General features: G+C 40.2%; 2 protein-coding genes and 1 long non-coding RNA gene across 4 annotated transcripts in view; 1 reads left to right on the top strand and 2 right to left on the bottom strand.

Annotated features, from left to right (window-relative positions):
* Positions 1 to 26,223: 26,223 nt before the first annotated feature.
* RPGR (retinitis pigmentosa GTPase regulator) lies at positions 26,224 to 66,313 on the bottom strand. Its single transcript, XM_027892815.1, has 14 exons — positions 66,260 to 66,313; positions 63,831 to 63,956; positions 56,324 to 56,416; positions 54,296 to 54,358; positions 52,583 to 52,741; positions 50,966 to 51,115; positions 46,488 to 46,646; positions 39,185 to 39,340; positions 38,526 to 38,650; positions 37,264 to 37,446; positions 36,189 to 36,354; positions 34,671 to 34,777; positions 32,875 to 32,940; positions 26,224 to 31,875 (listed from the first exon to the last, which is right to left on the bottom strand). The coding sequence occupies exons 1-14, from the start codon at positions 66,297 to 66,299 to the stop codon at positions 29,224 to 29,226; spliced, it is 4,245 nt and encodes a 1,414-aa protein (XP_027748616.1). The 5' UTR covers positions 66,300 to 66,313; the 3' UTR covers positions 26,224 to 29,223.
* A 4,043-nt stretch (positions 66,314 to 70,356) lies between these two features.
* On the top strand, positions 70,357 to 99,568 carry OTC (ornithine carbamoyltransferase). Its single transcript, XM_027886239.1, has 10 exons — positions 70,357 to 70,571; positions 74,647 to 74,785; positions 75,375 to 75,456; positions 82,438 to 82,525; positions 88,048 to 88,201; positions 94,996 to 95,118; positions 95,799 to 95,852; positions 95,958 to 96,107; positions 97,248 to 97,385; positions 99,381 to 99,568. Exons 1-10 carry the CDS (start codon positions 70,495 to 70,497, stop codon positions 99,438 to 99,440), a joined length of 1,065 nt encoding a protein of 354 aa, XP_027742040.1. The 5' UTR covers positions 70,357 to 70,494; the 3' UTR covers positions 99,441 to 99,568.
* Positions 99,569 to 137,316: 37,748 nt separating this feature from the next.
* LOC114058588 overlaps positions 137,317 to 144,179 on the bottom strand; it is a 10,380-nt gene continuing 3,517 nt past the window's right edge. The window contains exons 2-3 of one of the 2 annotated variants that reach the window (XR_003571505.1): positions 140,655 to 140,806; positions 137,317 to 138,960 (exon numbers count right to left, since the gene is read on the bottom strand). This is a non-coding gene — a long non-coding RNA (uncharacterized LOC114058588). Of the gene's footprint in view, positions 138,961 to 139,485; positions 140,520 to 140,654; positions 140,807 to 144,179 lie in introns of those variants that run through there. The other variant, XR_003571509.1, reaches the window with a different exon arrangement.

Here is a 144,179-nt window from a genome sequence, read left to right as displayed (position 1 = left end):
CAACATTCAACAGCCAAAACCAGGGCAGCAAAGACCCACATAAGGCCAGCTGAGACAGCACCATCCAGAGCAAAAAAAATGAGTCCCATTTCACATTAAGTAGAACCAGAGGGCATAGGAAAAAATCCTAGAAAAATTTACATGAGTCATGTCAGGTTTATCTCTCCCCAGAGGCTTGGAGCAACATGCTGTGAGATTCCACATGAAACCATCAGATTACTCACTTCCAGGGAGCCGGAAATGCTCATGCAGGGGAAGGCAAGAAAGCTGGGCAGCCCACCTCAAAGTCAGAAGTTAAAGTACACAAGCAGGAGAGTAGCAAAGAGTTGAAAACTGCCTCCCAGGTGAGAGAAGAGGGGACATTTCCAGCAACACAAAACAGGAATACATGTAGGTTTAGGAGAAAGCCAAAAGATTTTTGGCTTTGGAAATCTCTCCTGCAGACATACTGCAGACATACCTGGGAGCTCTGGTCAGGGTCTAGACTTGGACCCTGCCATGTAAACATCTGAGCAGGGACTGAGGCGAGGGATCCTGACCAATATCTTGCATGCCAGGAGTCAGGCAACAGGGATGGGTAGGAGGAAGCCCAGGAAATCATGGGGAGAACAGGGATCCCAAATTGGCAACAGGCCATAGTTGCCTAATGTTTCATGGAGGAAACTCACAACTAGCAAAAGTAACCAAAGTAAGAGATACTGTTCAGGAGGCTGTGAAGGAACACAAAGCAGCTGATTCTGCAAGGTAGTGTGTGCTAAGTCCTGATTTCATTTTTGTACCAAGTATAAAAATAAAATTAGGAGTTGGTGATGAGGACCAGCCGGCCAAACCAGGGAACCACAGCAAAACCAGTCCAGTAACTTCCATTTAGGAAGAAAGCAAAACCCACGAGGGAGACTTTCTCCCCAGATAAGCCTTTCAGCAGAAAAGGTTCATTTTAACAATAGCCTATCACTGAGGGCATTTTGAGAGTCTCGTTTATGCAAGCTGGTAGTGGGCTCTTAATGTGCTCGCATGCTAAATGCATTTTACCTCCATCTTCAGAGGAATGAAGAGGGAATTGAGATTTAGACACTTCTCCCAGGGAAAATCTCTGCAGCTGCCGAGAAACACTAGTTAAAGGTAATGATGGGTGAGGAGAAGAATTTCTTATCATTCTGATGCTGCATCTGACAGAACTTTACTCTCCACATAGCTACTCCTTCCACATTTCCGTGCATTATGTGCTTGGCAGAGACACCACTGATTTCCTCAAGCACAACGAAAATCTCATCAAGATTGGCCAGTCAGCCAGATATGCCCAGTATGGTGAGATGTTCATGTACTGTGTTAAAAAAATTTCAGTCAGTGCCTTGTGAAATGGATGATACGGACATACAGTGATTCTCAACATATAACATAACTTGGAACAGCAGTTGAAAGGAAAAGAAACAAAACATAGCCATTTCAGAAGGAAAATTAGTCAAGTATTTAGGTGAACATGTAATTTGTTACCCTACTTAAGGAAAAACATTTGTACTACACACGAGAATATACAAAAGCAGCGTCAGGAGATGAGTTAACAATATTGACTGATAAAAATATGACATATCTGTTGCATTTGAGGCCACATGAGAATGTAATTTCTGTTAGGCTTCTCTGCTACTTGAGATCTTATTCATATGCAACTATCCAGCCAACTGGAGTTTGTTTAGACAAAGCTAGCCCATCCAAAGCAAAACTGTGGATAAAGTTGTTCCTTAGAACACACTCATCTGCTTGCATTCAGAGCATCATAGACCCTTAGAATGGCCTGCATTGGAAGGGACCTTAAAGAACACCTAGTTCCACACCTCCTGCTGTGGGCAGGAACACCTTTCACTAGAGTATTCATATGATAGCTTTTGTCCTGGGCTTGGACTCCAAATGGAGCAAGGGCAGCCACAGCCTTTCTGTTCTGTGCTTGGCCAGCACACAACACACCCAGGTCTGTGCCCACCACGGGTTCACGAGCAGCGCCCGCAGATCCAGGGGACCAGCACACACAGATCTAAGCACACAAGTTGGATCCTGGACGTACTTCTACAAAAATTGTCACCTAGGATTGGTGGGATAGGCAGTCACCAAGCTGAATTTAAAAGAAAAACACAGTAAAAGAGCTCTCAGCTGGCACAACAGGCCCCACCCTTGGCACTAGCTGCTCGGGGCCCTGGAGACTGTTTCTTGGCCGTGCCACAGCTTGGTCTGATAGATAGGAGCTTTGAGTAGGAACTAAATTATTGTGATGCTAGACTTATCAAAGCCTTTAAGCATTCTTAAAGACTTTCTTCCTTCAGTTTTGTCCTCCTATCCTTTGTCTATTTGGAGCAAATACTCTATTGGGTAAGGGCTGCCTCTCTCTGAATAGCTGAAGCACTCGAAGTCTCACCCACAGGTGCCCCTTTGCTCTGCAATGCGACTTTGGAAAGAGTTACCCTTTCCACCACAAGATTTCCATCTACTCATGTTTAATCCATATATATACATATGTCACAAGCATGCTACACATATATATTGTTTTCATTGAATTAAATCCCATACAGATTTTAAAAATAGTTCTACATTATTACATGGTCTTCAAGGGCTTTTAATGGCATCTTCTCTCAGAACTCTCAGCCCCTTCACACCAACACCCTGTTCTAATGCACAGTTCCCATTAATTTTGTTGTAGATCAGCTTTTCCTTTCATGTCTACTAAAAGTGGAAAGGCACAAGTACAACAGTCTTACATTGTACAGTCCCACTTGATTTCGTCTCCACGTACCCAAAATACCAAACAAGTGATCTCCGTACATATATATGTACATCTGTACAGCTGTACCCTCCCTAATGCTACTGGATGGTCAGCAGCACTCTGCCCCAGCCCAACAGGCTTACCAGATTTACACTGGTTTTCACACCTCAGAAAAGCATAAAAAAGAAGAGAAGGGAGAAGCTGTGGGGAAGAGAAGAACCTGATGAGAAAAAAATCATTGAGCAGTTCAACAATTTATCTCCCTCTTCAGTCCTTAGGGAAAAGGTTTTAAGTTTGTTTTAACTGCTCCAAGGTGCATCTTTAAAATGCTCTTGAACAGAAAACAGACTGTTCTCTGAGTGGTACCATCAGCCATTTTGTCAGTGCATCAGTAGCTTTGAGTGTACCAACGTGAGAATACCACAGGCATCCTTTCAAAATTTGAAAATATAGTTACAGGTAAAACAGCTGCTGCTTCAAATGCTTTTAAGTATTTTAAGAATTTTAATTATTTGATATTTTTCAGCTGTCTTCCTTATGTCAAGGAGATAGTTCATTTAGTTACATTTTCACAGGCAGAATACTGGCTTTATTTTTACTGCCTGCCATCAAATGGTAAAAATCTTAGGGCATGGAAATTATTTCTATTTAGTGTGATGTTCACCACAGTCTTTGGGTTGTGGAGCACAAATGTCCTACATCAAAAATTTCAGTGTTACCAAATTATGAATTCAAGACCTGATTGAACTGTTTCTGATGTTCAGGAAACAATCTACTATTGAATATAAACATTTTGTATGAATCCAAAACATATTGTTTGGCTTTGTCTACAAAGTAATAATTTGTCAACATCTTGGTAAAAGTTCAGTAAGTTTGTGCATGGGTAATCAGGAGGGCCACATACACACACGTTCTGCAGAGAGCCTGTTTTAGTTTGCTTAATGGCATTCTGTACCTAATTTGCACAGTTACATACCAACAGAGTACCATTAAGGAAAATATCTATTTACAGTTCCACTAGATTTCATGTTGAGAGCAAAGATCTGAAAGAGTATCACATTTTCTATTTCTATTAAAGACAAATAAAAGAAATGGGACATGAAACATCAACTTTTTATTAGGGTTTACAATTACAGCTGATGATGATTTAAGCTCTTTGGAGCCTTTAACACTGAGCATAAGGGGAAAATTGGACTTTCAAATGAGTGAAAGTCGAAACAAGCAGCCTTTTGTGCAGCCAGCTTGGAGATTACATGTAAAAATTAAAAGCTTGAGATTGGAGAGGTTATATTTGGGGTTTTAGGGAAAAAAAGGCACAGGATGTACGCATCTTCTGTAAACTAACTGAAGATTAAAATTCACATGAGCCACAGAGTTAATCATTCACTCATCTTGCTAAGAAAATAGAGTTTGGCAGTACAATGGCCCTCAGAGAAATGCCAGGACAGAAACTTCTGTTGTCTTTGTTGATTTGGCAACTGATGTGTCCAATACCTTAGTGCTTCTTAAGAAAAGAGGATACATGTGTGTTCCAACATCTTTCAGGTTGGAAAGGAGCCACTTGGGGAATTCCAACAAAAATAAGGAAAGCTAACTTCCACTCACAAATACCACCATTATGCCATTTTACACCCCTCCATGGGCAGAACTACATTTCAAGTAGGAATAGCTCCAGGATACAAAAACTGGGTATTGCCAACACACAGAGATTCTCTGCACACACAGCTGTGAGTTGCATTAGAAACCTTTCTCACCTGTTCGCTCCCTCACTTCTCGTTCAACCCACACCAATACACCTCTATTTGAAGCAATACACACTTACTTTGAAGGCTCAATTCTGACCACAAATTCTCATTGACTACACCTGTTAAAACACCACACGTGTCAGTTTACACTGGTGTTGTTTGCCCTATCTGCCAAATCAGAAATGTTTAATCTGACAAGATGCAGCTGCTTTAAAACAGTCAGACCTACATACCCATTTCCTTTTGCATGGAAACAGACCTAAATTTGAGCTCATTTTAAGTTTTGTAAAAGAAGTACAAACATAAGTGAAATAGCACCATCATACTTTTTGTTTAATTACTAAATACCTAAGAACCCAGTCAGATTCACCCATTCATTTTTTTTTTCACACTGTAAACTGAGATCACTTTCTGCATGTGCAGTCTCACACAGGCACCAAAAACTGGTGAAAGACTTCTAAGTGCCAATGTCCCAGAGGCAGGGCTGGCCCACCGGACACATATTCGTCCTCCCTTTACAATTAAGGACAATATAGAGCCTCTATTCTACTTCAGCAGCGTTAAGCGGGAGTCTTCTCCTCTCTCAGCCCTCTCTAAGCGTGCCAAGGTGGTGGCACGGAGATGCAGATGTGATGCCCCGTGTGAAAACCAGCCGGGCCGCCACAAACCCGCACCCCCGCTTCTTTAAACCCTACGCGGGTGGGACTTTTAATCGCGCCCAATAATCCGGGAATCCAAACGGAGGATGCGGCTTCACCCGAGCTGGCGGCCGTGCCGGGACGAGCCGAGGGGAGGACGAGCCGGAGGGCGAGACAAAGCGCTCCGGGCGCGGAGCGAGCGAGCAGCGAGGGCTGCCCGGCCCCTCGGGCTGCCGGGGACACCGCGGAGCTGCCGTCGTCCATACCGGAGGAGACGGCTCCGCTCCCCGCGCCCCCGGGGGGCTCCCGGCCCCGCCACCCCCCTCATCCCCTCCCCTCATCCCTCCCCTGCCCTTCCCTACCCTGGTACTCCAGGCTGGGCCGGGCGCCCAGGGCGAGCAGCACGGCGAGGCGCAGCCAGCAGCTCCCCATGCTCCGGACGGCGGCTCTTCCCGGCCCGGGGCTGCGCGGCAAAGGGGCAGGAGGAGGAGAAGGAGGAGTGGGACAGAGGCATTCTCCGAGCCGTTCCTGGGCGCCGACAGAGACGACTCCTCCTCCATCCATGCGTCACCCCCTCTGCCTCAGCTCTCCGGGACCGGCGGCGGCAGCGAGAGGGAAGGCTGTCGAGCCTCGCGTTGCCCCCTCGAGGGGCTCCTCCTGCCCGCTCCCCTCCGACGTGGCCTCCGGGAATCGTCCGGTGGTGCCCTGGCCCCGTGAGAGGTCGTAGAATCATAGAATGGTTTGAGGTGGAAGGGGACCTTGATCATCTTGTTCCAACCCTTCTGGCGTGGGCAGGGACACCTTCAAATACACCAGGTTGCTCAGGGCCTCATTCAGCTTGGCCTTGAACACTTCCAGGGATGGAGCATCGACAAATTCTCTGGGCAACCTGTTTCAGTGCCTCACCACACTCATAGTAAAGAATTTTTTCCTGATATCTAGTCTAAACCTACTCTCTTTCAATTTGAACCCATTCCCTCTTGTGCTGTCACTGCATCCTCCTGGAAATAGTCCTGCCCTATCTTTCCTGTAAGTTCCTTTCAGGTACTGGAAGGCTGCAATTAGGTTACTGAAAATCCTTCTCTTTTCCATACTGAACAATCCCAAATCTTGCAGCCTTTCCTCCATCCCTCTGATCAACTTAGTGGACTAGCTGCAACACATCAATGGCCTTCCTGTGTTGGGGACCCCAGTTTGAGGTGGGGTCTCACTAGAGCAGAGGGGCAGAATCACCTCTCTCGACCTACTGGTGGTACTGGTTTTGATGCAGCCCAGGTGTGGGGTCCCCACCTGGTGCCATGAGCTCAGACTTGCTGTGCCAGGCTGACCTTAACAAGGGCAATGAGTGGCTGGGACAGTGTGTCTGTCACAGATGTCTTTCCATCCCTCTCTCCAAGGCAGTGAGACAGGCAGCCCTTGCTGCCTGATGCTGCCCCTGAGCGAGAACAGGATGGGGAGGATGAGCCCTTTCCTCATGCCTGCTCCAGTCCCTTTGCTGGTGAAGTGGGACCTCTCTGGGAAAGCAGCCCACATCCCATCCCAGAGGCAATGTCTGCCCATGCCGTCCTTGAGTTTTGTAGGCAGCAGAAAGAGACTGAGCTTTTCAAGAGTAATGGCTCTGCTTACTCAGCATTTTGCAGATGGCCAGCCTCAAATGTTAAAAAAAAATCCTCAGTCATGAGAGTAAGAAAAAAAGCTTTGTATCATCACATTTCCCATTTCCTTTTTTTTTTTTTTTCCTTTCAGATGAAAGCAAATTCCCCAGTCACTCCAAGCCTAAGGAAGCAAAAGCTTCAGGCAGAACATCATATGTTCCAACACTTTTAAGTTTGAGATCTATCAACCCTGCAGCTTGCCTACAGGTAGATTTATTTTTTATTTCTTCTTACACTTCCCACCATGAGTAGTTAATGTGTACTCTAAACTGAAGTGCATGGGAAAGGCCTGGCCCCAGCCAGTGTGCTACCTGTAAAGAGTTTGTGTGCTGAGGCAGTACAGAGGAGAGAGCCCGGGGAGCTCCTGGGAACACACTGTACACTGCTGTTTGCAGCAGAGCACAGACAAATAGGGAAATAACAGCTAGTCAGGAAAGGAATATTTCTTTAAAAATGAGGGACACTCAATTGCAGAGGCAAGAGAGTCACCTCGAGGGGAAATGTTAGTCTGGAAACAGGAGAAGAGGTGCCAGTTTTGCCACGCTTTGAGGCTGGCTATACCAAAGTGGCTTAGGAATGAAGGGATTTGGCTGGTAATTAAAACAAAAATCTGCTGTGCTGTGTTTGGGAGCTTTCTCCAAAGTGTTTTCTTCTCATCTGAGTTTTTGTTTGGACCAGAAGTGCCCCTGAATATATCCCCACCTGAAAAAGCTATGTTTGGTGTCTGAGGCTGAAATGCGCTCAGGAATGTGTGCTACTCCTCTGCATCCACAGGGCCAGGCTGCAGCTCCTCTTGAGTAAAATGCCTGATGAATATGGCTGGGCACTGGGGCGTCTCCATGCTGCTCTACTCTTCTCCATGCTGCTCTACCCTGTGCAGATGCAGTTTGAGTATGCTGGGCTTTGATTCAGTTTTGATCACCTTGCTTATTAAAAAAAAAAAAAAAAAAAAAAGAAGGTAACAAAAACAATGGCTGTATCATCAGAGCCATTGCAGTTTAACAGCCTAAGGAATTATTAGATTTCCACGTGAGAAGAGATTAAAAAGACCGTTTAAAGCAGAACATCAGCAAAAGGAGTGCTTTATTATTATTGGCATGAATATCATAGACAAGGTAAAGCAAAATGTTGGAAATCTGTAATAAATAGTGATAATCTCTCTAATTCATCTATGCCCCAGGGCTTTGGTAAGAGTTCAGCATTCCTATGTGCTAGAAAAATAGAGGTACTTGGAGCTTTCTCTTTGTGCACTTTCCTTGTAGCTGCCCATTTCCAAAACACTGGCCTTCATCTGGATGGTCCTAGGAGTCCATTGTCTCTACAAGTGTGATAGCATTGCACAGAAGCCACTGCCAGCAGAAATGTTGGTGTGGCTGCAGCTTCTCCATCAGCTGTCCCAGTACCACCCAGTCCACAGGTCACAGAATCTCTGCTGCTGCTTTCTGAGCCGTTTCAGACTGCATTGCCACAGTACAGAAATTTGGTGGTGGTGACAAATCCCCCTCGTGTGCTTACCTCCTCAGCGTGGGAAGCGAAGTCGTCAGTAGCAGGAGCGATCGGTGCACCCCGAGTGTGGCGTCCAGGTTAGTACAGGCATTAATCCTATTTGATCCACTGGAATCAGTGAGATTTCAAACTGCTTTTGTGTTGCTCCCGATGTTTATGTGCAATTCCATCCTTTCAAACAGCTTAACCACAGGTGTTCGCAGACTGGGTTTTACCATGTCTTGGCTGCAAAGCTTACTGTGTGTGCTGCGTGAGAGCTGGCCTGGGATCCTGGTTTTCCTCTAGCACCCAAATCCTGGAGTGTTCTAACTGCCCTGAGAAAGGCAAGAGACTTAAGAGCTTACACAGTCTGCAAGTTACAGCTCAAATTTACATGCAAGTGCGAGCATAATTATCAGTGTGAATGCATCCTGAAATCAGCCTCGAAAAAAGGCCAGTACTGAGGTGGGCGTTAGTCTGTATTCAAATCGGCTCTGGAGTTTCCCTGTGCAATGTAACCCTTATTCCACATCTTTGTTAGAATGACAGATGTATGAAATCACCCAAAAGACTTGAAGGACAAATTCAAGCCAACTTTGAAAAATTTTTAATTTGTCATACAAATTAGATTTTTTTAAAGTAGTTTTCTCAAGGCACCATTTAATGGCAGAAAGAATGTGGAACTAGGAATGGATTAAGCAAATGTCACATATATTGAATTTGAAAGCAGAGTCCTATTTCTGTCCTCATCGTTCAGCTTTTAATTTTCATAGAAAAAATTCCAAATATTTAAGCTTGTGGTTTTTTGGAGTTCCTGGCACTCTTGGCATTACACAAAAATTAATCAGTCTACTTTTCACAGAAAATTCATGTTTTAACTGTTCTGAGACAAATGAGCACTTCCAAAACTGAAATCAAACAACAGTACGGGATTAAAATGTGTGAAAATGTCTTGGTTGAACAAAAAAATAAGAACTAAAGCAAAGTTAAGTGCTCTTGGAGACTTAAAAATATATTTGTCTTATGTCAAAGTGTTAACTTAGGACATGAGTTTTCTTTCCTGCTTTTTTTAATAGAAGATCAGAAGTATAATTTTATTATTTTGTACCAGAATAGCTGTAACAACTGCAGTTACAATGATAATAAAAATACTGCTTTTGATGGAGAAGAGAAATTAATTAAAATACAAGCTTTAATAATGTTTAACAATCTAATAATTTTTCTGCAAATAGTAAAAGAATGATAAGGAAACAAAAACAATACCCCAACAACCCAGCTGTGTGCAATTAGGTCTTGGAAGCCTCAACTAAGATCTAATTAGTCATAAGAGGATGACAAATGGGGGCCCAATGCAAACCACACCACACAGTGTTTTGGCCCGTGAACTGCCTGACTGAATGCAAATGCTCCAATACTTAGAGTTACTTAGGTAAATATCCGCAGAAATAGGGACAGTCTTAAAATAAAATAATAATTATAATAATGCATTTCATCTGTACAATTCCTAGAATACTTGGAGTTTATTAAACACTTTCTTGTGACGTTTAGTGGCAGCAACACTTAGAAATACTCATTCATTGCTCAACGTTTTTGTTATTACACCTTCCTTCCAGCTGCTTGCAACTGCCAGCTCCTAGGGCCAAATTTTTCCCTCTGGATTTCAGCCTCTGGATGTCAGCACAGGAGCTTTGCTAGGACGCTGGTCCCTTTTAGCATCCCACCCAGGGGCCATTCTGGGTGCTTGCAGGATGGAGGGGAGCACTCCAGTGTTGGGACATTTCAGAGTCCAGGAGAGGGAGACTGAAATGGAAGCAAAGACTGGGACTGACCTGTGAAGAGAACAGGCAGGAAGAGCAGCCCTTCCATAGGCACTGCCCTGGTGAGGAACTGGAGGCATCAACAGGGAAAAAGGAAAAAATATTCGGAGGAAGACACGGTCAGACAGAGGCAGGTGGGTGTGTGTCACGCAGGGTACTGTCTGGGGAATGATGGACAAAGTTCCTCACTCTTACCATGCTGCTGCTGCAGCATGTGCCTGCGAATCCTCAGTGCCAACCCCTGATCATCCCTTCACGCAGAGTAGATGCTTCACTCAGTGCAGTTTTCAAAAGGCATCTCCACTGCACGTACCATGCTTGTCAGAGACACTGCTCATTTTGCATTTTTAAGCAATATATTCACATTTACCTAAAAAAGCTGGTTTCCAAGATGACAGACAGGAAAGAAACACTTAGAGACCAGCCTACAGAAGGCATCACTGGCTAAAAATGTCAGGAAGACATATACTGATGGAATTTCTTGTTCTATGAGCTTAAATAGCAGAGATGATGATTCCATAATTTCTTGTGTGAAACAATAATCTTAAATTATCTCCTAATAATTTTCTTTTTTAGGTCACACCTAAGCCTTAATGGCACACTCCATGTCAAAAATGCAAAAGAAGATACTGTCCCAACTGTAGAAATAACGTATTTTAGGGAAATGAAATGTTCTTCAGGGCAGCACACTCTGTGTTCTATCCCTGAGCACTTACCTTCTCCCTACATCAGTGATCTTAGAAATCTCCTTGGGTCTTCCCAGTTAATGGTGGCCTCATGCCTTTCCTTCCAGGAAAAAAGGAAATGGCAAGACTAACTTTCCTTGAATTTCTCCCCTACCAAAAATCTTGTTGTGGAAAATTTCAACGTGAAGGTGTGGATCGGGTGCACAGAGAGCACATACATGGTCATACGTGGTGTATAGATACGTAGCAAGTCTTAGAGAACACCAGTTGCCTTTTCTGGTTCCATCTGGTGGGGTCCATGTGTCCTACTCACTGTGTCTTAGGCAGGCAGCAAAACAGAACCTTTTTTGGGGGAAGAGAATATTGCATTCTCAGTTAGACACTGACTGATGCATGAGTGTGTGATGTATGGCTTCATGTTTAATAAATATACTGAAAAACAAAAACTCTATATTTTTATATTTTTTTAAAGCTGTTATCATCCCTTAAAATTCTGACTTTTAATATCTCTTCAGCTTTTGATGAGTGTGATTAGAAACAGCTGTATCTAAACCATTTCACCATCAAAGGAGACTGATCTTGAAAATAAAAGACTAATTTCTATACAAATAAAAGAACTACAGTTTAGCCAGATTTAGATTTTGCAATGCTTTTGTTGAGTCATTACTATCTGGTCCTGAAAAAGAGACTGGTCTTTAAACGGCATGATTAAAATGTAATTCCAACATAGTCTTGGAAGGCAAATAGGTGTGAAGTTTGAGAACTCATCAGTACGAGACAGTGAGCAAAGCAGACCTACTACCAAAGAATTCATATCTCCGGTTCTCACCACTGATAGTCATCTCACCACACTTAATCAGAACACTGTTCAGGTTCTCAAATTAATTTAGGTATAACGGGGGATGAAAATGTTGTAAACCCCTGTAAATAGTGAGTTGTATAAGTAATACAGCCCTTAAAAGCACTCAGAGGGAAATTAAGAGATAGTTTAATTTATATTTTAAGGAGATAAAATAGTTCAAGGATGCAGTAAATAGTTATAATTTTCCTATACAACACTTGAGCCTTTTTATTAAAATGTGCTCAGTATTGGCTTTTAATACCTAATTCAAACAGATTTCCTTACTACTGTTAATGTGGGTATTTTTGAAACATTTATTTTCCTGTGTTATTAAGCAACCATGCTGCTAGACATAGGTCATAAATCTGAGTGAAGTGTTAGTCCTTTACCTGGGGGCATTAGAAGCAGAGAGTAGGGATAGCAGGATTGTCAGTGGTGGTGTGACTGTGCTGCTTAGAGAACCACCCCTTTCTGGACCAGCAATTTCAACAGAAACTGAGCACAGAATGGGCTTCATGTGCAAGAAAGCACTTCTGATATATTAACTAAATGTCAAAAATGGTAGACGTCAAAAGCCAGCTGCCAAGAGCTGAACAAGTTCATGTCTTATTCATAAGCGTGTTTTAAGCGAGCCCATACTTAGTCTGTCAACAGTCATGTAAGATTAGCTTCTGTGTGTGCAGGATTATCAGAACTTACAGCAGTTTACCATTATGATATTAATTCAATTTACTTCAACTACCCTAATGGTAACAGTATGACTTAAAGTATACAGGGATTTAAAGTATTATTATTAAATAAAAATAAACAAAGTGATTTTAGTTGGGTTTCTGTAGTTTGTTTTGTGTTTGGGGGGGTTTGGTTGTTGTTTGTTTATTTGTGGTTTTGGGGGTTTTTTGTTTCAAAGCCAGGTTGGATGAGGCCTTGGGCAACCTGGTGTAGTGGGAGATGTCCCTGCCCATGGCAGTGGGGGTTGGGAGCTGATGATCTTTAAGGTACATTCCTTAATATTCTATGACCCAATTATTCAGTGATGATGATAATGATGATTATTACCTGAGGGCATATAAAATACTGTCTAAACAGCATGTTCTCTCCTTTTCTACTTGAATCACCACAAACCTGCATAGGAACAGTAGGTGAATAAATGAATCCCTTGCTTCTGGAAATCAGTAAGCATACCTATGTAAATATTTGGATTAAATGGAAATTTCAGTAGGTCAAGTGCATGTTTGGTCATTCATATTGATACACACATACATACATATGTCTATATATATGTGTGTATTTGTATATAAATATACACATATACATATGAGTCCATATAGGTGTGTATCTACACATGCAAGACACACTAATAGCATTTCTTTTGGACCAGACATGTATATCTAGACTTATATTTATGTATCATAATTTGACCACTGTCCATCTAGGTATACATTGAGAAATAAATGAGTAAATATATTTTTCTATCTTTACATTGTTTCAAAAACACGTAGTCTAAAACTCTAAAATTACGCTTTATAAACACACCAATGTACCAGGGTACTTTAATGCCAGAAAACATAACGTTTTCTGAGAATTTTGAAACAGAAAATTTGATACAGAGTGAGTATCTTTAACTGCTTTTCAGGGGCCAGGAGAAGGAAAATTGCTGGCTCCAGAGGCGGGATTACACCTTTGAAGAGCACAAACTCCACCTAGTGATAAGTTCGATAGTGAAATTCAGAAACCCAACAATTCTAAAGCATAACCTCAGTTGCATGAAATGACTGTGAAAACAAGAAATAAAAATTTAAGTTGATACAATTGTCTTTGTGAAAGTAAGAAAATTACAGAGAAAAATGTACTGTAAATGTTTCTAGACCTCTTTGCTACTTGCCAGTTTATGAAAGCCTTTCAGTAATAAAACACCCTCACGTTTGTGAACTTGTGAAAAACCCCCTCTAAATTAATACACATGCAACTTGTTTTATTTGTTTAATCTTTTTATTAACAAAGAAGATATGTAAAAAAAGACATCCAAATAGATTATTTTGTTCCTGCTTCTTGTTAAGCAAAGTGTATGGACAATATAAATGTACAAGTCCCTGAAACTGCTTTGACATACAGCAGTTTACAGTCCATTGCATAAACTTCTGTAGCATTGTATTTAAGGATAATTCCCACTTTAAAGTTATATTTCCCACTAAATTAGTTCACCTTTTAAAAAAGAAATTGTCCTTACAGTAACAATTTTTGTGACTGATCTTCCATTAAAAAAATAATTAATGCTCATTTAAATTAATGAGGCTATCATTTACTTCATTTCTCCTTTTCCACTTTACTTTTCTCAACAGTATCCAAGTAAGAACAGAAACCACATGTGCATTCAGGAAAACAAAAAGATATGTAAATATAATGCAGACAAAAAATAGCTCATGTGTGGTACATTGCAGAACACAGGAGTATCCTGAAGAAAAACAGCAGAAACAAAAGGAATTTAATTAACTCTGGCAAAGGATGACCCAAGCATCCAGGCTTTTAGTATGATGATTATTACTGTAGCATAGAGGAGGCTCTCTGAAAGAATATAGGCACCTGCCATATTTACAATGACAAAGAGTTCAGGTGAATCAACTTCTATGACAAAAACAACTCTGAACATTTCTGACCAGGCTATATAAAATTTAAGCAATTCTGAAACTGGGAAAAAATGATAATCCAAAGGCAAAATATGGTCAAAGGTATTTTGAAACATTTTCATATGTCAGTGAAATTAAATAACATTTTCCTAGATTTTCTACAAAGACAATCTCTCCCTTGTAAAATATCCTGAAAAGTACTCATTTTATAACTAATTCTTTGGTTTGTATTTATTCTAGAGCTTGTCAATATTAATAAAAAAATCTAAGCATATTTTAGTAGGGGGCCAATAGAGGCCCTGGATCACATTCATCATGATAAGGGTTCAGAAGTCTACAGGGCCAGATGGGATCCACCCAAAGGCACTGTTGGACTCAATGATCACAGATGTCTTTTCCATCCTTAATGTATCTATGATTCTAAAGGTTATATTTATTATTCACCTGACTAAATTCAGAAATCAAATTCCATTTAGTGGGAATGTCAGTAATTAGATAGTCAGTTTGTGACTTCTGCTTCTTCAACTAATTAAAAATCCAAAGATTCTGCTCTTCCATACCAATAATGAGATGCATTGCTCCTGCTGCAAAGTCTCCATTTGAAGAAAAGCCAAGCTGCCTGAGAAAATCATGAATATTTATCCCACTATGATCTGTCTGTCGCACCAATATATGCCACAGTAACTCTGTTTACATAATTTTCCTGTAAGAAAAGCTTCACTAGAGACTCCCTAAGATATGGATGTTCAAAGAATACAGGATTAGAATCCAAGAGAAACAAGAGTGAGGATGTCCAGTTCTCACTGGGCCTGATCCTGTGAGGAGAGGCCCAACAGCTTATTCTGATTTCAGCAGGAGTGAAGGTATTCAGTACCTCTCAGAAATAAAAGGTTTCTCCAAGTGCCAGTTTGGCTGGATACTTACTTACATACTTACACTGCCCTTAGGTACTGTTCCCTCTGGGACTGCTGCCATACGTGAAATTAGGCATGAGCTCAAGTAACTTCTTCCATAATGGCCTATATCTTAACTTGAAAGTTTTATTGCTACTTTTCTAAGTCAAAACAGAAAGAAACATAAATTTCTAAGTAACTGAGTACCTCCAATATTATTAACTAGGTTGTTAAACCAAATAATATCTAAGATAAAATTTTGCAAGAGTATCATACTGAAAGTGGTACTCTGTAGACTGACACAGAATAAAATTATTTAGACATAAAACATAAAATGACTGTATTCAACTTTTCACACAAAACCCCCATATTTTGTTTTAGAACACGAACAGGTAAGGCCACAGAACTCCAGCAAGGTGCTGATAAGGATATCAATTAAAACAATTAAAATTACCAATAAATATCAAGAAAATAATTTGCCTATTTAAAATCACAGCAATCAAATCAATCAAAAAGAGCAGCCACCAACATTGCAAGTCAGAACTGTTTTCAAGTAAAAATTGCACTATGTGCTTAAAGACTGTCACATTCTCACATATTATAACAGTGTTAGAGTAACATACATGTATTAACTTTCACCCTTCTGTCCTGGTTAGTCACAGTTTCACTGGAATTCTCCAGTGTATGATTCTGATTTTCATCCTTACTTTCTTCACCAGGTAAATCTTCCTTTTCTCTTTCTTCACTCTGTAATGGCTTTTCAGGTCCGTCTTCCTTTCTGCTACATACATTCTTCTGGCCTGTCAGTGGCTTTCGCCTAAACAGGGAAAACTGAAGTAAAAAAACCAGGTAAATGACATGTGCTAAACAGTTAGCTCTGAAATTCAAGATTAAAAAAACACAAACCCTTTTGTATATGCCAAGGTCAATTGAGGCTGCAAATTTCTCCTTGGTAAAATAAATAATCTTTTTAAATCAAAATGACTGCTTCAAAATGTTAATGAAAAACATTTGCAATATTTCAAATGTGTCAAAATCGTACATGTGAACCAGAGAAGTTAAAATGATTGCATTCTGTTAAATTATACATTGTACAGTTTGTACTAAATACTACAAGTGGTGCAATTACTTGGGTTTCTTTCCAATAAGAATCTGAGGCAAGGTCCAAAAAATACAGGTTCAGATCTCCAAAGCCCCAGAGAAGTAAGTGCTTAAAAAGCTTTCTTAAAAACGTGTGTACTCCCATTACAGTCAATGACAGTGCTTGTGTGTCAGACTACACACGTGCTCAAAGTTAACTGGCGCTTAAGGTCTTTGTTCAACAGGAAACACAGCAACCAGTCTCTGCAGAAGCCTCTGGTTCCTAAACCTGTAAGAAATGCCATATCAGGTACCCCTCAACATGCTTATACACATATATATAGATGTATATGATCCCAAAATCAGTGCATGTTGGAAATAGATGCAAGACAAACTAGTCAGCTGCTGCTTTCAGAGAGAACTATGAGGGAAAATATTTTTAGATAATGTCCCATGTGAATCAAGTCCTAAGTTTTCACCTCACCAATATGTGATGTGATTAACAACTCGTCTTTTACATTTGGACAATTATCATAAAATAAAATCAAATCTTAAACAGAAGGAACAGGTTGCGCAGCAGTTTAATTATTTGTGCAGATCATGTAAATTGAGGTATTTGCACCGGTAACTGCCCACTGCCACCTTGGTCACTCACAAAACTAGAAGGGAAAAACAAGGCCACCCACCTTTTTTCTCCCAACAATTCCTCCAGTTATTTGGTCATCACTGTTTTCTGAAGAATTTTTCACAGTATGATTGTCAGTGCTTTCTTCTTCTGCAATAACATAAACATTTACATTACCTTCCCCCTGATTCATGCAAATCATAAAAAATATCACAGAAAAACAGAAAACAACCCCAAAAAATTGTTCTTCGAATTATTTTTGAAGTAGAAGTCACAAATAATGTGTATCTTAAAGAAAAAAATCAATCAGAATATTCAGTTCAACTTGACCCCAGCTTGACAAGACTATTTTGTTTTTTAAATTTCTTTATATAATGCCCTTACAATACTCTTCAGATGTTTGATTTTCAAGAACAGAACAGTTACGGCAGTGTTATAGTGACACTATATAAAATATTTTGACTAAACACTCATAGTTTCATCTTGCTGACAGATGAGAAAGTCTTGCAGGCCTATTTGAAAGTATATTCTAATTTGGGAAAGCTAGCTTTTAGGGCAGGAGTTACAGTTAAGCATGAATTTTATTCCATAGAAACAATTCTGGGAATGGAAAAACTTTCCATTTGAGTTGATGTTCCTGTGTTTAAATTTTCCTATACTCCCTGTACAAATCCTATAAATTTAGAACATAATATCAAAACTTCCAGATCACTGGATAATGGAAAAATATTTAAGCATCCATTCTGTGCAAGCTATTTCCATTATAATATTGAAGATAAATTACATAGCTTCTTCATTATAAAGGCTTTATAATAAAGGCTTATTAATAGCACATTTGTTATTCTATTTCAAAAGAACAATTATAGATTATTCCAGAATTTCTAAAACAAAAGAAGTCCTTCACATATGGGGTACCCAACTTCATGCTCCCAGCTCTTCTAAAGGAATATATAATTCACACAAACTGGCACCAAAACTATCAGGAACATCTAGACTTGCATCCTCAGTATCTTTGAACAGAGTTCAGTAATTACCACACTTCACCTAAATCTGCAAACGTAAGGAGGAAACATCAGTTGGCAAAGATGAGAAGGACTCTTGACAAGCTTCTCAGCTGGAGTGAGATAACACAATTACCATGACTTTGGCACTGCACAATTGGAACTGCTCCTGGCAAGTAAGATACAGTCCTGCTAAGAAAAAGTCCTTCTTGTGGACTTCCTCCCACACATGGCTGGTAAAAGTACTTATTTCTTTCAAATCAGTAACAATTATTAATGGGGTTGACTCTCAAATTTCATCACTTCCTCAACAGCTGCTTTACCAACTACTGACAACAACTGTGTCATTCAGTATTTTTATAAGATGAGATTGCTTAGAACAATTTCATCTTTTGAAATGTTGTATCTGTCTTTAGAATGCCCAATTCTTAGGAATTTATTCTTACCCTGCTGAACGATGGTCTCTTTCTGAGTAGTCTCTTCTGTCTATAGAGAGACAAAACCAATTAAATCTCTACATTCAAACTTGTTAAAAAATAAGACGTTTTACAATTAACACCTACATGTGTTCCTCTCTCTAACAAAACCACCCCAAACAACAGCTTTGCATTTATAGGATAGCTACATGTATTCAAACTAATGCTGGTTATAGAACCAGCTTCTTTCAGAGAACAGTAACTTAATAAGAATAAATGTTCTTACCTCTCCAGTTTCCACTGTGCCATTACTGCTTTTCTCTCCCTCAGGTGTTCTACTAGGTTTCTCTCTTTCATATTTTTCCTCTATTTCCTCATCTTTCTCTGTTCCTTCTCCTGATTCTTCTCCTGTTTCCTCTTCTCTTTCTGCTTCTTCTATTTTTTCTTCTTCTTCTTCTGTTTCTTCTTCTTCCTCCTCATCATCATCATCTATCTCTTCATCTCCAGACAAGTTTTGTTCCTTTGACAAAATTGCCAGAACATAATTTTGAAACCAGGATGCACAGTGATACCATGGTCCTTATCCTACACCAGATCATCAAACATCAGGATTTGACTAAGAGCAAGAAAACTCAAAAGAGAATATTCCAAGCAGAAAGAATGAGGACAAAGACAGGAGACCTCATTCATGGTTTGCTAATTTTAATAGATTTTTAAAAAACAGGCCTCCAGTGACCATTAGGAGTGCAACTGATTTTTATGTTTTGCCAACATGTGTCTCCTTAAAGGAAAAGTAATGAAACCAAACTTATTTTTGGAAAGAAAATATTTCTTTTAAATGTTTGAATTATGAATAATTGACACAAGCAACACTGAAAAAAAAATAAAATCTAAAACCTATTTCCCAAGAAAATTAATAAATACCAGATACAATGTTTTGATTAATGTGATTCAATACAGACATGTTAACTTGAATTTAAGTTAGTTTCAGCCTACAATAAAACTTCAATATAGTAAAATAAATTAGCCAAGAGCATTATAAAATAAATTTTAAAAGATGCAAATGTTATTTTTGTAAAAGTTTGTAAAGAATCAGTTATATCCTTCTTATTCCATTCAGACTGTCATTACCATGCCATTATGTATTTATAACAGCATGAAATACAATATTTAAAACAGAAACATTCTCCCTCTCATTGCAGAAATACAAGGGCCTAAACCAAGTCCAAGATGGACTTCTGATGTCAATCAAGTGAAGCTTTATCATTACATCAGAATGTCCAGAAAAACAGGGACACATCTGTTCCACTGTAGCCTATGTCACGATGGTGGCTGGTGGGAAGATCTGCCCAGTCTTTCGGAAGTGTGGTACAGGAATGGGTCTTATATTGAACACCTTTGTATACCTGAGTCCAAATGTTGTCTCCTATATTTTGTCAGTGTTTTCCTTATTCTGTCTTACTTCTTCCATCTTTTGCCTGTTGTCTCCACAATGACTGTTTTCATGGCCATCAGAAGGTAACTTCCTGGTCAGGAGGAGACCATGAATTAATGTTTCTAGAGGCTGGAGCACAGAGCTCTTTGGTGGAACTCCTTTGCTAAGCACCACTCAGACACCCCAGGAATCTGAGACATCCTTCCCTATGATTTATGGAGACCTGCATTATTCTGGACCCCAGCTCACAGCCCACAACACCTAACATCACACTAGATGACTTTGTTTTGGCAACTGAGCCACGTTCCTCATCCCTCCCCAAAAAAATGGTGGAAGTGAGAGACACTCCTTGTATGCCAAAGAAGACACCTACTGCTGTTTAACTGAACAGCTTCACAGACTGACCCCATTTCCATTTACTGAACTTGTAGCTTGCCACAGGTGTCTCTGGCTGTCACCTCATCTGTTCAACTGCTAAAATGGCCCCTTTTGAATCATAACTGGTAGCACAGTTTTACTACTGCCACTTCTGCTTGCCCGTTGATAGGCATGTTTTGGAATGTTTTTACCAATGGTAATGAATTATGTGAGAATGTCATGCTACAGATATGTTTTTATTTCAAAATATGAATCACCTGACCATTAAAAAGAATATCTGAAAAATCTGCTGATTAAAGCATATATATATGTATGTATATATGTCTTATGTATATACGTCACATGCATATAGATATACATGTATAATCTCTTAATTATTCTCTTCATCATGCAGTAGGGGGTTTGTTTTCTTATTCCACTCTAAATTCCTTTTTCACAGAAAGGTGTTCTAAGAATACCTTCCACAGTTTTACTTCTGAAGCTGAGACAGGGGGAAGCTGACTTAGCCAAAGTCATACACACAAAGTAAAAAGTAGTAAAGAACATACAAGTGACCTATTTCAAACTATTTTCATTCAAGCTTGAGGTTCCAGTTTCTTCAAGGACAAAACAGTGGTCGGTACTATGAAACAGCTTTAAACATGGTGTACCTCTAGTATAATATATCAGTACAGCAGAACAGCAGTCTAGAAAATATTACCTTAACACATACACAGAATTTTGTGTAACTGTCTTCTTTGCTTATTTTTTTGCATGCATTTATTCTGGTTTTCCTGTAAATCCAGACCTTCATAACAAGACATTCTCAAGGATAAATTTGCTTTTTCCAGGCTTTAGGGGATGAATGATCTTACTTGCTCTGGTTTTGGCAAAAGTATCGCCTTAGCGGGTAAAACTGTCTTTTGCTAAAGTGGCTGCAGCTGGCTTTTCTTTGGGCAGATAATACAGAATAATGACATTTCTTCTCAGAATACTCTATAAAAATATGTTCTTATGTCTACAGGAGAAAGGGGAAAAAATTTCACTCCCTTCCCTATCGTTGCCTCACCTGGTGTCATGTTCTGGATAAAAGACAGTCTCACTGAAGACTGAAGACCTGTCTCATGGTAGACCTTACTCAAACGACAGCTGCAAACTGGGTTTCTTTACAGTGCTGTAACTATTTCATCATGGATCCCTCCTGCATCATTTATGGAAACTGAGCTCTAGCAGACAAGCTGCTCACAATTAGCATTTCAGAAGGGAAGGCTCATGGTATCTTTCCACATCTCCTCAAGAAGTCAAAATAATGTTTGCCACCACCATTTTATGTTTCTAGGGAAGAAAATCTCAAAGCCACTGATGAGACAAATTTAGTTGCAGATTTTTTAAAAATCTGGTAAAAACTCAGTGATGAAGAGAAAGCTGTAATTCATTTTTATACCACTTGAAATGGAGAGTTCTGGGAAGCTCCGGTTTAGAAAGATGTTTCTGTTCTTAGTTGCCTTGGAAACTGTTAAAAATCCAGATGAAGATTAATAAAGACAGTTGAGAATGAGGTGGGTAGCTACATGTTTCTTCCTTGGTGGTGTTCTGCTAAGCAGCCATAAACCAGCATTTAAGGAAAAGATTTTTCCCATTACCTACCCGGCCCATTACCTCTAGATGCCCAAAAACATGCCATGGCCCTCTAACATGTCTATACAACAACTGAATGATATAAATACCAAGTAGGAGTTTCCTTATGAAGGAGAAGACTCTTAGCAGATGATAAGAGTGTTTTGTCAACCAAACCATGGCACTGTCACGTCCCGTCTTTCCTTAAACACCTCAAGGGACAGTGACTCCACAACCTCCCTGGGCAGCCCATTCCAATGCCCTATCACTCTTTCTGTGAAGAACAAGGGAGGCAGTCAACAAGCCAAACTAGGCTTTCCTTACACATTGTCAAGGAGATAAACAGCTCGGCTACATACACTTAAAAGAATTTTGAGTGAAGAGCTGAGCCTTGCACCATAACTTGTCTAAAAGTTGAAATTTACACTTCAAGTCAGTTATATTGGTTTTCTAACTGTACAATTCTGTGTCAAGAGCCCTTGACATGGATCACCTGATACTTTTAACAGCCTCTTAATGCTGCTGTTCTGAAAGTATCCTGGAATACTAATGCAACACTGAACTCGTAATTTCAGGCACACAGTGCAGTGAAACAGCTGCAAATCAGTTTGACGTCAGGCAGGAGTTTCCACTGCTAAATGTCAGTCAAAAATTGAATTTTTAAGACAGTTACACCTTCCTGTAAATATGATGGAAAAAAACATATCGAAGTACCAGATGCCCACATAGTGATACAGTGATTACCCTGGACATGTGACGGCCAATTACCCCAATAGTGCCCTTCAACAGGATGGTGTCATTCTGAGAAAAATGGAATAAAATAGTACATACACAGCTGCAAACAGCATTGTAGAAACTGACTGGACAGACTAATTTTCCATTTTGTTTTACTAAGCTTTTTTCTGCCAAAACTTATGCAACATATTTTATTTACTAAATGCCAAACACAAGGGCCTACAAGTTCCCACAAGTTTCCATTTGTGCACTTTTGTCACAGGCTGGCAGTGCACATACTTTGCACTAAGAGAATTAATCTGGTCACATTTATTAATCAAGACTTTAGGTGTCATTCTGAGACTGCACACAGACATTTATTTCAGAGTAGCAGACAGTAATTTTTGGAGGGCATTATCCTAAAAATTATTTGAGTTGGCTCTGGTGTAATTATTTTGTAGCTTGCCACCTTGATGCTGTAGATGTATCTGGAGAAAGGTATATCTCTGTATTCTTGTTTGAGTAAAAATAACTACTTATCAATGAATAAAATTTTAATGGAAAGCTTCATTGTGAAAAAGTATTTGTACTTTATTTTTGTGTCAGATTTTGACTATCCTCTACAAATTTCAAAAGAGTTATCTAAATGATTCTCTTTCCCCAGCAACTCAGAATGAATTTTTTATTTATTCCCCAAATAAATCAACATCTGAAATAGCTCGGATGTACTGCAGTTTCCATATACAAAACTGTTACCTCCTCATGAAAGTTTTCTTTATGTGGAGAACAAATAAATAACACAAATTTCCATGGCAAAAAGGAAAAAAAAACCACTGTAGAGAATAAGAAAGAATTTTTAAGGTCTTTTCTGAAAATCATAAAACAAGTTGGAGACATTTACATCAAGTGTAATCTTTTACGAGCTATTGTACACAGCAACATAAATACCCCCTAATATTCAGTCACCCAGAAATAGCATACCAAAATAACTCCTGGGTACTTAAGCAAAACAGATGAAATATAATGAGCAACTGCAAATTAGAATATGTTGATGTTATCTGAAAAACTTACTGTGTCTTTGGAAGACACTACAATGCATAAAATGAATTCTTAATGCTACCAGGCATGGAGAAAAAAAAAAAAACTTGGGAATATTAGCCCCCACTTGGATGCAGATTGTGCATATTTTCCAAATCCTTATAGAAGTAGTTTTGGTGTCTGGAGTTTGTCATGCAGCTCCCACATATTCGCAAGTGAATGAGGACAGTCACTACTTTCTGCTTTTATTGTGCACGTAGCTTAGAGTACTGCATTTCTCTCCAAAATCCTGCACTTTCCATTGAAATCCTGCCTTAATCATGCTGATTATTATTCAGTGCTTGCATTAAAATACTGGTAAAGGCAAATTTTCACCAAAACACCAGAGCGGGCAGGAAGGTTTTTTAAGATTCTTTGACTGTACATTCCTCAAAGGGATGTCCCACAGTTCACTGATAAAACCTCCACAGCCTGCAAGACTGGGCTTCTTGGGGAGAGCCCCCACTCAAAAATACTCTGATGTAAAAGTGGCAATTCCTACACAACCATCTCTAACATTTAAGCCCATTCTCACCTTGCAGACTTTTCAAGGCTCACCCAAACGTGGTAATGCAAGTCACACCACCTTTCGCCATGCAATTGTTTTCCACACCATGCCAGCACTTGTGGGAGTTCTGCCCAGCCACCCGAAGGCTGGTTTTAAGGCACGGCTGGATGCAGGACACATTCAGGTTTGTTTGGTTCTTTTTCTCCTCACAGATGATAATGAAGTGCCTAGTAAAGGAGATTAAATTTTGCAGCAGTTCTGCTGCTGTGTTTCTAATTATGAATTTAGCTTTTTGCCTTGGATAGGTGCTGGATAGAATGAAAGTAAAGTATTTTATACTTCCAGTAAGAAAGCCAGCCTGTGCCAGGGTGGCTCACAATCCCAAACTCCTATTAAGTTGGTCATTATTGTTCACTTTCCAGTCGAACAGCACAGCACAGGCTCTTTTACTAACATGGGTACACAGGGAATTTGAAGCATTAGTCTTCAATACTATTGTGATCTATATCCTTACAGGAATAGGCACAGATAAACTGTTCATTTAATATAAAATTCTGCTTAGAGCTATCCTTCTCACACTCTCCATATGACATCACAAATACTTTATATTTCACACGAACCACAAATGCAACTCTGTGTGAAAGGTGCAGTAGTCATGACAAATTATAAAGCTCTAAACACATAACATTGAACCTGGGACATTCCAGACGATTACCCTGCAATCCACCTCAGACAGAAAGAGTAATTTCTGATTTTTCAGTGCTGGAAAAATATGAAAAACGTGAAAGGCAGAATGGCAAATATCTTTAAAGTCGACATTTCAGGGTCCTGACAATAAATATTTTCATAACTAAGTATGGAGGTTTGAGATAATGGTATCAATATTTGTTTAAATTATTATAGCATGAGGTTGCCAAGCAAAAAAGCAAGGGGTACTATCATAAATTCTTGGAAAAAAGACAGTGATTAACTGTACTTGTTGCTTCTTTTGGCAACAGAAAAATAAAGCCTCTGTTGCTCTCAGCAGTGCAATTTTCTTATGCCAAAGCTATCTCTCTAAAATCCCTTCAATATGCAAAAGTTAACTTCTCCTCTCTCCATTAAAACATATGAAGAAGTGCATGAAAATATTACAGCTCAGTGAGTGACTTCAGATCATGAACACGCTCGGAACTTCACTGAGGACAAAAACTATTGGTTTGCCATTTGTGCAAGCAAAGTGTTTGCCTAGCTGCTCACAGGATGCCATAGTACTAAACACTGTCATTTATTTGAATTCTATGATTAGATATTAGTTGAAAATTTGCCCTTTTACATTTACTTTGCCTTTTTTTTTTTTCATTTTTTGTGGGTCTGAAGATCCTGTTATTTCTGAGTTTGATTCAGCTTCCCATAATGTTATTTGAGAGATAAGATCTAGAAGGTATTATCATATTGGGAGAGATTTTATCTTAAAAAGGGAAATGAAACCAACTTAAAGCAATGAAAACAAAAACTAGGTGTTCTTTTCCGCATGATTCTGAAAGGCCCCCATTTTAAAGAATATCCATGTACCTATTCAGACAAGAAACTGGAACAAAAAGTAGCGAATGAAACCCAGACACTTTCTGAAGCTTGGGGAAGGACATTTTTATTATTCAGCATCAATTATGCAAAGAGAACTACTATCTGAATAAATGGTTTGATATTTTCAGATATAATGGAGAAACTTACCTGCTGAAATTTTGCAGGCATAAGAGAAGAGCTGTGCTACAGCAAATTTCAGAGTCACCCAGAGCACCCTCACCTCTGACAAGAGCTGTGAGGCAGGAGCAGACTTGCACCCTGCCCCACTGAAAGTGCCAGAGGTGCTTGTAATTAATGCCTGCTGTAAAAGGTGGAATGTGCATATGTAACTTTGTGAACATGTCTGTGAAAGTGCGCAGGGGGATTAAAAGTTCTGAGATGAGCTGCAGAGGAGTGCTTAGAAATTCTTGGTTGCTTATCAACATTTTATGGATGTCTAATGTTGCTGTCACCTGCTGTATTGCTGCTCTCGAACTGAATGTGTAGCTGGTTGATTGCTGGTTAACAATGATTAATAAATCAATAAATCACCAATTCTTTACTCGACTTAAACCACAGAGCTTATCAGTTTTTCCATGTGACAATCATTAGGGAACAAATAATGAAGAGGAAATAAATGCCTTTTTTTCCCTTAAGGATACAAAGGTATCAAAAGATGGATTCAGACAAAAAAAGAAGTTACTCGTTCAAACAACGTGTAAAGAAATGTAAGAATTATTTTCCAAAATATGTACTGCTAAATGGGTTAAAAATCGATTGAAAGAAATTCATGGAAGGAAAATGGTTGTTAAATATAATACTTATATCTGCTGAACCACAAATTATTGATTATACTGAATGCATTTGGTATTTGATTATACTAAATGTATATTGATATACTGAATGTATTTAGTACATTCAAATGTACTATTTGAATAATTATACAGGAGAGGTAACACTACATGTTTGTGCCATTCTAATATTTTTTTCTCAGGCATTTACCAGTAGCCATTGGTAGAAATAAAGATATCTGAGCAGTTGTCTGTTGTTTTCTTTCACTATTGCAAGTTTTTTTTTCTCTACTAAGAAATAGTTCAGGAGCATTTCTGCCATATTGCCTCAGTGCTGCACATAAATCTTTTTGTATGTCACAATAAATACCAAGGACATACTGAATTTTCACAAAACCACAAGTAACAAACTTCATAAACCAGTATGAGTTAAATTAAATAAAATTCCACTTGTTACGCTGATGGAGTTCCAAAGTCCCATCAAAGCCCAGAAACATTGGCACAGTGTACAATTTATGTAATGATTCTGTGGAAAACCCTTGGAAGTGCTGCAGTAATGCTCTGCTTTTCCCCCACCACAGGAATGATCCACAAAACTACATAAAATCAGTTCTCAGATCAGTGAATTTTCATCCAGACAAAACAAAGAAGAGGAGATGCCCCTGAGCTGGCTTCCCTTCACTCTCTGGGAAAACTTTATTCGATCAGCACCTTAAGAGAGGAACAATAAATGGTCCTCATTTGCCTAGGAATTAAGATGAAATGGTAGAGCCAAACAGTGAATGAAGAGCCATTCCTATGTGGAATTGGAAATCACTTGCTTCAAAGTGCTCTCACCTTTTTTTCCCTCTCTCTAGGAAATATTTTTAACAAGAAATAACAGATTTTTTTCATAGCACAGTTTTCTTCCAAAGATGAATTCTAGCATCACAAAGACCTAGATGTTATATCCAAGAAACCCAGTTTTAGGCCCATAAAAATACTTCTCAATATTACTCTAGGTTTAATCACAGTGACATCCTAATCTTTCCTAAGAAAGATAAAATAACACATCATAGCTCCACTTAGTTTCAGAAGGAAGTATTTTCACAGGAGTTCAGTGACAGAGCAGCACTGCTGACGGCTCGGTTGTTAGAGCTGTTTTCTTGGGAAGTGCCTTTAACTATTAAAATATTGCACTCTATCAGACTATGAGGACACTTACCCTGTTTCAAAGACACATGCTGATGTCAAGGCAATGTGTTCCAGAGAATTCCAACGTTTCAAACATGTTTCACAGGGACAAAATACAGTCACTGGATTAACTTTTTGTTGTAGTTATGCAAGGCACATGACCAAAGTGATCTTACCTTCAAATGTGGAACATGGAAGGGGTGAATGGGGTAGGAAGGATCAAACTGGACTACAATCTACTGGCAAACTACTAATCTACTATAGGCTTTTTAAAAAATAAATTCTGGATACATTGTGTCAAAGAGAGTTTAATGCCAGCATCTTTCAAAACAGTATCAAAAATGTTTCATAATCTCAACATAAGTATTGATTCCATTAACATTTTTATTGAATGACATTTACTCATTTTGATTTCTTTCTTCTCCTGTTCTCATTTTCAAATAGCACTTAAGTAACTATTTTTCTAGAAAATGAATGTCAATACTGTGTTCTGTTTACAAAAATTTCCCAGACCACCCATTAGCATAGAATTTAAGTAACAGGGCTGTGTGACGAGTCCCTATCTCTTCATTTGCCAGTTCAACTCCCAATAGTTGAAACAGTAATGCAATATCTTACAAAAATAACTTGAAAGATTTGTTTGTGTTTTAAAAGGAAACTCCAGAAGTATTAACCTTGTCTTTTCAGAAAAGAATTCAGACTTTCTTGCCACTTTCTTTACTATTCCATCTGGCTTATAGCTCTAACTCTTTTGAGAGATCAGAGATGTGATTTTTTTAGGAGGGAAAAGCACAGATCTCCTCCAGTGAGGAAAAGCTTTGGCTCAGATACTGAAAACATGTATATGCTTCACATAGCAACCCTTCTTGAGAACCTTAGAGTTAGATGACTAAAGCAATGTAGTGTTTTGTAGGCAGATATAGAATCTTTTGTGTGCTGCACAGTATAAACACGTAAAAAAAGTTTACAAGTGTATTTTCAAATTCTTTTCACCAAGGGTGATAGTTAAAGTTATCCCTGAACAGATACATTCTGACTCTAACATAAGCTAGGCCAGATCCTGAGACTTTTGGCACACAACACATGGCTGTGTGCCAAACACCAACATTATTAGTCAGCCTTAAGGCCTTTGAAAAACCGCAGGTCATCACTTACTCAGGACTGCATTTCCATTTACCTCCCATCAGCTGACCCAAAATTTGGCAACTTGTCTTTTCTTTAATTGATGCTGAGTACTCAAACATTTTACCAATGTATGAACAGAAGAAAAGTAGGAGGAATAAATATGGACTGACACCAAAATTTAAAAGTATGTGTATTTGCTAATTTACTGACACTCCTTTCATATAAGGCACATTAATAAGTGAGCTGTCCTGCAACTAATACTTATGTATTGATTCAAAGGCAAAGAAGATTACACTGTTGCAATGTATAATTCATGTTGTCAAACACAACATTACAATTTAATTAAGAGGCAAACACAGTTTACCTCCTCAGCAATTATTTTTAAATCTGTGTCATCCATGATAAATGTGATTGTAAAAATGACTGTATCAACAACTTACGATTTCTCTTATAAAAGTTTCCCAAATCTAAACATTTTCTCAGTCTTTTTCAAGTAAATGGCACTTAAATGCATGATAATGTATTTTGACTACATTAGAAGTTTCTTTTAAGTAATAAAAATCAATCTGCCATCATTCCAAAGTTTTCTGAACAGGCTTAAAATGCATGTCCCGTAGTCTATGCTATTTTAGCGTTAAATAATGAGGTAGCACATTGTTCCAAAATTGTTCTGAATTATGTAAACCATTTGCTACATGCTGTTTGGACTTCATGATTTGTTTAGAGTTGTTTGGTAAAGCAGTACTTTCTGTCTTTTCTGTCTTCCTGGATTTGCTTTTCTTTTGTGGAAGCTTATTATGATAATTTTTTCTTTTATCTTTTGCTTTTTCCTCTTCCTCTTCTTCTTCCTCCTCTCCCTCATCCTCTTCTTTCTCCTCTTCCTCATCCTCTTCTTCCTCCTCTCCTACATCCCTTTCCTTCTCTTCTTCTTCCCCCTCTCCCTCTTCCCCTTCTTCTTCTCCATCTTCCCCTTCTTCTTTTCCCTCTTCCCCTTCTTCTTCTCCCTCTTCCCCTTCTTCTTCTCCCTCTTCCCCTTCTTCTTCTCCCTCTTCCCCTGCCCCTTCTTCTTCCTCTCCTTCCTCTTCATCCTCTTCTTCCTCTTCTTCTTCTGCTTCTTCATCTTCTTCTGCTTCTTCTTCTTCCTGCACTCCCTCTTCTCCCTCCTCTTCCTCTTCTTCCACTCCTTCTTCCTCATCTTCCTCTTCTTCCACTCCCTCTTCTTCCTCATCTCCCTCTTCCTCTTCCATTACCTCTTCTCCCTCTTCTTCCTCATCTCCCTCTTCTTCTTCCACTGCCTCTTCTTCCTCATCTCCCTCTTCTTCTTCCACTGCCTCTTCTTCCTCATCTCCCTCTTCTTCCACTGCCTCTTCTTCCTCATCTTCTCCAACTCCCTCTTCTTTTTCCTCCCCCACTCCCTCATCCTCTTCTACTCCTTCTTCCTCTTCTTCATTTCCCCCCTCTTCTTCTTCCTTTTCGTCTTCTCCACCCTCCTCCCCTTCTGCTTCTGCTTCTGTTCCTTTTTCTTTCTCCTCATCTTTTCTTTCCTCCTTAACTTCATCCTCCCCTTCTTCTCCTTCTTCCACTCCATCCTCCTCCTCTTCTGCTTCTGCCTCTGTTACTTCTTTCTCCTCATCTTTTCTTTCCTGTTCCACTTCATCCTCTCCCTCTCCCTCTTCTCCTTCTTCCACTCCATCCTCCTCCACCTCCTTAGTCCTCATATCTTCTTCTTCCTGTTCTTCTTCAGATACTTCTTCTTCCTTCCCTGCCAATGGTTCTCCTAACTCCTTCTCTTCACCCTCTTTGTCTTTTTCTTTCTCCCTTTCTTCATTTTCTTCTTCATCTTCCTTCTCATCCTCTCCTTCCTCTTCTGTCTCTGCCTCTTTTTCTTCCTCCCCCTCTCTATATTCACCTCCTTCCTCACTCTCATTTCTTCCCTCACTTCTAATCTGCTCCTCCTTTTCTTTTTCAGCGCCTTCCTCTTTTGCATACTTCTCCATATCCTCCTTTTCTCCCTCACTCAGTATTTCTTCTTCCTCCATCAGCCTGCCTTGGTCATCTCCTTGATCTTTGTCATCTTCCTGATTAACCTCTTCAGTCTCCTCTGCACTCTCATTCTCACTGTCTTTCTCAGCCTGTGATTCCTGTCTTCCATTTTCTTCATTATCTTTTTCCTCCTCATCTTCATCTTTTTCTGCTGAAACTTCATCTCTGCCTTTCTTACACTCACTGTCTTCTTCTTCCTCCCCTAGTTTACCTTCAATGTCAATTGCTTCATCTAGTTTTTCACTTTCACCCTTTTCACTGCCTCTACTCTCCTGCTCTTGATCAGAATCCTCCCCGTTCTTAATTTCTAACTGCCCATCTTCATCAGATTTAGCATCAGAGTTTGTTTCTTCCTCATTCTGGCTTTTTAAATCAGTCTCTTCTACACAATCTTTCTCATTGTTTCTTATTTGCATCTCCTCAATCTCACTGTCTTCTTTTCCTAAGTCCAAATCTTCCACGTTTTCTACTGTTCTTATCTTCTGGATGTCTCTGCCTTCACTGTAGTCCTCTTCTTTCTTCCTACGCTTAAGCACATACTTTTCAAGATCATAACTACTTTCCTCAGTTGAAGACGATGACATGGTTACAGATATTTTAAACCCTATCTTCTCTGTACTACTTTCTTCTCCTTTGATGTGTGTTTTTTCACTCTTCTCAGATTTTTCAGCAACATCCTTTATTTTGTTTTGACTTTTTATTGCTTCTCGACTTTCTTCCTTTTGAACGGGATTGTATTTTTCTACAATTAAGGAATCATCAGTCCGGGGATGATCTCTGGATGCAGAAGGACGGACCTCTATTTTAAGGGATTGCTTAGATTTAATGGCTTTTGACTTTTTATCAGAAGAATTTGTCCTTTCAGACAGAACTTGATTTTCAGTTGGAAAATTATAAGTTACATCCTCTCTGAAAAATTCAGGATTTTCCACATATTCTTCTTCGCTTTTCACTAACCTGCTTTTGTCCCCAGTCACTTGTTGAACACCCCTTTTCAAAGTACTAACACTTTGTGCGTACTCAGATTTACCTTTTGTTGGTTTTTTTTTGGCTACAGGCTTCCCTACAAAGGCACCACTCTTTTCTAAATCTTGTCCTGGTGACTCTGAAAGTGAGGACTGCTTTTGTAAAGAGCCAGAGTCCAATTTTGAGCCCTCCTTTGTGCAATCAGAATCTTTGTTTTTCAGCCCACCCTTACCATCTCTTTTCAGTTTCACATTTTTATTGTTCTTCTATTCCACACGAGAAGCAGAAAATTAAAAAGAAAGAAAAAAAAAGCATTAAAGACAAATGACAGCAAAAGAAAAAAGTTACAAAAGCATCTGAACAAGAAAAGAAACAATTTGTGCGAGGGGATTAAAAGACAGCACAAAAAGTAGCATATTTCACATGAAATTAATTTGCCAGTGCATCTATGAGAAGAAGTAACATTCTGTTAATAATTCATGTGTTGCTACACCTTTCTGACTAAGCCAGCACTGCAAGGGAATACAGGAAGGACTGTGCATCCAGTACCACTTCTCATGAGGTTACGGCAAACAGAAGGAGTAAGTTCAGTTCTTTTACACCTTCCTCCACCTCTCCCCTGGAAAATCTTCTGATGCACTCTCTGCTATGCTCCTTCTAAGAAGTTTGAAAATCTGCTGCCCTTCTGCTTTAAATTGTATGCTTATTTAACAAATTTTGCAGAATAATTTTTAAAACCTAAAATAACATTATAAAGAAATATAACAAAATGCTGAAAAGACGGGATCACTTTAGGAGTGAAATAAGAAGGTAATACAAAGTATTTTAACTTCATGATTAAATCCAGTAATTTTGCTTCTTTAAATATAATCTATGGTGAATATCTGTCAGTAAAGTTTTTACTTACACTGTGTCCCAAAAGTCAATTGAAATATTTTCGTACCAACAAACCAGTAGAAATGAATGTATGTGAAATGTGTATTTGTGTCTCTTTCTCCTTAAACTGGTGAAACTCTATATACTCTCATCTCAAACCACACTGGATTTGAGGAGTTCTATGTGCCTGCACAAATTCTCTCTGACTTCAGTCAGCTTCTTAGAATTTTAGCTTAGAATTGGATATTCAGAAAATTAGCAAGAGGAGGCCAATAAATTTGTCTAGTTTTTTTGCCTTGCAAAAACAATGCAGTACCAGGATAACATAAGAATTGCAGATTTTTTTGAACATCAGTGTAAATACACATGTATATAATTAGTTACAGTACCTTCTGTTTTTGGAGGGGTGATAATTCTACAGACCAGTCACCAGGATTCAATTTCATAGCATGTGTCTGCAAAAAATAAGATCTTTATTAAAAAAAAAAATTTATATATATATATATATATATAACTAACAGGTAAAGTAGCATCAAAGCTCAGTTCTACTAAACAGAGCTATTTTATGAACATTTTAATATTACTGTAGTTAGGTTAAGACAAATCTGTATGATCATTAAACTCTCCTTTTCACTTCCACTCCTTCATTTACTACTTATAAAGTGAGTGGTAACCAGCCTAGATGGTCTGTAGAGACTGAAAGCCCACAAGCACATTTGAGATCCACTTTCCACTCGCCATGAAGTTGAGGCTACAAATATAACACCTGATCATCACAACCTTCAACTCAACATCCAGTTTGATACCACAGCCTTGAAAGAATATGTTAAAAGGAACATTACACAGCAGACAATTCTCCTTGGAATCTCTCTTCTACATAAAGCAAAAAACCAAAAGGTAAGGCAGAATATTACTAGGTGGGCATGTATAGTGAGATTTTGGTCATATTTCCAAATGATCAGATAATGTTCTTTGCTGCTGTTTGTTAACTGCTTTTGCCTTAATCATCATAATCTTTTTCATCACAGTTGTGGTTTCAGACTTCCAAAAATTTGTATCATCAATATGACATTAAAGGTTTTCCTCCACCTGTCACACTCGTCAATAAGATACATGTTGCCATAGTCTAGAAAAATTGAGGCAACTACGCTATATCAGGGTATTTTCATTTAAATTCAAGAAGAGTGATCATTTTATTTTGCATTTTGACAAGCTTGCCTGATGGGCTTTCTTCAAACTTACTGTTTCATTCTGATAAATGTTTTAAAATTGATTCATGATAAGCTCAAAACCTAAAAGGAGAAGGAAATCTAGCTCATAAAGTGTGCAATATGTAAATAAGGCCAGGCTGTGCATTGTATGTGGAAACATGTTTTTGTCTTGTAAATCAAGTTTCGTAACTGCAAAATAAATGGTATGTACAAACAGACTGTTAAATTACTAAGTACTTTTAAGTACAAGCAAATAATAATTCCTGTAAAATGTGCAATCCCTCCAGCATAACTGACAATATATTCAGAGCTGAATTCACAGAGAGTTTCCATTCCATCAAAGGCTAAAAAAAGACAAAACCCAACTCTCTTTCCAGTGCACTGCATTAAGGCCTGGACATGTCCTTTCTGCTGAGTGAACAAAACTGTTTTAGAAAAGTGTACAAGTGATAAGGTGAACATGTTTTTTAAATAAAAGAAGTATGTAGGAACAAGCTTGGGGATCACCAAATAATCAAAATGTCTGCTTTTCGGTCTTCTCTTTAATATGCTCCACCTGTACTAAACCTCTTCTGGAAATAGGAAAAGATAGCTCTTCTGCTTCATTTCCTGCAATTCTCTCTTGGAAATCATCAAGAAAATCAAGGTCAGAGATGAAGATCACCATGTGGCATCTGGCATCTTTTTCCTTTTCTTTCTGATTGCCAGAGCTAAAAAGTGGGTAGGGGCTGCATTACTTGGACTGCTTTAATCTCAAACTACAACATTACTTGGGATAATAGAACATATTTTAGCATTGGATAATGATGGCATGAAATGCCTGCCCATTTTACTTTCAGTACTTCTTGGTGTCACATAGGATGTTCTGGGCTAGTTGGGAGTTCCGTACTAGAACTTGAAGTGTGATTTAGCTTCTTTGTCTTCCTCTGCATAAAAAATGATTGAATTACAGATCCATTATTGGAATATATTACCATATTTAGGATGTCAGTTGTATCTCCCAGGTTTCTGTCAGTACTGTCATTATCTGAATCTTCTTCTGCAGAGGCTTCACCAGGCTTACCCTTTCGATGATCATTTTCTACAAGGTAAAATAGGGGGAAATGAACAAATTCCATCGGGAAAATCAATATATAGCAAACAGAGCACCCTACGCTTATAAAATAGAGATTATTTCTAATTTTCTGACGTAGAACTGAAGTACTGAGATTCCTCATTCCCCCATCTTAAGACACAGAAAAAACACTTCCATCTCCTTTTCTTCATTGTTAACATTAGAGGTTAGTAATGAGATCAACAATCTAGTCTCGGTGATCTCTGACCATTTCTGCAGGCTTTCAAAGCATAAATATTACATGGGACATAGATTCTTTTGGATAATCTTTTGAATAATAGTGTAACAATTAGACCAAATTAGCTGCAGTCATGATCTCTACATTGCACATTGCCCATGCAGTGGATGGAGAGACAGTGAGATTAACTCCAATGCAGCATTATAAAAATGTTCCTATTTAATTTTCAGGATCACCTCAAGTCCATCAGGTATGACTATTCCATACAGCACAAAACCTGAGGTTTTAGGCCTAGGAAGGCTCTAAAGGCAATTCAAATTTCACTGCATTGCTTTCCTGGAACCAGAAATGCTAGTGGACATGCTGGCTGCTTTACAAATAATCATACTAATTTTAACTGAATTAATTACTTTCAAATTAGATTTGACTGTCCAATAAATCTGAGCTAACCTTTACACAGAAGCACTGCATTCTGCACTCTTCAGCACTGCTCCTTCAACATGCCCAGGAACCCAGATAAGTCCAGAACTGCTCTAGAGAATCTGTGCAAAAGTCCAGTGTTGCATCAGTATTATGGTTATCCAGGCTTTTGCATTAGCTAGAATATTATAAATCCTTATTATCTTAGACAATAGAGAGTATTTTGCATTTCCAAGTAAAGAAGAAAAGTCCTGTAAGAATTAGTAGACCTCTTCTCTTATCCAAGTTCTCTTGTAGACCTTCATGTCTCTACCTAAAAATTGTCCCTAACAATTTTTTTTCTGTAATTCCCTTTTTTTTGGTGAAAATGGAGAGAGCAGTTAATATTCTTACAGTCTTTTTTTGTGAAGTCCTATTTCTAAAGGCTTAAGGAACCACAGCTGCAATTTAGAAGTTGTTTTTTCTTTCACTCAAGCCTCCTCTAAATCTCTGAGCATGTTTTCCAAACATGAATAGTGTGAGGCAGTTTTTTGTCTGCATTTCTCAGCTTTCATCTCTGTATGCTCTTGAGGTAAGACGTGAGCAAAATTTGGGACTAAAGTCTGTTTATCTTCTGTTTGTTTACTGGAATTAGAGTATAAGGGAGTTTAATCAGAAGTGGTGAAGTGGTGAAGACTGAACTCAAACCTCCTTTCATACTCAAACTGAGCATCATTTATGAATGATGAGAGCCAATCTAAACTTATCAGAAGACAGCAGCAAGATGTGGGGACACTTCACCTTTTTCACTGTCTCCATCTGTCGCAGATTCAGCTTTAGGAAGACTTGTTGCAGAAAAACTGAATGGGGTAGTGTTGCTTGTCATAGGCAATGAAGATTTTAAGAACCTTTCTCCCAGTGGGGGCAGAGTTTGTGCCATTCGAATAAACTGTTCTGGTGACCTTTCCTTTAGAAGATAAAAAGAATATATTGAGAATAAGTGTAGAAGAACAAAATGTAAGCAATTTCTCATATTAAATAGTGGTATTTTCTTTTAGTCAATGATAATTTTTATACAAAGCAGAAAAAAATATCTTCAATATTTCAATTATTTATAGTCCTAAAAAGTGGACAGGTACATAGAGGGATTTTTTTAGATTGTTTATACACAATAATTTCAAGCAATCTTAAAATACAGAAAAAGGGGAAAAAGAACTTATATTCAAAATTTCTACTTAAAATGAAAAACTACTCTTTCAAATAACACTGAGATATTTAATCCACAACATCAATACATTTTTACAAAACAAATGCAGATTTTAGTAGAGTTAGTTTTCAGAGAGGTAAGTGAAATAATCCAACTCATCATGCTACTTAAAGGAATCACATGGAATGCATAGTGGAAATAAAGCTGAAAAGACTACTGTTTTTAGTAGTTACAGGATTTAGGGATATTTTAAGCTGATTGTGAAATGTTCTCCTTATATATTTTATAAACTATGAACTTGCTTAATATATTCAAGGGCTCGGAGGGAACAACAAAAGAGTCAGGTTCTTGGCATCATTTAAAAATATTTATAAAATATTTTTAAAAATGCAGTGGAACAGGTTCTACATTTTAGAACAACAACAAAAAAAATACAATTTGAACTTTTTTCACAGAAATAAACAAGCAAAATCAGACCAATACCTATGTTTTTCCTGCATCCATTTTTGGGATCAGGGTAAATACTAATTTTTCTTTTTATACATTAAAATTATACATTTATCTTAAGACGATGTATTTATCTGTTGGGTATATGGTGTGATTTTTAGCTTTAGAAGTGATTTTGTTTCCTAAAAGAAGTATGTCAGCTCTAAACAGATCTGGATTTACCCTCTCCCGACGTCGCATTCGTGCTGCTGACAGCTGCAAGGTGTCTGCCAGTACAAAGTCTCCACTCATTTTAGGGATGGTAGCAGTCAAAGGATTCTCATATAAATCTTCCAAGAGTATTTCTTCAGATCCTTTAGGTCTTGGAGCAGCAAAAACCAGCATGTGACAACCACCACAAGCAACCTACAGCTCCAAAAAAAAGGTCTGATTATTTCAAGTATCAATACAAGAGTGGCATTTTCTTACATCATCTCAAGGGTCTTAGATTATAAGAAAAATGCAACAAAGGTAAGACATACCAAATTGCTTTAAATTTTGCTCCTAATTACATCAGCAAGATAAAAATCCCTAATTATGTTCACTAATGACTAGTGATCTATCTTCACTTCTTCTTAGCTGAACACAATATATTTGTATTGAACAGAACAAAAGACAGATATTTCCACTGATTTTCAAGAGATTTGAGCTAATTATTTTGATACTAGTCAAATGTGGCCAATACTGGTGGTTTCAGTTACACAGATCTAGTTGTTTTATCTCAAAATCCACAAAATGTAAAGCAAATCGTAATCTCTCCAATATATGCAATATTATTTCACAAAGATCAGAAGTTTCACATTTTAAAAAGTTTAAAAACTTCACCACTTCTAATTAAACTTCCTTAAACTCTAATACCAGTAAACAAACAGAAGATAAACAGACTTTAGTCCCAAATTTTGCTCAATCCTGAGTCATGTTAGCATTTTTGAAGCTGACAATTCTGTGACACTTATTTCTTCTACACTTTGAAAAATAGACAAAAACAATTCCCTTAAAATGAAAGAGTATTTCTGTTTCTCATACCATTTGGATTCTAAAAAGTAAAACCTCAAATATTCTCAAGGTTTAAAAACATCCCGCTGTACTAAAATTGCCAAAATTGAAAAGGTGACACTCCGGTGTTTTCAGAAAAGATATCAATTTCCCCCTATTCCAACAATCTAAGAGTAATAAACATTTCATTTTATAGGCTACCACAGCTCTATACACCAAATCACCATAGCAAAAAAATACTGAATAAAACGTTAAAAAAGAGTCTATATGTGTAGTCCAAGCCAAAGAAATTCTAAACAGGTAAGCATACATAATTTCTTTTTTCTTTCAACTTGTGTTGTCATCTAATTAAATGTTAAAGAAATAAATACTTCTATAATAAGATTTCAATTCTCATTAATAACGTGTTTCATAAAAAGGTGTCAGAGAAGCACGAACAAAAGTTTTACCAAAAGCACTGTGAACTTCAAGAAATTATAACACAGAGTGGGATCAAACAGGTTTGTAAAACTCTCTTCTCCAAAGCCCAACTTGCCATGTCGTCCATCTCCAAAAGTAAACATGAGGCCATTCTCTACATATGGGAAAAAAGGATGTTACAACCAAGATTCAATACAAAACCAGGACAGAATCAGAATAACAGGCCATGAAAGTAAGGAATACTTTTCTTCCAAAACCAAAAGCTGAACAATTATTTTTGGAATTTCAACAGATGAATATGATTTTAAAAAATATGCATGTTTTCAGACAAAGGACTGTCTGAGATGCAAGTTAGTCTAGACAATTCGTAAAAAAAAAAAAACAAAAAACAAAAAACAAAAAACACCCTAACAAAATAACAAGATTTAAACAGTAGAGAAAAACAAAGGCATCTAAGCAAGAATTTTGTTAGAGCAAGGCAGGTTTATGAGGCTATAATTCCCCAGGAGATACAGGGCACAGAGTCACGCGTGGCATGGTTGTGAATCAGGAATTCCGTCTGGCTTCCTCACTGACTCATTTACCCTTCAGAACCAGTACACTTGCACATTTTCTGCTACTGTTTATTGTATAACAGATACAATAGCAAATTGTTGGAAGTTCATTTCAGACTTTTGCACTTACATACCTGCTATTACAGCAGTGTGATTTTCCCCACATGCAACATTACGTATTTTATGCTTCTTCAAGTGCTTCACAGACTTTGGTACGGAAGATTCAAAAACAAAAGTACCATGGCCCAGCTGCCCATATTGTCCAAGTCCAAAAGTATAGACATCTGTCTCTGAAATTGCACAGGCAAAGTAAATAAAAAATATGCTAATATATATACATATATATATTTATATAGTAAACGGCTTTCTATTAGCCAAAGGGAAGGCAACTGATATCAGCAACAAAAAAGCAATTTTTAATCAATTAAAAAAATAATTAAAAAAATGTACTATCCCTAATCAATTACATTTATCAATTAATAACAACATACGACATAATAAAAATAAAAATAAAAATAAAATAAAAAAAAAAAAAAACAAAAACTGAAGCACTAAAATATATACAGAAATTTTTGAATGATTCAATATGCCATATATTTTCTAACATAAATGCAAAATAACCCACTGGTCACAAATAAATGAGGTACCAATTAAAAAAAAAAATTAACGAAAGTTACATACTGCAATCAATTCAAGACCACAATGTTTACACATATGTGCATTTTCAAGTGCAATAGTCTCATCTTAATTTCTCTTTACCTTCACGTACCTTGTATGACCCTAAAATTCATAGACAAGACCTCTTTAAACCAATATTCATTTGTATGTAAGAAGTGACTGGAACAGAAGAGGTTTCAGCATTCTGTTCAGCTACCAAATCAGCCCTGCACTAAATACAGAGAAGACTACAATTGTGTTATCTTGTGACAGAATAATCATCTTTCCACATTTACATTTTGTCTGTTTAATGGTCTGTCTGTGCCAGGAAAAAGAATAAAAGCTTCTCCAATGCAATAAAGATTCTTGGTGTGTCCATCCCTGGCGCTCCATCACAACAGGGGAAGACTGTGAAGCTTGGAAATCTTGATGAGGTCATGCTTGAAAAGAGAAGTTCTTTGGGAAAAACAAGAAGTTTTCCTAGAATTTTATTCCCTGCTCCTTTTTCTTTTGCATGTGGGCAACAAAGGAAAAGCCAGAGAACTATTACTTGAAGTACTTGAAAAACTATTAAGTAAACCTGGGAAAGATTGGAAAGGACAAAAATTATTCTATGTTAAGTAAAAAGAACTTGGGAGCAAAAGATATTGTTACATCAGTGTTATGAATTCGGTGCAGAACATGCCCACTTTGACTGCAGAGATGCCATCAGATCAAAATGGATCCACAAACTGGAGAAAAACTAAAAACTGATCATGTAACCATTCCCTCAGATAAATCCTTCAATAAATCCTTCACTGCTGTCAGGGAAAGAGAAAGCAGAGAACAGACTCAGTTACAAATCACTACCACAGTACACTTACACTAAACTTTCCGATTTTAAAAGAACCTCGATGAAATAATGCACTACATATGGAAATGTTCTTTCTAGGAAAGGCTTTGCCCTTTCTATTCCTTTAAAACTGTGCCATATTAAGATGTCATGAATTCCCACTGTAAGAAAACCCAACGGTCTCACTTTTTTCCAGATTGTAGATGAAAGATATTGAGTAAACCTTTTTTTTTTTTTTTTTTTTTTTACTAAATGCAATGGGAAAGCTCCCTCTGCTGGAAATTTTAGTGGAAGAAAGCAACACCTTCTCAGGAGCTTTAGAAAGTAAACCCAGAAATTTCCTGTAACATTTAGACTTTCTGCACAAGGATCAAGAAACTACACCTGAAAGACAGGAGCTTTTTCTAAGCAAACCAGAGTCTCCTATTCATTTTAGCAAATTACTTCCTCAGGATGGCTGATTCCATAAATTCTGCTTAGAAGTATTGCATTTGTCTTAACGTTTCTTTGGAAATTGGTAGATCTTGTAATTTTCAAATTATATGGTTTTATATGATTAACGTAATTACTTTGAGTGAAGTTGGAGGGTTTTTTTCACATTATCTTTAATTCTAGCACGAAATAAGCAATGTATTCTTCCTTTGCGTCTAGAGGGAGATGTTCTCAAATGTTAATTTTAAAAGTGCAGGAAATTTTTTCTTTTATCTCTTTCTGCTGACAATGAGGAGAAAGGGGCGATCCCAAGCTGGGCTGGAGCGTCTTTATAAGAACAATGACTTCTGCTGCTGCTCTTACAGACCAGGGGCACCTAAATGTTGCTCCTCCTAAACTTACTTCTTAGTCAATTAACAGGGCACAGGAAGAGAAAAACCTTGCATCTTTCTTAAGCAATTCACTGCTCTGGTGTGGCAGTGAGGCCGAACCTCAATAATAACCTCATTTAGTAGAAATGAGGTATTTTCTCCAATCTGTCCTTATAAATACATGGAAAGAAAAGTGAATGGCAAAGCAACCTCATACACTTAGTGATAAAATGACAGTGATAAACTTCCCCATTCTGAACTTGGATTTGCCTACAGTAAAAAATTGCACTGTCTCCAGTGCATCTGTGCAGGCATATTTTGTAATCTCCATGATTACTGGCACTATCAATAAAATAGTCCTAGGCAAAAATCTATATAACTTTCATATTTTTTTTAAAACATGTCATTTACCTAAAGAACTGTGTGAGCTCTGAGAATGTTTTTAGGAATTATGTATTCACTGATATGTATTTAAGGCTACAGATGAAGTTTAAAAACCCACAGAACTAAACCAGAGCAAACAGGTATGCTTACATCATAGAATCATGGAATCACAGCATGGTCTGGGTTGGAAGGGACCTTAAAGATCATCTAGTGTCAACCCTCCCTGCCACAGGCAGGGACACTTTTCACAAGACTAGGTTGTCCCAAGCCCCATCCAGCCTGGTCTTGAACACTTCCAGGGATGGGGCATCCACAACTTCTCTGGGCGACTTGTAGTGCCTCACCACCTTCTAAGTGAAGAATTTCTTCATCTAAATGTAGTCTCATTCAGTTTGAAGACATTCCCCCCTCATCCTGTCACTACATGCTCTTATAAATAGTCCCTCTCCATTTTTCTTGTGGGCTCTCTGCAGGTTCTGGAAGGTTGCAATTAGTTCACCCCAAAGCATTCTCTTTTCCAGCTGAACAACCCCAATTCTCTCAGCCTTTCCTCATGGGAGAGGTGATCTATCCCTCTGATCATCTTGGTGGCCTCTCCCCATAGATTAATTTCCAAATATTATTACTATTATTATTATTACTGTAACTATTATGTCAATGGGCTATTCATTCTTACAGTAGCTTTCTTTTTAAACATCTTATACTGAAAAATGTTACTGCAAAAAATCATCTATCAACACAATACTCAGTATTACCAGACCTAGTAATTGGATTTGGGGATTTCAGTATGAATAATATAAAGATTTAAGAATGATTTGAAAAATCTAGATAATCCCATGTGGTTTGAACAGTGGGTTCTGTCAGGAAAAGGTAGAGCTTTATCATCCTTTTCATCCTCTTTCAAAGGGTGTTGTGGTTTTCTTTTCTTTCTAAAAGACCTTGAGACAGAAGATGAAAAATCCAACATTTTACATACTAATGCACTAATGTGCTGTATTGTTGTGTCAAACATTCTATTCTTGAAGGACTTCTTCACTTTTTCCTTTGAAGAGCTATCTTTGCTTTCCCTCCTTTCAGAGAATGAAAGGAGGTAATATATCCTTCTGTAGGCAAGATTATTCCCAGAGGATCTGCCGTCATCTGAAAAAAACTGGAAGATATTAACGCCATTCCAAATCATCTGTTTCCTCTTCTCCAATGCCTAGATTCACATTTATTATTATCCTGTTAAAACGCTGGACTGAAAAAGTACACAAATTGTGATTGTTGCTCCCTTGCATTTCCTTTGAAAGTGATAACATCAATACCTTTCATTTTCAGCAGGAAGCAGCTGCAAGCACTGGGGTAGTGGGTAGTAGGTATTTCAGTCTCTGAGAGGGCTCCCGTGGGATGAGGATATGACCTTCTCGGACTGGCTGAACGACCGCCATGAAATTAATAGGTTTGTGCTACCTCAGGGAGAGAAAGCTTCTGAATGCTAGAATTTTTAACTGCAGTTTTGTTCCTTCTCTAGAACAACTGCATATATTAAAGGCAGAAGTAACGTTAAGGCTTGTAAAGAAGATAGATTCAAATACCAATACCATAGTCAGTATTTCAAAAATTTAACTTTAAGAGGGTTTTTTTATCCCCAAACATTGGTCTCAACAATTTAGTTCTTGCCCTTTGGGAAAAATAATTGAGTTTCCTATTTTGGAATTTCAGAGAAAAAAAAAAAAAAGGAATTATTTTAATATAAAATTCTACCACTTATTCTGATACTTGTTGGAGAGATTCTGAACAGTAGCTTCATTTATAACCCAGATAACAGTGGTTCTCACCATACAAAATTGCCAATAGTATAGATAAGTCATAAAAAAGAAATCAAATGAAGTGCTTTGGAACAGACTAATTATGCATGACAGTCAGGAAGAAACTTGCCTTGTACTTTGTAAGATAACTGGATTATGATTTCTTCTAATTTGATAAACCTTAAGTAGAAATGATGGCAAGAAATGAGCCAAGACGTGCAACAGTCTCTCCACATGACACTTCCTCCTACCCTATTGCTATGTTAAATGAGATAGATGAGGCTGGGGAATATTCAATACTCAGACACTCACTTCTTGGGTTTTTTTAAGAATGAAATGTCACATCCTTAAAAACTGGAAAGACCCTGAAAGGATGAGAACCATATCAGTATTGTGATATATTGTGTTACTAAGACCAAGCAGCACTCATTTTTATGGAAGATGATACATGAAATGAGGAATTTCTTCAAAATTGTACTGATTTCTTAATTCATGAAAATGAGCTTAAAACAGGTATAAATGCTTCTGCTCTTCTTCAAAGATATATCATCAGAATTCTCAATTTGTGGTCACTCTGTTTTATCTCAAGATGCAATTCAGGACTGATTTCAAGTTAAGTTTCTGGTGCTAAAACTATGTCACAATCACTTTTAAAATTATTATTGTCCATACCTATCCCTTTTCACATTTTTTTCCCAAATTTTTCTTTGAGACAGAAAAATTTCTCTATGTTAACACTATTGACAAAGTATCTTTCACTCCAGACAGTAGTTCCACTACCCTCTACTCTTTCACTCAGTGTCCTGGCAGAAGTTCACAGCTGTAACCAATTTAATAATAGCTGAATCACGTTAAAAAAACAACTATCTGACTTTTCACTCCTATAACAACTGCTGTTAATCTTTAGGAATCTTTATTTTGTTTGAGGTTATACTTTTCCTCTTTTGGTGACTCAACTAGATCTCCTGGCACTCAACACTTTGACTGACAGCTAAGCCAGCACTGAATTTCTTATTTGCCTTCTACTACAAAATCTATTTCCATAAGCAACTGAATCTTACATATTAAGACACTGGCTTACATTACGATGTATTAATATGAAAATATCTTACTATGGTATGTCCTTCTACTACTTTTAGTTTTTTGGCATTTATATTTTGCTTCCTTGTTCTAGCTCTTGTACAGATTTCACTGTAATGATGATGGCATTCAGGTCTTCACCTTTCTACTAAATCTCTGTAAGAGTTGTTTGTTGTGATGAATTTTTATCACATGAAATACCATTAGAACGAAATATCTATTGTTTGAATCCAGATTTATGGTTAAAAACCAATCAATAATGATAATCAAATTCTTTCTGCAGAACTTCACTTTATAACAGATAAAATACTGCTATGATTTACACATTTGTTGGCCTACAATTTATGGTAATTCTTTTGCTCATAATGATAATCTGATTTCATGTAAAGAAATTTATTTTATGACATAGAATACTGCCAGGGTAAGACTGCATGTTGGTGGAAGATGAGAGACAAAGTCATTGAAATTTAGACATATGTTTGCATTATTTCCTGGATTGGGTACTGCTATTTCCTCTTCATAGTTTTCCCAAAGGAATTTTATCCTACCCAGAATCTTGCAGCTTGAATCATTACACACAGCCTTTCCCAGCATTTCACTTCCACCCTTACTCTCTCCAATGGCTTGCAGTACAATACCACATCATATTACCTGCAATCTCCCTCAGTTAGATTTTCAGTTTATATTTTTGAAATTTTAGTTGCATAACCTCGAAGGCATGTCACAAGATTGACAAGAGAATACATAGACTTTTCAGAATACAGATTTAAGGACTGATAACTATATATCCAACTTGTTTTTATAGCTTTTGCAATTTTGGTAGGAGAACAATTACAGGCTATACAGCCTTACAGATATTATATTCGTTACAAGCCAAAGCTGATACTTTTTAAACCATCTGTAGGCAAAGTGAAACTTACCTTTCCTGCTTCTCTAGTACTATAGTTCAGGATAGAACTTGTGGAAATAAATAGCCAGCAATGCTTTGCACATATCTCTTGGAAAAGCTGAGTCACTGCTAGATAACTATTTAAAAGTTCAGTAACATACACCATCTTCCAAATACTATACATGTGGCCCTGTGAACTATTCTGTAACAGTTGTATTTGCTGATTTTCATAACTTGTATGATATGTCAAATGTCTATATCTATACTAGTTTTATATGTGTGCTAAAGATTCTCCTCAAAGGCACAGGGAAAATCTGTATCACAAGAAGAGATATTTAATTCACTCAGGCATCTAGCAGATAGTGAAGCTGCTACTTGAAAAAGTGACTACTTGAGCTACTGCTTGAAAAGCGACTCCCTAAATACTTTCTAAATATTCAAGGTCATTTCAATTTACTACAGAATGGAATCTTTCCTCTAAAATTTCCCCCCTCACTGCAATACCACTTTTAAAGTCCTTAGAGGAAAAAAGCATTAATCATTTGTGTTGCACTAGGAGGTGCTGGTTTATTACAGTTCCAGTAAGAGAGGCTCTCAGACTAGGTAAACTTCTCTTAAAATGCTATTTATTGGAGCTAAGACTATAAAAAACCCCAAGATAGTATTCATTTGCCGGGAATCCCAAGCTGTGTGGAATTGAACAGGTTCAGCATGCTGTGCAAATCCCATCCCTGGAAGGTTACCCCATTTCGGTCATTTGAGCTCTTACAGGACTTTCTTACATGTAAAACAACTCCATACATCATTTATATTGTCATAAAAAGACATTTACGTGGGAACTTGCTTGATAAAGGCAAGGTCACACAAGTGGTGTCACCAGTGGTATCAAGCAGGATCCCATTTACATCCAATTTCAGTGCGAAGCAAATTCTTTAAAGGAAATTGAATTTAAGACTAAGTTATAGGGCTAAAAAAAAAAAAAAAGCCAGTTAAATTACATACCTGTCAGCACCACTGTGTGCTCTCCACCACAAGCAACCTTATTAACTTTTTCCATAATTCCCAGTACAGGCTGTGGGACTCTATTGTTCTTCAGCTGTTCAGGCAATAATCCCAGTTTCCCATTTGCAGGTTCTCCAAAAGTATAGAGCTCACCATCTCCTGTGAAAATATGGAACAGGGCATGGTTTCCAGCATGCACTCAGAAGCAAGGGTGGGTTGTCAAGACTGCTGCAGACACAAACCATTAACAGAAAAGTCATTACAGGGTAACTGAAAATATTTGTATAATGCCCAAACAGCTGTGCAAAGCTCTCCTTTGATGGGACATGAAGGTGCTAGATTTTAGCCCCCTCCAAGATCAGAATCACAATATTTAGTCTGCAAGAAATGCAGCCAAGGGAAAACCAAAACTGTATACATCCTGCCTCTGAGAGAGCACTGTGGGTCATCTGCTCCAACCTCCCTGCAAAAGCAAGGTCATCCCAGAGCACATGGCACAGGATTGTGTCTAGGTGGCTCTGGAATATCTCCAGTGAGGGAGACTCCACACCCTCTCTAGTCAACCTGTTCCAGTGCTCGGTCACTGCACAGTAAAGAAGTTCTTCCTCATGTTCAGGTGGAACTTCCTGGGCATCAGTTGCTGCCCGTTATCTCTTATCCTGTTGCTTGGCACCGCTGACCAAAGCCTGGTCCATCCTCTGACACCTCCCTTTAGGTATCTACAGATGTTGATGAGGTCCCCTCTCAGTTGTCTCCTCTCAAGGGTTTTCTACATTCTTCTATATTTTTTTCTAGGAGTTGTTTTGCAGTCATTTCAATCTGTCTGCCTTTTTTAAGAATCAGAAAATTATCTCAGCTGTAAAAAAGTATATTTCATTTCATTTCCAGCCTATGGACCGTGTTTAGGCTTTTCTGTTCAGTTTGATTTCCTGTTTTAATTTTTTCTTCTTATGTCTATGTGCAGAAACACTCTGAACAAGCTGATACTTTGCAGTTATTTGCAGCAGCATCAATTTTCTATTCTAAAACAGCAGCCCAATTAAAAAGAGAAAAAAACAACTGCAATGTGTGGTTTTCTGTAACCATTCTGCTGACAGAGATTTTATTAGGGATTCCAAGCAAAAAGAATGGAAAAAACGCAACAACAAAAAGAACCTGTATTTTTTGGAAGGTGAATATTGTTTTAATACTCTTAGATCAGCCTCATATTTTTGGAAATGAGTGGATAAACCCCTAAAAGCACTTGGGAGATAACTACTTAGTCAGTTCTCTTTGAAGAGACCAGCAGTTCTTTTTAAACACTACTGCACTGAAAAAATTAATCCAATCACAATCTAATTAATAGGATTAGAGATTCAAATGGCCAAGCTTCCAATGACTTCCCAAACTAATCAAGTTTATTACATTTTTTCAACTTAATAATCCAGCTAACAAAGATAAAACCATTTACTAAAGCAATTTTTGAATACATTACACATCCCTTTAAGGCAAATAGTGGTCTAAAAGCTATGAAGAATAGCAATCAAGCATAAAAAGAATCCAGTCAAACCCAGATAAATGTTGAGTGCAGCATGTGTGCAGTAAATCTGCATGCTAAGGACATGATGTACTGTGTGCAGTACAACAGAACCTGGTTATTTATTTTTCTTCTCTCACATGAGTCACATTCTCAGGTGCTGAACTTTCCCTGACGTGGCACATTTTCTGTATCACTAAACTTTAGGTCCCAGGAGCATGTCAAGGAAATGGGCAAGCAAATGAAAAATGTCTCCCAAAGGCAAATGTGCATCCTGCAGATGAGAGCAGATAGGAGACCTGGCTGGTAGCAAATGAGGACAGTGGACAAAACAACTGGATTACTCTATCATTCCTTGAATAAATGAGGAAGAAAAAAAAAAGAACTATTTTTTTTAAGACCAAGCTGGTTAAAACCATCTCAGACACTGAAATTCAGAGCACTTAAGTGTTTGTGGGATGAATGATCTTTAAAACCAGTCCTTAGAAATAATGACAAAATACATTAAGGAAGGAACTCGAGGAAACTGCAAAGGTCTCTATGAAAAGACATCTTTTCAAAGAGAATTTATCTTGACCTTGATTACAGTAACAACTCAGGCAGAGGAGACACTAGAAGATATAAGAATATATTCAACTCCTTTCTGGCTCCACAAATCTAATTCTGCTGTAGACACCAGAGCAGTGGTTTAGGTACATCAGCTTTTCCTACTCTCCATCTCCTCCAGTGGATGAGCTACACATGCTTGCCAACCTTAATGCTTCCTGAAAAACTGTCCCCTCCTGAGTGAGGCACATCAAGTAAGGATCTGTGTAAGGGCTCAAAATCGTTGCTACACTCTTCCAGCTCTTTGTTTCTATGTTGCTTTGTTTGAGACAGATCTCAAATACTGGGACTCAGCATCCCAAGTCTGCAAAGAGAAAGGAAACATACTGTGAAAAAGTCCTGAAGAGGGTTGGAAGCCCTAAAATCTTCTTTTCAGTGGAACTCTTTAAAGAATGCAAAGAAGAAGGAAAGGAACCAATACTGTCTGAAAAGAAGGCCTTCTAGAAAGCAAAAGTAAGAAAGGTAATAAACTTTCTTGGAACTACTAGATAAGTGACACTGCACTGTGCTTTACAGCAGTTAAACAATTTAAAGACAAAAACCTAGTAAAAAATCTTTTTAAAACCACCCATTTCAAAGAAATAACAATTTTAGTTAAAAGAAAAAAGAAAGCTGGAATCCATACTTCAATACTATTTTACTTATTAATGAACATCCTGCCCTGGAGAGGGCACTCTGTGTCCACACTATGTATTCCAGTATCCTCATTAACCACTTTTTAGTTTTAACCCAGATATGCCTGTGATCCTAACAGTCTGCTTAGCTAATGTACACCTTATGTCCAACATAAACATATTAAGAGAGGGAACCATATGGTGCCGTGCTCATCGTTCAGCCTGACAGCACGTATTAGGTCTTACATCCTGCCAGTATGTTACATTATTAAACACCGTATATTATTTGATGTTTAAAAGTCAAAGTGTAGTAATTCTATGGTATCTAGTAACTAGAACACATTGTGTGACTATGGTACACTCGGATTAAATGCATAAGGTTTGTTAAACACTGGATACACACCGACACCAGTACAACAGAAGATCAATTCAGCAAAAGTACTTGGATGTCCAATACTAAATTTTTATGGTAGCTGAAGTATCAGTCAAATAAAGCTGTCTGCAAGGGCCCAAAGGAAAGTAATAAAAAAAAATTTATACTTTCACCACAAAAAAGGCCATGTGTGTGTGTCAGCAGTTTCAGCGAGATAGACTGAAGCCAAATTTGTGAAGGATCTACAGATGCTAAAGCTCAAAATTAAGATATTCCATCTCATATTCAGGCCTGTTTAGGTAGTAACAGGTTCAACAACTCCTCATTTTCACAGGTGATAATCAGTTCATCTTCCTCTTAATATTTTGAGAGGCTCAATTTTTCTTAACCAGCTGAAACCCCAAGCCTTCTTTGTTATCCCCTTTCATTAAAACTTTCCACTTCCTTAGAGCACTTGGCAGCACACACTGTTCTCTCTTTACTCTTACATGCTTGTCCTCAACCTTTCTACTAAAGAGAGCTTTTGTGACATCCCACTGCAGTTTCAGAGCTTCAGCTCATGGCTCTAAGGCAGAGAGACACACCTTCTTACCCCATCCATCAAGTAAGCATCTTTTTTTTCCCCATATATTCTGAGTTTCAGAAGCTGTACGTTTCCTAACAGGTGCTGAGCTCCTCATCAGTCCCAGGCACTTAATTCATTTACTGTAATAAAGGTTGCACACTACCAGCATAACACCTAATTAATATTTGTCCACCATAGCAAGCTCTCATTCTGTTAACAGCATGTTCTCAGGGAGCGATATAATATCGTATGTGGAAAAGTAACATTTATCAAGTAACCTGAGAAAGGTGTCTGATGGAATAGCTCCTGGGTACCCATTAAAAGCTTTACAATCAAAACTATTGATCCTTTGAAATCTTTAATTACTCTGAGGGGACCAAACTGTAAAGTTTAATAATGTAAATCTATATGGCTGAGAGGAATTCACGGCTGCTCATACATAACACCGTCAATACTGGCTGATAAATTCACCCATGCTGGCATTATTTTAAAAATAGCAGAATCTTCACTCTGGAAACCGAGAGTTGGGAGGACAGAATTGGAAGGCAAAAGAGAGGTGAGTTGGTTTGGAGATCAGCCAACAGCTCACTGTAGCATGTGCTTCTCCTCATACCATATACTGTCTGTTTAACTGACTCCAAAACCCAAAATTTAAGATATAACATCAAACTTTGATAACAACCTTGCACTGCAAGCACATGAGATTAATTTTTCCTCATAACATAGTAACTCTTCAATATGTATATTTCTAGAGAAGAGGGAGATTATTGTTTGACCATCACTAACCTCTATTCCTCTTCTTACCTGTTATCAAGGCAGAGTGATAATATCCACAGGATACAGAGGAAACAGGTTTTCCAATATCCACTCGACAAGGGACACTGACACAGGATTCATTGGCCAGGCCAATCTGACCTTCTGAATTATCACCCCACACAAAAAGCTGCCCATCCTCTAAAATGAAAACACAGATAGTTAACAGATTTAAAACAAAAATTACTAAAAAGTTAATCTACTTATTGAAGAGTGTTTCAGAAAATCTGTGTATGATACTACTAATGTCATGATCCCAGGGACATAAAATTATACTTAGCACAATGTAACAAAGTAGTCTGAAGTAAGAGGGTATCCATTAAGCCTTTCAAAAGTGACAGAGAACACTTATTCATCAACTGATGTTAGACCATAAATAGCAACAGCAAAAGTACTATGTAAAAACACTCCTTTAGAAAGAGGAAGATTGAGTGTGTAAGACAATTCAGTTGCTAGAGGTCAGTATGAAAATATTACAGTGAATTTAAAGTATCTTCTAATTTCTAGGTTCAAGTCACCTCTTTCTTATTCTTCCAAACTTATTCTCTGTTCTGACTCTGTCACACATCCTACTTACTCATGCCTTATCTTTCAGTTCTCTTCACAGCTGATTATGTTGCCCAGCTTAATTTTGCTTTCCTTGAACTACCACAATACCTGCTGCAGGTTAATTAAAACCAGCCTCTGTTGACACAAAGACCAATGGCAGCAGTAAAAAACAAACAAACAAACAAGGTAGCAAACAACATGAAAAATCTCTTCTAGAAAACGAACAGTCTTGTCTCTGTATTTTTCTTACCAGTGGGAAATAAGCTGTGAATAAAAAAAATGTACCATCTGCAGTGCTACTGAGACAGTGTTAGGAAGGAAAATCATTCAAAGTTGTCTTAAAAATCTCAGGAGAATGTCAGTAATCATCATAAAAAGGTAAGAACCAAACAAGCAGGATAGCAATCTGAAATTACAGCCTCAATAGGTTATCCTAAATATGTATAGAAACAGCTGCTTTACACCAAAACTTTGAGAAAGTACTTTATAGGGTAATATAGGACCACCACCCAATGGCTGAAAGTATTATAACTGTGTGGACTCCAACATAATGTGATGGTATAATTTTGACACCTGAGAAATAGGCGCTGGGTTTGGACACTCCCAGAATTAGTAAGGAATGACACAGCTGTGTAGGATGTGCCAACAGACCAAAACAGTTGAAGTAAGAAGTGGAATTAGAGATGCCTGGTTTTCACAAGATTCATGTTTTGTAGTTGGCTTCCCTGGAAATACACTGAAGACTTTTTCCATTTTGAGGGTATTCATACTGTTTATCTTTTGTAAGGATTTCTAGTCCAGGTCAAGCTGCCACTGCAGGCCATCGCTCGTGGAAAAGTTCTACTTTCACAAAAACTGTAGGAAGATAGTAAGACTGCCACCCCTCCCCAGACTGTGTTAAAATAGGCAATTGGTTATCAAAAAATGACTATGGTTAGCAAGGAAAGAAGACAGGGAGGATAGAAAATACATCCACATATGCAGACAGAATGCTGGAGTGTTTCCCTGGAACACCAGGCTGGACACATAAAAGTAGATTTTATCAGCAGTTGCTCTTACCAGTTACTGCTGCTGAGGTGTATGATCCAGCTGCTAGCTGCTTGATCTTGTGCTGGCTGGTGAAAAAACTTACTAAATGAAATGTGGTCCTTTCCTCTGTGTCACCTAATCCCAGCTGACCTTCACTGTTACCTCCAGCAGCATACACATTTCCTTTTTCTGCATACAGAAGAGCACATGGAACACATAGAATGAAGAAACTGGAGCAAGAAATTTAAATCTCAATGGAAAAACATCACAGAAGTGTTGGGTCTACTGCCCTGAATTACACCTGAGCTGACATGAGCAGTTTCTTTTGTAGCTAACAAGGAGGCTTTCCTGCACACGCTTGGATCCGAACTTCCTAAAACCCTTACATGTATTTAGACTGTCTGCATTCCTCAATATTCTGAAGACTGGCCTAACAAATAAATATAATTTGAAGTTTCTGCAAGAGTTCTGAGGAAATTACTACCAACAGCCCTGGCAACCAGAAGCAACTCCTTTCACAAGTAATGCATGTTTTAAAATAAAATAAAAGGAAAATAGTGAATTATGTCCCAGATAAGAAAACTGAAGGTGTATTAGTATGTAAATTAAAGAGATTAATAACTTGATAGTTTTGAGTACTGTGAATGAAATACATTTTTACTTAGTTTTTTATTAGAAATATTTTACTTTAATATTCAGATAACTTTCAATTTAATTAACTATGTATTTGTTTCATAGTGTTAAAATTTAACTTAATGCTGACAACCGATATCTTCAACTTAAGAGAACTTTAAGATTTATATTTTTAATTTTACTATGTTTCACATCTAAAGTGCTCATCTATGATGAAATAGATAAGGCCCATTATTAACACAGATCCAGACAGAAATGTGATAAGCCACTGACACTCAATTTATAAACTATTCTTGCTATATAAATGGCCACAAATGATCTGGCCAATATGTACATCAAAAGTGACTGATATTTACCCTGTGCAGTCTTGCATACTCCACTGTTATTACAATCTTCTTTTTATTCTAACAGTCTTATTTACAGTGCTCAGCATCTCCACAGATATAAAACTCCCCATAATCAAACAATCCTCTTTATAACATTACTAAAAGCTAAAGGATTGCAACCACAAAGATGGCTATTTGGTTACATAAATTACAGAAGCACGACAAGAGTTTGCATAAATTCTCTGGATACTGTCTCTATAGAAATTTATTTTTAAATTTAAATTTACAATTTATTTATTTATAGTTTAATAAAGCAACTTGTCATTGAAATGGCAGACTATGTTGTCTAAACAGAAAATTTGAAGACTTGAAAACACACAGTTCTACTATATTTACCCAAACATATAACAACTTCAGACTAATAAATATTACTTGTCAAAGGTAAATTTGAGAACAGATGCATATAAAAATAATAATATACCTTTACAGGGCTTAAATGAAATACTGATAACTGTTAACCACACCACAAGTGACAGCAAGAAATTTGTACCCAAGTCTATTGCTGGCAAACTGCTATATAAGAATAGTTTATAAATGCCTCAAAATTATTATTGCCTCAGAATAAATCAAATATTCTAAGAATTGGATGTCAAAACCCCAAGTTTTAGCAGTCCCATTTTCATTTATTTTCCTTCCCCATCAGTCCTGGGGCTCCCAATGTGATTTTGCTTGAAAGCAAGGGAAGAAATCTATTTGTAATATGTACACAATATAGATTACATACCTGTGTAAACTAAAGTGTGGTTTCTTCCACAAACAGCAAGTTTTGGTTTTTCTGGTTTTAAAGCTATGGATTAAAGTGAAAGGGGGGGAAAGTTATAAACAAGCCAATAGGTGTTTCAACAGCAAACTGCTCTGTGTTCTAGAGGGAGCTCTGAATGATAATAATATTTCTTGCTTATTTGAACCTAGCATGACTTACCAAATCAGTATTCCCTCAAGATAAGAAATCAGATCAGACCTTAGTAACTTAAGACACTCAAGTTAAATTGATGATGTTTACTTCAACCCAATGCCGCAGTTCCTGGAATTTACCATTTACGGGATTTGCCTCAAAGAATATATCAAGTTGCAGGATAAAACACATGTTTAAAGTTGTTTTCATTTTTCATTTACAGTACTATTCTTAACTCCCTCTTATACTTCCCCCACTACCTTAAATTTTTAAAACCGTACCCTTCTTTTGTCTTACCCTTCCTTTTTAATGCACACATCCCTTTTTTGCTAGACTTTTATTCTGTACTGTCTTCCTGCTGATCACTGAATTCAATTCCCAAGGACAGCCCTCTCTGGACTAGTGCCTACATTTTTTGCATGTACCATCCTGTCTCAATTTCATTGCAAGCACTTCTCTGAAGTCTGGTCACTTTGAAAGACTGGGAATGTATGTGAGAGGAGTCAAGAGTTATTTTGGTGGGAAAGAAAGAATACAGAGGTCCCTCCCACTTAGGTTAATCAACTGTATTTGATGAGATGTGCTATATTTACAGTATTGCTGGCAATTTTTCATAACCAATTTCATTAGTCTCTAGTCAAATCCCAGAAGATATTTTCTCAGAAAACATCCAGTCACAACCATTTGGCTCCAAGCAGAAACTGAAATGTGTCCTTGTAACCCCATTCCCAAAGCCAAGTGATGACCAAAGGCTAGTGAGAAAAGCTCAAGGACTTTCTCCTTCTGCCAATTGCCAAGAGAAGAAAGATACCCCCCTTGTGACTTTTTTCAATGGATGCCAGGTCTGGTTTGAATTGCTGTCATCTTCTCTTCATCTTTTATTCTCCATTGCAATTTGACAGTAAAAACAAAACTTGACACCCAATCCATTTAAGCCAAGGTAAGAATCAATCTCTCACACAGCTGACAGAAGATGTGAACCTGAGAGCAGCTGCATTCTCCCTCTGAAGTGAAATAGAGACAGGAGCAAATAAAGGACAGTAGAATAAACTAAATCAGGAAGAACAGAGTTTGAACGAGCAGGATAATTTGTTTTTGACAATAAGCTAACAGATCGATCTGGTGGCAGAAAGGCTGAAGATAAACATCTAATGGTGAAAAGAAATGTGTTAATGGGATAGATCTGACTTGACATGAGTAAGGAGATAGGGAAAAGTATTGACTTAGTTTTGTTTGACAAGATAAAAACAGCTAGGAAAGATCAAGAAGATCACAGTGCAATGAAAACATATTTTCAGGTACATAAAAGAATATAGGCATTTATCTTACTGCTTCATACAAATGTATTAACATTTATGCCCCTTTGGGCTTTCTTATACTTGCTAAAAATGTAGCTGCCCCTGTAGAAAGTTTCTGATAGATTTTTTTCATTTACAAAGTTGCTAAAACAGAAGTGAAACAAAAGTTACATAATGCTGTTGGAACTCTGATTTCTAACAACAGTGGACAACAGTGCAGAGACCAAGTATTTAATTATTGTCTTTGCAGCAACCATGAAGACATGGTTTGTCAGAAAAGGCTAATATTATATATAATCAGAGCCCTCAAAAATGATAGGATTCTTTATATCCAAAGTAACCCTCGGATGCAAAAGGACTCATAATCTGGAAGTGATGGAAAATCGATCAGGGATCCTTTTAAGCTCCTTCCTTATCTTGTGCAGTAATATGCTAGAAGTGATGAGTAAAGATGGCAGAGTCAGTTATTTTGGAACTGCACCTTATGAAGTACCTTTTCACGGGGGTCTTCTTCCAAAAAGACAAAACAAATAAACAAACAAAGATAAATTAAACAAACCTTTAACACATGTTGGTTTGTTGACAGTGTTCTTTGATCCTAGTCCTAACTGGCCCCAGTCGTTACTGCCAAACATGTATAGTTTACCTTTCCCTGAAAGAAAAAGCACAGACAGAACCCATACAAATGTTTGAATACCTCATTCAAGACAAGCTGGTAATTCAAACACAGTGCTATTAACTACTTCCTTTTTAATGTAAGGTTTAAGATTAGGCAATTCAATACTTAATTGTTAACAATAATTAATATCCTCGTGATTTTTCAGTTCAAAAACATTAATTGCATTGTTTAAGCAAGAAATCCCCAGCCAGGAGAAGAGACAAAAAGCAGAACAAACATCCTCTCCTTTAATTACAACACAGAGAAAGTGCTCTTCAGAAAACAAAATGTAGTCTTGGACAGACCCTGCAGTTCAGAAACCACAGTATCTACAGGTCCCTTTTTAAAATAACAGCACATTTAACTGAGCACCCACATCTTTTATTCCAAAGACAGGAATGAATAATGCAGGTTTACAGGAGCACAAATTTGTAATATTCATCTTGATTGTTTAGGGTGGGATATTGCTTTTATTGCTAAATATTTTCCCTTAGAATGATTTACAAAGCTGCATTTCTACCGAATATAGCTTTGATAAATACTCAAATGTCTTCACAAACTGTATTAATTTGTTACTCTGCATACCAAGAAGGAAACCATGAATCCACCATGCAGTCAGGGGGTTTTGTAAACCTAAATGCAAGCATTAGGTTACAAATCTTCAACACGAGCAATGCTGGAACTGCCTCTCAGAAATTTGGATGACCTGTCATTGAACTTGCAGGTTTGACCACAACAAACAATGAACTGTTGTTAACTAAATAACCAGACTTCTTTTGAGGGTGGTGTATTAAAAGATGAAAATGTTGTCATCAGACATGTAGATGAGACAACCCAAACTGACTAATGACAATACCTTAAAATTAATGCATTCCATTTCATTTTGTAAACTATTACCTCCTGTAAAGCTGTAAAATTCCCACAGAAAGATAAAACTTTTGTTCCAACAGAAATGCTTGCAAAACAATAGAAACTGATTTGTCAAAAACAAACAAATAATCCACAAAACAAAAACCCCACCAAAACAATAACAAAACGAAAACCCAAACAAAAAAACCACCTCACAAAATCATAACCAACCAAAGAAACCCCTTTTACAACTGATAAAAGGTGTTTGTTTACTTTTGATGAAGGACTGCAGAGCTTTGTGAGTTAAGGCTTCATCATGTTGCCACTCCAGGTATCAACAATTATCACATGATCACAATGCACAACAGCAATTCCATATAGCAATGCCAAAATAATATCTGTTTGTAACTTTAATAGTGTAGGTTCCCTGTGAAGAATCTGAACGTGATTTACAGAGACTTTGAAATATTACATTGAAACGTTTTTAATACAACAAAAAAAATCTCCTAACATTATTCTAATCCATTTATTTTCTTAAATATAACCACATAATTAACAAACAAACAAACAAACAAACACCAACCATTAACAATAACTGCTCTTTAAAGTCCCAATCAAATTGCTAGATTTGACAATTCTTGGCACATGGGGCTATGTGTCAATATTATGTCTTTCCAAGAGAACTGGAAGGGAAGGAAGGCTGAGGTCAAGTCTGCACTCACAGCGTTCTACAAATAGCATTTATATCACTGTCTCAAGTTTTATAATGCAAACCTGTCAAAACACAGGCAGAGCTGTCTCGCACTGAGACCAAATACACCTTAACAGAAAGAACTTTTATTAGCAAATGGCATCCATCCTATATTGGTATTACTTTTTTGTATCCTTGCTTTATAGTTTTCAACTGCTTTTATAAGACAGCAGTAGTTCTGTGGGAGTATGATGCCAAGCTGCCCTAATTCAATTTAAGCGCATTCTCTTTTATTCCTGCAAAATTCAGACAGGTCATGCTTTTCATCCTATAATCTCCTGCTTCTTATACCAGTCTTTAAATTCTCAGGCTTTGCTTTGTAAGTCAAGAGGCTTAATAGATGAGAGGAATTTTTTTTACATTCTTTTACAACTGAGTGACAGCCTTTTATAATTTCAGGCTTCCTAGCAGCATAACAGAAAATAAAAAGTCTGGGAGGCAGGTAATTCAGACATTGAATGAAAACTAACAGGCACTACAGAAGAACCTAAGATTAGCTCAGCTGGTCAATACTTGGTGCTAACAATGCCAAGGTCACACGCTCAGTCCCCCTGTATGGGCCATCCACTCAAGAGCTGGACTTGACGATCCTTGAGGGTCCTTCCCAACTCAGAATATTCTATGATTCACAAAGCTGATTTAGTAACAGTGGTGAGAAACCTAAACAAATGGCTGTAGTGAAGCAACATTTCTGTGTCTGTACAGCAAATCGGGTTTTGGAACAGATATGATGCAATCTAAACTGGACAAGGAATATGGCATAATGTTGCATGCAAAGGGCACTATTTTCATAACTGCACACTGAGATAACTCCAGTCATCACCACAGATGCACTGAAGTGAGAATTAATCCAACAGCAGACAAAAAGTCAAGCACCATATTCCAAAACTTCGTAAATTAAGATTGGTCTTGGTTTTTTTGCTTCCACTTGGGTGCTCTCATCCAGAGATTGTGGCCATCTGCCAGCTGGAATGGCTGGCACAAAACAGGTCCAGCAGAGTAAGATTATGACTCTGAGCAGACAGAAATCAACAGGATATAATAAAAAGGACTACTTAGACTTTTTTGGTGGTTGATTAAAACTCACTTCCAACACCAGTTTCTACCTTAATCCTGATGCAAAACTAGAGAGTTTCTCCCAAGTATGTATGCAGTGGCAAGTACACCAGCAGATGTCTCACCAACATCAATTCAGGGTTTTCAGGGAATCCACAAAACACTCACATCTCTAAGAACAGAGAGACTTCAGGAAGAGAGTGTCTCCTAACCAGTACATTTCCATGAGTAGCTGCTATCACAGCAGTGATTCCTGGGAACCCCATCAGTCATGTGCTCCTCGGGGTCATGAAGTGTTACTAAAGGCACTCGCTTGGCAGGTGGGAAATACCAGCCGAGGTCCTATATGTTTCATCAGAGCGGGCTGCCAAGTATTCCTATCACCTATGTTTAAAGGCAGGTGTTACATATTCCCCCCTTTGCTTTCTAAATTATATTAATGTGGGAGAGAAATAAGATGGGGAGACCATGTACAGACTTCGAGCATTTACTACACGATTCTATTGAGAAGCTATACCTGAATAAAACATAAAAGGTAATATTTTGGACAGAGTCCAGATTATATGACAGTCCATGATATTTTTGTGCCTTTTTTTTTTTTCTAATTTTGTGAGGTTTTTTATGCTATTTTGTAAATAAACTATGTTAACAGTTAATTTAAAATTCATATACAACTCAAATAGCTCTCAGAAAAACAGGAACTACATCTGTTAGGCAAGTCATGATATTCTCAAAATAAAAACTTTATTGAGCAACAAGAACAGTCATGCTTAGGATATTTAGCATCACACAAAATCAAACAGCGCATCAACACAAATGTGTACGAATCTTTCCTCACTCTCCCCTTGCAGCTGATGTAAAAGATACTCTGCCATGTTCTGGTGACCTGCTGGTAAGCAGAAACAGTAGAAGTACAGTGTCAAAAGACCTGGAGAGATTCCAAGGTCTCTTGGTGAATGTTTAATGCCTTTCAAAACCCGAACTTATGAGTATACTATCTTCTTGTGGTTCCATATACACCTCTTTCCACTCCTACTTTCACAACTGATACTTCTTTCTTCCCTCCTACCCTCTTGCACTGGGGGCTTCAATTCTCTCAACAGCACTGAGTTCAGAAAACGTGTCTTCGTTCATCACCATTTTCCCCCTTGTGAACAGGATCAATCTCTGATCAAATGTGGACAAGCTGTCTAGGGTACTCTAGTCAAGGTAAATAAACAATAAGACAATTGTTAACTTTAAGAGTTCTGTCAGAAGGACAATTAATAGACAGGTATTGGAAGGAGATTCTTAAAAGTGTAAGTATCATCACTTCTTCACACCAGCTCCGAAGAGGCTGAATAAATTGCTTTACAAAGCCTGCAATTATAGAAGATGCAGGGAATGGACTGTCAGTAGTCCTGGGCCAAAAATTTAGAAATGGGGCAAGAACCACTACTAAACATGTTACAAGTGATGCTGGAAGATATACTGCTCATGACTTGTGTTACAGACCTAAAGAAGACCATTGCTTAAAAAAAATCCTGCTTGAACATTTTAACGATGTTTATGCTAACAGTAGACAGCAAATGAATAAAGAAACACAAATCTCAAACTCCAAAACTGGGGAAGGAAACGTTTCTTCAGCTAACTCAGCAACCCAACTCAAAGCCAGCAAGTAACTATCACTGATCCTCTCTATTCCAACATACAGCCAGAGCATGTGAATAAAATTTTGGATTCTTAATTCCTGACACAGAAAGCCAAAAAATAGAGTGTTTTATATTTACTTTACTCTTTTCTCCACAGAAGTCAAATGGGAATATTGATGCTGGATTATATGAAAGAAGTATTTGAAAGGTTCTAAATATTTTGTTTGAGTGCTAAATGCTAGTTCTTGTACATTACCTTCATTAGTATTCAGTCAAGACTCAGTGCTAGGTGTACCTGTCTTTCCTCCCCAAATCCCGCATTAAGGAATGTCCTGTATTAGTTTGTGTGATTGTTTTACTTATGATTGTTGAGACATGTTAGTGTCAAACTGATATCTGTCAGATTTGAACCTACCTCATATTCTTACTGACCCCTACAAACATAGGTCCCACTCCCTCTTCCAAGATGTGGGAAAAAAAAAAAAAGAGGGAGAATTTTGTGACCTATAAGTAAAGACTGAAAATAAAATGAAGCATGCATTAACACACACCTGCTTGAGATACTTTTCCTTCCTCGGTGATGTTTGTTTTTTATCTCTTCCAGGCCAGGTTCAGCTGAAGAAGCTCCTGGTTTCCCACAAGGCCTGTGGCCTTCTCAGTAAACTCAGTATTGGCAGGCACCTCTGGAGTGTTTATTCCAGGTGTTACTGCAGGTCAGTGTCAGTCACCAAGGGCTGTAATTCCATTCTATCATCCAACTCCATCTAACAGCAGAAACGTGAAGTGCACATGGGCATGCACAGGTGTGAAGAACAAATGAGGGACAATGGTTTTCTCTTCCCCTTTTTCACTTTTTTCTTATGACTCTTGCAGTTTCTCTACCCTTGCTTGTCGTTGATCCATATTTTACCCTCACTTTTTCCTCTACTTTACAATGACCCAGAAAACATTTTGGTACCTAAAAAGCTTTTTACTCATGCTTCCATAGTTCCTTCTCCTCAAAAGCTTTGAGAAAATCAGGAGCTGATTATCTAGAAGCTTCCCTGGAGATGTATCTGCCCACTACAACAGCTAAGGAGAGCTAAAGAGTCATTTTTGAAACAAAAGACATTTTTGAAACATATATTAAAACAACAGAAAAGGGAAGACAATGTTGCATGCAAATCTATGTAAGCTGACTTCTTCAAAAGCTTTATCTAAATGGTCACTATGGCAGTGATTGATTAGGTAACAGTGCTGACACAGGCACATGCAAGAAGGCAACTTAAATCAACTAGTTTAAACAGAGAACTATACCACCGTTACTTCAAACTGGGTGTGGGCATATAAAAGCACATAGAAAAACAAAATGCAAAAGGAAAATATCACAGTGTTCCAGCTTACATCTGGATTAATTTTATGCAACAGGCAGTTTAATATTACTGGTTCAGTCCAAGAAAAAGTGTGAAGTTTTGCTCAAAATAATAATGGCCAGTCTCTTCGCGAACGAAGAACCGGGGAAGGTCTTTCCACCTTCCAGCCTGCGCACTGGATTTTTTAGGTGAGACACAGCGTGCGCAGAACTGAGCCCACCCTTTAATCCTGAGGTTCATCTGCCGGGGCCAAGCGAGCTTGGACGGTGGCAGCGAGGTCCTCAGGCCGTAGATGGATTGCCTTACAGGGCTAGCGAGCTCCATCTGCCCGGGGAGTGTCCTAACCGGGAATCGAACCCAGATCTCAGCGTTGACAACGCTGTGGTTTAGCCACTGCACCACCAGGGACACTCTTGCTCAAAATGAACTATTAATGTATAATCTGTCTTCTGTGAAGTTAGGCTTGAAAAATGCATTGTGTAATTTCACCTCAAGGTGTCCTGAAGTCCATGAAATCTACAGTCTTTTCTATCATGCCTGGAATAGTTCTTTCTAAAAATCTAGCATCTTCAATTCTCCTTTCAAACATTGCAAGAAACCCTCCAGAAATTATTTAATAAGCAGTGACCAACTGGTTATTGATGAGGAATAACTACATTTCAACTTAAAAAGTTCTGAAAATACACATACAAATTTTATAACAGTCTTATTATCTATCAGCAATAAATTGTCAACACAATTGACACACATGCTATTCAACAGAACAGTAGTCCCTTTCATGTAAAATAAAATGAACAAATTTTTTAATGTGTACTGTCTCCATCATTTCAAAGATATTAAAATAAATATTAATAATGCTCACTGTATTACATCAGAATTTTCTTGAATGCTTTTTCCATTTACTTCTGATTTTTGTAGGATTTTCTGAACTTTATTGAGTTGCTCTTTCAAGGCTTATTTTCATCTGACAGATAACAGTAATTCAAACCCTCTCAGAGATACAATTGTATCTACTGTTTCAAGCAGATTTCTAGTGATCTTCTTGAGGGTGTTAACAGATACTGTTACTTTTATGATACAATATATCTAATAGACTAAACATTGTCAGATTCACAAGATACATTAAACCTGAACAAATTCATGACTACTTTAAATCCTCTGATACATTCAACTATTACAAAGTCGCTTAAGACAGTTCTTGGGCATGTCTTGTGAAAACCTGGAGTAACCTCACAGTAACTCTAAAGGCATCCAACAGTTCCCACGGAACAGTCCTCTCTCCTCTCCACAAACTCATTTATTACCTCAGGATTCAAATAAGATTCCTAACTTTCAAAGCTGTCCAAATATATAACCTTTCATCACATCGATCCAAAGGAGGACAGTGGAATTGGTGAAGGGTCTGGAGCACATGTCCTGTGAGGAGCAGCTGAGGAAGCTGGGGTTGTTTCGCCTGGAGAAAAGAAGGCTCAGGGGAGACCTTATGGCTCTCTACAACTATCTGAAATGAGGCTGTAGCCAGGTGGGGGTCAGTCTCTTCTCCCAGGTAGCAAGTACCAGGATGAGAGGAAATGGCCTCAAGTTGTGCCAGAGAAGGCTTAAATTGGATATTGGGGTAAATTTCTTCACAGAAACGGTTGTCAAGCACTGGAACAGGCAGCCCATGGAAGTGATGGAGTGCTGGTTTAATGGCTGGGCTTGATGATCTTAAAGGTCTTTTCCAACCTAAACAATTCTATGATTCTATACATTCCATTTCCAATACTGACCTGTAATAATAGCGGTATGTTCATCTCCACATGATATAAGTACAGGCTTGTCATTTTTGAACCAGAACTTGCTAGGAACATCTTCTCCAAATTTGCTTTTCCCAAATGTGAAAACAGCACCTGATTCTAAAACACAAAAACATAATGTCAATGTCAGTGAAAGCAAATTTTGCCTCATATATTTTGAAATAGCCATATTCTGTCAATTCAATTGAACATTTTATTTTCCTATATTTCTCTTCTTTCTTCTCTCAGCCTTCAACATATGAGTTGGTACAACTGTTGTTTCTCCTGAACATGAGAAAGAACTTCTTAACTGTGAGGGTGACAGAGCCCTGGGACAAGCTGCCCAGAGGGGTTGTAGAGTCTCCATCTCTGGAGAGATTCAAAACCTGCCTGGACACAATCCTGTGTAACCTCTTCCAGGTGACCCTGTTTTAAGCAAGAGGGGTGGACCAAATGATCTCCAGAGGTTCCTTCCAACTCCAGTCATTCCGTGATAAGACCATGACCAAAGAAACCCTAACAAAACTACCCCAAAATAAAGTCCAGGCAGCTCTTCTGCTCTTGTAATCTGTCTGGTTTTCCTAATTCTTCCCCCTTTCAAAAGTGTTCAGTGTTCTTCAAAATGTTGTTCAAAACACAGAATGTTAACTATTCATTCAGCTTTTGGTTAAGCTTGTGGCTTGACACAGAAAATACTAATTCTACAGAAAAATTAGTGGACTTACAAGTTACATACTTTGCCAAAAGCCACACAGATAACGTGGCAAAGGACAGGTAGACCTACTATTTTAAAATGTCAAAGCCTGTGCTATCGGCATAGAATTTTTTTGAGAATAAAACAAACCTTTTGCTTGTAAATTTTTTGTTAACATGTAACAAATGTGAACAAAAACACACAGTAACAGTAGACTGCTTCTGAAAATTACATGGAGATGTCTTAATGGAATAAATTTCAATGAAAACAACCTCATCAATAATGTACACCCCAGCTCCAAAACCCAAAAGTTCTCTCTTAAACTGTAAATTTGATATCATTTAGAAGTAATTATTTTACGCAAAAGTTTCCCCTATTTCCATAGGCATGTTATTTAATGGATCAGATGCAGCAGACATGTACAAATTGTATTTATTACCTCATTGGATGTGTTTCACTTTCACCTGCTCACTTCCTCAACAAACGTTGTGCAGGTAAACTCAAGTTTGATAGAAAGAGTTAGTTTTTAATTTATCTAGACACATCTATGACCACAGACATACTAAAAGTCATTTGAAAACTCTTATTTTACGTTTTAATCTCCAGCCAGACAGCCAAGCAGCACATCTGAACATGCTCAGTGGTTATTTGGCATTTGTTCCGTAGAGCTCTGTGATTCGTTTCTTTTCCCTTCAACAGGGTTAACATGAAAACATAAGCATATTCTTCATCACTGCATACAAAAAGCTGTCAAACTGACAACCATCCTTTGTATTTTGTTCATTTCACAGCTAAGCCACAACATTTCAAACCTGGACACGAGTAATGTGTCCGGTTCTGGGCTCCTCAGTAAAATGGGCATGGAGCTCCTGGAGGGGGTCCTGTGGAGGGCAACGAGGATGACTGAGGGGCATAAGCACCTCTCTTATGATGACAGACTGAGGGATTTGGGTCTGTTCAGCTACAAGAAGAGACAACTGAGAGGGGACCTCATCAATGTCTAAACGGGGAGGTGTCAGAGGATGGACCAGGCTCTGCTCAGTGGTACCAAACAACAGGACAAGAGATAATGGGCAGCAACTGATGCCCAGGAAGAACTCCTTTGCTGTGCAGTGACCGAGCACTGGAACAGGCTGCCCCGAGAGGGTGTGGAGTCTCCCTCACTGGAGATATTCCAGAGCCATCTGGACGCAATCCTGTGCCATGTGCTCTGGGATGACCCCGGTCGAGCCAGGGGTGTTGGAGCAGATGACCCGCTGTCCCTCCCAGCCCGACCTATTCTGTGATGCTGTAATGCCGTGGAGCCATCCGTTTGGAAATCGGACCCCATCGACTCGTAAAAACTAAATCCCGCGGGACGTAAACGAGGCGCTTGTTGTCCCGGGCAACGAGCGAATGTTTGAACACCGCCTTGGGGCAAACCACGACACGGACTAATTATTAATTCTTGGTATTAACGGAGCACCCCACCCCACCCCTTCCCCGGTGCCCGGCGCTGCCCCCCGGCCCCCTCCTTGCCGATCTCTGGCGGCGGCGGACGCGCCTCTCCCCTCACGCCGGACGGCCCCGCCAGCAGCCGGGGAGAGCGGGGGCACAGCGGCGGCCGCGGGGCAGGGGCGGGCACGGGAGAACGAGTTCGCCCAGCCGGGCCCCGCGGGACCTGCCGCACTCACGGGGCACGGGAGAACGAGTTCCCCCGGCCGAGCCCCGCGGGACCGGCCGCACTCACCGGGCACGGGCAGCTCGTCCCCCGCGGCGGGCGCGGCCATGGCGGCCCGAGGAGGCGGGGCCGGCGGGGGGGGCAGCGCCGCCTGGCGGCCGGAGGAGGGGGGGCGGCTCCGCGCCCTCAGAGCCCGCCCCGCCGCCTCGGAGCAGGCTGGGCCCGCGGCCGGCGCTGTGCCGGCCACGGAATTCGGAATCAATTAGGCTGGAAAAGCCCTCTGAGGTCATCAGGTCCAACCTGTGAACCAGCACCACCCTGTCAACCAGACCAGGACGCTGAGCGACACGTCCAGTCTTTTCTTAAACATGACCAGGGACGGTGACGCCACCACCCCTATGGGCAGCCCATTCCAGTGTCTAATCACCCTTTAAGTGGATAAATTCTTCCTAATGTCCAAACTAAACCTCCTCTGGTGCAGCTTAACGCTCTCTCCTCTTGTCTTGTCGCTGGTTGCCTGAGACAAAGAGGCTGAACCCCACCAGGCTACACCCTTCTATCGGGGAGTTGTAGTGATAGGGCAGGAGGCAATGGCTTCAGGCTGAACGAGGGTTGGTTTAGGTTGGAAATACAGAAGAAATTCTTTGCCATGAGGCTATTGAGGCATTGGAAAAGGTTGCTCAGAGAAGTTGTGGATACCCCATCCCTGGAAGTGTTCAAGGCCAGGCAAGACCTTGAACAACCTGGTCTAGTGGAAGGTGTCCCTGCCCATGGCAGGCGACTAGAACTAGATGAGCTTTAATATCCATTCCAATCTGAGCCATTCTGTGATTCAATTATAAGAATCACACTCCTTGAAGGCCCCATGCAAGTCTCATCTCTATCAGAACTCTGCCTTCTTGGCAGCATCCCAACATTCTGTGCATCATTTATGTCTCCCTGCTCTGTAGTCTGTGCCTGCAGCTCCCAAAGGAGCCATGTCTCACCGGGACTCTGTCTCGTGCTCCCTGCTTCGCCAGGATCCTGGCTCAGCTGTTTGTTTGCTGAGTGATTGGTGGAGCTGCTCTGCCTCAGCTGGGGGAGCAGAACATGGCTCTGAAACTTGATTTTGTCAACACTGTGATTCTGCAGTTCTAAATGACAAGTCTCTTCTGTTTGAGGATCTTTTTCACCAGAATGTTTGTGTAAAGCCTTCTGATCAAGTGCACAAGATTCAATCACCTACCCAACCAGTGACTCTGGGTAGGGCAGTTCCAGATCCCACTGAAATAAATTCAGGGGCTTGTACACTTTTAACCATATTTCATGTATAGTCCCAAACTCACAGTGGAGCCTTTTCCTCCAGCCAAAAAAAATCTATGGTTGTTTGTGGAGTTCCATTTTCTTGCTCTTTTAGATAAACCAGGTCATCCCTTGCTGAAAGAAAATGGTCTTGTTTCCAGGATGATGTACTGCAACAGGGGGTGCAGCAGGCAGCCTGGACAACCAATGGCAGCCTTGTTTTATGCAGAGTTTAATCAATAGACTATTTTTTTCAAAAGATGGTGTATCCATATAACTACACACAAAGACAGGTGTCAAAAGGAATTTCAAAAGGAAAAAGAAAGTGTTTGATTTTTGCTCCTACATGAGGCAGCAATTTCTTCTCTTTGAACCCCCATATCCTTCTGATACCTTCTGCCCTAACTCCTTTTCCTAAGTCTGAAGGGAGGGGATATGCATCAAAAGCTGTTCAAAATAAAACTGAACAAATATTGTTCCACAAGGTGATGCCTGAGATTGTAGTTACCAGGTACTGTGGTTGCCAAGAATATAAATGGGTTATGAAACAATGAGGAAGATTCATAGAAAGAAGATGTCTGTTGCAGGGTTTTGGTTTCTGGGGCTGTGAGATCCTCTTTGAAGATCAACATCTACTTGGGAGAGATGGGAGCCACCTCACAAAGTTGGACAAATGTATCTCTGCTGGTAGGATGGCTGAGCTGGTAAGGAGGTCTTTGAACAAGGAATGATGGGTGAAGGACAGAACTACCAGTGGCTGGATGCTGAGCTCCTGGAAGTCTTCACTGGCCAGCACTGCATGAATGATAGATGGAGAAGACTGTTTATGGAGTGGGCATTTGCTTTTGGGTTTGGATGACCAGTGCACGCAGATGAAGCAGAAGTTGTGCTGACAGGCGTCCGATAAGGTCATGTTTTCCCAGGTGTCCAAGCAGACGTATTGCTGAAAGAGGATCTTGCTGCGGGCACAGCGAGGTGCAGCAGATTGGGAGCTGCTCACTATCAGAGGTGCCCCAGATACTGCAGCCCCACTCTCCAAAGCAAAGGCACCAAGGCCAGGCCCTTCCTCAGGGTGGGAGGTTGGGAAGAAGATGAGCCATTGCCTTCCCAAGCTGTTTCCAGCCACTGCTGTATGAATGTTTTACCTACCCTGATTGCTGCTTGTCCTCAAGAAAGGAGGTGTCAAGGGTTGGTCTCCTGCAAGCTCAGAGAGGAGGAGGGCCTTCTATTCATTATGTTAGGTGACTATATGAATATCATATTCCTTTCTGACTACAGGAATCTATAAAGCTTGGGTGCTCCCTTCCTCTTAGGAGTGGGATGCAACACTTTCTCACAGGAGCTTACAAGGAAATTGGTCCATGTGGTAACCAGATCGGGCAGTCCCTGTACAGGGGTGTGATGGTGCTAGTTGTCCTAGTTATGCCCCCTCCCAAGATCTTACCCTCCCCCAGCCTCCTAATGGGGGGAACATCAGCACTGATGCTGTGCCAGCACTGCTCAGCAGTAGCCAAAAAGCTTGCTCTGTTATCAACACCTTTCTAGTCGCAAAACACAGCACTGTGAGGGCTGCTGTGGAGAAAATGAACTCCATCTCAGCCAGAACCCATACAAAGGGGGACCTGAAAAAGGGTCACTGGCACTGTCCCCTCCCTGTCAGACTGTAAAATGAGACTGGAGGCCTTGGCACCTTGACCACATTTTCTTTCTCTGCTGTCTTTTCTCCTGGGTATCACTAAGGGCATATGTACAGTCCCCAGGGGCTGGGCTTGAAGGCCATGGGAGTCATTTGCCAGAGGACAACCAAAAGGGAAACCATGGCCCAGCTTTCTTCTCTTTCTTCTATTTAATTTCCTTCCTAATAATTTCTGTTGGATTTTGCTTCTGCCTGACATTTCCCATGGCAACTGCTGCATTTTCCAAGCGTCTCAGCGTTGGTTCGGTGTGAGGGGTCCTGAACAAATCCCACCAGGAGCTATCACCCTGCATGACTTTTTCACAGCTGTCTCTCTTTCTGGGGAAGTCAAACCTTTTTTCAGTATGTTTTAATTATATGTTCTTCACATTGCCATTTCAACATATCACTCTCTCTGACAGATACACCATCACCTTGATTTACACTAGTACGCCTCTCCTTACACAGAGGAGGAAATGAGAAGGTAATGAGGAAAAGAGAAAGTAATGGTCATATTTCAAAACCACCTACAGTGGCATAGAGCCTTGTCTGACAATTATACTTGAAGGTAGAAATTTAAATGAAATCACTTTATTATTCAGCAATTGACCAGCTTCAGATTATACAGCAAGCAGTTTGGCATAAGGAGGTAAGCAGGTTGCAATATTTCAGTTTCTGGGTCCCAGTGAGGGCTGTTTAACTCTACCATAGCACAGCTGAAAACTTGATCCAAAAAAAAAAAAAAAAAAAACAAAAAAACAACAAAAAAAAACCACAACAGGAAAATGTACATTTTTTAATGTTCTTCATTCTTTTCAGAGCCATGAGGGCACAAATAAGCGTTTATTCCCTGCCCAGCTCCACATCTGTGCGTCCAGAAGCCTCATTTTGGCTCAGTCCAGGGCCACCAGTCCCTGCCAGGGCTGTGCTAGAGCCGTGGAGCCCCCATGGGCACAGTCTCATCCCTAGGGGAGCTGTCCTGCTCATGCTGCCTCCTGCAAGTCTTCTTTTGCATTTTTCTACTGACACGTGCTCCTGTACAACTATTTAACAAACACAGAGTAGCTATGAAATGGTATTGACACAGGTGTGATATGACGGGCAGAAGAGCACAAACTGCAAGTGATGCAATGGGCTCTGTGAGAAATCTCTGTATCTGGAGGGTTTGGCCAAGGAAAATTTCAGTGTCAACCTCTGCCTGGCCCAGCCCTGGCTGGGACAGCCAAAGTGAAGACTTTGGTTCTTGGCTTTCCCTCGTTTGCACAGCAGCACCGCTCGCTCTCTGCTTCATAACCGTTCTTTCTCATAACTTTGTGGGACTCAGAGTAAGTCTTAATACAAACAGAAGATGCTGTTTAATGTGAGGAGCTTTGTCAGCATTGCAAAACTGACAGGGACCAGGAGGCAGTTGCTGCGACAGTTCTGGTAAGCTTATCCTTTAATTTTATCACTGTTCTGTGACATTTGGCCAGAGACCTGGAGACAAAACCAGCTGAATCCTGTGAAGGAGCGAGTGTTTCAGAGAAAGGTGCTCGATTTTTTTGCCCTGCATTTTCATTGCCCTTTTGCCCCTCAAGGCAGTAAGCTCTTTGACTTTGGGAGATTGGACAATTATCCCTTTTAATGTTTATGGAATACCAATAATACTTTCTGTGGGCTTTAGCAGCAAGGTCAGGAAGGAATGTTTTTTCTTGAGGTCAGTGTATGCTGTAGGTACTGTAACCAATAAATATGTGAATAGATTACAGGGAATTCTTCTTCATTTAGACAATTATCATGGACAGTATGGGGGGATATTCTCTCCTTGAAGCTGCCTCGGTATTTTTTTTCTCTGTATACACTGGAGACATGCAGGAAAAACATGATGTGATACAAGGTTCCCAATTAAGCAGGTAGACCTACCTCTGTGACCTGCCTTTGGGTTCTTTCCTCAGCCACATAGCTGTGCCTGTCCCCTGAGACCTCAGAAAAGCACCTTTTTGACTGCATTTCAGCAAGCTACTTCTCATGCTTGTCACATCTCCAGAATCAGGTTAAAATTTTAGACTTGAAACTCAGTTCCACATCTCCCTCTGTTTTTAGGTCAGCATCAATAAGGATAGCATTAATAAGTTATGTAACAAGTGATTAATGCTAGAAAAAAATTTACAGGAATTTCATATTCACAGGAATCCTACTATGCAATAAGTAATTTTTATTCAGCCTTTCTCCATTGCATTAGATGAAAAACAAAAGTTTTCCAAGTTATGGTATTTACTTACTCCAATTTTAAAGTGGTCCTGAAGCCTGGGTGATAATCTTTTTTATGAATTTTGGATTTTCACTGCTGGCAATGGGTGGGAACTTTCTCTGGTTAGCAGAGATGATAGAAAAGCACGTTTGGAAAACAACTGCAGTGAAGCTGGTTTTCCAAGGAAGTAATACAATTTGCTAAGTTCCCCACATAATATTGTTTGGTACTTTTAGGGGTTTTTTTGACATAACATAATGCTGGCATAAGCTATCACCACTGTCTGTGAGCATTAGTAGCTAAGCACACTGTGGTTGATACCGCAGGATAACCTTTTATCTATCAGTCTGTGCTAAGAGACCAAAGTTACTGTTGTCCCTGCTCAGAAAGCAAGAAGCCAAAACTGCTTGACCTTGCAATTTGCCTGTTACATTTTAACTCTGGTATGTTGTCTCATGCTTCTTCTCTGGAATTTATTCGTCCACTTCTGCCTCTCTTTCAGAGGATATGGACAACAGGGAGGAGGAACATGTTTCTTGAAGGTCATAGAAATAAAACAGAATCATCATGGGAACATACACGGCAGGAGCAGAACTCTAGTCCAACTTTCTGCTCATAGCCTGTCAAACAGCATATGAGATCAGCCACATCTTGAAAATCCTCAAGGGTGGTATTCCCACTCTGGGTAACCAGTTTTAGTGCTTCACTATCTACCAGTGCAGAATTTAGTGGTGAATATTTCTCAGTCATGCCAAGTGGTGAAATAAGACCAATGAACAGAAATTCCTGCTTGGCAGGCTGAGATCAGACAATCCATAAGTCACTGGAAGGAATCATAGGTTGCAATTAGAAATACAACCAACAGCACCAAAGCTGCTCTGAAAACAACACAGCAAAGGAAAGTAGGGTGACCAAGCAGCAAGCCATAACACAAATTTTAGAATAGGACAAGTCTTTTATTTTCTTTCCCCAAACTGGATAGAACAACAAATCCCTGTTCTGAAAAATAATAGTAATAAAGTCACAATTATAAAACTGATTTCCTTCAGAATATACACAATTAATTTAGAGCTAATCATTTGAATATCAGCTAGAAGCCTTGGTCTTCCAGACTGAATTTCAGTGGCTTATCTTGGGCTACTTTTCATGCTATGGTGGAAACTACCTGACTCAAGAACACCCAACCTTTCTTATAATGTCAAGTATATTCTATTCTGCAGCTGCTGCACATTGAAGTACATTGAATTTTGCTAGATCTGTAAAACCCAGTTCAAATTTAAAAAAACATGGGGCATCTGCATGTTTCCTAATGGATTGTAGGTTGTTTACCTCATGTTGGAAGCAAGCATGGGTACAGAATAGCAAATATGTAACTTTATTTTCCCATTTATTGCAATGCTATGTAGAGAGGTCTTTCTGGTTTGAAAATGTATATTGTTTTAAATGGCACTGCCACAAATATTTATTACCTAAGTCAGACGTAGACTTTGTATCATATTTCACTTCAGAATCAATTTTCAGAGATAGTCTTGGAAAATACACAGGCAACATTACTCTAAACTTGGGAAAAAAGAAATCCACTTGTTTATCTGCATGGTATTACAGAAAAGTCCAGCCCTCCTGCAGTGTGGGGGCCTGTACAAAGACCAGATTCTGATGGTGCACACTGATGGCAATCTTCATAGTTGTTTCTGCTCAGCTTAGTGGTGGATCCTCTGGAAGTCTGCATAATGTCTGGAACACATTGCCCTGACATATGACAGTATATATTGAATTCCAGCAACATTTATCTGCAGGGTATATGCATGGGTTACTTCTTCATGTATTCTCCATGTTTCCATTTTACACTTATTTCTTTTCACTGTGAAAAAATCTCTTAATAATGACAGTGGTATAATGTGCTTGTAAGGCGCCCAGAAGGAAAACACACAGCATTTAGATATCTCCAGTTTAAGAAGAAATTCTGCTGCATTATTTGAAAATTCATGCAGCTTGTACTGTGATGTCAGAGAGTAATAATGTGTGGTACTGTTCCCTGAAGAGCTGCTCTCTTCCTCCAGTTTCAGTTGGAGTCTATGCCACAAAATTCTGCAGAAAAAGACTTTCCCCCCACATTTAATTAATATATGAACCCAAAACCTTTAGAAATTATAATAGGCTTATCCATTTCCAGGGATTTTATTCATTGGGATTAACAGAAGAATGAACAGAAATCTTTTCCCCCCTGAATTTTCCTAGCTGTGGACTCCAGGGCTTGGCAACTGGCAGGAGCTGTAACTATGCCCAATCTCAGTGGCGAGCTATGGGGAAGCCTATTTGGTAATACAAAAGCAGTAGGTGCACTCAGTCCACTTGTTTGCATTGTTTTGATCTCCATTCCATTAGATCAGCCTAAAAATGCTGCCTTGAATTAAAAAGACATGCTTAGCTCACACCCATCCAAACCAAGAGTACAGTGCAGGCTGTGTAGTGCTGAGGAGGCTGTGAGTACAATGCCAGAGAAAGGGCTAAGCTGCCACGCTGCCTTATTAATCTAAAGCCTGCGGAAACATGAGCTTGGATGTGACTCTCATTAAGATGCCTCATCTAAGTTAGAGGAAATTTGATCATGTAACTTCTCTGGGTTATTATCAGCATCCAATTTCATGTGATTCTGAAGTCATAAACGTGGTCGGAGACCAGAATACACTGAATAAACACACTCACACGTCTGGAACGTCTCTTGTGTGCTACAAGAAGGACCAGATCACACGGTTATTTTGTTGGGGATTATTACCCTCTTCCCCAGTGTAATCAACAGTTTTCATACACATTTATATAGAAAAGCCACTATTTGTGACAGTCTACTCAGCCACAAAGCACAAAGGAGGGAGAAGATGCACCAAGATCCATTTCTGTTATTCTGTCCCCCAAAAGGGCAGCTTTGTGGTCCACACATAAGTTGTTTCACCAAGCTCTGAACGGCTTTATTTGATAACATGCAGTGGCCATAGGCATCTCAGAAGACAAAAGAAACTGTATCTAATGTACAGTTTATAATACAGTTTGAAACACTGTTACAGTGGTGATTGATATAGAGTGTGGTGGCATGTTTTGTGTCTGTCTGACAGTTGGAGTTATTTTAACTAATTAACACAGTCCATCAAGCTGATCCAGCTGGGTCAAACGAGAGGGATGGGGAAGATTTCAGGTGTTTGCTCCCTGGCTTTAGCATTAGTGCAATTTAGCATTGATGACAAAAGGTGTGTATTTTTTGCCCTTTTGACACAGGTATGGGTCACCAGCTCAAATGAATGTTCATCTGAAAGGTCAGGACCTCCTTACTCTACAGAACTACACAGCAGATGAGCTGAAGTATTTGCTGTGGATGGCCTCAGATTTGAAACAAAGGATAAAGTACAAAGGAGAGGTAAAATGCTTTAACTGTCATTTAGATCACTCAGATGTTGAAATAAATATTGTTCTGAAGAGCACTGGGAATGAGCATTCAGCTGTCTTGTCCTAGACAAAATCTCCTGAGCTCCTAAATACTGTAAATCACATGCTACAAATCAAAGAGTCTTCCTGTAAAGTGTTCAGAGATATTCTTTAAATACTTCAGAGGACTTCATCAGTGGAAAGGTTAAACAGCTTTGTGCAGCCAACTCTCTGTTGTCAGCTAACCCCATCCATCCACACATGGTGCATATGCAGCACAAAATGTAGGAAATGGAAGACACTTCCCTGCATGGGATTAAATTAGTGTCTCAGTTTTCCTTAATGCTAACTCAAATTGAGTGCCAAAATGCAGTTGATTTTGCCCTAGAATTACTTCTTTCTCTTTAACGTTTCCACTGCTAATAAAACTTATTGAAGGGAAGAAGAACAAAGCTATGGTTAAAAAAAAACAACGTGTGCAACTTTCCTAATGCTGAATTAAAATGTGAAAGAATAAGTATTTCATACTTTAAGTGTATAATGACTATAAACTTGAAACGCCTTCAATTTTCATGTCTCAGTATTTGCCTTTGATGCAAGGAAAATCTTTGGCCATGATTTTTGAGAAGAGAAGCACAAGAACAAGATTATCTGCAGAAACAGGTAGGTCTGAGCAATAGCACAGTTGGATTTTGTATGAAACTGTATGCAGTGAGTTTGTACTGAAAAACATTGCATGATTTTGTATTTAGCAATTTCTACTCGAGAGCAACCTAAACAATGGTATCTAATTGTCTTTCACCTCACATATTAAGGTCACAAGCACAATGTTTTGGTCACTGAAAATTTGCCAAATTATTCCGAATGTACAACAGAGCAGAAATAAAATAACAGGCAGAAGGAAGCATTTCTGGTGCAAGCTTTTAGTTGTACTGGCAAGATGCACATTTCCTAACATCTGTTTCAGTAAGCATCACAAATTTAATTCTGTGGAAGCCTTAATAAATATTTTTCTAATGTATTATGCATTACCATTGTCACATTTCAAAGCATTTATTTAGGCTGCGAATCACAGTAATGCCTTGATATAAATTAGGGGAAAAATTTAATATGATTACCTATAGGGGAAGATAACCTCATGGAGACTACAGGGTATTAGCCTAATAAGATCAGGCACCAGAATATTATTATTTTAGGATACAGTTCTGGAAACACTGAAACACATACATATGATGTCTTTATTTGTATGGTAGTTGTTCTGAAGTCAAAGGGACTGCTGAAATAAATCCTTCATGTTAGCAAGCAATAACTGAAAACTGGTGATGCATCAAGGAAGATTCTCACATTCAAGCTGACCCAGCATCCCTTGGGCTGACTTCTCCCTAGTGAAGGGACAAGAAACTCATTGAGTGTCCACATTTCTTTACGAGATGTAAAGGCAAAGGTAAAAATAACGGAAGGAAGAAGCAGATACGGTAACTGCAAGCATTTCTGAATTTGTATTCTCTGCCACAGCCACTTGCCTGCTGATCATGCTCTTTAAGTAGACTTGTTGTTGCTTTCTGTTTTCTCCAGATAATAAGGAATTTTGAATGTGTATTCATTCTCTGTGAAGACCACCTACCTTTTAATTCCTGAGTTTTTAGTCCAGTTTCTAGTTGCCTGCCTTAATGGTACATGGGCAGGTAATGAATTCTCTGAATCTGTTTATCCTTCATTCTTCTGTGTTCCTAGGGAAGTGCTACTTAGTCCTTGGCTTTTGACGGCTTATGGAAGGGGGAAGCTCAGGAAAGTTCAAATGAATTAACTTAAGGATGGGAGTTAATGCACATAAATTCATCCAAGAGGGATTAAGCTTCAGTGAAATAAAACCAATTTATTTCTGAGTAAGAGCTTCCACAAGGGAGTTTAATGCAGTTTAACTTCTGTGCATTAACTTCACACCTTCGGTTAATTGGCCTTAAGTCCCTTAAGCCTAAGACTTTGTTTCAAAGGCAGACTCTGTCCATGAAAACTCTATACATTTCAGCTGCTTTTTTAACGTAAATGACTTCTCCCTTGGAATTTCTAACTCAAAACAAATGTGGGGCCACATGTGTTCCTTTTAGCTAAATAAGCTAATTTAAAACCAATTTTCTAATGTCCTGTGAAAGTGGGCATTGAAATGAATTGGAGTGTTTATTTATAAAATTATTGAGTTGTCTCAAATAGCACCTTCCCATGAGTTATGCCTTCAATATCTTAAAGAAGGTCACTTGTGGGACAAGGCTCTAGTGACGAGATTAATCTAAACAAACTTTGTAACTCTCTGGAACAGCCAAATGAAAATCAGTGGGTTTCATTAAAAGGAGTAGAGGCCTGGAAATCACTGATTACAAAATATCCTCTGTGTAATGTCTAGGAGATTGTTGTGACATATTAACACCATGGAAGTTTTTTTCTGAATTCCTGCTGTCCCTATGCCTATAAAGAACATAATTTTCGAAAAATAATAAACAGATTCACAGAATGGTTGAGGTTGGAAGTGACCTCTGGAGGTCACCTGGTCCAGCCCACTGCTCAAACAGGATCATCTAGAGCCAGTTGTCCAGGACTGGGTTTTTTAATATCTTTGAAGATGAAGATACCACAGCCTTCTGGGGCAACCTATGCCAGTACTCAATCAGCCTTTCAGTAAAAAAGAGTTTCCTGGCATTCAGAGGGATCTTCCCGTGTTTCATTTTGTGTCCACTGCACTACTGAAAAGCACCTGGCTTTATCTTTGCATCCTCCCTCCAGGTTTTTATATACGTTAGTAATATTCCCTCAGAGCCTTCTCTTCTCTAGGCTGTGCAATTCCAGCTCTCTCAGCTTTTTCTCATTTAAAAGATGCTTCAGTCCCTTAATAGCCTTCATGACCCTTTGCTAACATGTACATAATGATTCTCTCCAGTATGTCCATGTTTCTCATGCTGAGGAGCCCAAGGCGAAACACTCCAGGTTTGGCCTCACCAGTGCTGAATAAAGAGGAAAGATCCACCTGCTGGCAGTACTTTGTCTAGGACCTTATTGGAGAGACACTATCAAGGGACATGATTAAGTCCAGGCTGGCAATACCCTCTGCACTCCCCTCATCCACCAGGCCAGTCATAGAATCATAGAAGTTTATCAAGTCAGTCAAGCACAACTCCCACTTTGTGAAGCCATGTTGACTATTGATGATTTTTTGTCCTTAATCTTCCTAGAAATATGTTCAGGATTAGCTGCTCCCTCAGTTTTACATGGATTGAGATGAGGCTGGGTGGCCTCTATTCTCTGGGTTCTCCTTCTTGCCCTTCTTTAACTTAGGGGTGACATTTGCTTTCCTCCAGTCTTTGAGCATTTCTCCCAGTCATCAAGATTGATCAAGTGTTATCAAAACATTAACTGTAAGAGAGCAGTTGACATTCGTGGTTTTTCCAACACCCTGTGCCTCTGAACTGTTGTATTCTGATGACATTGCAGCTGTACTGAATAATGTACAGTTCCTTGGGGTATAACGCATTGCCTCTTTAATCTTGTCCTAATGTGCATTTCTGAAACTCATAATATTTTACCAATTCTAAGAGTAGTAGTGATGTTGTAAGTTTAATTCAGAACTACAAGTAACTTCTATAGAGCACTGGCAAAGTAAATCCAGTTTTATGGAGCCTACTAGATTTATTGCTATCACTGGCAATCACTATAGTGGAAAATGTGACATCTCTGCCGTTGTACTGGAAGATGTCACCTCTTCACAGTCAGAATCCCATACTCATTCTGCATAAAATCTTGTGTACTTTTTGAAAACAGAAATATTCCACATTCTCATATATTACTTGTAAAATAAATATCCTCAGGCATGGCGTAAAGGTGATTGCCCCGTTTTTGTTATAACCTTGCTGTAAAATATTCTGATTGTCACTGTTGCTCTTAAAATATACAGCTGAAGTTATGTTTTAGTGAATAAGTCATAAATAAATCCAACCTTTTCACATATGTTGAATGCAGACAATATGTCACAGGGTAGAAATAGAGAGGAAACAATACAGGCAGGAAAGCCTTCTCTTGTTGGGCACTGGAATATAAAAGATCTTAACAGCTTTACAGGGGTTCAGTGCCACTGGCTTTATTGGAATTACTTCCAACTCACTCCTCTTACACAGTGGGGTGAGAGGAACACAATGTCCATGCCTGAAGATTACTGCACCCAGTCATAGAAATAATCGTATCATTTCAAATATACTAATGTAGCATGGATGGTACTACATGGCAGGAATGTAGGGTCTTTTTTCTGTTGGAATGTCCTAGTATTATTTAGCTTGGCCATGTTGCAAAGGGCCCAAGCACACTCTTTTATCTTACTTTTCACTTAGAGGGAGTAGCTTTAAAAAACTTTTAAAAACTACTCATCAGTTTTTAGGCTTCTGCTTTAGGAATATTCTGTAATTGATGCCTGTTATCAGTCTAAACTGAAAAATGCTTTCTATTTCATGAGTCCTGGCAGGTAGTGAGGGAATGAATAAATACAAATCCACATATCTTGAAATTTAAAGTTAAAAAGTTTGAGAAGATGACTGTGCATGTCTCCAGGTAACAGTGAGGCAGCCCCACAGTTGTGTATCCCACTTGTGAACTGTAGGATTCATTTGGGCCCCCTTACCCCATGTAGCAGGGACAGACTGGGATGGAGATTTCATCTTGGTCTGTACAACCACCAGCTCGCGTCCTACACGAAGGAGTTTGCATAACTGGGGTCAATAATGTGCCACAGCATGAGGCATAAAACTGTGTATTTTGCAAACTAACTGTAGTGAGCAGTATGGACATGAGATGATCACCTATTCTGAATCTGCAATTTGAACATATAGTAGTTTGTAGAACATACCATGATTCATATAAACATTTAGCATGTGGATTTGACTATGACCAGGCTGTGAAAACAAAGAGGATTAGATTTCCCAGTTTAACACAGCACTACAATCTGTGCTTATTTGCTGAATTGTTGCCTGCCTATCTTCAAAAGTCTTCATTATTTTCTTTCTACTAGTAGTCTGGATGAAAGAATCTGAAGCAAAGATTCTGTCTCTGCAACTATATACAAAGCTAGAGCGCAGAATTCCTGTTTTTCCAGACGGAAAGTTTTGGATGGAAATATGTTCCCAGGCCCTGCACAGATGGCCAGTTGATGAGCAGAAAGCCCAGCACATTAGGACTCTGCTATGTACACAGACTCCAGGTGGCAGCTCCGACTGCGCTGCCTGACGTCTGGCAATTCAGAATAAATGGTCAGATTCCTTTTTTTTTTTTTTTCTAACCTGGGCACCATTTATAGAAAACAGAACACGTCCATGAGAGCCTGCCTGGACTGTGAATAATCTACCAAAGTGTGTGTATTTAAAGCCTAAAACGCAGCGCTGTTGTCTTTTATGGGACTTGCAGGGATAAATCACTGACATAGTAGTATATGCCTTCAAAAAAATCCACAAGACCTTGGGAAGGAAGAGTTACTACAAATAACATTTCATCTTTGAGGTCTTGACTTAAAAACTTGCATTGAAGAGATAGGATGCAATGTCTAGGCAACAGTTTGCATACATATTCCCATAAAACAGAGTTTGTGCCTGAGCTTCAGAGAGGAGGTTGAAGCAACAAACAAAGCTATAAATAGTCCTTTTCTAACAGCAAAAAGTAATAGTAGAATAAATGATGCTTCATTCTTAAAAGTTTGCTGTGTCTGACTGCAGTCTTGTTAAGGTTCAGAACAATATTTAATGACAACAACTGGAAAGCAAAAATGGGTCCATTCAATAAGTATATACTGTCTGGACAGAGCAGAACTTTGCCCTTCAGGTGGGTTCTGGAGCATCATTATTTTTAATTGGTCCTCTAAGGAAATTGTGGAAATCTAAAGGCAACGATTTGCCAGGATTATTTTAGTCTATTGCATTTTAAACTGTAGAGACTGACTGAAGTGATGGAATGGAAGACCTCACTTCAACCCCACTGCCATCATGAGATGGAAGTTAATAAGTTGCTCTGAGTAGGGAGCCCAGCTGTGGGGTCCAGACCTGATGCCTGTAGCTAGTTGGTTTTATCTGTGAAAGGGCCCAGTGTTTGGTCCTGATTTAATCTATTTTTGAAGAGTAGCTCTGGAATCAAGATTTTATCTTTGACAGGCCCATACACCCACCGTGCTAAAGCTGCAGTGCTGAGGATGTCTGCAGTGCCATCTAACGGCTACGACCAGACGGAGCAGCTTTTTTTTGTTTGTTTCTTTCTCTCCCTTCCCCCCCCCACCCCCCCACCCCACAACTCCCCCCAGCGTTCTCTCAAAAATGCTGGACTCTGGTTCTCTGAAAATTTCCTCTGTCATGAATATTAGCGACAGGGCAAGATCTCCCTGACAATTTCTATACTAGAAAGGAGTTGTTCTTATGTGGAAAATCTTCCCCAGCACACAGAAAATGCCTTACAGGGCTACCTACAGCCCAGTTCAAATACTGCACTTTGGATGTCCCCAGCTGTAGGACCCTGTGTCCTGTGCAAGGTTTATGCTAAACCATCTGTGACAGCTCACTAAACAGCCTCCCTCAAACCCATCCTCCCAACCTGTGGCCATGATGGACTTTACACTGAGATTCAGTCGAAGGAAGCTTTAGACTTAAACCTATCTCCTTTGCTGTTCAGGAATGGATTTTATTCTTTGGACCTAATCCATCCAGTTCCTTGGACTACCTCATAAATTCCTAACTATTGCAGGGTAGAGGGATGATGGCTGTGACTGAGACCTTTCCTTTTCTCTCTGTCGCATTACTGTTTTTAAGGAGTTTGGTCATTTGTGACTCAAGTCAAGTCTGTTACAGTGTGTGAGTAGTTTTAGGGTGGAGCCCCTGGTGGTCTAGTGGTTAAGGACGCGGCGCTGTCTCTGCTGAGGCCCGGGTTTGATTCCCGGTCAGGGCCACTCCCCTGGCAGATGGAGCTCGTTAGCCCTGTAAGGCAATCCATCTACGTCCTGAGGACCTCGCTGCCACCGTCCAAGCTCGCTTGGCCCCGGCAGATGAACCTCAGGATTAAAGGGTGGGCTCAGTTCCGCTCACACTGTGTCTCACCGAAAAAATCCAATGAGCAGGCTGGAAGGTGTAAAGACCTTCCCCAGTTCTTCGTTTGCGAAGACTGGCCATTATTATATTATTTAGTTTTAGGGTGTTCTGCCTGAGTGGCTGTACATGAAAGAAAATCTAGATACATATAAGGATGTGAAATTACATCTAGTGACTCAAATGGCCCTTCTAGGATGCAAAGTCCCTTGAAATGCAGCATGATGAATGGATTACCTGGCTCATAGCAGGGCAACACAGTGATGCTCTTGGCAATGTGTAGCCTTGGAGCTTGAATGAAGGATTTCAGCAAAATATCACATTTGAGTGGTTTTATTCCAAAGTATGTTTATTTGTATTTTGTGTGTCAGATGCTAGTTATTTTAGCATATGTATTATTAGGTGTTTGAAACATTTGGATGTCCTGCTGAGTTTTACTTTTATTGCTGTAATTGTATCTTACATGAAGAAGATTTTGTGTCTTGGCTGCAGATATGAGGTGCTGGCGTTAAATTTCTCTTTTTTTTTTTAATCGACCTCACCGTAGGATTTGCTCTCCTCGGAGGACATCCTTCCTTCCTTACAATACAAGATATACATCTGGGCACTAATGAGAGTCTCACAGACACAGTGAGGTTGGTAAAATGCTACCTGATTGATAACTATGTATTTGATAATTGGTTGGGCTGAAACCTGTCTTACAGAATTTTGGAAGCTAATGTTTTCTTTCTGGAAAATGTCAGAAGGTAGTTTAAATTTCTAAAATATTTACAGATCACCTCAGAGAACCTGTAGTTCAATACGCCATCCACTCTAGCTGTCCATTGTCACAATGAGAAATATTTTGGCATACAGAGTGTTAATCAGGGCTGCATTTAGAAACATTTTATGAACCTCAGTAGTAAAACTCCAGTGATGACAGCACATATACTCAAACAAGACTCAAACCTTCTGAGGAGGAAAAGGAAGTAATGGAGCAAAATCAAAGAGAAAAGACACTGTTTGTGTTAGTTAGGTCAGATGGTGGTTGGCCTTAGCCTGCCATTATAGCCTACCTGCAGTGACAGCGTGGCAGTCAAGGCCATTCTGATCCACCTGTATCAGCAGCACCAAACTTGAACAACACTTTGCAGCCAGTCTCTGACTTCATGTGCCCTCCTCCACAACCATACCCACTGTCAGAACTGCTGTGGAGGCTGGGCTGTGGCTTTGTTGTCTCACTGGCATTCTTGGAAGATCTTGACCATGCCCAGTCCCACAAGCATTTAGGGATGAGTAGCAGCCTATCTCCTTTGCTGTAGCAGGGAAGAACTGAGCTCAGGGTGTTTCTCCAGTGGATTCCCTCTGATATTGCAGAAAGCAGACAAAACATGAGGTGGTGTTTTGCAGGTGCTCCTGCTGTTTATCATAGCACTCCATATACTAAAGCCTCATCCAACCTCAGCATTGTCCTGCTTTCTAGGCAGTCCTTTTGCAAACTGAGGCCGATTCAGTCTGGCTCAGCTGTTAGAAGGTTAGTAGTGTCTGAATGGTCCCTTTAATTCTGGTGAAAGATCTGCAGTGTCAAGCTCATCAGGCTTAATTCAAAATATGCAATCAGGCAGCTGAGTTCCATTGCCTCTGCTGAATACCACAGTTTTCAGTCAGTGGGAGAGATTGTTTGAGAACTGTGTTGCTGTTCTTTGTGATGGAAAATTTAAGAAAATTTAAGAAAAAAGATCAAACATTTAAACATTTTAAATTTTCCTTTCTTGTTTTTAAGTACTGAAGTTGAAGACATGTGGGTGTTTATAGTAGACATTAAAAATTTCAGTCCCTTTAGGCTTGAAGCTACTTAACTCTCACTCCCTGCTTGATTCATAACTGCCAGTATCAAAGTAAGCTGCAATGATAAAATCATAGGATGGTTTGGGTTGGAAGAGTTCTTAATGATCATCTACTTCCAGTGCCTCTGCCATGAACAGAGTCACCTTCAACTAGACCAAGTTGCTCAGAGCTCCATCCAACCTGGCCTTGAATATTTCCAGGGATGGCACATCCGCAACTTCTCTGTGCTGGTGCCTCACCACCCTCTGAGCAAAGGATTTTTGCCTAACATATAATCCTAATAAACCTAATCTTTTAGTTTGGATCCATTCCTCCCTGTCCTGTCACTACGTGCTCTTGTAAATAGTCCCTCTCCATCTTTCCTGTGGGTTCCCTTCATGTACTGAAAGGCCACAATTAGGTCATCCCAAAGCCTTCTCTTGTCCAGGCTCAACAATCCCAATCCTCTCAGCCTTTCCTCAGAGGAGAGGTGTTCCATCCCTCTAATCATCTTGGTGGCCTCCTCTGGACTTGCTCCAACAAGTCAATATCAAAAGCGTTCAGATGTTTCAACAAAAGCCTGGCTTTAGTAAGTACAAGTTTAAAAGATTCATAAGATTCATAAACTGTGTAAATTTTGGGCCCGCAAAGGGAACAGATTAATCTGAGACTTAACAGTCAAGTCTGAGGTACATTAGACCACTGTGTCCAGTTCAGAAGAGTTCATACACTGCCACAGAATTCAAATACATTCCTTGGAAAGAAATTCTTCATACATCACATGACATAGTCCCTGTTTAAGCAGGAGAGTTCTGATACACAAACACTCTAGAGGTCAATTTTCAATTCTTCTTCACAAATACAATAATAAAGGCACACAAAATCTTTCATTCACAGTCTCCTGAATGACCTTTTTTCGTACAAGCAAATGTAAAGAAGGCAGGCAGTAAGCTATGAGAAATAAGGCAATAAATAGAAGCAAGAAAATCTTTCAGCCGTTCTGGAGGTGTCCCTATTCTGTTGAGAAAGTTCCCACAATATTCATTTCCCATGCAAGCCTTCAGCCCTCTTTCTTTGTCACTGCTTGCTCTTCCAGGAGTAAATCCCTGTTTATGATTCTGACCTGGGTATTTTGTTCCTCTACTGAGTCACAACACTCCCCTGCTACAGTGGACTGGGGGCTTTCCCAAGTCCTTACAGAGCCCTTCTTCATTCCTGTGTGCTCTGCTTCACTCCTGCTCTCATTAGCAAGGGTATTATTGACTTTGCATAATCAAGGCTGAGCAGTTTACCCAAAAGAACAACCTGAGTGTTAATTCCCTGGCGTTTTCTTGCAAATGAAAGATAACATCCCAACCTCATTCAGTTAATGTATGAATAAAAAAAAGAATGCCTGTAGTAGACCCAGAGGGCATTTCAAATATTTACAGCCAATGTGTCTAGCGCTCTGAAGGCCTTAGAAGTACTTGAGATTGAGACTTAAAGCAAAAGGAGCACGGGTCTATAAAAGTCACAGTTTTTATTAGAGTTGCTGCAGGTAGGGGCTGAAAGCATTGCTGCTGTGAACATATTTTAAGACTTATTACCCGCTCATAAATCAGCTGTTCCATGTTTCACAAGACATTTACATTTATGTTGACACAGTAGCAAAAAGTTACCACCCATTAAGGAGCTCTCAGCCTTTCAGAGCTGTTTAGCATGTCTGATATACTACGTGAAATGAAATATAAGTACTGTATCTGTATCTGCCACTGTAGAGCAGTTCCACCAAGCACCAGCAAACCACAGGGGCCATCAGGTTCAGTGACAGCACTGCAGAACTCATTGAATGATTTTAGCAGTCCACTGGAATTATTAGGGGATGAATCTCTGCATTTATGGGGAGTGGGTTTACTTCTCACTGCTTGCTGAGAGCACATCCACCCTCTGCCCTTGTAAGACTGTGAGTGACAGTGAAGTAGTCAGAAGTTTAAACCTTTTAAATGGATATATATTTTCAAAATAAAAGCAAAACTGCCTTAAATAGCAGTATTCTATGCAAAATGTACGTAAATTCTGTTCTATGCAAAAATACATAAATGCCTCCTTTTCAAATTCAGAGACCTGCCAGACCAAAAGGGTATACTTTTTGTTTAATTTTGGATTCCTCAGAGGATACACTTGAGAAAAAAAAAATATCCAATTTTTCTCTTTAGAAATAAAAGTTACTTTGAAAAGAGAGATATGCAGCACTCTAATACACTCCACATTCCAATACAATATATTTCCAGGCTCTGGGATTTTGAAGTTCATAGTCTCACAGTCTTGCAAAAAGAATGAAAAGAGAGAAAGATAAGAACCTTAAATGTAAAGACACATAATAATCTGTGCTTACCCACCCTCACCTTCCAAAACTTCATCTTTACTAAAGACTCTTATCTATTCAGGTCCTTTTCCCTATGCAATTCCAGCCTTACACGGTTTGCTTTAAACTAATTTGATTACAGAAGACTTCATCATTCTCCTGTAATCAGAGACCTCCAGGTGAAGTCTATTTGTTTGGGGTTTTTTTTTTCCCCTGAGTTTAATTTTGTTTTGATTTCACAAAGAATAAACCCACTTTCCACCTGGGTTTCCTACTATAAGATATGATGTCTAGAAATGCTGGCAGAAGGACTGTCTGATATCTTCCTGGTAAGTGTGTAATGGGTTTAGTATCTACTTTTAACAGATTAAGGATGAAAATCCAGCAGTTTTCACTATTTGGTGATTATGACTGAATTTCCTCTAATGGCATACCTTGCAAAGGAACCATCTTTAAATTCTTTATCAATTGCATCAAATAGGAATCAGCTGTCCTGATAGCTTAAAAAAAAAAAAAAAAAAAAAAAAAAAAAAAAAAAAAAAAAAAAAAAAAAAAAAAAAAAAAAAAAAAAAAAAAAAAAAAAAAAAAAAAAAAAAAAAAAAAAAAAAAAAAAAAAAAAAAAAAAAAAAAAAAAAAAAGTCTAAGGAAAATAGGCAATTTCCCAGTGTGACTGCCTCTTTTCCTTGGCTGATGGAATTGGCTGTCTTGTTTAGGGTGGACACATGTGAGAAGGAACCTCTGATGACTAGTTCAGAACTTAACAGGTTTTCCACAGAGAAAGGAACTCATGAGCCAAGGAGAAATAATGGTACAAACAGAAACTGTTCCAGAGCACTGTAATCAGTAAATACCTTGCTCGGGTTTCACTTTCCTTTTCACTTTAGCTACTATTGGCAGTCTTTTCTTCAGAGAGAGCTCTACAGGCAATCTTGTAACATTTTATGAGTTTTGATTGTGTGAGGAATATCTGGTGTCAATAGAAAATGTTTGTTACTGACTTCATCAGGAGACTTCACTGATCACGGTATTAACAGCCTTATATCCACAAGAAGAGATACAAAAATTTTTCATGGCTAATCAGGAAGACAGATACTGCAAGGATTTTTTTTTTTTCATACTCTTCTAATTCAGTCTCTTCTACGTTTTGTTTTAATGTCGTATTATAGATAACGCGAAAACACAAAAAATGCTACTTCAAAGTCAGGCTTCAGGGCCTGATTAAAACACAGAAATGCAGGGAAATTAAGAGCTCCAATCCATATTTAATTTATCTAAAAAATTCAGAGTATACTATGCTAATCCACTATGCCAATCTCTGTCTTTCACACTTGGGCAAATGAGGTTAAGGCCACAGTGGTACAGAGGCTCCTGCCTGCCCCTGTCCTTACACTGAGTTTCAAATTTGGGCATTATTTTAGTGCTGATACCATGTGTGTCAATCCAAAGGTCTGCAGGTAGGAAAAAGAAAAGGCTGGTGTTGTTGGTCTGCTGTTTCTGTCTTAATTAAGATCAGCAAATAAGTGTGGCAATCTGAGGCAGATCTGTACTCTAATCCTCACAAAGGTCAGGCTACCATGCAGAGTCTGTAATATTCAGTCAGTGCTAGATTTGTTCTTTGCTAAAAGACTGAAGTAATCTTATACCTTATCTCTTCTGAAGTTATCAAATTCTTCAAAAGTTACAGTTCACACAATCTCTTATCTTAGTTCAGATAGCTCAACATGTATTGATGTTACATCTACAATCAAACTCCAAAGAGAAAAAAAAACATAAAATACAGCAGCAGTTTTCATTTACTTACTACAGTCTGTTAATAAGTGAAACTGCTTACTTATTAGCAGCTTGTTAAATGACTACATTTGGGTCTGTTCTGCAGGCATGATAAATTATTCAGATAGCTGAAAAATATTGATTCATTACCATTTCTCATTAATATTCATGTGTTGCATGCTGAAAAGTGCAACAGGGCTATATTTATTATGTTTGAGTATTTTCTGCTATCTCCAGGGTGCTGTCCAGCATGACAAATGCAATCTTGGCTCGAGTTTATAAGCATAATGATCTGGACCTAATGGCGAAAGAATCCACAATCCCAATAATCAATGGACTGTCCGATTTATACCACCCTCTCCAGATTTTAGCTGATTACCTAACTCTTCAGGTAACAATCCAACCAATTTTTCTTTTTTTTTTTTTTTTTTTTACTAAGTCTTAGCCTTGCTAAGTATTTGGGGAAGTCGGGTTCAAAACCATTTATTCCTAAGTTTTTCTAAGTGGTAATTGGGCAGCATTTGTTATTTAAAGAAATTTTCATCCAGCAATATAATTAAGAGCTTTTTTATTTTAAAATAATTATGTAGCCCTATCAGTTGTAGTGGGAGTAAAGTTAAGCATAAAATTAATTATTTCATTGGAATTAGGCTGCAATTCCACACACATGAAAAATGGTCAGGGGGCTTTACATATTAAGATAAAGGTGAGAAGATGGCTTAGCCAAAGCCAGTGGAAGTTTTTCCACTGACTTAAAAACCCTCAGTAGTTCTCTCTTGATTCCTCACTAATCTATGAACAGTTTAGAAAGAATCAGTATCTATGTATTAGGAAATTGGTTGAACAAATTTGTTCTGAAAAGCCAGTTATTGCTACCAGTGCAAACATTTAGTGTTCTGGCACTTAAACCAATTTAAACTTTGCTCACATCAAAGAGTTGTTAAAAAAGATTTTATTCTGTGGTTTTATCCAATGCAATAGTTGATTTGACAGCAGGATAACGTTTTGCACATAGAATACCAGATGTTTATCTGTGAACAGAAGGACTATGTGGTTTTACAATCAGTTGAGGATCTGGCTTATAAAAAAGATTATTATTATGATTATACTGCAGTGTTGGTTGACAACTATGATGAACTCCTCTGACCTTGTTTACTTTCTGAATGAATAAAAATCACACAGCTTGAAAACAGGAGGGTAGAATAATTTCTTGATTCATTTGGCTGTGTTTCTCAGCTGTCGAAGACTTTGCTATGGGACATTCATTAAGTGTGAAAGATCTGGTGAGAGTGATATTAAATTATTCACGCTTTAAACTTTAAATACTGGAAGAATCATGTGTTTAGTGAAAATTGCTTTTTTCTAATTTGAATTATCATTATTTTTTGTAAAATTTTAATACTCGTAGTGAAGAGGGCGGCAAAAATTGGTGAACTTCAGGCTAAGATGCTTCTCATGCCTCAGGATAAGGGAGATTTGTGAGATCACATTGAACCAGACTCAATGTTCAAACTACATAACACAATAAGCTGTGATGAGAATGTCATCATTTCATTCTAAACCCTATGTGCAACTGTAAACCAGGAGAATCTTATGGTTCTGGTTTACAATGTGTTCTGTCTTGCAAACACCTTATTAATTAGCATGTTATCACTTGTGAATAACAGGCTTCAGGAATAGTCTGTGACTCACAGTCTTCACAAATATGGGTATCTCTGCCCCCAAACCTGGTTTTATCCAGGCCACTGACTACAGCACCCAGGTTCAGAGCGCTGTTGTCCTCTACTTCATTTGACATGGAGAGGTATCATGACAAAGTGAGCACTTACGGGGATCACAAGGAGTGGCTCAGCCTTTGGACAGCCATGGAAGTTGTTCTTTTTTTAAATTTGCAGCACTTGCACAGTCAGCCTGATAAGCAGAGCAGTGTTTCCTCCAACTTTGCCCATTTTTTCCTGATTCTCTCCCTCACGTTCCCTAATCCAGAGTTTGTGAGAAGGTCTTCAGAATGCAACTGGGTGGCTGCCCCACTTTGCCAAGAGCACACTGCTCTGCTGGTTGCTGACACACTTTCTGTTCTTGCTTTTTTAAGAGGAGAGAGGGGCAGGCAGGGGGAAGGTCTCAGCAGCTTGGTGTGTGTGTTGGCACTGCCTGTGCTTTCCCTTCCTGACCTGCTGGTCTACTCCCTGTTTTCCTCCTTGCATTGTACAGCAAGGTGGAAAAGACTAGTCTTACAGTCAGTGGCACGTACTAAAACAGCATTTTAATTATATAGGGAACTTTAGCAGGTCACAGAAGAAATGTGAACCCCGGGGTCTGGTTGCTACTTCCCACAATCAAACTTCTCATGGGATTTTCAGCAAGATGTTATCCAAGTACTGCCTGCAAGAAGATTAATACAGGGATGTGGAATAGTACCACTGCTTTTTAAGTGAGCTGGAAGTCCATATATAACATTTGGACTGCTTTCCTGCAATGCAAAGGCAATTTATTTGATTTATACGTATAGGCAAACTACAATAGGGGCACAGACTGGTAACCTTATATTTAAATGTAACTACAGGTTTTATGCAGCTTATTTCTCTTAAACAAATGTCTCTTCCTTATCCCTGTGAATATTTTCCTGCTTCTCCCTGCTGTCGTTTAATAACCTAAATGTAATTTTTTTCTTTTCTTTTTGTTCCTAATGCATTTGCCAGTGGAGCACTACATACACTCTGGCCCTCTTCATGCTTACCACATTTTTATTCTCCCATTTTCTATACTCTATTACTTTTGTCATGTGCCTTCTTGAATCCTCTTCAAGCACTTTCTCTTTCGTCTGAAACTGTGTAATTGCCTGGTTTTTTGTGATAAAATGTTTTCTTGCTTACAGCTTCTGATTCCCTTTGCATAGGTGCATTTTAGTGTGGTTATTTTAGTATAGTCCACTGCATTCCACAAACAATGCAACTGGTTCATTTTCAGGGCTGTCAATTCTCGTTCTGTATTCAGGGTCTTCTTTTCAGATCATAGAGTGTGCTCCTGTCATGAATACTGGGTGAGATTGCTCAGGTTCAACATCCTCTTGCCCAGTGCCTTTCTCCTGAGCAACCTGGAGCCCCTCACATGTTTGATTTATAATCTTAACACTGTGGTCTGGGTTAATACCCCCTATTATGCCAAGAGAAAAGTATTTCTTAGCATATATACTACCTTTTTTTAAAAAAGTTGGGTTGAACCGAGCCTGCTCTTGAGTTAAAGCCCACTAAAAATGGCTGTAAATATGTAAACAACACGATTTTGAGTGTTTGGGGACTTAGCCTTTATAGGCTATGAGTTTGTGTGCTGGTGCTGTGCACACACTGAGCTACTTTACTTCTCTGCTTGTGCTGGAGACATGTAACAGCCACGTGCTGATTCCAGCCGGTGTCCCAGGCAGAAGCTGTGGCTCACAACTTCTGCTCTGCTCAGCTTGGCTGGAGGGCAGCATCACACAATTTGTATTCCAGACACAAGCTGTGTATTGACATTGATTCAATTGATATTAATGTCACTGGGCAAATCAGCTAACTTGTAGCTGACTGCAGGATGGCCAGGCTGATAATTAAAGTGGATCCATATGCCACTAGCTTTTTATGTCACTGGTCTGGAGGGAATTTGCTTTTTCAGAAAGCAATGGTTGGCATAAGAAATGCATCAGAGCTTTCTATTTAAACAGCATAACAAATAGTGGTACCCAGCTTGAAGAGAGCTGCTGTGTATTCCCAACTCCTCCTCGGTGTGTGACCCAAAGACCTCAAATCACTAGAGTCTTCAAATTCATCACCATCATCATCATTATTATTCTAACAATTAGATATCCCAATTAAGATTTGGAATGATCCTCTAGAATATACTGTTTCAACCACCATGACAAAAACCAGTGTGAGAATATGAAAGATAACTGGCCCAGTATCTGCCTTAAGCAGTTTGAGAGCCGGTAGATCCAAGTTTGCCCTGTTTCTGCTTTGCTGGATCGCACTGCATCCCAAAGGGCTAAAGCTTTGATTAGTCCCTAGCTTTCCATTTTAAAACTTGACAGATTATTGATTCATTATTCAAAAGCTTGTTTTAATTGAGGGCTGTTATGACAGTTGTGGTCAAACATTTCAGAATTAACCCATGACGGTGTCAGAGTTTCAGCCTCACTGGAAGCAAGTCCAGGCAGAGGCAGACACAAATGTCCCTAATTAGTTAACCCAGTCTTCTCCATAAACACAGCAGTGCCAGAACACTGAACATGCTCACTTTTTCCCAGGGTTGGATACACTGACACGCAGCACCCATAGATAAGAACAGAATGAAATCTTGTAAAAACAACATGAGGATGAGAAAGTTGAACGTAAAATCAGCATTAATTATTTAACAGGGATTTTTCATGAGAATAGCAAAGCCATGTTTTATGGCACTTACAGCAGCAATCACTATTTGGCCAAAGAAGCATCCATAAGGGAGAAGGACTCTAGGCTTTCTAAATATGTTAAATTTTTCTGTGGCTTTACAAGGAGTGTAAATATTTTAAAGTCATGTTCCAAATGTAAAGAGAAACTGCAAACACCCAAGCAGGTATAAAGCTGAGATCAACATAAAAGAGTTCGGTAAAACTGGGAAGGGCTGCAAGGGGAAAAATATCTCCAGAGGCTTTGGTGAGCAGCAGGTGTTGTAAAGGTTCTGATTTAACCTGGAGTGTTACCATCATGGCAAAACACTTTTAGCAGGATTTTATCTGTGTGGTTTTATAAGAACATACTATAAAATGGAGGGTGGGGGTGAAGTATGTCTCATATACAGTAGGTTTTTTATTGCCTCAAAGCTTTCTGGTTTTGACTAATACAGACTAACACATCTTTCATGGAACCTGAGTATGTGTGCATATAAGCAGTACAGTCACAGTCACAGTGAGCTTCTCTTAGATGAAGAGGTTTGAGTCACAGCAGCAGTGCACCAGTGGCAGCACAAAGCACAGGATGTAAAATAGGCTCCACCAGCACACACACAGCTTGACTCTGCCTTGTGTGTGACTCCTGCCATTACCAAAACATCTTCATTAAGATCAGTTCAGCTATGTCCACTCTACACAGTAATCACTGCAGACGTGGCTTTGCAATTTGTAATGTATATCAAGGATCATTATGCAGACATCTCCAGTACTTCATATTTTATCTGTAACAGCTAGTAGCTTGGGAGAACAGAGAAGAGTATTTAGCATGCACTGTGCTTCTTTTAATGCAGAGTAGCAGCTGGCAATAAGGTGGAAGTTGTTTAACATAGCAGTATATTTGTGACTCTAGTCAATGCTTTGAGCATTACTGGCTGTGATGTCTATTTTTAAACAGTAAGATGAAAAGAACTCAGGACTGCCTCATTTGCTCCTGGCTGTGGGTTCATGTCTCAGCCCTAAATTGAAACAACACCTTAAATATATGCTTCAGTTTGACCTTCTCCTAGGAGTGCTATTGCTAGGAGATGTGGAAGGACTTTGAAAGATCCTTAGAGACATGTAGAACTGTTATACTGAAATAACTTTCATGTCCACAAATTCCTGATTTGGTCTCCTGTAAATGCCCTTGCATCAAACCTTTGCCAATGAGCCTGCTGCTAACAAACTTCAACTGAAAAAGTGATAGTTTTACAATACTGTAATTTTAACCCTTAAACCTAGTCAGCTTAGGACTCTACCACGTTTAGATTTTTACAGCATTTTGGTATAGTTCAGTATTTCAAGTACTAATATTTTTGATTCAAACTTGAGGTCCCTGGCAGAAATGCCAATAACTTTGTTCTGGACTAACTTCACAACTATTTGTTCAGGAGAAGCTGCTGCCAGGAGAGGAGGGGGTAGTCCCTGCCCTCTTCCTGTTCAGTTTTTTGGCATCTTTTCTGCATCTCCTGCAAGGGTGCCAGTTAGTACAGCTCTACAATGTGGATGCTTATCCTCTCTGACAAGCACTGATTCATGTCACACAAAGTGTTGAAGCACTGTCTGGCTTCCAGCTACTACAATGCAATTGTAGCACAGCCCAGTTTTGAACTAAGAATAAAAGGCTCTCCAGAGAGTCCTTCCAGCCATGAGGCAGAGCTGTACAGAGCAGGCATAGAGAAGTACTTGGCTATGTCTTCACAAACTTTTTGATATCAACCTAAGTACCTATAAACATGTATACTTAAAACAAAGCTTGGTAAAGAGCCTTGAATTGTCCTGCTCTGGAATACAAAACTCCTGTTATTCTTGTTCCTCCTTAGGCCTTATCTGTTGGAGTTGAGGGTCAGAGTAACTGCACATGAACAGGTTGTAAGAGCCAGCAGACAAAGCTGTAGTTAACTCTGTAATGCTGTTTCAAGTTTGGGCAATCCACACCCATAAACAAAACCCTGCCCTCTTTGACTGTGCAGTGGAGAACAAACGCTGCAGGCCATGAGTGGCACAGCTGCTTTTAGAGTGCTGCTCTTTTCTGTCCTGTGCAGCTGTGATGATGAAAATGCATTCCAAGGGCAAGGCCACTGCCATGGCCAAGGGGAACATCGTGTAGAGACAACCAAGCCAGAGCAAACCTGAATAAGGATATTTGTACAATCTGGGGAAAAGCTGGAAGGAGTTCTATTCTAGGCATTAGGACTGTCTTTAAACTAGAAATGTCTGCTTCTCACTGATGTTTATGAGCACCAACAAATGGCTGTACAGCTTTGGTGTTAAAGTGACTCTGTGTGTGGTGTGAGCCTGGGCCTCACCATACAGCATATGTGCCAACATGTCACAGGATCACAGAATATGCCAAGTTGGAAGGGATCCACAAGGACCATTGAGTCCAACTCCTGGCCCTGCACATTACCATCCCCAAGAGTCACACCACGTGCTTGAGAGTATCATAAAAATGCTTCTTGAACTCTGTCAGGCTTGGTGCTGTGACCACTGCCCTCGGGAGCCTGTTCCAGAGCCCAGCAGTGGAGGAAGCTGCCACACTTGGGCCTTTATGTAAGACATGGGGGGCTTTCCCTCCCTGACCATCCTGCAGGTGCAGTAAATTCCAGGTGTGGTTCCATGCAGGTAGCATTTGAAGGTAGCCAGCTGACTTTGCATCAGACCCGCCTGATCAATCCCTCTCGCCCATCAGCTTGCTGGGCTCATCTGGAACGTAACTCCAGAGCTTCTGATTCCTTTGACAGGAGCACTATGGTGGGCTGAAGGGGCTCACCATCACCTGGATTGGGGATGGAAACAATGTCCTCCACTCCATCATGACAAGTGCTGCAAAGCTGGGAATGCACCTGCGCATTGCAACTCCCAAGGTAAGGAAGCCCTGCACATGGAGGAAGGAAAGCAAATTTTGCCTGTTCTTGTCTCAGCCACTCAGGTGTTTGCCAAAGGCCTCAGCTGGTGATGCTTGCATATGTTTTGAGTGCCAGTTTTCAGAACCAAGGTTCAAAATCCTGATCCAGTTATTTTGATGCAAAGGAGGAGTAGTTCTACCAAGTCCAACTTCAGAAAGGCTGAGGGGAATTCATGATAGCAGTATGAGTGAATTAAAATTCCATTTGATAAAGTGTTCAGAGTCATTCAGTGCTCTCTCTCCTACCCAAAAAAATTGAAACTTGTTTCAGATTGGTGGAAATGTTGCCTCTTGCTTGGTTCAGATGGATGGCCCAGCATTTTAGAATGTTGCATTGTAATACAATATAAAATACAAAGCAAATACTCAGTTTAGTACAAAAAATTAAGTGATATGTAGGTATTTCATTCTGTAACTACTGAAATACATTTTTTTACTTTATCAGAACACTTTCCACCACTTTATCTCCAAAATAAACTTTCAGCAAAACCAACATAATTTCCCCAAATTTTACAGTTCTGAAAGACATTCTTCTCCCCATGGCAAATGGTTCAATCAGTATTTTTCTAACCAGCATTAATAAGCAGCAAAGATCTTACAAATGTTCCATGATATATTAACTGTTATCTCTTTTGGCAGGGCTTCGAACCAGACCAAGGAATAACTAAAATAACTGAACAATACTCTGAAGAGGTAGGAGCCTAAGAAATAGCCTTGTAGAATTGTTTGAATAGAGCTAATTTTCATTATAAATGAAGTTCCTTGTCTTACTGATCTTCTTTATTTTATTCACATTAGTATGGTACCAAGTTACTTCTGACAACAGATCCTTTAGAAGCTGCAGACAGTGCCAACGTCTTAGTTACAGACACATGGATAAGTATGGGACAAGAAGAAGAAAAGAAAGAAAGACTAATGGCATTTCAAGGTTATCAGATTACAATGCAGGTAAAAATTGAGATTTAGTTTTCTGTTTATGTTTTTACAGTTTGCATTTATAAGAATATTTTCTGCTTATGTTTTTACAGTTTGCATTTATAAGAATATTTTCTGCTTACGTTTTTACAGTTTGCATTTATAAGAATCAACATCAGCAAAGCAGTAGTTTGGTATTTTTTTGAGTGTGGCCATGGAACAACCGCATGCAAACCTCCCTCCAGCTTAAAAAACTCTCAAGGAGAACAAAGTTTGAGTTATCTTATACACTTCACAAGGCTTGGCCTCTTTCAGAGCTTCCCAATGAGACCTAGCTCCAGAACATGTGAAGCAGAGCTAACCCTTTATTTCTCTATGGCCTAAAAACTGTTTCTAATTTTGCATCTCCTTTTTGCTACCAGAAATGATCCCTTATATTTCATTTAGAATGAGAAGCTTACAGATTAACTCTTAAATGCCTGAGTAGCATTAGGGTCAATTTGTGTTTATCCGTCAGTGAATAAATCACTAAATATGTATCTTTAAAATCATCCAGTTGAAATATTTGTCAGCACAAAATCAGTTAGAGAAAATGTAAAACCATAACCTACTAATTGACCAAGATAAAAAGGACATTTTTCTTCCTGAGAGAATTATTACTCGTTTAAGTGTCTGCACTTTAACGTAAGTTCACTAAATACTGTTGATGGACATATCTCTGGTCTAAAATTTAATTCATATTTCCTTGGCATTAGATCAATATATAATGAGTAGTAACATAAAATGAAAAAAATTACAGCCTTTAAAATTGTTGTTTAGTATGTTCTTGTTGCAATTATAAATAGTATTATATTACTGTATTGCTTTAAAAAAAAGATTGCACTCTATTGATCCACTGGATCAGTGGACTTTTTACTCCCCTTCAAACCCAGAGAAATATGAGTGAATATCGGACTTATGTCAAGCTGGTATTGAACTCTTACTGACTTGAGTGGACAAATTCCCATCTTATTAATAAATGAGGAATTCTTTTGAGATCTGTGGAATTCTTCTGAGTTCATCATACAAATAACCAGAGTGGGAGTTACTACAAAATTTAACTTTTTTATTTGTTAAAGATTTTATTAATGTCCTCACATATGTCTTTATTTTCATATGCTTTTTCATCTACAGATCGCAAAATCTGCTGCTTCCAACTGGACTTTTTTACACTGTTTACCCAGAAAACCTGAAGAAGTTGATGATGAAGTATTTTATTCCCCACGCTCATTGGTTTTCCAGGAGGCTGAAAACAGAAAATGGACAATTATGGTAAAAACAGAAGATATCAGTAGTTGGAGGGTCAACTTCTGTTCCGCCTTGCATTACAGGCTTGAATTCAACTTGATTCTTTGATAAACAGTAAATGTTAAAATATATGTTTCAAGTGCACCCCAGAGCACATGACAATTTTGACTATAGACAACATATATATCTGTAGCACAAATACTTCTGGACACAAATGTGACCTATTTTGCTGATGATCTGCTGTTGCTTGACCCAGCTTTTACCACTAAGTGAAATCTACAGTATAAACTGTAATGGTTTTGTATTTAAATCACTGGATTTACTCTAAATATCAACTCAAATGCTCAATTTTAAACCATGATAAATGCTGGGGTCCCAGGGACTGGTCTTAGAAACTAGGTCCCCAAATACTTAAAGCTAGTTATTTTCTCTCAGGAAAAACTGCTGCTGACATCAGTGGGAACTTCCCTGAAAAAATGCTGGAAGAGCATAGGTTTGAAAGACCCTGAAAAGTTATGGTGTGGGTAACACCATGTAATCCATGGGAACCGTAAGAGGACACTTGGCATTCAACATAAACCATAACTCCCCTCTCAGCATTCCTAGAATTTCATCAAATTACTGTCAGATCTCAGTAGCCTGTTATTTATTTTTTGGCGTTAGAACCATCACGTTGACAAAAGATAGTGAAGACTTTCATAGAGGAGAAAAACACAGAAATGTCATTGTCATGAATCTGAGGTAAACTCTAGATATGCTCCAAGGGAAGAAATAACAGACTGAGTATTGTGTTTACTGAAAACTCAGATTTTGGACATGGTCAAAATTACTAGCAAATTTGTGTTAAATTTATGGCTTTGATCTTGAAATTCAACGAAGTGCTCATATTTTTTCATTTTTATTTTACAATGTTTCTAACTGCCCTAAATATTTTTTTTTTTTTTTTAAGAAAAAGAACCCTTTATTTTGAGTTCCAGATGCACTTTTTTTTGCGGGCGTAAGAAAAATGTCCTCTCTGTATTTTTCTCAAGCTATAAAAATAATGAATGTATGGGTCTTCTTTATATTGCATTTTCTACCACTTTCAGCTCAGAGAGCAAACTGAAGAATAAATTATTTGCTTGGCTGTAGTTCCAACCAGGTCTGAGTGCAGCTGTGACATGGGCAGCACTGAGGGGCTGCACAGCTGTATATTCAGTCACCTCTGTGTGCCTGGGATGCCCTGTCACACTGAGCAGTGCTGAAGGGAAAGGGAGGGCAAGCAACAAGATCACAACCCTTGGGGAACACTCACAGATCCAGTTCTGGGCCAAAAAACCAATTTGCAGTCAGACACTGCTGTGAAATCACAACAGTGTGAACCAGGTAGTACCTTGTCAAAGCACAGGGCTTGTTATCTACACAGGTGGGGGACTGGCAGCAGAGCTGCTGCAACACCACATTTCACTTGGCTGACATTCCCATTACTCTCATCCCACAGCCATACTCAAGACTGGGCAGGGAGGGCAGGAGGGGTAGATGACACACCATCAGGATTCTCCATGTTTTACCACAGAAAGTATAGCTAAACTGGGATAAATTTCAAAGTCCTTATTCTAATGGATGGATCATCCGTTCTGATGCTAATGGAAGCTCTGCTGAACTCCATAAGCAAGCCTATGTGATGTCTGGGTACCTACAGCACCTCCTAGAACTAACGGAGAATACAACACAACATGACAAAAAAGCCTCAACATTTGATCTAAATGCCTGTCGGAATTGCTCCTAAGCTGTCCATTAATATATTTTGTCCACACTGAGAAAATCTATCAGCCACAATACCAAACATCCAAACTGATTTTCAGCTCTTTCCTGATTCATCATCAGAAATTCTAGCAAATAAATCTAAGTGTGCAGTTTTTGTCAGGACAATAATTTTTAACACAAGGTTTCAGAGCTGGAAAATATTTCCTCCTTATTTATTTTTATGGAGTATCTGTTTCCAATGTGATTGGATTTTTTCTTTTCTTCCTCCTCTAGGCTGTCATGGTTTCCCTGCTGACAGATTACTCACCACAGCTACAAAAACCTGCATTTTGATGCTTGGATTCCTGCCAGGAGAAAAATATTCTTCACTGGCAGAATATTTTGGTCCTCAAATACGTAGGTCTTCCTCAGAAAGGATCAAGGCAACAAATGATATTTTAATAAAACCGTACAGTTTGCTGCATAATGTTGCATTACATTTGTGAAAATGCTCAAGACAATAAGACCCCATTTCAGAAGCTGCTTTTCACCTAGATATTCCAAGCTGGCTGTCCTATTGGACAGCATCATGGAAAACATTCCAAGGCAGTACCTTAATGATTGGCTCTACCAGCAGCATAGGCATGGCACAGTTTACATGTAGCTGTGCTGGAACTTGTATGGTGTGATATGACTGACATAAACTTCTCCCTAAACCTGTGCCTTTCATTGCTGATTTTGGGAAGTGTGTAGGAGAAGCAGTGCTTCAGTTTGCCTTGGATGCCTGTGCTTCCTGGGCACCCTGGCTCCTGTTTCTGTCCTCCAGCCAACCTCTGAACCCCACTCCTGTTTGACACCAAAGATATGGAGACCTTGGGAGTATTCTCTTCCTCTACGACATTCCTGTGGGCTGGCACAGGGGGATATTGCTGAGGAATTAGAATAGAGCAGTTTCCACAGAGTTGATACAGCAGAGATATATGGCTGAAAGAAACTGGTTCATTCTTTGCCTATCAGCGCTAGACCATCATTCCCTAAACAAAATTCTTGCTAAAGAAGCAAATTTTCAATTTCCTTTTTTATTTTTTTCCTAAGAAGGCATGAGGGGCACCACGTGATGAAACTTATGCAGCTCCCTTGCAGAAGGAATTTACTGCACTTTGTCTGGCATTGTAACACAGTGTACATTTCAGATAATCCTTCTCAGTAATAAACAGATTCATGACATTTGTAGTTTTTGTGATGGCTTGGTATGTGCATGTAATATTTCAGGTAAAGCTTTGTGTACTATTAAAAAACACCTTCTTTTTTTTTTTTTTTTTTCCAAATAGCTTCAAAAATATGGTGGGGGTTTTTTTCCCATTGTTATACCAGGACAACATCTGTGATATTTAAAAAATTCTGCAAATGGATTTGTGTTTTCTGACCAGTTGCAAAGCATTATTTAATTCCTTTCAAAATTAGAGTTCACTGCAGGGCCACACAGATCACTGAAACGAAAATAAAGACACATTTTTTTCTATCTATCTATTTACAATTGATTTCTTGGGTTTGCAGGCATTTGTGTGGGTCTTGTTAAGATTAACATTTTCCTTTACAACATTACAGGGGTTTCAATAATTCAGTGAACATTTACACTGCAGCAGGCATCTGGCTGCATCAGTGATGCTGGGGTAGGGTATGTGCTAGAAATCAATGTTTTGCTTCCCAGTTCAGTATGTGGAGGAAAATGCATGGAATATAGTTCCATACATATTTCTGGCTGTAGTAGGTTCTGCTTTCTGAATCAAGTTCCAGTTCAGCAAGATATGTAAAAGTAGCTCCTTTTGGAGCTATTCAAGTGCTCAGAATTGCAGATATCCTTATTGACCTGATTTTAGTGCTGTCTGAGAGTAAGACAACTCACTTTGCTAGTCCTTTCATAATAAACACATTAATATCAGTGTTATTGTGTTGACTGATGTAGTATCAGTGATGTCAGGCAGATTTATAATGTTGAAGCTCTACTGTTAAATGTTTCATGGTGAACAGTTTAACCATCTCCTGCTCCTCTTTTGCTTCCCTGTGCTCTGATTAGAGCTAATGTGCATCTCAGTTATTGATGTCTCTTTTTGTACTTAGGAATCTGAGCAGGATGCCAGACAGCTGAATCCCCTTGACATTTTTATAACACATGCACAGATCTGCTGCATAGCATGTGAGCAATGGGGTCCAACATTTTCCAGGAGGCTAATTTCGTAGGGTTCTGTTCCTCTGTGAACATATAGAGCAAAGGATGATAGTCCTTGCTTTGTCTTGCACAAACTGCTCACACCATCAGCTGTTCTGATGTTTTCTGGAAGTACTGCGCGGACTTTATGCACATATCCTGAGCACTGGACCATCATGTGGGAGCACTGAAACTACAAACTACTATACCTTTCTGCACGTGCAATAACCAGTTTGTGTGCTGGGAACCAAACACATCCCGGTGGGGCAGATTTACAGAACATGTGCAGATTGTCTGCACAGTCATGCAGAGCAGATCTGACACTTCCTAGAGGTGTTGGGTTGGTACCAAATCAGCTTGTACACTTGTGCCCCAGAGACTCAGAAATATGGTGCCCTAAAGGGTTTCTGTTCTGCTTGTAGGGACTTTCACTCTCTTGCCACAAAGCAGAACACTGCGAGGCTTAATCCACTTACACAGGTTAAGCATCCTGGGATTGCTGGGTGGTAGCTGTGTTAGTGTGCGAGATAGCATTATTATGCCATCCAGGCTCCTCACAAATTCATTACTTGAATTTACAAGTGATGACTGCAAATGCGGTGAGTAAGGGAAATAGCAATAATGTAGAGAGATTTTCTAGAAGGGAAAAACAGTTATCAACATTCAAAGGGCTTAAAAAAATGCATAACAGGTAGCATCCACTAATGGCTTACTATGTTTTTCATTACATTTATTATGCTTTAATCAGTAGAAGTGCTGTTTTCATTGCTGAGTGTACTTGAAGGATAGGGTGTTGTTTTCTCCATGTTTCTACAGAGATGCTCCTGCCTGGCTACAGATAGCCTAGATCTTCTTCCCACAAAAGCCCCACTCTTTTTCTCAATCTAGAAAACAGCCCTGTGTCAGTTCAGTTCTATCAACTCTTGCCAACATCTGAGTCATTTAATAACCCTCTGGTCTAAATATCGCACCTCACACCTCTGCTCCCTCTCCGGGACCATGCAGAGGTGGTGGCAGCTGCAGCCTAATCCATCCCTTGCTTAAAGGCACAAAGGGAGGACTGGCACTCCCTGCCCTGTCCCTCCTCACTGCAGGGCTGGTTGTGGGCTACTGCTTGTATGGGCTTCACGCACAGGCAGGTGCTGTGGTTGTGCTGTGTCCCTAGGCTGTATATTCATGCTATCTTTCATGCCCAAAACCCAGATGCAAAGTACTAAATCTGGCTTTGATATGACCAGGGTCTGATCCCAGCAGAGGTCATGGTGGGGGACAAAGGCCCAGAGAGACTCTGTAATGTCATTTAGACAGCTGAGAGTCTTGGGCACATCTACACAGACCTGGTAGATGATGCAGGACTAATGGGGCACTGAGAGCAGAGACTGGTGAACAGCAAGGGCATCCTACGGTGCCTCAAATGGCCCTAAATCCAGTGCTTTGACGCTCTATCCATCACTATCTTCATGGCCCTTAGAGGATTACTCCTGTTCTACACCTAAAGTGAGAAATTCAATATTGCTTATTAGCATTTCGCACACTCTGTAAGCACTTGTTTTGCAGCTCGTTGCCATTAGTGAGGGGATTCCTGGGTTACCTGGGTGTGATCTTCCGAAAGTGATCTAACATTAATTAGAGATTTGGTAGAGAAAGAGATGAAAAATGTTTCTCTATGATTGTCCCAAGGAGGAAGAAAAACATTCTTTCCCTGTGTGCTACAAAGCTAAGAGCACAGTAACCACAGCAGGTAAGAGGTCTTCAGAAAGAATTTGCAAATTATTAATGCCTGAGAATATGAGGTACAGTAACTTAGGAAGGACTGAGTGGGGAGCCTGGACAACCAGGAGGGAACAAATGGAAGTAAGAATTCTCAAACAGAATTAAATATTTTATTTGAACCAGCTTACATCACGAATAACACAATGTACAGCCGATTTACTCATTGTCTCAAATCAGAAGCAGTCACCTGTGAAAGTCTCAGATGCTAAAAGGGAGATATAGGAATAACTAAATAGCAAGAAGGCACAAAGATTTGGTTGCTTGAAGTCCTCCAGAACTCTTGAATTAATGTTTACTTCTCATAAGACAGGCTTGTAAGTTAGGCATGATTATCTCGCTGCCTTTCAAATTTTATGACAGAGGGAGTAAGAGCTGCATGAAGGTCTGAGCAATGCACTGAGAGGATCATTCAGTTTGGGGAAAGCTTTTATGATTGAGTTGAGGCATTCTGAGCTTAGTTTTGTTTTCCAGGAATGTGTAATGGTGGTGGAAAATCTGATAAATAGACTGCACACAAAGGGAAACGTTTCTTCTTTCTTCTGGTTCTCCCATTTCTCAGCTAATCACTTGGTTAATGTATTGAGCAAATAAACAGTGCTCTTTTGATTATTTTGCCATGGCTATTTAGCCAGCTGCCTTTCAAATGCAGAGCCCAGAATTTCTGGGTCTTGCCCAAGGTTATGTGTACAGAGACACTTCATAAGACACAATAAACATTTAATTCAGCCCAGCACTTGCTCTCATGACTAATGGGATACAGCTATTTGCAAGGTTATTTGATTCTTACACAATCTTGTTACCAACTTTTTGAAGAAATCCCAAACCTCTGTAAATGCTGATGATCCCTTCCATGTGTGTGTGTGTAGAGGTTTTTTTCTCTAGGGGCAAGAAATCTGAGGTGACTCCATTCAGACAGCAGATCTTTCACAAACACACTCAAAGCATTGCCTGCCCCTGCCAAATCCCTTGGAAAGCTCCTTGTGGTCTGCATTATATGTTAGAGGATTAATGAATGCTGCTGCTCTCTAATGGGCCTGTTTTCAGGGGATTGGCACCCGTGCAAAGTAGCCTCCAACACAAGCATGATGTATCTAGAAAGAGGGACAAGCACAAGAATTTGCAAACTTTGATGATCAGAGTTTACTTAGTGGAGCCAAAACTTAGTTCCAACCGTGGGGAACAGCAATGATAGCTGGAGAAGAGTAGTGAAGAGCTGACAGGGCAAACGCAGGTCATGCTTAGTGATTAAAGCACAAAATAATATTAATTGGAGGGAGAAGTCTAGACTACTCACAATCACAGAATCATAGAATGGCTTGGGTAGGAAGGCACCTTAAAGATCATCTAATTCCAATGCCCCTGCCATGGACAGGGACACCTTCCTCTAGACCAGGTTGCTCAGAACCCCACACATCCAACCTGGTCTTGAAGGTTCGGGGGACGGAACATCAACAAGTTCTCTGTGAAACTGTTCCAGTGCCCCATGAAGTTATGAGACTTCACAGCTCCCTCTCCATCTCACAGTCAACAACGTCAACAATGTTGCACCTGACTGACTTCTGTCCTGTCCAGCAGCCTCATCTGCTATTCCCACTCACTATCTGAAGGTGAGGTGAATGCTCTCCATGGGACACACCATGGTCCCAGCCCTGGCCAGTTTGGAGGAGAAACACTCCATGGCTCCCTTGCTGCTCACATGGCCAATTCCCTGCCAGTGGGGAGCAGCGTGAGATGTGCAGTCAGCTTGCTGTCCCAGCACTGAAAGGTGCAGCACTCTGCCCCCAGGCATGGCCCCTGTGACCCACAACCCCTCTGCACAGCCCAGCGTGGGGCACCCATTTCTGAGGGTAAAGGCCAGGCTGATCACAATAATGCCACCTCATGATGTTGAAACACCTCTTTTGAGGTGGTCTGCAGGGCACAGAAAGCTGTCTGGCAGAAACCAGATTCTGCTTGGAGAACAAAGGAGGCTCATTTTCCCATTCTGCTCCCTGTGCTGTGCCCAGCTGAACGTGGCCTGGGTGTTGCTGTGCTAAAGGGTTGTGTTTGACAAACTGTCAGCCACTACTGCCTGGGTTCTCTGACAGACACAGTGCTCGTGGCAGGCTGTTGTTCCTGCTCGGGTAACAAAGAAAGGAAACCTTGAGCATCTGGAATGAGACAAACTGTAGTGTGCACACAGAAAAAGGGCACTGTTGAGTCCCAGTACAGGCAGCTCCACAAAAACCTTGGCTCAGGCGTCCCCATAGAGCTGTACAAAACCCAGGTTAGCAATGCAGGTGCAAGAGTGTTCTACTCACATGTCCCCCATGAAAGAGCATCTGTCATGCTCTCTCTCCAGCGGTGTGAGGATGTAATCTGCACTGCTCTTATCCTCTGGGAAGCTCTCCCGCACACCTGGGGCATGCTCTCCCCACAGGCAGGCTTCAGCCACAGCAATGCCCTTGCTGCTTTCTGCAAACTGCTCTGCTTGAGAGCAGCTCATGCTGTCCCTCTGATGGGTTGATCCACATCCTACCATCTCCTGCACTGCTGGGGGACCAGGCTGCACCAGGATCCCTTGCCTGGTGCTGTGGGGGTGAGCTCCCACCCCACTGCAGCCTCAGCAAGGGCAGGTTTGACCCTGTTCTGCAAACCTGCCAAGTGGGGCAGCCCAAGGATGGTGTCTCACAGATGGTGCTTTGCACTTGCCTGGGGCAGACTAAATTATTTCCTAATTGATATCACTTGAAGGATATTTGCTTACTTAGGGAATTTAACTAATTGGAAAGAAATGTCCCCCAGCACCACAGCATCCCTGCATGAGTCACCAGCAGGCTGACAAGACCCACTCCACAGCTCAGATTTTTGACTTCAGTCCCAGAGCAGTTTTGGGGGGTTTCTGAGGACAGGTCAGTAGAGGGTGAATGATACACAGACCTCTCTGGGGGGGTTCGCCTGTGGCAGGGCAGCCCTGCAGGCTCCTCTGGGGCACTGCCAACATGCAAAGGGGCACAGCCACCTCTGAAGGGAGCAGAGGCAGCAACCATAGGAATGTCTAAAACACTTTAAACTCAGACTGACTTCAAGCAATAAAATGTCTTAATCCCAATCCAACAATTACAGAACACACCTCATGTGGTGATCTATACATATGCCTTATAGGCATATAATCCTATGATGGAGACCTGCTGACAGTATGATGTACAGAGGAAGAAGAGAGAGCTTTCAGATCCCCATCTCTTAATCTTCTGTGCTGTGACACAGCTGGGTCTTTCTTAAGTCCATTTGAAACCCTAAATTTCCTGTGTTTTGTGTAATTACAATGCCCTATGTTTTTCTTTGAATTTCTCACACATTCTTGCAATGGGAGGAATTTTTAAAAGTGTAGCCAAGTAATTTGATTTTGAGAAGTGCTACAGAGCAGACAAGGGTAGATGTATATAATTTGTCTCCTACCGGCTTTATGAATGTCTCTCTCTCAGGAAAGGTAACAATTCCATCCAGAAATAATTCCATTAGACATGAAATATCAGAGTTGTGAATCACTGGGCATTTCAGAGCATCTTCACAGCAGGAGAGCATCTGAAAACTGCACCAGAGAGAGGAGTTTAATTCTTATTGTAGCACTAGGGAGCAAAATGCAATCAAAAACACCTATAGGAAGTTGCAGTACAGCAGAACTATATATTTTACTAGTTGTCTTTCTGGGAAAAGAAAACCAGGAGATTACAGTTATTCTCCCTGCAATACTGTTGATTTGCTCAGGGTAGTAACTAGGGTTCACAAGACTGCAATTAAGGGCTCAGGAAAGCATGTTAAATAAATTCCTCTGAGAGACTCTATTGTAGTGACTATGCACACATTGCTTTTAGGTATCCAGATAGTAGGAATAAGTGGTTCTGCCCAGGAAAACCTTTTGTGATGTTCTGAAAGGGCAGTAAGTCCAATCTGTATTGGAGCTTTCTAAAGGCAGAATGGATTCTGAATTGTGGGGGCAGCCAGTTATTGCCACGTGGAAGGTTCTAACTCTGACTTTGCGAGATAGTCACCACTTCCTTGTTCTTGTCCCTGCAGCTACGGAGAATTCCACTGTTTCAGTGGGGATGACTACGGGAACATCCCTCCTAGAACGGTGGTCCTATGAGATTGTCATAATTAGGCAGGGCAGTTGCTTCACAACTTTCAGGACTTGCCCTATTCTGCAATGGGATAAAGCTGTTTCCCAGTGCTTGTTGCTGATGCTCAGGACCACAATGGATTTTCTTACTCTTCCTCATCTCTGAGGTGGACAGAAGAAGGACCAGAAACACATTTATTCTGAACACTGTACATTGCAAGCAACATGAGTCACAGCCCTGCTGAATTGTCAGGTTAACTTATAGACATCGAACCTGACCTTTGGCAGAAATATATTCACAGAAATTGCATGGACCTTAAGCACTCAGTATCTCTGAAAGCAAGCTCATACTGACTGTCTCCAGATTACTGCTGCCTGTGAAAAACAGGTGTCAAAGGCTATTACAGAAAAAAAAAAAAAAAAAAAAAAGGTCCTTGTAGGTTGTTAGCTAGGCAGCTAAAAAACGTAATCTGCAGAGTATTTGCCTTACATGGCTTAACTGGATTAGCCCCTTTATCCTAAATGTCTGGATCACCTCCAAAAGAGGTAGCAAGTACCTTTCCTTGAAGCAGCCCTCTTTTTTAACCAGTTGATGAGGAGCCATTGCTCACAGAGGTGCCTGGTTGCCTAATACCATGATAAAGATGGAGAACTTGTATTACAGGGGCTGTCTGTAGAAGCAAACACAGTATGTGCTTAAGTACATGCTTATCCAGGAGGGCATGCTTTACAGCAAAAGCTCTGTAAAAACTGGTGGCAATTTATTCAGCTGCAGTTCTGACAGTTTCACAACACCTCGCCAAGTCATTTTTTCATGGTATAGCTCAGTTTTTCTACAGGAAATGCTTTTACTTTTTCTTTTCCTTTTCTTTTTTTTTTTTTTTTTTTTTTTTTTTTTTTTCTTTCAGTAGACTGTCTACAGACTTTGGGGATCCTCCTTCCGAAACATCTGAGTCCATGGCTACCTGATACCCTGGGCTCCTGGTCTGAACACCCTGGAGCCACCTCTGGTGTTTGGCACTGAGATGCTTGTCAGGAGACTGTCCTGTAGCCAGGATCTTCCTTCTGTTTTTCGAAGACTTTCAGCACAGGCAGAATTATCAAATTCATCTGTGAAATGGACTGACTGCCCCTCCTCTGCCCGTTCTCAGCTCTCAGTCCCAGAATCCCCAGTGCATCACTCAGCTTCTCAGGACCCAGGAGTGTAACACAGTGTGGAAAAAAGGCCTGAAATGAGAAATTTTTGAGAGTTAAAAAAAAAAAGCCACTCTTAAATAATGAATACAACGTGGTGCTCCATTTACGTCATACATCGTCTGTAACCACAAAAATAAGAGAAAAATTATCCTACATTTGTCTGAGATGAAAAATTCTGGAACAGAATGAGAGACACTGAAGATATTTGGGTCTGTAGAGAAATGTGTGTACATCAAAGAGGTAAATGTCCAGTTTGGCAAAAGACCTTGCTAAAATCACTTATGATGTATTTTCTGCATCTACCTTGAACTGTCAGGAGGCCTTCAGCATGCCCTTTGTAATTTCCCATCCTTTTTCTTTCTTAAACTTCAGTCTCTGCATCCACAATGGTATTGTGATCTCAGGTGAAATCCAAAAGGAATGCCCTTCTGGTCTTTGAATGCCATTTTTCCTTAAAATGGTTGTTGGCCATCAGCAAGTGACATGAGCCACTCCAAACATTTATTTAAATATTCCTGTGTGCTAATGCATACAAAGCCATAAACAGTGGGATCTATCATGGGTGTGTATAAGTGTAGGAAAAAAGGACAGTCTTGAGAACTATGCTGAGGTGATATATGTCCTGGCTAGAGAAGATGAGGAGTTGGTAAAGGCTGGGCAAAAATTAATAAGAGAGGGAAAATTCACTGATTCCCACCTGCCTTCTACCAAATAAATCACAAAGGCTCTCTGTGCCTCCCTTGAGATATTACTTGCTCTGCTCTCCCCCCAGCCACAATGAAAGGGGCTTTTCTTCCACTTGAACTGACCTTTGGCAAACATTTCCCTTTCAATTAATATCTGAAATGTCCCTGTGGACTGCTGCTTCTGGAGACAGTGGGGAGGCTGCTCTCTGAACCGACTTGCACAAGAGTCAGGACAGAAAATAATTACCTGAATTCATAAGGTTAATTCCGGTCTAGATGAAGGCAGAGAGAAGTCAAGTAGAGGTCTTCTTCGGAGAACAATATGTTTGTCTTCTGGACTCTTTGGTCTCCCTGTGCTGGTCGCTGTCTCTATGCTATGATTATTTCTCTCATGGACTGTTGAGCAATTACTGTGTTTGAGCACTAGGCTTGCTGTCCTCGTGTCATTATCAGTTTTATAGCCCAGTGTGAGCCTCCCAGGAATGAGGCTTTGACTGAGGGCTTGACCTGATTCACTGGACTAAATGGAAAGACAGCAGGCTGGGCGTGGGCATTTTGGCAGTGGGGAAGTCGTTGCCTGAGCAAACCGAAGCAAATTTGTTAAAAGCATACATCAAAAACTTGCTACATGCAAACTTAAAGGTGAAGCATAGAGTGACTTAATATACAGTCTCAATAAAAAGGACCTGGATAACTAGATGAGGTAAAAGAAAAACATCAGATTAATGACTGTAGGAAACCCAGAGGGTTACATTGAACATTTTCTTGTCCAGCCTCAGTTCTCTGGATTTTGCAAATCCTTGCTAAGGGGACAATGTTGCAGGCAAATTACTGACTGGAGAGACTGGCTACGTGATGTGCTGTGAAATGCTCGGGTTTTCACGGTGCAGTGACCCGGGGTTTGTGGCACTGCCGTGTCAAGTCGGCAGTATTTACAATGGTATCACTGTCAGGAGGGTTGAAGGATATAATCTAAGGTGGGTCTGTGGAAAGAGAACAAGATCCTTCGAGACAGGGTTTTTGCCACACAGCTAAAATTCTCTCATATGCTCCTGCACAAGGATAAGTGAAATGGGACAAACAGTGGCCCGGTGCTGGTGCATTTTTTGGTGGGTGGCACATATGCCATGTGCCATTTCTTTCCTAGCTACCAGCCAATGCCTTTTTTAGGTCCTAAACCTCTTTACTGGCTTTGGGGATATCAGTTTTACCCCCTTGCTGAGTCAATTCTTTTTGATCTCAACAGCTTCTCACTGACCACTCTCCTTATCTTTCAGGTCCACTGGAAGGTGAATTCCCACAATGAGTTACTTGCATGGTTACAGCATAGTGTTCATAATAGCCCAATGTGATGGAAATTATGAATCCTTCCTCCTCTTGGCCTTCCTAGTATGAAAACCATTTATTCTTATGCATGTACACCAATAAAGCCATTTCCTTCCCTGTTTTATTCCTCTCTGCTGCTGTCTTCCTTATAAATACATCAAGCACAAATTTTCTCTTTTCCCTTTCCAGACTTCTATCTGTTTATTTATTTTAATGCCTTGTTGATTTGCATCCCCTCCTATGCCAGAAATCCCAGCCTCATTTGCCTGGATATCCAGTTTCCCACTGAGTGTACACATGCTTTCCTCGTTGTGGAAGGGAGGCCCTTCTGATACCAGCCTTTAAAATCTGCATTTTGCAGGCATTTTCATTGTGCTGCCTACACAACAGGGCCAATTAAGCATGACTGTGCAGGCAGCCAAAGAAATAAAAAGGCCTATTCTGTGTGGGTTTTTGCCCCCACATTTACATGTATGTGCCTGAACTATTCATAGATATTACGTGATCAGTTTAAATGGGACCCAAGTATGTGAGGAGGAGGCAGTGTGAGCAAGTGCGCAAAGAGCTGGACTCTGACTGAGGTTTTGATGCCAGCTCTGTCACTGCCTTGGCATGCTCTGAAAAGTCACCTGCTTGTGCCTCTGTTTCCCCACCTCTGAAATAGGAATAATTTCACTTACCTTGTTTACTGAGTGCTTTGAGATCAAACGACAAAATATGGTATATAGTAATTACCAGTGTTGGCTTTCCTGTTCCATTCTTTCTCATTATGTGTCACACCAACTGGTTTCATCTGTGGCTAAATTAATCCATGGGCAGCCTAAGGAATTCTACATTTTTTCACAGTGTGGTGGCAGAGGAGTTGCAGTGCTCCCTAACTTACAGGTAGTAATGCAGCACAAATAAAAGTTATAATAAAAGCACCTCTCCCAGACCTATGGATAGTGCTAGGAAGAGGAATAGCAACTGTGTGCACTATCTAAAATGGGGATCTAAAGTGACTACTCGTGACATTTTATGGTTAGACGGTTGTCTGGAAGAGACCCCATATGGGATGTAAATGGCATGTGTTGCTACCATATGTTTGGGGATGCAAGATCCATTTGTTCCTTTAGAACAGAGAAGCCTGCTGAATTCAAACCAGAAGTCAGGTATACATCATGTTCATCCCAGCTTGTGTTAGGGCTATAGCTATTCTTTATTCTTTTTCTTTTGAGTGCTACACAAAGCTCAATTTGGTGTGGCTGAGCTTCTGTCACAGGCAATTTGTATATTATTTTTGAAGGGACGTATCACATTCTGGTCAAAAACTGTATTTTCACTACAAGGGGAAAAAAAAACATATAAGCTCCTCCATATAAAATATGAATCTAAATTTAGGCATAAGCCTAACTCCATGAATTTCCTGACTTCATGAGTGCTCCAATCACATATATGAGGGCTGAATTTGGCCTGCGAAACACATTAGGACACTGGATTGCTATCTGAAAGCTAAGAAATTTCTGTTTAATATTTTCAAGATTTTTATACTTCTCTAGTAATTCATAGGAAGGATAGGTAGAAGGGGTAGGGAGTGTTGTCTGGGTTTTCCCTATTCTCTGTTTCTCCGTTCTGTCACCTTGTCATTTTTAGGGATTCTTGTTCTTATTTAAGGTCTGCAACAGCTTTATGGCTCTGCATAAATACAAGAAAGAGCAACAGGGGAGGCACTGAAACAGCCAACTGAACACTTCCAATAGTAAGATGCACTAGATGTTGGTCTTACCTGGCTCTTGCCATAATTCTAAAAACAAAGCAATTTTTGCTTAAGCAATTATGTTCTGAATGGATCAGTGAAGTGATTTGGACCCTTAACAGTATCTGGATTTCCTAAGGGCATCTTTTTCACTTTGTTTTCTTAATTTGGCCCTGACCCTCTAGAATCTTGAAGCAGAAACAGCATGATCCTGAGAGGATATTTTCCCTCAGGAAAAAAATGTCAGGCTGTCAGATTTGAATTTTTTTGCAAGATTCGTGTGCTGGATCACAAGAAAACAGTTTTTCTTTCGAGACACCCATTGTACGGGTGCCACCTAAGGTTAGAGGTTTGCAAACACTCAGCATCTGCATCAAAGAAGATGCCAGTGGGCAGATGCTTCTTACCTAACTCCAGACCTCTGCACTGCTGATATTTGGCAGTGGCTTAGTCATGTTGGCTCCCCTTGTTGGCTGGGGGGGACAAACAGGCATTTCTGAGAGATGCATCTTGTCCTGACGTGGATACCCAAAGCAGTCCAACAGGTAACACGTCTTAGGCCCAGCTATTGCTTCCTCCTGGCTGTGAGTAGGGTATTCATGACCACCCCACATATGGACATCTCCAGTGAGAGGAATCCCTCTCACACTGTTTCAGTTTGGGCTCCTGAAGTTTAAAATGGTTGCTTTGAAAACATGTGCAAATTACTTTCCTCGGGTCAAAAAGTAAGTCTGCAGTACAGCCCCCAGCGAAGCTTCAGATGACTCTGTTCGTATGCTGGTCACATCCCTGTCTCTGTTTCTCTCTGTCATGTTCCCATCTCTTTTTCATTGCTTATGTTTTGATAATGTGACCAAATGAGCACTTCTACTGTGAATGTTTGAAAGAGCCACTCGCTGTCTTTCATTTACATACTGATAAAAGTCATAAACCATGAAATAGTTTAGTCATATATCATTCATGTTTCCACCTTCCTGCAGGGATTTGAATACGTCTCCCATGAAGAAATTTTAGGCAGTTTACCCACCTCTGGGCAAGGGCAAAGCATTCCTCCTCATTCTCTAACCTACATATGGACCGCCAACAGAGAACATTACACTCACCGAACCATTTAAGAGAGAGAAAGCAAAAGCAAGCCCAGATTGTAAAAAAAATCCCTGGGGGAAAAAAAAATAAGAAAGAAAAAAAAGGGAATTTAAAAAACCCCAATAAATTAGAAAAGAAAAAGGAGAGCAGAGTGAATTGAAAGGAATTTTTCTAGGGATGCTGCTGAATGGAGATGTTGGGGCACTTGGAGCTGTGGTACGGAGCAGAAAGCTCAGACCATGTCATGTGCTGCATCCCTTTGGTCCCATTTCTGTGCCATGATCAGCATTGCTGCCTGTCTCACAACTGCACCAAAAATAAGGGTAGTCAGAAACCAGACATCCCATCCTCAGGAAGGCTTCAGGGCTTCAAAATTTTGCTTCATTCTGAATCATAAATAAAAGTGCCTGTCAACGATTTTTATTGCATGGAGGGAAATATTTAAACACTGAAGCCAAATTGTTTCCTTTGGGCTTATTAAATTAGACTCCATTTTGCATTTATGTAAAATAGCAGTGTAACATAAAAGCTGTAGCAAAAAGGGAAGAACAGAATATTTCAATATATTCTGCAAATATTTAAATGAAAGCCATATGTAAAAAAAATTAAGTTTTGTCAAACCAGTATTTTCCACCTGGAAAAAAAAAATCCCTCTCAGATACCTCTGCCTTGTCTTTCCAATACATTCAACTACTTGTTAACCAATCGAAAATATGTATCTGTCTTGCTCCTCTTTCGATTTCCTTTCTGGAAGAAAGAAGGACATCTAGTGATTTATGGGGGCCTGTGAGGACCAATAGACTTTTTTTCCAAGAGAGACCAACCTGAAGATTTTTCATCTCTGTGTCATACGAGGATTTAGGCTTCAGGGACAAAAAGGAAATTTGGTGGGAGAGTGAGCAGTGAGGGACCATAAAGCAGCCGTGCTGGATGGTCGCAGATGAGCAAAGGTTGTCTCGCTATTCAAAATAAAGCCAATCTAAATGTCAGATATTTGTGTAACATCATCACTTGTCATCATTCCCTTATCAATATGTTGTGGGATGCTGGGGCCGGGCATCCATTACATTCACACCTGAAAGAAGAAACACCATAGGCAGCAAACAAGTAAAATCCCAGATCATTCAGGAAAGTAAATATTTCTCTTTCCCTCTATGGGTCATTTGTCCTCTCCTTGGTGGTCTCTTCAGGTCAGCAAAGTAGAATAATGTTTGTGACTGAGCATTTATGAAACTCTAATGACTTGCTTAGGCCAGAAAATGAGCTTGTGCACTGTTTGATAATCCTGCAATTACTAATAATCCAGCTGGTTTCCTTCAGGAAGAAACGATGATTACAGGAAAGTCACACCACACTGCATTAACAAAGCATTCAAAATGCTTTTACAAAGTGGATAATATTTTACAAATAGTTCTGTAAATATATCCCTGGGCAAGGAGATTCAAATCAAGACTTAAGTTAGGGAACACCTCCCTTGATGAAAAAAATATGTTCCTGAGAACAGCTGGAGCCATTTGCTGAGATAAATCAGATGCTACTCTCAACTTTTATGGGTTTCTAAACCCTAGAAATATATGATATGTCTAGGATCTCTTGGCTGCATTCTTATGCTATGAACACTGATACTATAGTTCACTAACAAAGAAAAACGATGGGCCCAGGAGGCAATGGCAAAGCTGTATCTTCTCTTCTCATTCTTACTGATTAGAACTGAGAGAAAACTGCTCTGGTGAAACCTCCGGAGCCATCTGATTTTTCCCATATTAGGTATGTGCTGAAAATAATCTGGGTCTCCAACTGCTGTTACTTTTAGGAAAGAAAGTAAATATCACTGAGAATTTCTTTACTTATTTATTTTTAAGGTAGAGCAGAAGGCTCACCATCTGGAAAGAATAATGGATTTTTAGGAAGGCTATCTCAAGAGACAGTCTCAGGGACCACTAAGTCCCTCATGTCTCCCACATCTCCAAGTTTATGATAAATGCATCTTCTTCTCTGGATACCTACAACTTATCTTATGGAAAAAATATATCACTGATATTAAAGATGATGAATGAGTTGCAAAAGAAACAAAGGAGGAAATGTATTGCATTATCTTTCCTCCTTCCATCCCTCCCTTGCAGGATAGAGTATCACCAGAAACTCACAAACAGTTTCACCTGAACGCTTTTAGCCAGGGGGGACATGATATGTTTGGGTGTTGTAGGTAGGATGAGGATGATGTAAGCAAAAAATACAGGCTTAAATTAATAAATACAGAAGGGAGATCTTGTAATACATATGAGGTATCACAAATGTGTAAAGAGGAGGCATCACAAAAGGATAACAACCTGCTGCTTGGCAGAGTAAGTTCAGAAGACAGAGAAAGTCACTTCCAAGTGTTGCCAGAAAAGTTGGGATCACGGAATTACAGAATATTCTCAGTTGGAAGGAGCCCACAAGGATCTTCAAGTCCAGCTCTTAAGTGACTGGCCCATATGGAGATCAAACCCACAACCTTGGTGTCGTTAGCACCAGGCACTGACCAACTGAGCTAATCTAAGGATATCAATGATCAGCCCAGTTCATATCTTGTTTCACTTTCCCAAAGCTTGTGTTTCTTGGTGTGGTGGTAGCAAAGGAAGGGGCAGGCTTGTTATACTTCAGAGAGCTAACTGCCAGTGAGACGCACAGCGTTTTCTTATGGAGACCTTGCATTTTCTATTTCTATTGTTCTGCTTAGTCTGTGTGCTACTCATGTTACAGTTGTTCTTCTGCTAATCCGTAAACTGCTTTGAAATTCTCCCAGTTGAATTATCAGCCAAAATTCAAAGTGTTGCTTTTGTTGGCAGCTAAGAGAGACATCACAACATTGCATTATACAGAAGCGTTTAGCCTTCTATTCTCAATCCCTCTTTTTATCCCCAACTCTTTTCTTTGGCCTGCACAGAAAGCAATGGCAAATATTTTATTAGCATTCATGGTGACAATATTTCCATTGCAAAGTATCTGGGAGATATTCTCTTCAATTTGTGAATTCAGTTCTGAACTTTCAGATGAATTCTCTTAGCAGTTCCTCTAACTTAGCCTCAGGAGGAAGGGAATTGTTCTAAATTGTTCTCAAAAGCCATTTTAGCCAGTTGAACTATTACACATGTTTTAAAAGAAAGCTGTTTCTTCCTTCCCCTCCCAGTTTGTTTCAGCAGTGACAATGATCTAGCCTTTTGCTGTGTGAAAATGTGCAGTTTCATCATGACTGATGTAATGGAAAGTGCCACGGATGAGCTCCAACACACCTGCCTTTCTCCATTTTTGTGCCAAACAGAAAAATCACACTTTTAACTAAGGGCATTTTGGGGTGGTTTAGGGGTGGTTTTAAACGTAGTGTCAATTAAGCTAGACAAAAATCCCCCAGTTACAGAAACAAGCTCTCTGTTTGGTAGCTTGGGTTGAAGTCATTAGCATAGTTAAGGTTTTCAGAGAACCTTCCAGGCCAAGAAACAGGGTGGAATGCATACAGGAAACAGCACAAGAAAGATACATCCATACATCTCTATTCATATAATTTCTTTCTTTCACCCACTTGACCCCATTTACAAACCAACACAGATGTATATTCTTCCACCCCTTTTTTGGTCTTGCACATCGACTTATGCTGAGAGCTAAGAAAAGCAAACATTTCAAAAGGTCAGAGAAGTGGTAATTTTCTTGCACCTATTGGGAAAAAAGAAACTTTGGAAACACTGTAATGATCAATACTAGCAAAGAGCACTAACAATAGACTTCATGCTCCAAGGAAAGATCAGGACAAGGGCTGCACTTTGAAGTGTGTATGGAAGAGAGGAAGAAGAAGAAGAGCATTTTGTTGTGATCATTACAGAAAAGACATTTTTTCAAAACTCTCAGAGTGCAGGGAAGGGAGAATCTCCACATCCTTCCCACAGTTCCTTCTTCCAGATTGGAAAGAAAGCAACATTTGACATGTCTCTGAGGACGAGCTGTGTGTAGTTGTTCTCACATGGGTACAGCGACACCACCAAAACGCCTGAAGCAGATGGCAGGCACGTGGGTGGGGAGTGGATTGCTGAGATTCCAGGAGTAACAAAGGGGGAATCACTGGTTATTAGAACTGCAAATGTGCACAGGCATGTTTAGCCAGCCTTTGCTGCACAAGCATATGAGATGTGAATACTGGAGCAGGGTATCGGTAGGAGGAATGTGATGGGACAATAATACTCTTGAGATGATTAATAGATGTATGATGGGAGTTGCCATTTATATTTAGTTATTCTTCTTCTTTATGTTATGAATCATCTGATGCACCAGAAATTGAGAACAGATTGCAGCAGAGTATAAAGTGGGTACTGCTAAGGTAGCACAGACCATGCTGGCACCATGGTGAGCCCTGCACACCTGCTCTCTTCTTGTTTCCATGAGTAAAACAGGCAAAGGGTGTTACTGCTCCTGTCTGGTGAGCTCATGCAGGCTTTTGGAATTTGGGCTGTGGGGGAAGAAGGCTGATGAATACCCAAGTCTTCATTCAGCCCCTGCTCTGGAGGTGGGAAGAAGGCACACACACGCAGATCCAGAAGCTGGGAAATACCCCTGGGTCTCACCGTAAAGGCAGAGATCTGAAACTGATATTAGTAGGTGGATTGATGAACCAATAATTCTGACAGTGTTTGAAGAACCAGTGTTCTCAGGAGTCTACTTTTCCAGCAGTACCTTCTTGAGAAACCTGCAGCACAGAGCAGCTTGTGATGCCCTACAGAGCCTGCTGGAGAAAGATGCATTGGAGGCAAAGGAATGGCCTTCAGCCAGTCTAGCAAAAGGGACAGGGAATCACATTACTGTCTTTTTCTACATTCCCGTTGTCAAGATGTTTGTGCATGAACATAAAAACAGAGGCATCACACAGAGATCAGGAAATGTGTTAGATCTGGTGGAAAAACTGGTAGGAATTGAGAATCTAATCCTATTTTATACCCTTTTTTTTTCCATCCTCGATATCTAAAGTATTCCATGTGGAGTCCTAGGCAGTGTCGATGTCTCTGTCACTAGAGCCAGCAGGAGGTACTTACAGGCAGAGACCCAGAGATTGGTATCACAACCCTGTATACAATGTTCATTATTGTGTGCACACACCCATGCTCAGACATCCACCCCTCAAAATAACACTCAGAATGAAGAAGATTAATCCAAGCATGTGCCAGCTCACAGTGGTGTGAGGCCACTCGTGGAAAGATCTGTACTGCAAAGCACTGGCTTTTTGGGATTGTTGGCTTAGTGTGGGCTGCCCTTACACTGGAGCCCAGAGTCTTGTTTTGCAACATAAAATATCCTTTTTTTTTTTTTCCACTTGCAGCACTTTTGCTAGAGAAACTCCCACTTAATACTGCAAGTTCCTAACACCAGGAATGTGTCTTTTGACAAGTATATGACGAAGGCATCGCTGAGTCCCCACACGTACACAGCTTCTGAAAATGCTATTTCAGAAGAGCCAGGGATATGTACAATATGCAGAATATTATTCCAGGAATGTCAACAGCACCAAGGCCAAGAGGTCTCCTGAAAGCACTCAGAAGAAAACAAAGGCAATCGCTCATTTTCTCTTAGTGCTCATACCTAGGTTATGTAACTTGTCCTGTTCACCATTACTTTTTTTTTGTCTTCCCATCCTATCCCAGCAGCAGATGGTTCATCATGTGTTAATTTGATTCATACGATTTCTGGGATAGAGAATGTATCTTGCTGTGTACATCTGGCGTTTGCTAACTCTCAAGTGCTTGACTTTGCCACATAAATAAATACAGGTTTTTTACAGAGGTATTTGTAATATATTTGTATTGCTATATTTATATTAATAATGTATCATGAAACATTGCAAGAAAGTAATTTGAAAAGCGAAATTAGAGAGGTGGATATGAAAAATTATAATACTGTAAAATATAGAAAATTTCAATATATTCACAGGATAACTGAATTAGGTGTTGCAGGGGTAACTACATACAGAACACTTAATTTTCAAGTGCCAGGCTTTGCAACTCGAATATTGTTTCTTAACATAAATTTTTTTGTACGTTTTCATTTTTTTTAATATAATTCCCCATTTAACCCCATAGTGGTGAATGTTGAAGAACAAATTATACGTAAGTGTAGCAACCTGCTGCCATTATGAGAAGGACTTGAACCCAAGGCACAGACATAGAGGATGGGACTTGGCTCCAGATCCAGACCCCTGGTTTGGGTGTTGCTGGAATATCTGTCTACACATGAACCACTTACCTATCCTGCCACTGTAGTCATTGGGGTCTACACTGCTTCCCTAAAATGGGATGTCTGGTGCATTCACAGCTCTCCAGTTGTATTAAATGACTCTCCTGTGACAGCAATAACAGCTGAGACACCTACTCCACCTGCAGGTACCCATACTGAGCATAACTATGTGTAGCTGTCTGAAAGTGAGGATGAATAGGAGCATCTGAATCTGTTCCCTGATCATGGACTTCTGCTGATGGATTAAATACTCTAGGGAATCCAATTTATTCTGCAGCTACTTCCCCAGAAGATTGCAGGTCTCCTGCTTTTCCTTCAGCTCCACAGAAATCTGCAGGAGAGGAGAGGGTGTCTGAAATAGCACAAGACAGTTGTGTTTGGACAATTGAACTGAGCCCCTCCAGGCTGGGGAATGGATATATCCAGGACTGCTGTGTTCAGAATGCTCCTTACTTGTCTTCTGCAGAGAGGAGGTCCCTGCAGCACGTGTGGGGAACGAGGAGCTGAAGGGAGGAGGGGCAGTGCTGGTGTTTAACATGGTGCCCCAGAAGAGAAGGGGCTCTGCTGCTCTGTACGAGGCTCAGAATAATGTATGACTGTACAGGGAGAGGGGAGGCCCCTGGCCTGTTTCTCTTCCCGTCACTGATTGCTTCATCAGAGATACTGAGGCATCCCAAGAGGAGTAAGATGAATGGTTTTGCTACAGCCACAGCCCATCCTCGGAAAGCTGATGCTGGCGAGGAAGCAAGTTTTTCCCAAAGATTAAAATTAAGGGTGATTTTTTGAGGACGATACGCTTTTTCACAGAAACCTAACAAGAATTCAACTCCTCCAGGCAAAAGGCTTTGCTGCTGCTGAAAATCCAGCTCCCACCACCCCACAGAAAACCACTGAATATATGAAAGTTTCTGGTGAAACCTCAGGATGGTCTTTTGTAATGGAAAGCATTAAACAGTGCAAAATGACAGGGCCTTTATCCACTCCTTTTAAAGTAGTCAGAAAGTGGTATACGCTTTTAAGAGAGGATAATGAGGATGGAGCTGCTTATCACAGACACGATACCTGACAGGCCAATCGTCCTGGAACTGGTGCCAAGCCCCTGAATTGGCTTCTGTGATGCTCACTGAGTCTGGAATGAGAAATCAGCTGCTCTGATGGAAACCACAACTCTTTTCAAAACTCTTTTCAGAAGATGTTAATGAGATTTTGCTTTGGGATTATTATTACAAAATGGAAAGCCCAAAGAGGATAGAAGAGCCAATTTCTCTCTCACAGAATTATAACCACATCTACATAAACCAGAAGTTCAAGTTTACCTAGAGAAAAAAAAAATTGGTTAAAAATTAATCTAAATGGGGTACCACCTGACTTGATACACATCTGGTCCTGTCTTGAATTAAAATGTACCAGGTTTGTGTATGGACATCCGTTCTCAGTCATGCTACAAGCATGTCTATAACATCACAGAACATCACATGATGTTCTGTCACATATCTTCTCGGCTGATAAAGACCTGGTGCTGTGTTTCCAAAATGTGCACAGCTGACAGGTGCTCATTTCCATGACTGTGTCATCCAGAAGCACATCCTGACACAGGTTCTTGCTTGTATCCTGTTTAACTGCAGATGACATGGTCACCTAGTTATGTTCAGGCTGGAGATGTGACTTCAGGGAGAAGTCACCCTTTCTATTAATGGCACCCTCAGCCAGACATGACCACAGCAGCTGAAAGCCTCTGTGACTTGTTCTGAAAGGGATGTTAGAACATGGCTTTTGCACTCTCCCAGGGCGCTAGGATTCATCCTAGTTTCCTGCAATCAGAGGCTTTGTGTTTTCTATGCTGCTTCCAAGTCGCTGTATTAAGAGATACTAACGATAGTTTTTGGTGGCCTCATTGCTGGGCATTTACATCAGCAGCTGTGCAGGAGCTGGAACAGATTCGTGGCTCTGCCGTGGTGGTGGCAGAGCAGCCTGATTCAGAGGGCATGTCTTCCAAGCTCCCTCAGCCTGCCAGGTGTGGAGGGATTTAGTTTTCTTCATGTGTAGCCTGTACATGCTCAGGCCTGGAAAGAAATTCAGAGGTGTCTGGGAGGTAGGCTGGACAATTTGATCCAGCTGGAATGACCCGTGAATCTGTCTCTGTATGATGCTGAAACTCAAGCTGAGGCTGAGGACAAACAGTGAATGAGCCCACTCAGGTACCAGCAGGAGGACTGGTATCTCCTCTTGCATCAGCTGCTCCTGTGAATTCTTCTTCCAGGCTCAGTCAATATCCAAATGTCAAAATGTCCTAAAAGCCTGTGAGTTCAGGCTTTTATAGAGTCTCATTTGAGATCACATCAGCTTTCCTAATGGACATTTTTCTGGTGTATATCCTGAAACAATAACCACTACGCATTTCTGCCTGTGTTGTAATTAATGTCTGACCCCTCAGGAAGTCTCTGGGAAAGTCCCTGGTATTGTCTTCCTTTCTATTTCTCACCTGCCAAGTTTCAAACTTTGGAAGATGAGGCTGTGCTATAATGGAGCAACTAGTTATGCTGCCTATTAGTGAAAGGCCACTGTGGCCTTTGCAGAAAAACATTAGAGTGCTATAAGAAATTCAATAATCTTGGTCATCAAATATGAGGGGGTTAAAAATTCACAGTTTATTCACAGTTTATAATTCTTTGTTTAAATACTGTGCTTTCTGCAGAGCACAGAGCTGCCCGTAGTGTGCCATTAAAGTACAGTTAGGTAGAATATTATACAATGATGGAAAACCATAACAGCAATAGCAGAAGAGCTGTGGTATGGAACCAAATCAAACCATGCATTTTGTAACAGCTCAAATGCAGCCTGACTCTAACTGATTACTACATTACTGCTGTAGCTGCTGTATGGACATGCTAGGAATATATATGCAAAGAGTCATTCTGACTGTTACTCAACCTCTTTTCTCTGTGGAATGACAATTTCCCATTTTTCAGTCTACAGCACTCCTTCCTTTCTGTTCAGATGTGCTTAATTATTCAGGCTCATTTAAGTATTTGTCCTACTGTAGCACGATTCCTACTTCAAGACTCAACACAGTGACTGTCATACTAAGAAAAAGACGTCATTGGATACACCTTCTTCTGAACAGGTTATCTCTTCCTTTTCTAGTTGAAAACCCTTTTACTCAGTTTTCTCTTCCCAGCAAGACAGAAGCTTTGCTTTTCAAAGTATTGTCTCTTTTCTGTAGCTCCTGGGGACGGTACACAGCTATTTCTGTCTCCTATTTCGTTCCTGTCCTTTCCATGCATTTCTCCTTATAGCACAGACCCACGCTGTCTGCTGTCACTTCTCCATGTCTTTACTCCTAAACTGGCACTATTCCTCCAGTATGAGGGTCTCACACCTTCCATGCCATGGTAGCACACGTGGACATGCAATAGAATATAACAGGTGTTCCTATTTTGGGACTCCATTCACAGCTGCCTCCATGAGTTTCTAAACACCACCTTTCCCGGGTGCAGGACTGCCCCTCTCCACAGCTGACTCATCCTTCACTTGCTGCTCCTTTAGCAGGAGCCTTGCTTGCTGACCTCCCCTCCTCACCCCTAGTGTGCAGTTATCCTTCCCCAGGCATATTCATCCTCAGCCCAACCCCTTTGGTTTTAGGGAACACATGAATATGCCTGTACAAACACACACAAACCATGTTCAACAGCACCATCAGCACAGTCAATGCAGTCCCTGTCCCTGCTGCTGAGTCCGACCTGTTGCAGTGCCAGCTTGCACAAGCACACACCGCTACCCTGTTGTTATTACACCAGAAATTACCTCCCACTCACTCAAGTCCCTTTTGAGTCTCAATCGCCTTTAGCAGAGGAGAGAGCTCACATCCCTCCCTGGAGGTTCCATTTCAACGTCACTTTGTATCCAGGAGGGCCTCAGTGAACCTGGCCCAGAAAAAGCCGCACATGGAAGATTTTAAACTAGTATAACCCCTCTGTCACAGGCTTCTCCTCTCCCCCAGTCTTGCCATTCTCAGCCTGCCCAGAACACCCCTCAATGGAGAGAAGAAACCCCTATCCAGGTATTTCGGCTTTTCTGGGACAAAAAAAATATTGTACAGTTTACTTTTTTCCCCCTAGAAAAATAACTGACTTTTGTCTTTGTGCATGAATCAAGACAAGGGTGGAGGGATGGCCATTTATCTTAGTCTGCCTCTCTGGCCCCTTCATCAGGGACTAGGCCAGAGAAACCAGCTGATGGCTCTGTATTGCTTTCTAACTACTGCATTTGTGTTTTCTTCCTACAGTTCCTCTGGAAAAAGATATTGCCTGAGGCACCGAAGGCTCTATAGCACCCTGAATCATACCTTACCTGAGGCAGGGGGATCTCAAGGGCAATAGTTAGGTTAAGAGACAGCCTGAGAAGACTCCTGGTCCTCTTTCCACTCCTGTAAAAACACACTGGTCTCCTTTTCCCTAGGTTCATTTGCAGCAGCTGAGCTATTTGTCTGGCAGAGGATGGTCACTGGGTCTGTCAAATTTTATCTGGTACTCCCTGAATAGAGTTATTGGCACTGCACAGATTTGAGAATTTGAGAAATTATGGGCATTTCTTGAGTTAGTGTCTGTAGACTCACCAAAACTGTCCGTTGAAGAGAAATATCCAGTAGAGAAATTTATTACAACCTTTTTCTGTCTGAACATTGATCCTCTCTGGTCATAAAGACAAGCAGCTGAGCATGCAGCTCTCATCCACTCCCTTAAATCCTCACTGTGGCTTTTGGAGTATGACTTTTTTTTTTCCTTTTAGCTGGCTACAAATATTAGAACCCTGTTCTCCCTGACTGCTGTAGACATGGGGAAGGAGGTCCTTCTGAATTCTCCACAAAGTAAGTGCTGCTCTTCTCTAGACTATGGAAACAATCCAGCATACATCAGAGGGAAGAGGCATGATATTGACAATAATCTGCTCAATAAGCAAATACAGTTCCCTCAGTGGTGGTCCCCAGGGCCCTCACAGCACAGACACTGCTTTTTCCTCAGTTTTCCTCAAAATCAGTTCAGCGTGAAACGGGAGAAGTGCAGCTCTCTGCCTGTCTCCACCTGTGTATGCACACACACACACACACACACACAAGCAATGTCATGAATCAGTGTAGACAGCCAGAGACCAAGCAACATCCACTCAGCCCAACCATGACTGACATATCTGACAACATAGAAACCCTCTCTCTGAGCCCTGCACATAGAGTTCAGCCAAATCCTTGATGATTTTCAGTCACAAATCATTAAAAAGAGAGAATTTATTTTCCTTAGCCTAAAACTTGAAAAGAAATTAGGAGACTGGCATGACATTAGAGGACAGAAATGAAATGAGCTTTGAAAGTAACACTGTGGACAGGTTAATCTTAAGGCCAAGATGTTCCCAGGTAGGCAGAACCTCCAGGTTGGTTCATTGTAGCAACTGGTGGGAAAATCACACCAAGCAGTGTGAAAAAAGGGAGGTGACAGGAAGAAAGAAGGTGCATGAGTGGGTATAGAAGATGGTGCAACTATTTCTCTGTTTTCTAGGCATCTAGAGGGTCTCATATTTCTTCAAGACATATGTACCTGTGCCATTAACACAGACTTCTGCAGACTGAAAGAAATAGGCAAGTTCTCTATACAGACTAAGAAACAAGTGTTAAAATAGTCTATATAGTCAAATAATTCTAAATATTCAATAATTAAATTACACTTAGTGCTTGCACAATACATTAATTTCAGAGCAGTGCCTGAACAGTAATTGTCAGCATAACAGCTGAAAGAATGTATAAATATTACCCCTGGTTTACAAATACAAGAAAAAGGGGAGGCTCTGAGGAGTCAAGGCTAATGAGGAGTCATTAGGAGAGGCAAGATCAGAAAGTGGGTATCTATGGACCTCATCTCCACCGATCAGCAAAATGGGCTGTTCTTCACACCACTGGAAGGTGAGCACAGACTATCACTGGTGGGGAATGGGGGAACATTGCACATATTGCTTTAAATGGCTGTAGGAGTGGTGGGCAATGACGTAGTGGATTCTTTGCCTCCTGATCCCATTTTCAGATAGTAACATCCCCATGTATCACTCTTCTGTGAAGGAGGTATGGTTCAGTTCCAGCAACTCAGGGCAGAACTGAAAACAATTAACTCTACGTTAAAACTTTATTTTAGAAAAAGATCTATGTTAAACATTAGTACTGGGAAATAATTTAACTATTACACAAGAGCAGAACACAGTGCAAAAGGACTTTATACACATGGGCAAGTTTGTGAACACAAAGTAAAATCCATGCCCCCACTGAAGTCAGTAAGATCCAGATTTTATCTGCTTAGTTTTAATGAATTTAGAAATTTGTCCAGAGATTCTTAGTCTGAAGAGGACACCCTATGGTTCACCGATGTCATTATTAAAACAGAGGGACAAGAAGAATGATGGAGGACTTCCATTTCCAAGGACAGATTAGTAATAATACAATATTTCCATCACCCTGCAAAGAGGTGACATGAGTGCTTCACTAGCAGTCCCTGCTAATCCACGTTTCTCCTTTAGCACTGCTCTCAGAACTGTTGTGGCAGATTTTATACTCTGCCAGAATCACTTCTCTGTGAGTAAAAAATGGTTATACAAGCAGACAGCACAGCAGCTACATGTAATTGTGTGCTCCTCTTCATGTGCACTCCCAATATTTTGTTTTCAAAGGCTGGCTACAGGGCATCTCTGGCAGATTTCTGCGCTCACGTGAATGTGCTGGTGGCTCCAGCAACCAGAGCAGAGAGCTGTGCAGACAGAGCTCAGCCATAATTGGGCTTTCTAATTTTAAAACCACACTACATTACCACCAGTCGAATTCTGCAGGGCACTGAAATTGATCTCTGCAGTAAAACTGCACCCACGGATGCTGCCTGAATGACCCTGTTTAAACTGGAGAACCGCAGAAAAGACAGACTATTGTGATTGCTTTTATTCTGTCTCTACAACAGATATTTTCCAGCTTAGGGTGTTGATAGGAGGGAGAAGAAGAACAATCCTGGACTGTCTTAGCTGTGCCAGCAGAAGGCTCTGGTGCAGATCCAGCTATACTGGCGAGAGTTCACGTTTGCTGGGATAGTTTGGCTCGCTCATAAAATATAGTTTTGCTTTCTTTAGGATCTCAAAGAGTAGAAACGGTGATACAACTATACACCCAAGAGCAAAGTGTGTTGTTCAAATCAGTTTACCTTTATTACCATATAAGTAAAGTTCTTCTAGAACCAGCACTGCTCCCAACTGCCACACACGAGCTTTGAGAAACTTGAGCACCTGCTTTAATATGTGACCAGATCCGGGTGTCAGTCACTTCCAGTTGCAAAGGTTAGCAACATGAGAAGAAGGAAATGTCACCTCTTCTTGGGTTGCTCCAAATTAAGATCCACAGCACTAGCTGAATACCTAATGTGTGAGATTGTGAATGGGAGCAGCTGAAGTTGGGTGCACATCTCCTTCCGCTGGCTCTTAAAAAGTTATAACTTTGAACAGAGGGACAGAGCAGGCAGCTGGAGGCAACAACATCATAAACTGCTACAGCAAGGGGATACTGTCTGGAAAAGCCCTTTGTAATGACATGGTATAAATTGAATTGAGAAATATCATCTGCTAAAGCATCAAGAAAAGGGGAATATGTGTAAAATTTCCTTTGTTCGCCAGCATTGCCCCAGGATTTCTGTGTCTGAAAGGAGTGCTCAACCCTAGTGCTTTGTCTTTTGTGCTTTCTTTTTTGTGTCAGTTCCTAGCAAGAGAGAGAGATGATGTTTTTTCAAGGTTTCCTGTGCTTGCTGTTAAGGGGATCTGCAGACTGGAGCCTTTCTGGTGCTTGCCTGTGTGAGCAGGTACAACCCTAGGGCCTGTTCTGACAGATATCTAAACATGCAAAGAACTGCTGTGCTTACCCTGACCCATCTCTGGTTGGAAGGTGGGAGGGATGGAGCAAGAAGCAAAAGAGGCAAGAGCAAAATGGCTCCAGTTAGCCCTCGAGAAGGGGTAGTCAGTGCCTTTTCCCAAAACAGCCCGGGTCCTACTCATGACCCCTTTTGTTACTACTGACATATTGCAAGGGGCAGAGCCTCCTTCCACTTCCCCGATGAGACTCAGACTCTGTTGTCAGCTTTCTTGCCGAACCCCAGGAGGTTTGAGAGCTTAACCCCACTAATAATAGCAGAGGACTCCCCTGTCAACAGGAGGGACAGAGGGTCCCTCATACTCCTTCCCTGTCTCCTTTCCTTACTGAGTTTGGCATACTCTCATATCAGACAAAACCAGATCTTCTCAGGCCGAGGAAAGCACAGAGCCAGAGCTGTTCACATTCAAGGCACATTCTCCTCTCTCTAGTCTTATTATACAGTGAGATGGAAGATGAAGAAAAACACGCTAATGCCACTGCCTTTTCTTTAAAAAGCTGCTGATCCTCCTCAGAAAAGCGGTACCTCTGGTGGAATGAGTCATCCAGCATTTCCTACTCATTTCTTAAATTATCAATGGAGAGAGAGAGAGCTGTTCAATCAAAGATGCTGAATTCATATCTGGAAACTTCCAGGGATGCCTTCTGCCCTCTCTTAATGCTGCAGAGAATTTGCTTTAGGAAGGCTGGAACAAATGTTTCTACACCATGGGCTAGAGGTCTGAGAAGCAGGCTGGTGTTGATCTTATTCAGATCATTGAATCACAGAATATTCTGAGTTGGAAGGGGCCCTCGAGGATCATAAAAATTCAACTCCTGGGCCTGAACAGGACAGACCTAAGAATCACACCATGTGCCCGAGAGTATTGTTCAAAAGCATCTTGAACTCTGTCAGGTTTGGTGCTGTGACCACTTCCTTGGGGAGCCTGTTCCAGTGCCCAGCCATCCTCTGGGCAAAGAACCTTTGGGTGCTTGTTTATCCTTGGACAACACTCTCTCAGGAGGACACACTGTAAGAGTACATTTAAGGTGCTCCAGCCTCTGACTGGACTTCAGCTCATGGGGCGAGTCCAGAGCCAGATTCAAGTAAAACCCCTGAATTTCATGTAGTAAGGATGAGGGACCCTTGGTGTAAGAAGACCACCCCTCTGTCTCCAAGTTCCTCTCCTCCTCATGGGTTAATGAGAACACAGCCTCGGTCAGCAGAGCTGCAGTTGAAGTGGCATTTACCAGGCAACACTCTCCCTTCCCTTGTGGCTCATCCTGCTGCTTTTCTCCCTCCTCTTTTACCATGTTTTTTTCCTGCTTGTTCTTCTCTCTTGCTCCCACTCAGCAAGCTGCTTGTCTTCCAAGGATAGCTTTGCCCTCCAGGTCAGAGCTGCTGCTAGCAGCTGCTTTATTTCTTATTAGTGTTTGAGGAGTTCCCTCCCTGCCTCCTAGGTCTGCCTGCAACAGCTGCAATGACATATCTATAAAATATCTGCACCTCCAGTCTAATGACACAAGCTAGATTTCAAGGCTATTGAACTAACAGGGTATCTTAGCAACAAATATTTATTTTAATAACAGTATTCTCAGCCATGTTAAACAAGCACCTATTTCAATAGTCAGAATGCCCTAGAACATTTTATTTTGTACTGTTCCACAACCCACTTTCTGTTGGCTCATCCCCACTTTAAAGAGTTACTAAAGTCAACACCATTGTCCCAGAGAGACTGCCCTCAGTGTCCTCCCAGCATTTTAGAACAATATCAGAAAAGAAACAGGTCACTGCACTCCTGGTAGCCACCCACACTGATTTGATGTGGGGGATTTTCTCTCTCTATCTGCTAGAAATTTCTAGTTGTTGCTTATGGTGATCTGCTCAGAGGAGTGCTGTTGAACTGATTTCTTGCATTGTCTGTTTACTGCATATTCAAAGACACCAGCTACCACCCCAGCAATGACAACCAGGCTGATGCCTGCTCTTGTCACAGTTGATCCTTGACTGACATCCTCACTTTGAAGCTGTCAGGAAGCAACAAGTGACATCTCAGCTAACTTTCCTGACATGTCTTGTTCATGCTGCTCACCCAGCTTGCAATAAGGTTTACCATCCATTTCCTCTGGCCCTTATTAGGATTCCAGGAAGGATTTTTCTTTAAAAGAAATTTCCTCTTGAAAATTAGCTGTAGTGGAAACATTCCCACGTCAGAAATAATTGCTAACATAACCACCTAGCTTTGCTGCTTTATTGTCAGTGTAAATTTTGTAATTACCTTTTTCTCTCCTACTAGCTAAACCAAGAGACTGACTCCAACATCAAACCATAATTTGTGTGGTCACTGTTATAAATTTATGAAAGCAAGTAATAGTTTGTCTTATGGAATAAAATAACACAGCATGAAATTATAGTAGCTTATCTTCATATTCCTTGGGCAGCACATTATTGCTCTCTGATGGGTTGAAAGCTCTTTCTTTTGATAAACCCTCTAGTATCTGCCTTTGTACTCTCCTAGTGAGATATTTTAGTGGGAGAAACATCCAGAAGCATTTTTCTCAGCATATCTCTACAGAGCATAAATCCAGCCCTTCTTCTCCCCAGCACCCACTGGGGTTCAGTTTTCAGGAAGGGAATATGACAGTCATCAGAAAGTGCAGCCTCTCCTAGGGCATATTTTCCTGGAGATTGTTGAGTGATGTTCTCCAACTCTCCCTATTTTTTCCCATATTGCCTCCTGTTAATTTGTGTGTCACCAGCAGTGAATCAAGTGGCATCCGAGCAGTTCTTCTTCAGAGACTCAGTGTGGTCCAGCCTGGGCCATTGTGCGCTTGCCTGGCCCCTGGGGATGGTCCAGCACTGGCCAACGGGCCCTTGCCCTGCTCCCAGGCACAGCTGCTGGCTCCCCACTGAATTGCTCCTCGGCCAGGTTGACTTTAGTCCAATTATTTTCTCTCTTCCACCTGCCTCCCTCCTCCCCCAGTTACAAAGGAGCGTTTGTGTTCAGCTCAGGGAGAAACACCTTTCACAGTTTCGTAAAAATAAATATAAGCCTGCCACTGAGATAGTCAGGAAGTTCTGATGAGGACAAGAGCTGCTCTAAAGCTGCCATCACGCAGTATTTAGTGATGCCACCTGTGTTAGACAGTGGATTTCTTATCCCACAAACTGTGTGCACGGGCAGGGAACTGGGTAAAAACACCCATCAACCTGAAACAGCCACAAGATCTTAAGAAATATTATGGCAAGAATCATTGTTTACACCTGGGTAGTTGAGCACAACTTATGCTGAAAAAGGAATATTGCTCACCTCTCTCATTCTTGCTTGGTAAGAGTCTAAGTCCAAATCAAACACGTGATGTGACCTGTGCTGCTCCCCAGCTGAGTGAAAGGGGTGTTTTGGGTAGGATGCCAGATAGTTTTGTCCTGAAAGCAAACAACTCTTCCTCTGATTCACTTAGCATAACTTCATTAGCGACAAGGACTGAGAGTGAAAGTGACAGCCTCATCATTTGCTTTGATTGCTTATTGTGTTAATTTGGTACGGAAGCACTTTGAAGCTATTAATCTATTGATTCATTTTTACTTGAGAACATAATTTGATTACTGTATTTTTTGCCTTTTATTAGCTTTGTAAATAAACTAAGTAGCATGCTTGCTTTCAATTTATGCTTGCTTCATTATTCATTTTGATAAATTCTATAAAAAAGCCTATAAATTCTATAAAGAAGTTAGGTTAGACCATACCAAAGGCAAGCCCGTCTAATATGGCTAAAGCAAGCCTATCCATGTGGCTCTTCTTCCACATCATCTATATATAACATATACAGCTGTGCTCTGTGTCCAGCAGCCCTACTTACTCCCCTATTCATAAAGCACATCTGGCTAATCCAAATGCATCACAGTCCTATTTTCTGATGTTTTTTGCAGCTGCACTAACCAGTCTTTGCCTGTGCCCCTCTAAGCCAGTGCCAGCCCCAGAAAAGACTCCAGTTTTTCTAGATGGAGCTCCTCTTTCCATTCACCCTGAGTAGCTGCACATGCATGTACAGCCACACAAACTAGGGCAACCTGAATTCATAAAAGCAGGCAAGCTGTTGTTGGTTTTGTCTGTTTTTAGCACTGCTGCACAGCTGAAGGAGGAAAAATGGATGCAGGCTAGGCATTTAACTTCCTGCTCTCCAAACACAAAGCAGTTTTCACCATTACTGAGATGTTAATTTCCAATCTCTGATTCTAAAATAATCTGACATCAGTTGTAAGGCAACACCTCCTGGGATAAATTTGCTTTTTATGAGCCTCAAAAGAGGACATGCCATGTAAACTATAGTGTTGAGTGCTGCTTCATAAACCAGCCTGAATTTAGGTTTTGTTATTTACAGCTAGAGCAGCAATGCGTTTCAAAGCACTGGTTGGATTGTAGCTAGGAAATCGAAGATGAAAGATTTGACCTTTAAAAATGTGACCTCTTTGTCTAATGAAAGTATAGGCACCTCCTTTCTCCCATGAAGGCCGACCTTCACCCTCCAGGCTTTGAAGTGTCACCTTCAGTTTTACACAGGAGAATGGAATATACTTCTCTCTGCAGACTCTCAGTGTTTTTTGATCATAGACACTGACAGTGAGTCACCAATTAGATAATCAGTTTTGTATATCATTGGAAATTAGCTGAGAAAATGATGGAGAAAGGTCCCCTCAAATATTTGAGCCTATGCAGACAGATCCTGCTCAGCCAGGCTTGAATCCCTTTGTGTTTCAGCAAACATTTGAATTGCCACTCTGTTCACAGGGATATTTGGAGAGGGACCATTTATCAGTGCTTGTACACAGACAAATCCACGCTGCAGGAACTGGTACTGATGTGTTTAACCCCACTCTGTGGGTGTTTGGGAGGGTGCAAGGAAAACATAGGGAAATCAGGGAACAAAGCAACCAACACTTTTGGCCCAATCCCCACAATGGATGTCTGGCAGTGGTGAGGAAGAGGATGAATCCTTGTGATGTGGTGAAGTCCTTGACCAGAGACACAATATTTGTGGTCCATCAGGTACACAGAAAGAGGGGCCTGAGCAGGAGCTGGGCAGCTAAAGACAAACTCCTCATGTGAACTGCCCTGCTCTAGCTCTGACCTTAAAGATAACTGAAATGGACTTGTCTGGGTGGAAGAGGGACACACTGATAACTGTTTAGTTCACGGTTCAAAATCTGACTCTTCTCTGAATGAAATGGAAAGCTATCAGCTCTGCTGTCCAGAGATAAGAAAATTGGGTATCTTGGCAAGATTTTTGCTGGAGCTAAATTCGAGCTGCAAGCTAATACATCATTCATGAACTCTTCAATCCTTATTATCCTCTTTGCTATCTTGAATCAAAGTCCTCTGTCTTCTGGAGTTCAGTTCTTATTTTAACTGAGACGTTTTTCTGAAGAGCAACCCTCCAATTTGGGGCCAGGCAATAAATTAATAAAACTATAGGCATAAATCATCACTCGTGATTTGGAATAGCTCTGCAATAATTCAGGTCTATAGGACTTAGCTAATGTTTCTAATGTAATATTCTGCCATGAGATTTAATTTGCTTCATACAAGTCATTTAGTAATCTAAGCATAGATGTAGAACAAACAAATATCTTTTAAACCAGTTACATCCAGATACAGTGGTGTGGATTTGTCCATCACTAGATATCATGGCAACACTAAACAGATGATTTTGGATAGATAGCCTCAGCTCTAAGCTCTGTTCAATTACATGTTTGCTGTTCTCTTGCTGTATTTGTTTTCCATTGAGCATCATGAGCTCTCTCACATAAGATTTCTAGGTACAAACAAGTAATTTACATTAAGTGGTTTCCTTAGTCATCTGTTAGCTATAATGCTATCTGAACATAATGCCACATCAAGGACTCAGCCTTTTTCTGTGGATTTGGACTGTCTAGTCATCACTCAGAGCTTACATCTGATGTATAAGATACCACTGAGGTCACAAAAGCCACAGTAGGATACAGCCATATATCCAGTTATTTTAATTCAGTTGTCCACGGCGTTTCCAACCTACCTCCATGCACTGCCCTTTGTGTGTGTTAGAAACGATACTGCACTTTTCAGAAGGTAACAGCAATTAGCAGTACTAAGGTCGGTGGTTACTTTAGGCAGCATTGTCTCTTAGGTGAGCTCTTAGTTTTCTTCTCAGAAGTCATCACATGGCGGACCCAAATTACTGTGGTATCTATCTTGGTCACAGGGTCCTTGACTATAAAAATGGTTAAAACTGGTTTTACTCCAAAGTAACTTGTCATAAAAGAATCTGTTTCAGTGAAAAGCAATGGGAAAGCACCCATCAGTTAAAGAGAAAAACGGAAATGGAATTGAAAAGCAAAAGCTAAGACAGTAGGGTATTCAGCCAGGACCTGACATTTTCTGTGCCTCATCTGTGCTTTTCTCTGCCACCTTTCTGTACATAGGAAAGAGTGACACACTTCTTGCTGTGTCACCCGCCTGTTACCCAGGGAGATAAAATTCCTCAATAAAGAAATTAAATGCAAGGCTGTATGCTTTCAGAACTAAGTCTCATTTTTTAATTTTGAATCCTCTGCATCTTCAGACAAAATAGCATGCAGCACTTAATGTACAAACTTCTTATTCCTGTGTTTTGAATCAATATTAACCATGAACAATTCTACTTCTGGAGGAGTCATCACCAGTATTGAAGAACACACTCTCAGACGTCTTCAGGTTCCAGAAGAGACCACCATCATTTGCGTTCCTTGTTTTACTGTGCCTACCTAGAGGAAACTCCCAAAAGCTCAGGTTAGCCTGGCACCATACAGCCCTAAACTTGCCTTATCATCTACCTTCTAGATTTAATTTCTCTCTGCCCTCCCTCTACTGCACTTTAGGCTAAACAACTTCTTTTTAATAAGTGTTGATTACAAAACGCCCTGCTTAGATTGTGTGAATAGCCTACTGTGAGACTGTTCCGAACTTGACCCGCATTCTGCATCCAAATTCAATGATACAGCCATTCATCAGCTTGATTTTGGCAGTGTTATACATGCCCTCCGAAACATTATTTTTGGCAGGCTCTCAAAGCCCGAGTGACTTTCAGCATACCAATCTCACTGACTTGCTGCATCGTCTCCTTCATGATCCTTGATCAGCAGGAGCTCAGGACCTCGGCTGACTAGCACAAAACCCAAAATAGTAGGTTTGACAATGCAAGTCTGAATAACAATTAAAATGTAACCTCAGTGACAACAGCTGGTATGTGCCTCCGTGCTGCTGGTTGTTGGCATGTGCTCTGTGACTGCTTTTCTCAAACTATGTTCAGGTGAGCAGGCAGAAGGTGCCCAAGAAGCACCTGTGTCTGGTCCCTAAATTAAACAAATATTGCTGTAAGCTGAATTATCCCACCAAGGACTGTCTGGAGATGATAACTTCAAAGAGCAGCAGGCTCCTGTATAAGGGCCTTTTTTGGGTTAGAGACGCAGTATTAATGACTTTACATAATTTTGTCAGCTTTGGAAAATTTTAGAAGCATTTCCATTCTTTCTTTTTGAGTGGCTACAGTTGAATGTTATTACCCCTGCGCTACCAATGGGGAAATGGCATCACAGAACAGACCTGGGGCTGTCCCAGCCCTTGAGATTTTCTACTTGGTGGACCAGTCCTCAGGCTTTTTTGAAGATTGCTGGATCTCACCTCTTTAAGTGCTCAAAGCTTCCAGAAAAAAAGTACAAGGTGCCCTGGGATCCTTGTATGCAATGTATGAGTGTCCCTGCAGCAGTTCTTTGGGAAAGCAGTGGGAAGTATTTGATTGCTGCAGTGCTTTACATAACCCAGCAATTAAGTATCCATATGCAAAGGCATCTGACCCCCTTGTACCTGAAGAAATGTTGTGGGGATCTGCTCGAGCCCACTAAGGTACAACTGACACCCCTGCACCCCAAACAACCCTCTTCAGAAACCCCTTCAGGAAAAATCCTGGAGGAGCTACTTGGAAACTGGCACCATCCTCCACTCCCTCAGAGGGAAACCCGAGGACCAGAAGTGATTCAGCAGAAGATGATGCAGAATTGATTTGCTTGGCAGAGACCCCATTGCAGGTCTATTAATGCTGCTGTACAACACCTCTTTCTCTGAAAATGAGAAAAGCCAAAACCTTTGCCTCTCACAGAAGGGAGATACCGAACATGATGCTATTTAGCATTGTCTTCTGTAGACAATATACTAACCTAGGAAATGGGACCAGCCTTCATAGCAGCAACCCACACTTTTGTTCTTTCAGCCATGCTAACTGGAGTCTTTGTATTCCTCAGTGGCTTGAGAGAGAATCCAACCTTTGCCAGAGCAAAGGTCTTTGTGCCCATTTAATGAAAGAAGAGACAAACATTCAGACTACAAATATGTTTCCTCACTGAGTTGTGCATATTTTGTGCCACTAAATAACCGTAGTAAAAGCTGTGTTTTAAGCCAGTAAAACTTACTTTGTCTTTGCTGATGAGGGATCAGGCTCTGGAAAACACATCCAGAAATAAAACAAATAAAACAGAGCAAACAGCTCTGTCCCATCAAGGTAATTCATATCCTGTTAACCAGAAAAAGAAAAAAACCAACACGCACAAGAGACATCTGGAAGTGAAAATTAACTAAAACCAGACTAGCGACATAAACAAGAGAGAAATACAGCCTCCAGATCTGTGTGGCTGAGCCTGATGGATATCACAAACTGGATTGCTTGAGGTTTTTATTTTTAAAAGAGCACAACAAATCAGGGAGGATATTTTCCATTTAAAGTTATAACTTCTCAATTCAGGGATTTGCGAGGGCATAAAAGACACAAGCATAGAGGAAAAGAATTATTTGCCAACAGCTTTCCATGCATGTTGGTCCCAGAACAAACTGAATAACAATAACCATTATTTGAGAATCATTTTGGTTGTCAAAATTCATAACTAATATTATTTACAATCTGGTGTATGACCACCTGCAAGTTTAATTGAATTTAAAAAACCCACATACTAACATATAGTCACATAAATAGTCATGCACAATTATTTGGAAAAAATAGTTTTAATTTTCATTTTAGAAAAGCCAGTTAACCAAGAAAATTCTCCCCCTGTAGCAATATCTTCTTACACTGAGGAATTTTGCTCCTGGTAGTGAAGGAATTTCTGAGTTTGGTTCATTTCCTCTAAATGTGTAAGAAGGGCTGTAGATGCTCCTAGATGAAGAAAATCTGCTTTTCACCTCATTGCTGACCTTGAAGCCACTTTACTATTTTCTTGCCTATCTAGCTATGAAATCTTCATCCAATCTGCAGTGGGATCTGCCATCTGTTTGATTCCCCTGCAGATCTGGGCAGAACAGTTTTATGATCTGCTTCCCTGCCTATAATAGAGTGTATTTTTTTTAAAGGTGGCAAATGCTACTGATTAAAAAATGGGGGGGATGTTGATTTAGTTTTTCATTTTCAGTGTTAGCAAAAATATCCTTATGGAGCTTTTATTTGCTCATATCACCCCCAAAACCCACCAAAGCAAACATTTGCTAAAATAATGGCAAGCTTAGCCAAGCAGAAAAGATCAGGTTTTGAATTATATACCATTAGATCCTATGAACCAACAACACTGCCTGCCAAATTCAGAGTCCACGACATTTTCAAGCCCAGAAGTAATTTTCAAGTACCAGACTAGTTTTGAAGTGCTGACAGATTAAAATGCTCTTTTGCTTTACTTAGAAGTTGACCCAGTTTGACAGAAAAATCTTCAGGAGAAAGTAAATGCAGAACTTTGTAGTTTATTTGGTACTACTTCACAGTCTACAGCAGTGCTCTGGAGGTCAGTAATATTATCCAGGTGGTAAAAACCAAATCCTTCATCAAAACATGTTCCGGAAAGGTGTACCTGGTTCGTTTATTCCTGCATGGAAATGGTGAAGTCTTTCCATCCGTAGTGCACCCACTATTTTGTCCTGCTCCTGCACAGAAATAATACCGTGTCAGTAATTCATAAGTATTACAGAGGCCCTTGCTGTGCTTCTAAAGTCATCAGAACCTAGTAAAAAACAGTATATAATTTAGTTTGGTTTTGTGTGACTCGTGCAGTCCTCGTAGCTTCTTTACTTACGTATATTGTGCAGCTGCTGCGTGACAACCTCCCCAAAGGTGGTCTGTGGGATGAAAGATCCTGCACAGGTCTGCAGGCTGGGCTGGGCCTCTGAGAGGACTGAAAAATGCCAGGTGGAAGGAAAACACTGAAATGGAAAAAAGAGAAGAGTCAGAGAAACTTCATTTTCTAAATCCTGCAGGTTCTCAGGCATCAAAGGGATGAATAAGAGACTTGCTGAGTTCTCCTGCCCTGGAGGGGACATTCAACACAAGTGTCACTGGGACGCCTGCAGTGATTCCCAGGGACTGAAGGCATGTTTTGCATCCCTAATCCATGAGGCCAGCATGATGGCAGGAACACATGGGACACATGGAATACAGTTCTGGTACAGTACTGTGACTCTTGACCGGGGCAGAAGCCCCAGGAGGAGCTGGACAGTGTAGGGGGTTCTTCAGAGATCATTTTCACTGTGGGTTGTAGTGCCCCTGTTTATGCTGCCCTTTTTTTATGTTTTCTTTTGCCATATGAGATCAAGTGTTGAATATAAGTGACTTTACATCATAAAAAAAGGTATTTCAAGTAACTCAATGGACCATTTATTTCAATTCCTAATACAAGTATTCTTCTGTTGGTTGTCCAGGAAAAGAAGAAATGCTAACAAAGAGATAAAATTCAGGACAAACACGGAAGTCACACATTTCAAAGGCAATAAAGTGATACAAAACTTTATCAGCCTCAACTATACATGTTGGAAATCACACATTTCAAAGGCAATAAGCTCACACAAAACAATAAACTAATGCAAAACTTTATCAGCCTCAACTGTACATGTTTAAAACAGAAAACTCTACTTGTTTCAATGTTAATTAAAACTCTGAATATCTACAGTCTGAGCCAGCAAGACAGCCAACAAGTGTGACAGACCAGTGATACAAGTGACCTTTGTGACTTATGCATCAGTGACAGTGGGATGGGGTCTTGCCTGCCATGCTCTGTGCTGGGGACAATGACACACGGACAGGACCTGATCTCCCTGCCCCCAGTGCTTGTTGCTGATACTGCTGTTGGTTTCATCTGCACACTGGGCTGAGCAGGCAGCTAACACAGCAAGAGGCTAGGAGAGACTAAGGCAAAGAGGAGGGAAGTGATGATATCCAAAAGAGGTAACAGAGGCAAAGATGCCTATGAGGAGTAACCACCTTAGGGGCATGATATCAGAAAGTGGTCAGAGAAGCATCCCCTGGTGTTACCCACCAGTGGCCATAAGGAGGAAGGGGGGGAATCATGAAGTAAGATGTCCTGGTGCCTTCCCTGTGTACCTCCCTTGCCCTTCTGCTCTTGACTCCCTTTGCCTTGAACTCGTCCTTTTGCTCCGGCTGCTCGAGCATATGGTGCTTTTTTCCCAGTGCCAGGGAGGATTTGTGAACAAGCTCCGTATGCTTCTTGCATTTCTTGAGCTGAGTCCATCTCGGGTGGGTGGCCAGCCTGGAGCACAGGCATGGGCACGGGCGTGTCTGTGATGCAGCTACTGAGTGACTTCGGCAGAGAGCACCGGTAGAGTGCTCAGCTTAAAAGCTCAGGGAAGAGTGGCCATTCCCACCATGGCTTCTCGCAGTGTTTTCTCAAACCTTTGATTCAAGATGTGACACCTGCAACCCTTCCCTAAGCTGGCCCCTAGCCCAAGCATTCAAGAGCCTAGGAAGGATAGGAGGGTATGTTAGGGGTCTGACAGGTGGTGCTTGTTACAGCTGGTAAGCCTGACGCAAATTGAGTCCACAAGCATTTGCTGCTCCTCTGCTTAGAGGAACAGAGCTCCTCACCCAATGGCTTAGGAAATGGTTGGTTGTGGAGGAAACAAGGCTTCTCACTGAAGGACCTTGAGAGGGACAAGCAATGGGTGTCTCCAGGAAACAGTACTAAGTTTGCTCCTCCAGAAGGAAGGGATGTGGGTGCAAAGCACAAAAATCTGCTGCAAGGGAAGAAAAGGGGCTCTTGTCCACCTCCCAGCTTATCCAAGAAACAAAGCAGTATCTGAGTGAGTAGTTCACATCCCCTCCATTTCCCAGCATCACAGGAAGCATCACATTTGCTCCAGAAAAAGGGCTTCTAAGCTGGAGCTAGATCTTTAATGTGTGTATGCAGCAGATACCTGTGTAAAACATGCAACAGGCTGTTCTTAAAAATCGAGACCTCTTCCTATAGTGGCACTGGGGTGGGCACAAGACGTGCCCTAAGTACCAGTCTTGTGTTCTTTGGTTGTTTGAAGATTTGTTTTCATAGACTTATCTGTAATGAATGTTTTTTTCTAATGTTATTGCTTTATACAGCCCAATTCTATGTGCCAAAACACTAATTTGTTGTAATTATTTCTCTATCACTAACTCGCTATTGTAAAATACATGGAAGCTTTAAAAATCAATCATCCTGTTTTCTGAAGACATGAAGAGGAGCCATTGTTTAGAGGAGGAGAAGGAAACCCAGGCTCCACATCAAGAGAAAACACATTGGCTCAAAATTCATACAGTGTACCTCAAATTCCTTTCGCTGTGTGTATGGTCTCATTTTTTCACCTGGAGCACAGCTATTTATCAAAGAGCTCTTGGTCTGCCTGTGGCCTCTCTGGTGTTCTTCACACTGTCCCTTGCCCTCTGTACTGTGTAAAGTAAAGATTGCTCTGGGTCTCCCAGAACATCCTCTCTCTTCTTTCACCTTCCCACTGAGAATCAGGTCCTGCCAGTTGTACCCTAAGGTTAGGAACAGAATTAGCAGGCCCTGATGTGACCCTCATCCCACAGTGCTTCACCTCATCCTATGCTGTTGTGTCACACTAGCATAACACCCCTTTCCATTGCAGGCAGAAGTTCCACACAGTGACCTCCCTCGGCAGCATCCACATCAGCTGTAGTCCATCAGCTCCCCCACACCTGAGCTTTCCCCATCCCTCTGTCCACAAGCTGAGGACATCCAGGATTGCCTTTCTGCTTAAATAGCTTCACGATGCTTCTTCAATACTGTTTCCAAACCATAAGTCCTTGGAGTGGTCTCTGCCAAAAGGAGCGGAACAGCGTTGCTTCAAGGCTCTTACAGCTCACACAAACAATCCAGTGTCTGTAGCTGCATCAACAGACTAGGAGTACCCCAGGCAAGAGGTTTGTTAGGGTCCTCCCCCACGTACCTACTGGTGGCTGCTGTCAGAGATGAAGTAAAAGGCCAGGCAGAGCCTTGCAGGTGGCCAGGCTGACCAGTCTCTTACTCCATGCTGAAAATACCACACATCATGCAGACACGTCAGTCAGGAGCCTGCATCTGTCACACAAGGGGATGGCTGCACCTGCAGAACAGAAAAGCTGGAGTTGGCTAACTTGCACCTACTCCTTATGCAAACACTTACAGACCTGCAATGACAAGAGGCAACTTCTGCCAGCACTGGAGAAGAGGCTGAGATTCCTCAGTTCTGCTTGCATTTGCTTCAGGGCAGATGTAGGAGAAATCTAGTGGAAACAAACCACTGCACACTCAAGAAAAGGAGGAAAATGCAAACAGTACTGAATACTGTGGTTTTCACAGTTTAAGGTGCAGCTCCACCACATTTCTTGACAGAAACTAAATAACAGAAAACCATAGAGGAGGGGGACCTCACAGATGCTTCTTAACCCCCCCACATTGATCCTTCCAGAAGAAGAAATTATCTAATTCCTCACAAGGTTATCTTAAATTACCTACTGACCGTAAGAAAATGTCCAGGCATTCCAGGGACACCAGGACAGAATCTGGTGCTGTTATTCAGAAGTACAAAGAAAGGAAAAACAAACAAACCACACCCTCAAAACAAACAAAACACTAAACAAAACCACAAAAACAAAGCAAAGCAAACAACCCCCCCAAAAATAAACAAAAAACACCCACCCAACCAACCAAAAACCCCAAACCAAACCAAAATAAAAACAAACAAACAAACAACAACAAAAAAAAACCAAACAAAAACCCCACAGTGTTACAAAACAATTTGACTAACTTAGCAAATGTGCAGGGTTAATTGTCACTTTGTTGCTAAAGATGAAGATAATAAAATTGCATGACTCCATTTTTCTTGCTGTATGTCAGAACTCCTATCAATTGCAGACATAATAATGCTTCTCCTGAAGTAATATAGATATGCTCTTTGTGTATTTTCTGCTTTCTGACCTCTTATCTTTTCCAAGTCCTCCACCCTTTCTCTGTAAGTGTTGGTGATCTTAATTTATCCTGTTGTGGTAGTTAGTCACAAACGTACTTCTGTTCCATTCCCTTTGGAGAGGACACTTCACAAAGCTTCAGAGTAATCAGGAAAGTCATCACAAGCCATGAGAAGTACCTGCCTACAAAATAGCTATAAACTTCCCCTATAAATCAAGGCATTTTCTGAGGAATACAAAAAGTTATGAAAAGCTTATTTGTATCGATATAACTGATAAAAACCAGATATTACATGCCTGCTCTGAAGGGAAACACAATAATACAAGCCACACACTCTTTCCTGCCTCCACACAGTTGGGTGGCTTTTGGGACAAAGCTGTTCAAGTTTTGTAAGTCATGCTGCAAAGGATCAAGAACTTCACTGATCCCATAGCAAGTAACAATCCAGGGGCAAAGGAAGATCATAGCATGGCCAAGCTCTTTCTTTATTGTCTAAAAATTATTATAAAACAGCACTAAACCAAACATGGCAAGTGGATATATCTAGTTGCCATCTGGCTTCTGGGAAGACTGAGTGGAAAGCTTTACCTCAGTTTTGTTGATCTCTGCACAAGTTTTGATCTTGTGACTTGTTATTTTGTGTTGTTAAATGTAGAAACTTTGCTCTTTTTACAACTTTTCTTGCTGAAAACTACTTCTTTTGATTCTTACTCCCTTGCCATCTCCTTTTGGCCTATGTAAGAGCACACATAAACTGAGTATAGTTCATAAAGCATGATTTGCTTCCTATAGAGCATCCTAAGGCTTCCTTAAAAGTTCTGAGGAAGAATACCAGTATTACTACTCCTTCCTCTGCAAACATGTGCTGCTTGTTCATCAGGTTAGGGTGGCATTTTGTGTTCTCAATACTGCAGAGCCGTCCCACAAGCCCATTCTCCCGAACTGGTGCTGAACATACATTTCATCCTAACTCGTACCTGATACCAAACTACTGAAGCTGATGTCTCTATTTGCTCCCTTATACCTGTGCTGCAGGGCACTGGACCTTTCTCATCGGTTGTTGTAAACGGGCATAGCTCAGCTGACTTTGCCAACACTAAACTTGTCTCCTTACAGGGTCTCTTCTGACAAATCATTCTCTGACACTGGCTTTGTAGCCCCCCATCTCCTCCTTGGGGACCTATAAAATCTGAGGCACCTTGAGAAGACACATTTTGGGGCCTGGGCCATCACTTGGTCCTGCTGATGCACCTGCCAAAAGCTTGCAGCTACCAGCCACGTAACAAACTAATTGCAGTGCAAGAGCTCTGCCTTCTTAAAGCTCAATTACGATGTGGAGTTGTCAGTGGGGCCTGTACAGCGTTGCCTGAACTTACCTGAGATAGACAAGTGCAGCAAAATTATCAAGCACGTATTTTTTTCTTCTGCTTTCTGCATTTTGTGAAAAAGATTTGTCTTTCCTCCACGGGGGACTGACGCAGGCTGTGGGTTCTGCCAGCTGAGGACAGCCGCTGGCAGGACACATGGAGATGGAAGGACTCAGGAAAGGAGAAAAAAACCTCAAACCTCCTCTCTCCAGGGGGGATGAAATGAGTGCGGATTATGAGCCAGAATGCTCAGTAAAGGGCAGCAGAGGTTGCAGCCTTTACATTCAACAGCACCACAGCGAATCTGGGAAAGGCCAGAGTGGGTATGAAGAGAACAAAGCACCATATTTCATGTCACCTGCTGCAGTTGCAGAAGGGTGTGAGCCCTTACCATGCTTGATGCAATGGCTGTTCACATCTTTCCACCACTTTCCCCGGAGAGTTTCTATTTAACCATCAAATAACCAAGGTCAGGTTCAGGTAAGGATGGAAGTGCTCATTTTCACTTTCTACAATAACAATGCTCTCCTGCTGTGGGATGAGGGAGCTCCTTCTAGACCGATGCTTTGCAAACAGAATTACTAAGACAGGGGATATTCCCTGTGCATTATGAAGAAATAGGAGCTTATGGGCACTGATTGTAAGCAGAATCCCCTGCAAACTGCTAGTGTTCTAAAGAAATATTTTTCAAATTACACAGTTAGGCAAAAGTGTCCTGTTTTGAAAAACTACAAGAATGTTCTCTCTGTGGGGAGATGTGAAGTGCAATTATGCTCCCATCTTTGCAAACATGGATTACAGAACTGAAGATGTATTTTCCTTTACAAAGGCTTGCTTTGGTTTTGTTCTATTAATACTTGAGAATCTGCGGTCCCAAACCTGCAAAAAGATGCTAAAATAATTTAAAAAGGTAAATGAATGTTTCCAAGCCACACGTGAAGGCTAGCAATTGTGTGGTAATTCTATTTAAGCCTAAGATGTTTGATGGCTTGGTGCTCTTGTCATATTTTAAAGGTATTTGCTGTAATCAGGCAGATTTATGTCCAGCTCTGTTCAGACGTTCTCATTTTTAATCCAAAATTTGCCTCTTCATGTCAAAAAGCAACTCAGAGTTCCTCCAAAGACAGTCTCGGCAGGAAGACTGTAGGTTCAAGTGGAAAT

This window comes from Empidonax traillii, unplaced genomic scaffold, assembly GCF_003031625.1.
Source record: "Empidonax traillii isolate 1590-97213 ecotype Southwest subspecies unplaced genomic scaffold, ASM303162v1 scaffold1:size7828297, whole genome shotgun sequence".
NCBI lineage: Eukaryota > Metazoa > Chordata > Aves > Passeriformes > Tyrannidae > Empidonax > Empidonax traillii.
This window is presented reverse-complemented; position numbering and strand designations above follow the sequence as displayed.

Coding starts and splice junctions, on each gene's coding strand:
- RPGR (XM_027892815.1), bottom strand. CDS start 66,299: ATGGCCGCGCCCGCCGCGGGGGACGAGCTGCCCGTGCCCG. Junction 52,742..54,295: donor CCACACTTTAGTTTACACAG/GTATGTAATCTA, acceptor TTCTGTATGCAG/AAAAAGGAAATGTGTATGCT. Junction 38,651..39,184: donor TCACACTGCTGTAATAGCAG/GTATGTAAGTGC, acceptor TCCCATATGTAG/AGAATGGCCTCATGTTTACT.
- OTC (XM_027886239.1), top strand. CDS start 70,495: ATGCTGTTTAATGTGAGGAGCTTTGTCAGCATTGCAAAACTGACAGGG. Junction 70,572..74,646: donor CAGTTGCTGCGACAGTTCTG/GTAAGCTTATCC, acceptor CTTTTGACACAG/GTATGGGTCACCAGCTCAAA. Junction 88,202..94,995: donor CTGATTACCTAACTCTTCAG/GTAACAATCCAA, acceptor TTCCTTTGACAG/GAGCACTATGGTGGGCTGAA.